The 141,874-nt window shown below is 42.0% G+C and overlaps 11 protein-coding genes across 18 annotated transcripts in view; 4 read left to right on the plus strand and 7 right to left on the minus strand.

The window, feature by feature from the left end:
• Nucleotides 1-4,202: 4,202 nt before the first annotated feature.
• Nucleotides 4,203-7,993, minus strand: LOC119736987. Its single transcript, XM_038211031.1, has 4 exons — nucleotides 7,793-7,993; nucleotides 6,504-6,594; nucleotides 5,976-6,062; nucleotides 4,203-4,846 (listed from the first exon to the last, which is right to left on the minus strand). The coding sequence occupies exons 1-4, from the start codon at nucleotides 7,886-7,888 to the stop codon at nucleotides 4,611-4,613; spliced, it is 510 nt and encodes a 169-aa protein (XP_038066959.1). The 5' UTR covers nucleotides 7,889-7,993; the 3' UTR covers nucleotides 4,203-4,610.
• Nucleotides 7,994-12,261: 4,268 nt separating this feature from the next.
• Nucleotides 12,262-36,020, minus strand: LOC119738198 (sodium-dependent noradrenaline transporter-like). Of its 2 annotated transcripts, none has more exons than XM_038212957.1 (13): nucleotides 35,832-36,020; nucleotides 32,115-32,681; nucleotides 28,108-28,239; nucleotides 27,321-27,567; nucleotides 26,184-26,322; nucleotides 24,352-24,590; nucleotides 23,627-23,751; nucleotides 19,251-19,363; nucleotides 17,611-17,842; nucleotides 16,091-16,191; nucleotides 14,970-15,140; nucleotides 14,158-14,229; nucleotides 12,262-13,826 (listed from the first exon to the last, which is right to left on the minus strand). In XM_038212957.1, exons 2-13 carry the CDS (start codon nucleotides 32,644-32,646, stop codon nucleotides 13,803-13,805), a joined length of 2,127 nt encoding a protein of 708 aa, XP_038068885.1. In that variant the 5' UTR covers nucleotides 32,647-32,681; nucleotides 35,832-36,020; the 3' UTR covers nucleotides 12,262-13,802. The 2 variants fall into 2 exon arrangements, with proteins under 2 accessions (XP_038068885.1, XP_038068886.1); XM_038212958.1 differs by having other exon boundaries at nucleotides 35,796-36,020.
• Nucleotides 36,021-37,458: 1,438 nt separating this feature from the next.
• Nucleotides 37,459-49,138, plus strand: LOC119737580 (DNA replication factor Cdt1-like). 3 transcript variants are annotated; one of them, XR_005272392.1, is made up of 12 exons: nucleotides 37,459-38,307; nucleotides 39,033-39,398; nucleotides 39,932-40,119; nucleotides 40,341-40,541; nucleotides 41,418-41,575; nucleotides 42,642-42,787; nucleotides 43,416-43,604; nucleotides 44,667-44,828; nucleotides 45,068-45,180; nucleotides 45,537-45,625; nucleotides 47,097-47,531; nucleotides 47,668-49,138. XR_005272392.1 is itself a non-coding variant. In XM_038212034.1 (11 exons), the coding sequence occupies exons 1-11, from the start codon at nucleotides 37,585-37,587 to the stop codon at nucleotides 47,264-47,266; spliced, it is 2,505 nt and encodes an 834-aa protein (XP_038067962.1). In that variant the 5' UTR covers nucleotides 37,459-37,584; the 3' UTR covers nucleotides 47,267-49,138. The 3 variants fall into 3 exon arrangements, 1 of the variants encoding a protein (XP_038067962.1); XR_005272393.1 differs by having other exon boundaries at nucleotides 47,097-47,524; nucleotides 47,661-49,138; XM_038212034.1 differs by having other exon boundaries at nucleotides 47,097-49,138.
• LOC119736566 lies at nucleotides 47,303-53,433 on the minus strand. The gene is made up of 4 exons (XM_038210580.1): nucleotides 51,358-53,433; nucleotides 47,586-47,639; nucleotides 47,450-47,503; nucleotides 47,303-47,368 (listed from the first exon to the last, which is right to left on the minus strand). Exons 1-4 carry the CDS (start codon nucleotides 53,431-53,433, stop codon nucleotides 47,303-47,305), a joined length of 2,250 nt encoding a protein of 749 aa, XP_038066508.1.
• A 537-nt stretch (nucleotides 53,434-53,970) lies between these two features.
• Nucleotides 53,971-60,555, minus strand: LOC119738301 (flavin-containing monooxygenase 5-like). 2 transcript variants are annotated; one of them, XM_038213146.1, is made up of 3 exons: nucleotides 60,449-60,555; nucleotides 56,060-56,728; nucleotides 53,971-55,790 (listed from the first exon to the last, which is right to left on the minus strand). In XM_038213146.1, exons 2-3 carry the CDS (start codon nucleotides 56,681-56,683, stop codon nucleotides 54,828-54,830), a joined length of 1,587 nt encoding a protein of 528 aa, XP_038069074.1. In that variant the 5' UTR covers nucleotides 56,684-56,728; nucleotides 60,449-60,555; the 3' UTR covers nucleotides 53,971-54,827. The 2 variants fall into 2 exon arrangements, with proteins under 2 accessions (XP_038069074.1, XP_038069073.1); XM_038213145.1 differs by lacking the exon at nucleotides 60,449-60,555 and adding an exon at nucleotides 56,979-57,528.
• Nucleotides 60,556-62,108: 1,553 nt separating this feature from the next.
• Nucleotides 62,109-71,145, plus strand: LOC119737013 (flavin-containing monooxygenase 5-like). Of its 4 annotated transcripts, none has more exons than XM_038211073.1 (4): nucleotides 62,109-62,237; nucleotides 65,860-65,997; nucleotides 67,392-68,044; nucleotides 68,278-71,145. In XM_038211073.1, exons 3-4 carry the CDS (start codon nucleotides 67,421-67,423, stop codon nucleotides 69,241-69,243), a joined length of 1,590 nt encoding a protein of 529 aa, XP_038067001.1. In that variant the 5' UTR covers nucleotides 62,109-62,237; nucleotides 65,860-65,997; nucleotides 67,392-67,420; the 3' UTR covers nucleotides 69,244-71,145. The 4 variants fall into 4 exon arrangements, with proteins under 4 accessions (XP_038067001.1, XP_038067003.1, XP_038067002.1 ...); XM_038211075.1 differs by lacking the exon at nucleotides 62,109-62,237 and adding an exon at nucleotides 63,056-63,102; XM_038211074.1 differs by lacking the exon at nucleotides 62,109-62,237 and adding an exon at nucleotides 63,301-63,449.
• On the minus strand, nucleotides 71,130-80,575 carry LOC119737016 (39S ribosomal protein L3, mitochondrial-like). Its single transcript, XM_038211079.1, has 8 exons — nucleotides 80,450-80,575; nucleotides 78,888-79,149; nucleotides 77,815-77,919; nucleotides 76,773-76,872; nucleotides 75,802-75,862; nucleotides 75,351-75,462; nucleotides 74,537-74,614; nucleotides 71,130-73,406 (listed from the first exon to the last, which is right to left on the minus strand). The coding sequence occupies exons 1-8, from the start codon at nucleotides 80,530-80,532 to the stop codon at nucleotides 73,167-73,169; spliced, it is 1,041 nt and encodes a 346-aa protein (XP_038067007.1). The 5' UTR covers nucleotides 80,533-80,575; the 3' UTR covers nucleotides 71,130-73,166.
• A 128-nt stretch (nucleotides 80,576-80,703) lies between these two features.
• On the plus strand, nucleotides 80,704-88,278 carry LOC119737015 (unconventional prefoldin RPB5 interactor-like). Its single transcript, XM_038211077.1, has 8 exons — nucleotides 80,704-80,835; nucleotides 82,163-82,241; nucleotides 83,189-83,324; nucleotides 84,190-84,345; nucleotides 84,815-85,175; nucleotides 85,657-85,846; nucleotides 86,814-87,092; nucleotides 87,604-88,278. The coding sequence occupies exons 1-8, from the start codon at nucleotides 80,756-80,758 to the stop codon at nucleotides 87,748-87,750; spliced, it is 1,428 nt and encodes a 475-aa protein (XP_038067005.1). The 5' UTR covers nucleotides 80,704-80,755; the 3' UTR covers nucleotides 87,751-88,278.
• A 4,430-nt stretch (nucleotides 88,279-92,708) lies between these two features.
• On the minus strand, nucleotides 92,709-100,899 carry LOC119738504 (inositol monophosphatase 1-like). Its single transcript, XM_038213407.1, has 7 exons — nucleotides 100,710-100,899; nucleotides 99,838-99,971; nucleotides 98,835-98,939; nucleotides 97,981-98,135; nucleotides 96,947-97,055; nucleotides 94,653-94,804; nucleotides 92,709-93,084 (listed from the first exon to the last, which is right to left on the minus strand). Exons 1-7 carry the CDS (start codon nucleotides 100,788-100,790, stop codon nucleotides 92,978-92,980), a joined length of 843 nt encoding a protein of 280 aa, XP_038069335.1. The 5' UTR covers nucleotides 100,791-100,899; the 3' UTR covers nucleotides 92,709-92,977.
• An 11,994-nt stretch (nucleotides 100,900-112,893) lies between these two features.
• Nucleotides 112,894-114,218, plus strand: LOC119736567 (G-protein coupled receptor 54-like). The gene is made up of 3 exons (XM_038210582.1): nucleotides 112,894-113,232; nucleotides 113,558-113,699; nucleotides 113,839-114,218. Exons 1-3 carry the CDS (start codon nucleotides 112,894-112,896, stop codon nucleotides 114,216-114,218), a joined length of 861 nt encoding a protein of 286 aa, XP_038066510.1.
• Nucleotides 114,219-133,237: 19,019 nt separating this feature from the next.
• LOC119736568 (proton-coupled folate transporter-like) overlaps nucleotides 133,238-141,874 on the minus strand; it is a 14,005-nt gene continuing 5,368 nt past the window's right edge. The window contains exons 4-5 of the mRNA XM_038210583.1: nucleotides 139,515-139,674; nucleotides 133,238-133,437 (exon numbers count right to left, since the gene is read on the minus strand). Coding sequence (XP_038066511.1) covers nucleotides 133,386-133,437; nucleotides 139,515-139,674 — 212 coding nt within the window. The 3' untranslated portion in view covers nucleotides 133,238-133,385. The remainder of the gene's footprint in view (nucleotides 133,438-139,514; nucleotides 139,675-141,874) is intronic.

Consider the following 141,874-nt stretch of genomic DNA (forward strand, 5'->3'; position numbering starts at 1 on the left):
AATGCGTGATTTGTTATATAGAGAGGTACATTCTTAACAATTATCTATTTTTGAAAACAATATATATGGTTTTTTTTCTCCAGATGTTTTGTGGATACTTTATAAATTAGCGGAATTTTCCCAATAATAAAGAATTAGGACTTGAAATATTTTTTATGTAAAGTGTAAAACAAAAAATAAAAAAAGTATGTTCCTTTTTGTGTGTGATACCTATAGTAAGAGAAATTGCATGTAATTGTACATGGGTTGTTTATTTATGGCATATTTTAGCCTATGAGATTTGACTTAAAGTTATAGTCCATCATTTGTAATATGTGCATTTTGTTCGTTTGATGCAACAAAAGTGCTCAAAATCTAAAGAAGAGTACTGAACAACTAACCTGATAAAGTTTCAGCTCAACTTCAGCTGTATATTCTGAGAAAAACAGCATTCTAGTATCTCAATTTCAAATCAAAAGTTGCTGAATCATGTTTTGAATTGCGCCTGAATTCAGCGTCCGAGACACGTTCTCGCTGAGGCGAATGCAGCTACGCGATGTCGCGCACTGATCTGACGAGTTATAGCAACCGGGGGTGCGTGTGCGTCGTGCCAATGCTTGCGCGCGCTTCGCCGAATAACAAAACGAACTACATGTACTAATTTACATTTGAAAGGCCTTTTTTCGTTGATTACTTCAAAATGACAGCTTGCCAGAAAGAATAATTTCACAGGGAGTTTAGTCCCCTTACTATATTTCAACCAAGTATGTTTTTCAACAATAATTACGCCAGCTACTTTTCGGATAGCTGCAAATGATGGACTATAGCTTTAAAACATTAGGCCCATCAATTAGTGAGTGATGAACTCTATAGCGACAACTACGGCGCAGGTTTCCAAATAACCACGATTCTGTGTGCGCAATTATGCTTTTTGCTGCATGAATTGCAACTTCGAAAGCACCGGAATATATTCTGCAACAATTAGCATCTGCGTGGAATTGGTTCCTAAGCTTGCTGAATAATTGAAAAATACCGTCTGGTTTGCTAATCTATACGGTTATTTTAATATCCGTAAAATGAATTATTAACATATTTTCCGGCCCGATATTTTTTCTAGATGACTTTTAGACACACCACGTATAGGCCCCTACTCGATGTCATTTTCGCATGTCATACATGCGCTGGATCAAGTAAATCTTTTGCAATACGATTTTATTTTTAAAAAATATACGTTTAATATCAATGTATAAAATAATGGTGTCGATAGCCATTATTTAAGTGGGGAGCACATAGGTTGATTATTATTCCATTCTTAAAAGAAATCATGTGCATGTAGATAGGGACACTGTTTGACACTAATGAATATTCTGTCTTTCTGAATTCTCGAAACATGTTGACCCCAGATAAGTTTACGCACAGTCCTCTGGCAAGATTGAATCACACGAATAAGCCTCTGCCATGGACACTATATACAGGATGAGTCAACAAAAAGGAAACCCAAATGGCAGGACCTTTTTCTAAATAAAGTTCTGCATGTAGCACTTTCAAAATCTAGGATATAAAAAGCCCAATTAATAAGCTTTCTTTAGTACGAGAATCATTCAAATCACTTACGTACTTTTCAAGTTACGGAATTTTAAAGACAACCACCGTTTTAAAGTTCTGTCCACGAATCACACAAAAGGTGTGCGTTCTGTCAGCAAAACGAAAACAATTCACACACATCCCTATGTGATTTGTTTTCGTTTTGCTGAAAGAACACTTATATTAGCTTTTTGTGATCCGTGGACAGAACTTTAAAACGGTCCTTGTGTTTAAAAGTCCGTAACTTGAAAAGAACATGAGTGATTTTAATGATTGTTGTTCGGAAAGAAAGCTAAATGTTGAAAGTGATACATGCAGAACTTCATCAAAAAATAGTCCTGACATTTTGGGTTTCCTTTTTTTTTTGTACTCACCCTGTACACGATAATAAACAATGTACATTATTCCGTCTTCATGTATATGCACATATTACCAAGGCTCTGCTGTCCTTTGATGCTTGCTTCTGCGCATGCGCGCATACATTTGAATTTATTGGCAAACTGGGCTATTCTTCTGCCACATCAACCATATTTTATGACCCTGCCTTTAAAATTCATGGAGTTAATTTGCATTTTATGGAGATATCTCCCTCCGATCCCTAGTTTTAGTACAAGTCAGGCGGGTCATCAAGGCGCCGTTACAAGAGAAATGTTTTTTGCCGCTATATTGACAAAACCCTGCCAGTTAATATACGCTGGCCATTTTCTTTTCGTCTTCGTCCTCAACCCCTTTCCACAGGATCAGCCTAGAGTCTTCGTCAGGGGCGGCGGAACGCTTTTCGAACTGGGGGCACCAAAAAGGGGCAATTGCTCAGAAAAAGGGGCACCTTCCGTCGGTGTGAAAGTGGAGGAAAAGAATATGGTCCCGTTCATTTCGCTATAAATATATATGATGAGGAACAAATTATGAGTACGTTGCCCATCTTGATAATTTTGTTTCTTTCACCTAGTTATGCAGAGAAACAATTTTTATATCGCAAGAGGGGCACTGTTGCTTTTGATGGCCAGTTCAGTGACTATTTTATTCGCGTGAAGAGCACTATTATTTTTTAGGGGCCAGTTTTCCATTTTGAGAGGGGGCACAATTTTAATGTTGCGAGCGGGGCACTAATTGTGCTTTCGATGGGCAGTTTTCCATTTCGAGAAGTTATAAGTGTGAATTCAAAAAAAAATGAAAATTGTGTTATTCTAAAATCGTGTGTTTAACATGTGTGTGATTATTTAAGGATAAAAACACCGACTTTGTAATTCACTTTAAAGAAATGCGATGTTTTTATTATGTAAAAATGCGTGATTTGTTATATAGAGAGGTACATTTTTAACAATTATCTATTTTTGAAAACAAGATTTTTTTTTCTTCAGATGTTTTGTGGATACTTTATAAATTAGCGGAATTTTCCTAACAATAAAGAATTAGAACTTGAAACACTTTCCATTTCGAGAAGTTATCGCGAGAGGAGCACTATTGCTTTTGAAGACCAAGTTTTCCATCTCCAGAAGGTGCACAATCGTGCTAATGCGAGAGGGGCACATGTGTTTTGGAGGGGCAGTTTTTGCATTACAAGAGAGGAGATTATGATTCTATTTGTAGCACTGTGCTTTCATACGTGTGCGTTTGAGGGGCAGTTTTGTTTTCATCTCGAGGGGGCGCGTTTATAACCGCGAGAGAGGCACTTTTGTTGGCCTGGGAGGAGGGAGTTCTGAGTCAATGGAATAGAATTTCGTAAGCTCTGGGACCAGCCATAGGTTTGCCTTGTTCCTGTCTCAAATCCTCCTGCAGTTTTGTTTTTAACAGTCAAATTCCAGCGCGGCTGAGGCAGAACGCGGAGTTTTCGCAACTTCTTTAATAAAATGCCACTTTCTGTTTTCGGTGTACAAAGGCGGATCGGGGGGGGGGGGGCAAAGGGGGCCATGCCCCCCCCCCCCCCCCCCCAAACGAAACCAATATTTATTTTTTTTATGTGACATCGCAATAAAGGCAGGCAATGAGTACACCACCATCTTTTCCTCAAAAAAAAAAAACATTGGTTAAAGTGGTCAGAAATTGCCTCAGATCGCATCACAGAGCATCTAGAATCCAAAAAAAATTCGGGACCCTTAAGCGGACCCTTAATTTTTTTGACCCACTTTTGTGGGGGACCAAATTTTTTTTGGCCCCCAAAAAAATTGTGTTCTGGATCCGCCCTTGTCGGTGTACGACCTCGAGATTGAAAAAAGATTGCTGAAGATATTAAGATCAGTACGACAGTAGGCCATATGATATTTTGGCATAAATAAAGTGATTAGCTCTGGACCGATTTCTTCAGACTGAAAGAGAAACTCGAGGTCTCATCCCTAAAGCGGTTCATTATAAACAACTAAAATAAATATTAGGTTCGGAAACATACAATTTTGCTGTTGCACACTGTTTTATTGCCAATTTTGTCAAAATCGAAGAACAAATGCAGTGAAAAAACCACTCAGCTTAAATGCGGTATCACGAAAACAAATTCACAGCACTTGGTGAGAAACTGATTCAAACATCTTGGTTTTTTTTAAATGATCATAATATTAACACATACCTCGACCAGCTATTTCACCAGACTAGGCACTAATACGGATTTATTGTTTCTTTGTAATCTTCTGGATTTTATCATCTTCTTTTTTTTTCTCAATTCCATTATTTTTCGCTTTCTTTATAATCTACTTTGCATGGTGGAAAGAAACATTCCTTTGCATGTTTCGAAAATGGACTCACTTGCCCGCTTGAGGGCGTCCAGCTTGCGGCTTGAATTACATGTTTTTGTGTGATACCACATCCAGCCGGGCTTGTTACTATAACTACATTTAAAACCCGGTTTGGTTTAACAATTTGAATAAATACACCGAGGTTAAAACCTTAATTTTTCAACAACTTTAATTTACGTTATAAATGTGCCTAAAAACCGCCAACTTCTCCAATAAGGTTTAAAAGAGAATGAAACGCGAGAAAATACAAAATAAATGGAAAAGGGCCTATGCCATGCGCAGTGTTCTGAAACCTCCGATTTCCCATGCTCCTGTGTATTTTTAGGCCGGCAACGCAGATGCAGCGTTCGGGGTGCAGTACAGGATCTGTTGGCCGTGGATTTTGTCGTCCGAGTGGTGGTAGTCGAAGGTGACCAAGGCGGCCGGGTCGCCACACCCCTCGGGTACCTCCAGATCCTTGAAGTTGTTGTCCATGCAGATGTCCACCTTGAAGTCTTCCTGGCCCTTCGGGGTCCAGTTGTGCTCGAAGCACATGCGGAACACCTTCTCGGTGTTGTCTGTGAAGTTTTGGTAAGAGAAGGGGGAAAACGATTACAGGGTGTTGCAAAAAGAAGGAAACCCACTTTTGTCAGCAATTTTCACCTACTTGTTGAGCATATTTTCAAAAATTCAATTTAATGGTATTAAACTATTGATCTTTAGGCATCAGTTACGAAAACATGATTGCAAGTGCATATTTTGTTGTCTGAGATATGGTACTTAAAAAATTTCATGCGCCAAACCAATTTGTCCACGGACGACTTTATTCCATCCGCTTGACTGAGCTTCGGAGCTTGATTTAAAGACAAAAAACACTTCACTAGACTTACATGTGGACAACTGAGATATTGGTGACTTGTATTCAAATTAGCATTATAACATAATTCTTGCGATTTTTTCAAGTTTTTTTTTTCACCACGTATGGTTGAAGAGCTATACTTCACTACATTATTTTAAAAAAAACAGTTCAAATAAGTTAAGTAAGTAGGTAAAAATTCCTGTCAAAAGTGGGTTTCCTTCTTTTTACACCACCCTGTAGAAAAGGATAAAAAACTAAAGTTTCGTTGACGGCATTCGCACGCCACGAAGTGAGGTTTTGTGGAGAGTCGCCGCACCACAACGTAACACCACAACGCAACACCACAATGTAACACCACAACGTAACACCACAACGTAACACCACAACGTAACATAACGTGTGCTCTTATCCGGTACACCCTGTTACTATCGTGCAGCCAACGATTATAAATACAAGTTATGGCGCTGAAGTCGCCTTTATGCAGAAAGGCTCTATGACTTGTGTTCTTCATGGCTATACCAGAAAAAGATTTACGATGGCCAAAAAGGTAAGGACTTTGACAATTTTCCACTTTTGCTTTGAAGATTGTGTTGCCTTGCGTTACAGAATGGGCCGCGCGTTAAACCTGCCTGGTTTCTCTCTGATCTGAATTGAAGGCGCAAAAAGCTACAACATTTCACTGAACATAGGTCAAGTTACAAAACATGCGATTTCCAGCCATAGGATTCAAGACAATTATTGCAGGACACTTTTCAAATGAGAGTGTAAAACACTTTCGGTCAAACCGTTTCAAAGACAATGCTTTAACGGCTAAGCAGGTTTAGTGAATAACATAGAAAGTCACTTACTTCTCATGACGTACAGCTTCCGATCTAGCTTGCCCATGAACATGTTGATCTGGTACTTAACGGGGTTGGTTGTAAATTCAAAGGTATCTGCAGAGAAGGCGAAAAGGAACAAACTCGGATTCTTTCTTGAGTGAAGTCTAACTGACTCAGCAAGGACGCAAACGCACTGCGAATCTGTTTTTGCATCAAACACGCAGGGTTTTGTAGTCTTTACTTCCATCCGCATTTTGTCAGTTAAAATGTCTGCAGTCTAGTGATCTTGATGAAAAACATCAGTGAGTTATAATGATACGAAAAGATGCTGCTCCAAATTTCGGACAGACCCACCAATATATTTCCGTGTACATTTTATTTTTCATCTGCAAAATGGCGAAATACAGCAGAAAAGCCATTCAGCTGACAACGCTCATCTTGATCCTATTGAATGAGCGTAGGGATGATAGGCCCTATGATACTACAAGGGTTTCCCGCCAGAATTATTCGCGCAATATATTTCCCGCCTAATCTTTTCCCGCCTATTATACGTACGCATGTACACCTCCCCGCCGGATTTCTCCTGGAAGCAGTGCACGCATCGCTCGACTTTGTCATCGCATTCCATCGTCTCGGGGTAGAAACCCTACGGACGAAATAAAAAAAAATCGTATAACAAGTGAAACATGTAAGTGTGATGATACATGACCAAATTTCTTTTTAGCAAGATGAAGCAGATTGAATAAAGGATGATTTAAGGGGAATATACAACCCCTACATCAACAAACAAAACTTCTAAATTATCCGAAATACCTTACTGGACTATAACTGAGTGACAGTCTAAAGCATCCTGTAAAATCAAGGCACCTGGTGAGGTTTTTTTTTTATCGATTTCCAACGCTGGCCGGCCGACCAGCGTTGGAGAAAACCTGCTTTCTTTTCAAATTCTGCTCCCAAGTTATCATATTTAGTTAGTCCGCATTTTGTTTGCAATCGATTAGACACCTGTGAACGGGTACAAGCCAGCTAGACTGATTCCCTAACCTTACAATTCCCCGACGTCTATAAATTGCTCTGTTTCATCTTAAGTGGGGCAAGGGAACCAGACTTCAAGGACATGATTGTTGTCTTGGTTTTTCCAGCATCTTTATACGAACCCAAAACTTCAAACAAGTCAGTGTAACACTATTGGCTATAAACTACTAACTCCCAAATCCATCCATTTCTGAAAATTACATCAAAAGCAAACGTTGTATATTCCCTTTAAGTAAGTAATCACTTCCGTGACATCTTTATTGTTCTTATCATCTCCAAGTGATGGGGAAGGGGTTTATAAGATCTTAAGTCGAGCTTACTATGGATATATGACCACGTTACCAGTTGACAAAATAGTGATCTTAAAAGCTTACCGTATCGACAGTGATTGCAATTAACCTAAACGTTATTCCTACGCGGAAGTACAGTATTGTCATTGTAACGAAAAAGCAGAATTGTATGTTGAAACATCAGAACATCGCAGATCTCCGTACACTAGAGAATTGGGAATTTCCTGCGACATATGTTGGAATACTTGCACGAACGATAAAAAAAGAAAAACCGGGAAACGGAACAATTAACTCGTCAGCAACAGATGAACCCCCAGCAGGTAAACGCTCGGCTCAGATGTGTAAAATGTTTTATTAGAATGTGGAGACCAACATTTCTGAGCATAAGCTATAATACACGACATTTTAACACGACAGGCCTAACAATCCTAAACTTCATTCATATACGTTAAATGATTGTACCTCGGCCCACATAAAATCGTTTCACAGGAATAAATTGTAAGAATGACATTTCCTCACCATGTTTGACATCGACGGATCATTGCTCTTTAACCATGTCCCAGAAACGTGGCCGGCGAACGCCAAGCACAAAACTGCAACGAAAGCACCCCACATAATTGACGGCTAAAATTCTCGCTGCGCTGACGGAGGTATAGACCCAGAAACAAAATAATTCAAACAGCTGCCAATTTTGAGCTTGATACTGTATGGGAGCGCTTGAATCTGCCCCTTGCATTTTATACCATGATAAAGCCATGCATAATTATGCCTGTCTATTATGCAAATTACCTTATGGATTAAACAAAAGCCACACCGAGCATGCATTATAGGCACTTTTTTTAAACCACGCCCCATGACGTCATATCAACAGGTGTTTACATAATTATATTAAAGCATAAAAGAATGCAAAATAATCATTTATTCATGGTAATAAATGGATGGTTTTATTGGGCTTTTTAATAGTTTATGTAAATGAAGGATTCTTCTAGACTGCAATATTCATAATGCTTTTGGCCGAAAGAGCTTGATGTGCCATTGCAGGAGGCCGGGGTTTGAGTCTTGCCTGCAGTTGACATGATATGAGGTACATAGTTTGATCGTAGACCATTGGTCGACTTGTGGTAGATTCGTGACAATTGTTGCACCTGCGCGCTAATGGTGCGGAATTCTGTAGTCAAAACAATGGCCAAACATATGAACGTTTTCGAAACGACTGGCTTTGGCTTCGTCTTTGGCTTAAGGAGATTTTAGGCCCCCAACGTCTGGAACTCCAGCTACATTTTAGTGCCTTTTATGCTTCAGGAACTTTCAATCGGTTGATATTAAACCACAAGTTGGAATATTTTCTTTAGTTTGCCTCTCAGTGATTCAGAAGTAGAGGCAAAGCCGAAGTAGAAGCCGAAGCAAAGGTTTCGAAAACTCCTGGTTCCCTGCTTTATACGAAACACACGACTAACACGATGGGACCAGCGATGGGACAAGCCTCGATAGCCTGATCCCAAATGGTCGATTTCCAGCTATAGTCGTCTAGCGCGGGTTCGAGTAAAGCTTAATAGTCTAACCACGGTTAACAACAGTTATCGCTCGAACTTGCTCTGTAATAATACGTTTTGGTATAAGAGAAATCAGGCACACTAAAAAAGAAACATTTGGAAACCTTTGAAAGGGAAGGTATCCCGAGATATGTTTTAAGGAGAGAACAAAAATCGCGGGTAACATGGGCACAATTTGCATTATTCCCAATGGATTGGAACCCTAGTCCAACAGATGGAGATAAAACACCACAAGAAATTCGTGCAATATTTTCCTCATTCTTTCCTTTTTCAGGAAAGAACACAATTTTGTGATTGAGTCTAATTAACAATATGATCTCTTTATTTATTTATTACATTTATTTACCCAGGGTAGCCCAAACAGTTGAAAACTGGTTTCCATTGGGGCCCTGCATACAATAAATAATGACTACAAACATGTATATACAATACATTACAATACAATTCAATACAATGGGATAAAACATTATTTGATTAATGCATAGTTATTATATGATGAAATGCATAGTTGTTAAGCAAATATTGTAAATACAATATATTTTAAAACTATAATAACTACATATACAGTGTGAGGAGCAAGCGATTTGAGAGAGCAGCGATGCCATTGCTTGCAGCTGGCCTTATCCAAAGATGAATTTTACCAATTGTATATTCTAATTTTTTTTTAATTATCATTTTTTTTTTATTAGTTAACGGTTGAATGAATTATGGCTTTGCATTTATAAATTTTATGGCTCGTTCTTTTCCTTAGCAGCATGTCTTAATAAGGGAATATATATATGTAGTTTGCCGTTCTATGTTGAAGACCAGGGCTGGTGTCTGGACGCTCATAATGACCCGAGCCGAAGGTGACGATCCGTTTAAGACCGGCCACGTGACGGGCTCTCGACCAATAGGAATGGGTAACTGTCTTAGGTATTTATGATTGACTACTAATAATTCATCCCTTCTGTTCGTTTCTTAATGGCTTTACAAAGGGTACTTGCAGGCCATCCTCGTGCTAAACTAAACTCCTTCAGTGTAATTATAGCCAAAGTTTGGTAATAAGTAGAGCCATTCATTCCCCGTATACTAGATCAATAAAAATTATGTCGATCTAAATACCAATATTTTTTTTACACCTTAGATATCTTTAATTTTGTCTTTCTGTTTAAAACAAATCCACAAAATGTAAAACACGTCTCGGTACCAAACACCCATGAGCGGTCTGTCCCGTACACTTTATTATTTTGTGTGTATGCTAGTGCAGGCCCGTTGAAAATGTGCTTGTTCGGAAGGGGCAAATTGCTTGGCCGCTGGTATTGGTTGCTTGCAGGTTTCTGAGAACTGCTCGTGCAAGAAAAGCACACGATTCAATGGTGTTGTTTTTCACAGATTGAACGCACACTCACTTTTGTATGTATGTTGTATTCGATGCCCCATTTCAAGTATTGTGATTTATATAATCTTTTGAAGTTATATTTTAGTTTTGTTGACAAAATAATTACACAAAAAGCCAGTGTCTGTTCCAATGTCTATTGCAATGTCATCCTAAATTAAGGCACGACAGTGGTCCTCCTACACACGAGGCCTAATATTGTTGCGGGGGAGATCCGCCCCTCCCCGCCCCAAAACGATGCCATGCCCACCTCTGAAAAAAAATGTGAATTTTTACCGCACAATTATGGAAGAGACACAAGTTCGCTGGGTAAAATTCAGTAAGCACACGTCATCAAGGATGCCTGTACTATACGGCTATAAATTAAAAAAACAAAATTATGTAAAATCTACGTAAATTATTTCTGGTACAAGGTAAATTAGCAGCTAAAATTCACCTGGGAGCCAGTCTGACTGTTGTACACCAGGGTGGCGTATTTTTAATTGCCTCGTTACAATATTCAGACAGTTTCATCATGAATAATACAGAGCAGTAATAACGCTGTATAACTCTGCATATTCCCTCTACAACTTCCATGTGTCGCATGCATGTCCTTCAGTTTTGTACATGTGGCAAAGGTTTCGCAAGGAAAGCAAGTTTTAAAACAAAAATCGATTATTTTACTCAAGATTTTGATCCCCTCAGCGTAAAAAAAAAATATTTCAGACCCAAAGCCAAACCAGAGATAAAACCGAAGTTTCACTTCTTGTTAAATTTACTGTTACATTCATCTTTGGTAGAAACGTCCAGCACAAGTTGTCTATTGGGTACCAAACAGCATGCTTGATAAGTCTTTGGATCTTCATAATACACTGGTGCCTTGTGAATTCCTTCTTCCATTCTGGTATTTATTAGATAATGTCCATGTGTTATCAATGACTCGAATTGACTCGAGCATACATTTGACTCGACTCGAGAACTCGCTGTGACTCGACTCGAGTGACTCGACTCGTCTCGACTCGACCTTTTTGACCTAATGACTCGACTCGACTCGAGTCACTTCCTTAACTTCCTGAACTGGTAAAACCTTGGGGCCCTGCATACAATAAATAATTACTACAAACATGTATATACAATACATTACAAATACAATACAATTCAATACAATGGGATAAAACATTATTTGATTAATGCATAGTTATTATATGATGAAATGCATAGTTGTTAAGCAAATATTGTAAATACAATATATTTTAAAACTATAATAACTACATGTACAGTGTGAGGAGCAAGCGATTTGAGAGAGCAAGCGATGCCATTGCATGCAGCTGGCCTTATCCAAAGATACATTTTACAAATGGTATATATATATATTTATTATTTTTTTTTTTATTAGTTAACGGTTGAATGAATTATGGCTTTGCATTTATAAATTTTATGGCTCGTTCTTTTCCTTAGCTGCATGTCTTAATAAGGGAATATATATATATGTAGTTTGCCGTTCTATGTTAAAGACCAGGGTTGGTGTCTGGACGCTCATAATGACCCGAGCCGAAGGTGGCGATCCGTTTAAGACCGGCCACGTGACGGGCTCTCGACCAATAGAAATGGGTAACTGTCTTAGGTATTTATGAATGACTACTAAGAATTAATCCCTTCTGTTCGTTTCTTAATGGCTTTACAAAGGGTACTTGCAGGCCATCCTCGTGCTAAACTAAACACCTTCAGTGTAATTATAGCCAAAGTTCGGTAATTAGTAGAGTCATGAAATCCCCGTATACTAGATCAATATGTCGATCTAAATACCATTTTTTTTTTTACACCTTAGATATCTTTAATTTTATCTTTCTGTTTTAAAACAAATCCACAAATGTAAAATCGTCTCGGTACACCCATAAGCGGTCTGTCCCGTACACTTTATTATTTTGTGTGTATGCTAGTGCAGGCCCGTTGAAAATGTGCTTGTTCGGAAGGGGCAAATTGCTTGGCCGCTGGTATTGGTTGCTTGCAGCGTTTTTGAGAACTGCTCATGCAAGAAAGGAAAAAGTTTCAATGGTGTTGTTTTCACAGAAAATAAAATTATTTTTTGGATTTTCCAACGGTTTCAAACCTTTACTTAGCGGTTTACAAAAGATATACATGCAGTTGTGTTTTTTAAACGATAACACAAGTACTGCACATGACTATAGTATACCTATATCTATCTATGCTGGGGTGCGTTTAGCAATATTAATAAAAAAAATTCCATTATACTTGGGCTAATGCTGAATTTGTAGAAATACCAACAACAGAACCATCAACAAAAAATAGCACACACATATATATACATGTTTTTAATATTTACACAATTTGCAAAGATACTGTCTGAAGAAAGCTGTCATTATACGAAACCAATCTTACGACTAATTTTCTAAAAACAAAACAAATGATTTCAGACAGATCTTTTTACGCTTGAGAGGCACACAAGCAACCTATCATAAAAGATGTTTTCAGAAGGTTGAAGACGCCCAAAAAAACAGAAAACAAGAGTTTTTTTATGAAAAATAAGAAGAAGAAGATGTATACAAATCGAAATGTTGTGGTTTATTCGCAAATCTACAATGTGTTAGGGAAAAGAGATCGAAATATTAAAGAGCTCGGTAGAGAGCAAGGCCTTTGGTGATACATGTATTGCCTTGTAGCTTAATAATGTTTTTTTACGCAATTTGTTTACACAATTTTATTCTTAAATAGTTATTTATAACTATTAATAACAAACAAACGATAAAGTGTACATTTATTTACACTGCATTTCCAAGAGTATAAGTACATTAAAATTCTTTTTAAAAATTCCTTAAGAGTAACAAAATCTACCTTTTTTACGACAGCATCATTACGATTAGCGTTAAGACATAATCTCATGATTCTCGTACTGACAGTTTTTACATGTAACGCCCTTGTTCATGTTGTTAGAGATAAGGACAATTTAGCATACTGCTTCACGCATGCGCTTTGGCGTAGACTTGGGGCATGTCTTTGCGTTGACACCGGTACAGTTTGAATTAATTTGAACACGCATCGAACAAAGTCAAGAAGAAGATAATTCTCGGCTTCAGATACTGGATAGCTGCAGTAAAATAATACAGGTATATAGCCTCCAACAAAAACGCCAAATTCTGGAAAGACCTCCGTTTCCGAATCTCTATCGGCTCAGACAAAATTACTTATTGTGGTGCGTCCTCCTGTGTTAACAGAATCTGCTTTTTAGAGTTAGCGCAACTTTCGCACTAGCGTCTGGTGGTTATGCTCAATGGTCTCGGAACCTAAGAAAATACACTTTGGGCTGGTCTCGGACTATTAACTGACTGACTGACTGACTCCCCGACTAACGTGTTAACCGGGCAGTGCTATCATATAGGATTACCTCATAAAGCTGATAAACGAGCTCCGGCAAAGATGCATGAAAAGACTTCCCGAGAAATATGAATCAAAATTGCATAGAATTCTGTGTACTCTCGGGCCTGCTTTACCACGCATGAGTATAATCTTGTTTATTTTTTGAAGCTGGTGTTTTCTTCCTGGTCTCTCTGGAGTTTGTGCTTGGTACTAAATAGAGTCGTTCAGCAAAGGTCTGTGACTTTCAGAGTGACAACCAGTGTTTCCTCTGTAAAGAGACGAGCGAAAACATCAGAAATTACGCACAGTACTGGGGCGAGATGCATGGTTTAATCCAACCAAACCGTAAAAACAAGAAAAGAAAACAGAAGAAAGGGGAAACAGAAATAAGGAACAGGCCTGATGCCTTACTGCTGATAAATTTATCGGAAAGTTAACAGTACAAATGGTTGTGGATATTGTACAGTTTGCTACACTCTGCCATACTTTAACAGTTGCGAACGCAGGGTGGCGCTTTTTATTTTAGTATTTGTCGGACCGATGGGAAATGTATCGATTGGCAATAATTAAACCGAAGCGGACGTAAATTAAAACATTACCTGAAACCTCTTGACCTTTCCCTTCCGCACATCGTCATGTTCAGCTTTCGGTGTGATGAGAAACGCCAATTTCTGCATTAACAAAAAAACAACAAAGTACACGATTTCAGAATTAGGCTATGTTGATGCTATCACATTGTCTTTTCTATACATGGTAGATAACTCCACTTTTGCAAAGGCAGTGATCATAAAAAATATCTGCTGGAAAAATCAATCCGATAAATTTAACCATGCTCACGAAATTATTAAAGAAAACAATTTTCAAAAGGAAAGCAAATATTTCAAACATTGTCGGCACTCTATTTTGGCGGTATAATCGAAACATATTGGTTACATTCTGGGGATAGGGGCCCAAACATTATAACCAAGTTCGGCTTAGCATCAGGAGATTTTTAGGCGTCAGTCCCAATGGACATTGGCTTATTGTAGACATTAACGTGAACGATGCAAATATTTTCTAGTGGGGAAGCACCCACCCTAAGCGATGCGAAGAAATCAACAGCCGTATTTTAGGCCCTTTTCCGACAGTTTCTTATCTTAAATATATGCATTCAATTAACAATACAATATGGATTTCGACCCTCTTTTCCTCGATTTATTTTCTTTTTCCTTTTTCTTTTTTTCAGGGGGTGCAAGTGCCCCCAAAGCAGTCCACGTTTATAGGGGTATAGTGCTTGGGTACTGTGAAGTTGGAAGTTTATTAATTTTAACTTTCGAAATGCTCCTATATGGAGCCAAACAAAAAGCCGAACAAGAGTTTGGGGAAACACTTGTGTGAGCTGTCGAGTACAATTAATTAATTCTTCGCCTACCATTTTGAAGCTGTCGCCCTCGGACCGGAAGGCATTCACCACGGCGAATATGGGCACGATAATCATGGACGAGATGGCGAGGAGCCAGCCTAGTGCCTGACCCCACGGCGGGTACACGTAATCATCGTAGGTCAAAGGCTCGCTCAGTGCCAGACTAATGATGAATATAAACTGGACAGGGAGATGAAGGAGAACAACAATTATTTTGGTGACACTTCGACAACGGCAGCGAAACCGGGGGGGGGGGGGGGGGGGGAGGGGGAACGGCCCCCACTGTTTTCCACGGGGAATCCCCCATTGTTATGCAAAATATACCCTATTGTGCAAAGGAAGTTCTCTAGTCTCTCGTCTCTGGAAATGATCGCTTTCGATCACCCTGTGGGCAAACACAAGCGCGCTAGGCAGCGCGGCAGCGGAAGGAAAAACACACAAAAGCCCCAAACCACCGTCCCAACCCCGCCCCCTACACAACCCCCTTAACCCCACCCTTTCGAATATGCAACGGCCGGCCGGCACCGGCAGTCCTTCTGCGCCCTCCCGTCCCACTTTCAAAATTGTTCCGCCGCCGCTGCACTTTGATGACCAAAAAAATATATATAATTGAAAAACACACAATTATCAATAGGATTTTGAACGAAAATTATGTGAGGATTCTGGAGCTGCTCAGCTTAAAATTGTGCACTTTGTGGTAAAAACATGATGAAACTTGGCATGCAGGGCTCAAATGGGCTAAAATTATTTCGAGAGGTGGACCCATCTTGAATCTTGCACATTTTTGAGCGGAGCTTGCTGTAAAAAAAAGGGCACACAATAATTTTCTTTTAGAATAACTGTAAATTACATTCGTTTCCCTTTTGTTTCATGCTCTGATGAAATAAACTTGGACATGAGATAAGATATTCAGCCATTTAAACACGTGTTATCAACGCCCCCCATTGTAGGCGTGGCCTAAATATGTAATAGAGGCGGTAGAATAAGAGCAGTTTGATTCAATAATTGTGCCAAGAAGTTATGCACTTTGCTGGTAAAAACATGCAATTTGGCATGCGCAGTTAAATTTGCCTCACACCTATATAAATTTACCTGAATTGCTCATAGGGAAAAGAGTTTTAAGAACTTACAACTAAGAATATAGGTGCGAAGATTTTCCAGCAGAGGCGCCACCAAATTCCCGGCTTGAAACCTAGCATCTCTTGTATGTTGTCAATGAAATTGTCTATCCCTGTTTAAAAAAAAAGAAGACAAACGTGATTAAAATCTTGGCAAAGGATTGCAAATTTAAATTTTGTTGAGAGATTTTCTTTAGTCGGCCTTAGATGAAAATTGCCTAATACACTTTTAGGCAATGCACTATAATTCAATTGGAAGTCTGGAATTTTTATAATTGGGTGTCGCTCTTTACTGATGAAAATCATTGCAGTTAATATTGGAGTTTAAGGATTTCCCTGATGCAAAAAATCCATCAAAAGGCATCGAAAAGTCTTGTTGTTACAGCCAAAAGGAGCATGTTTCACAAAGAAAGGAAGAAATCTTTGGGGCATGCATTTCAGTTTCACAAAGTAGTTAACTGCATAGGCGTAGCCATCGGGGGGGGGGGGGGGTAAGGGGATATTTACCCCACCCAATATTTTCTAGATCGCCTTGTTCCATTTAAATGCTCTTTTTTCACCAGCGCTTACCCCCTCCCCCACCCCAATTTCATTGAATTGTGATGTTAATTGTTGTCTGTTAATAAGTGAATTGTCTTTACATTGTAAATGATGTTTAATGTTAATGTTATAAGTAACCATAATAATGGTGATATAGGAAATGGGAAAGGGGTAGCAATAAATACCTAAGACAGTTTACCCATTCCCATTGGTCTAGAGCCCGTCACGTGGCCAGTTTTGAACGGTTGATAAAGACCGGCTGGCTGGTCTTAAACCTTTTTCCAGTGTCACAGGAGATTTGGACTCCTATGAAATCCGGTGCCTTTTACCGTTGTATTGGTTGAACGTTCACAATCCTCATGTATATGCATGCGCAATACTACCAGTGAGTCAGTATTTCATATTCCTAATTTCACAATACACCGGCACAGCTGCGTTCTGCGCCAATCGCGTAATCTCCAAGGAGTTGTTTTACGACGACTCACCAGAGACACAACCATAATATAGCTATACTATTAGTGGCGTCTCGAAAAACATAATGTAAAGTTGTTGAACAAAATCGTTGGAAATTTATAATTGTTGACCTATTTTGACTTTTAGACCGAACAGTTTTGACTGAAAAGGTATTTATGAATGGGAAATAATATGTGCTACGCCTGTGTTAAGCATGTTCAAGACCTGTTGGAGTCTGCATACTGACAGTTACCCTCGCCTTTAAGACTCCAACCGGTCTTAAACATAGTGTTTAAAACCGGCCAAGCACACATTTATTCCCTTAGTAATAACAACCTTTGGCTACTCCTACCCCCCCCCCCCAAAAAAAAAATGATAGCAGATTTTTTTCCTTTAACTTAAGACAGTTTTGTCATCGCGACTTTTCCAAATTGAGTTTAAATCGTCTGTCACCGTAAACTCCTTTATAGGTGTTACTTTTCGTGGCAATTTTACCATCTCTGAGGACAGACTTTTGTTTTGAACGGGTATTAACTAACCGTAAAACCACGATATGATAATTGCCTCTAACATGACCACGAAGAGCAGAGACGCGCCGGCCACGAATCTTTCCTGGAGTACGAACATGTAGATGCCACCGTATGTGACGTTGAGCAGGGCGCAGAAGAAAACGCTCGCTACCACGGCGAGGGTCAGCAGCTCTCGCCGCTTCCTGAAATACCTCGGGAATCGGTCCGTCAGGCCGGAGATGACGGCTTCTAGGCCGCCGAACTGTGGTAAAAAGAGAGAAGCAGAGAAGAAGGTTTTGTCATCCCAAATTCGACCATTATTATCCGATATCGGTTTCATGAGATTTGTAGGCCCCTGCACTCTAAAAAAGACCAGGGTCCGATTTAACCTTGAATCCGGATCATACAGTTGACTTTGTACTTCTCAGAGTCAAAATGACCCGGACTCCGTGTCAACTATGACCCTGGACCATTACGAGTGTAACTTCCAGAACTCCTGCTCAATAAAGACCTAATCCCATGCAGTTTCCCTCTTTTTGTGATTACTGCCGGCTGGCTTTCCACTATTACTGGGACGCTTGGATACTATAATACAGATGCTATAAAAGGGGAGTGCATAATCCTTTTATAGTGACCTGTTCAGCTCTATATACAAAGCGCACGTGTGATTGGTGTTCAGGCATGGAAGCGTGCCAGGATTGGCTATACCAGAGTCGTCACTGTAATTTCAAAATCGGATTGGTGTATTATGTCAAGCTCTGCTTCGGATATACATTACGTCGTTATACACTGCAAAAACTGTAGTGTTAATTCAACACCGTTCGTATCTATATAGGACAACACCAGTAATATTTAACACCAGATGGTCCTATATAGATACCAATGGTGTACATTTAACACTCCAGTTTTTGCAGTGTATGAGTGACCAAAGTATAGACGAATCCGCATCACTATGCACAAACGACGCCCCTTCCATGGCGAAAGTATTGTGCAAGCTATTGTGCAAAGTTACCTCCCAATGACGGATTATCTAGACAACAGCTAGCACAATGCTTTCGCCATTTAAGGGGGCCTTCCTGATAGAATTGACAGCGTGCCAGGATTGATATATACAGTGTATCCATTTGGTTTGGACAACTCAAGCTTGAGGCGAAACCGGGATTTCAATCAAAATCATTTGGTTGTCTAATCCCTTAAAAGCAGCTCTGACGTGCATAGTTCCTGATGACATCCGAAGTTCGAGGTCATCCACTTTCGTTTAAGCCACTTTTATAACTTAGTACCTATCGCTCAACTACTGTATACTTTGGTGACCCTCAGCAACTCTTAATATTGTACTTATCTATTTTAGGCCAAGACTGATTTCCACCGTTGCAACCTTCAAACGGCACACCCAAATACTGGGTATCAATCGATTTAGCTGTCGACTTCAAAATTCATTTTACATTCTTCTTGTCAACAAGTTTGACTATAAACCCTTTAGACTGATTTTTAGTGCAAGCGGACAAATGGTCTTATTTGATTTTAGTTAGATTTATGACTTTTTATTGAAAATCTGACCAAATATTGTTTGTACAGAGTGTCAGAACCATAGGAGTAGGAGTATACCCTTAATCTGATCCCTTCGTTACACGATGCCATATTGCAATATGGAGGGCAATCTTGCTTACCGAACTATCAAGGCCTAACGTAATCAGCATGATGTAGAATATGATGGACCAGAAGACGGAGCCACCCATTGTGGCTATGGCTTCTGGGTAGACCACGAAGACAAGTCCCGGACCTGAAAATTAAAAGAAAACAACACGAATTTGAAAATGAATGATACAAGTGGTACGTAATAGGATGCAGCCTCATACAAGCAACCTGTCGGCTTGCTCCTTTATTTTTCCTGAAAAAAAGGAGGAAGCGGGGCTTTTTATTTTTTGTCATGTTTTATTTTAAATGAAATAATTTTTAAAAATGAATAACATAATATAATACATTTGCGGGGTGAATATACAAGAGAGGTCACCTACTGAAAAAAGGCGCTCTCTCTTGCCCACAATATTTCAAAAAAGGCGTATATGGACCTTATAGGTAGCAGTCATCAAGGCAATACATTTGCCTTGCTGTGACATACCAGAAATAAACCTTTTAAGCACTCATTGTTACTGAATTAAAATAACAAAGGATGCCCTCTAAGATTGCCGCTATACGCATAAAGTCTACCCATGAGGTCTAAGAAATACGAAGGCTGCTCCAGTTTAAGGAATAAGTCAATCTGGCATGAAATGTCATCATGGCCTACGTCAAAGTGAAAATGCACAAAACGCTGCTCCGTCCCATAAATTCAAAACTTTTATATTTCGATTCATTGACATTCAACGGTTGTATTCAAAAATGCTATCAAAAGCTTGGAAAACACAACGACTATCCTCTATCAATAGAATTTCTGTAGAAATATAACTATGCAGTTTTTCTAGTATATATTTTCCTGGTCAGTCTTGCAATTGACTTTGTATTTCGTTAATCTTTCAGAAATTTGAGATAATTAACACACTGTTATAATGCAACTCAAAATAATTATAATATACACGACTACATGTAATTGTCGCACAGATTGTTCATATTATTCAGGGAATTATTGTAATTAAGGGAATTATTGTTGTTAATGTATTTTTACTCTGTTGGACGGTTTTAAATCAAATTTGGTATACTACTTTTAATTGGATAGCTGTATTTTTGGGAGACAGGTGTTTTTACCAATTAATCTGAATAAATAAAGTATTATTCCATCATGTATGCTCATTGTCTCTGTCCCTTTGCCAGATTCACGCTATTGTGTCGCATTCAGTGCACATCACTGGAGTTCGTTTCATTCCCTTTAACGCGTTTCTATCATTCCGTTCCCCCTGTGAGCGTCCTTCGTTTGTCTTCTAAGGCCAAAAAAAAAGTCTCCTCTTTCTGGTATGGAGCTGGCCCAAAAAGTGGGCGGCGACGCGGCTTTTTTTTTCTTTTTTTTACCTGATTTTTTTTATTCAAATGTCGGCTGATGACTGCAAATGGTGCCCGACTAAACTTAGTGCAAATATATGGGAGTCCAGAGAGGCCACATAAAGCTTATTCTCGATCCTAACCCATCTAAAAACACGTTAAAATTGTGCAGCAGCATGATTCCAGTCAAACCAGTGAGTTTGGCGGTTTTGAGACATCATCTTTCATTGAAAAAAAAACTTTTTCATTTTGCCGACGCGCATGGCTACGGCGACGCGCGCGCATACCAGAAACCGGAGACTTTTTGTTTTGGCCTTAGGATGCAGCCTCATACAAGCAACCTGTCGGCTGGCTCCTTTTTTTTTTCCTGAAAAAAAAAGGAGGAAGCGGGGCTTTTTATTTTTTGTCATGTTTTATTTTCAATGAAATAATTTTTAAAAATGAATAACATAATATAATACATTTGCGGGGTGAATATACAAGAGAGGTCACCCACTGAAAAAAGGCGCTCTCTCTTGCCCACATTATTTCAAACAAGGCGTATATGGACCTTATAGGTAGCAGTCATCAAGGCAATACATTTGTCTTGCTGTGACATACGAGAAATAAACCTTTTAAGCACTCATTGTTACTGAATTAAAATAACGAAGGATGCCCTATAAGATGGCCGCTATACGCATAAAGTCTACCCATGAGGTCTAAGAAATACGAAGGCTGCTCCAGTTTAAGGAATAAGTCAATCTGGCATGAAATGTCATCATGGCCTACGTCAAAGTGAAAATGCACAAAACGCTGCTCCGTCCCATAAATTCAAAACTTTTATTTTTCGATTCAGTGACATTCAACGGTTGTATTCAAAAATGCTATCAAAAGCTTGGAAAACACAACGACTATCCTCTATCAATAGAATTTCTGTAGAAATATAACTATGCAGATTTTCTAGTATATATTTTCTTGGTCAGTCTTGCAATTGACTTTGTATTTCGTTAATCTTTCAGAAATTTGAGATAATTAACACACTGTTATAATGCAACTCAAAATAATTATAATATACACGACTACATGTAATTGTCCCACAGATTGTTCGTATTATTCAGGGAATTATTGTAATTAAGGGAATTATTGTTGTTAATGTATTTTTACTCTGTTGGACGGTTTTTAATCAAATTTGGTATACTACTTTTAATTGGATAGTTGTATTTTTGGGAGACAGGTGTTTTTACCAATTTAATCTGAATAAATAAAGTATTATTCCATCATGTATGCTCATTGTCTCTGTCCCTTTGCCAGATTCACGCTATTGTGTCGCATTCAGTGCACATCACTGGAGTTCGTTTCATTCCCTTTAACGCGTTTCTATCATTCCGTTCCCCCTGTGAGCGTCCTTCGTTTGTCTTCTATGGCCAAAAAAAGTCTCCGTTTCTGGTATGGAGCTTGCCCAAAAAGTGGTGCGGCGACGCGGCTTTTTTTCTTTTTTTTTACCTGATTTTTTTGCTTCAAAATGGCTGATGACTGCCAATGGTGCCCGACTAAACTTAGTGCAAATATATGGGAGTCCAGAGAGGCCACATAAAGCTTATTCTCGACCATAACCATGGGCGTTGCGAGGGGGGGGGGGGGGCAAGGGGGGGGGGGCACTTGCCCCCCCCCCCCCTGGAAAAGCCAAAAAAAAAAAAGAGGCGCGAAGACAAAGTGGTGTAAATTTAATGAGTTGGGGGGGGGGCAAATGTCCCTGCCCCCCTCTAAAACTGATAATTCGAGAATGTGAAAAAAAAATTTTGCCCCCCTCTAGAAAAAATCCTGGCGACGCCCATGACCATAACCCAATCTAAAAACACGTTAAAATTGTGCAGCAGCATGATTCCAGTCAAACCAGTGAGTTGGCGGTTTTGAGACATCATCTTTCATTGAAAAAAAAACTTTTCATTTTGCCGACGCGCATGGCTACGGCGACGCGCGCGCATGTACCAGAAACCGGAGACTTTTCTTTTTTGGCCTAAAGGCGTTGTATGTTGTCCGAGCTAGCGGTGGCAAGTAAAATGAAAAAAAAAAATCGTTGAGGGGAATCAAACCCACGACTTTCCCTCTTCCCCGTGCAGATGCCTTGAAAGGGCGGGGCATACTTTGCCTTCCGTTTATTGATATTATTACCACATTTTCTTTAATTCGTGCCGAGCTCTTCTTATGAGTTTGTAGACAAAGGTGTTACAGACATTTTTTGACACCAATTTCACATAAAAAAAATTCGGACGTAGCGTTCCCGTAAATGTTAATTTTTTTTCGACGCTGTATGGGTATCGAAAACACTCATTATACGAAATGCTTTTTTTTCCTCAATTGAGCTGAAACTTTGCATTTTATGTACTATTTAGATTAATTGTACTTCTAGTATCACAAGGGAGCGAACTTATCCACCCTGATTGTCGTAAGGTAGCCCATAACCAGCTCTCTTAGAGTAATAACCCAGCAGGATCGACTGGCTGAATCTTGATAGCCGGTACCACAAATAATGCCTTATAATGGGTAAAGTCTATAAGAAAGACAATGTAAGAAGCACCAAATCCATCTTCCAGTGCTTCCATAATTACACAAACGTTCTGATAAAGAACTACAAACGTCCGAAACTGAATGTGACCTAGGGAATGCACGTGTGCATGGTTCTCTTAAAGATGCATTTCCCGTTCTGTGTCTCGAGAGTTTCACTGCCAAAAAATAGATTTGTTTGTTTCAATTGCTATTTTCCAAGCAATATAAAAGTTGGTCACTATATTGAAGGAGACATCGACCGACAAACCCACCGACGAATTAGTTATTGAATTATTTCTTCACAAAATTCCAATTATTTTCGGCCCGACAATATTATTCAGTTCTCTTCCGTGCATGGCGGGTCCATTGTTCGCAGCACGCGTACGAAAGCTCTTTTTTTCAAAGGGTTGTAGACGCGTATATGGAGACAAACTAGTTTTATCGCTAAAATAAAACATAGGCCTACAGATTGAAAAATTACTAGGATAAAAAAAATCTTGATCTTATTGAATGTGTGTTAATCTTCCTAATGTTATTGCTTTACCTTCCGTGGCTACATCTTCGATGTCTTTACCCGTCGTTTCCGACATGTATCCCAGCACAGCAAACACAGCGAAGCCAGCGAAGAAACTCGTCACGCTGTTGACTGCGCTGGTGAATAGGACGTCTCTGATTGGCGGAGAGGACAGACAGAAAGAAAAAAGAGAGTTTCTGTATGAATATTTTAATAAATTGTATTTTTCCAGTTAATTTTCGGTGACCGAGTGCTATAATGTACGAAAATGTATTAGGAAGTCTTGTAATGACAAGATTTGTGATATCTGATTGTTTTACTTTTCTTTATTGATACAAAGTGAAGTTTTTAGACTTTAGAGGGATAGGATACTTTGCTTTTGTGCATTTTTTGTTTGAATCAACATAATCGCTCAAAATCTGAAGTAGAGTGCATAACTACTAATCTATGGATGTTTTAGCTTAGAGAAAACAGACAAAAAACATATGCACACGTTTTGGGGTCTCATAATTGGATTCCGTTGCTAATGTACGTAAAAAAGTGTGCCGGCAGACACACTTTTTAAAGCACCTTTATTGATATAGTTTCTCTCCAAACGATACGATTTCGGACGAAATATTTTCACATGGGGTTGCCATCCGTATATCTTCACTTCGAGCAAGGATTTTCTCGTCATCTTATCGGTAGGTCCGGTACATACCAATGTTCCTATTTCTGCCTTTAAATTAAAAACGAAATTACTTAAAAAACCTTACTTGTAAATGTTATTGTGGAATTTGTTATAGCTAGCGTAAGCCAAGTGAACGCCGAAGCCAGCCCCGATGGAGTAGAATATCTGGACCGCGGCGTCGATCCAGACTTGGGCGGCGAGGAGGCGAGTAAAGTCCGGCGTGAGGTAGTACAGGATTCCCTTGCCGGAGCCCGGCAGCGTACAGCCGTGGATGAGCAGAATGATCAGGACGATGTAGGGTAAAGTTGCCGTCACCCACACCGCCTAGAAAGATGAGCATTTATGGACGTTCACTTTATACACATCTCCAATTTGACTGTATATATAATTCACGATAATGAGATCGATATAACGAGACAGGGATTGTTTGGTATAGTTTTTTTTCTTGTGTAATAATCAGGGGCGTAAATCCGGGGGGGGGGTGTTAATACATCCCCATCACTTTTTGACCGGGGGTTGGCTATTGGATCATCCTCCCCCCCCCCCCACTTTTTCGTGATGAGAAACCCCCGAAAACCCGATTTTGAGGTGTTTCTTCGAACTTCCCAACTACCTAAATGTGTCGCAAGCGCAATTTGGTGAAGAGCCGCCCCCAACGCCCCCGCTTTTCGAAATTCCCCGGCAATTTTGGTTTGTAGTCATCCCCCCCCCCCCCCCCCCCCCCCCCCCCCCCCCCCACTCACACACACACACACACACACCCCAGACAAACTCGCCGGCACAGATTTACGCCACTGGTGTTGATAATGCACCTGAGAAGGAGTTTATAATGGGTTACAGTTGTGATCTTTCATAGACATAAACTTTATACACACCTTCAACAATTCAACCTTCAACAACTGACTGTGTGACTTTGTTGAATTATATTTTTGAAATATAATCGCGATGTTTTATGTATAAAACGCAGACAGAAGTAGCTCGACACAGTGTTTGATTATACTTGGGAAGTATGGAAGACCAAATTATTATGTAGGTTTAAGTTACCATAAGAATTATACTTAGGAAGATAACTTTCATAAATACACTCATTTTAATGACCGTCAGACCTTGATCTGTAACCACGGAACATGTATTTTAAGTAGGCCTATACCAATTAAACGCAGACGGAAAGATTTTGGAACAGTATTTGTGTTGTAAAATGATTATAATATAGGCTACTAGAGAAAAAAATATACGATAAAAGTTGCCGTCACAAATAAAGCCTATAAAGATGTTAATGGACTTTACACACACCTTGATTTGTAATCGTTGTATTTTATGTAACCGACAATTTACCGCAGACAGAAATATCTTGGCACAATATTTGTTTGTATAATGATTAAAGGCTTTACTGGGGGGAAAAAACACACAATTATTGTAGGATACAAAGTTTCGTTCACTAATCAAGTCAGAATGATGTGCATAAACTTCAACTTGAATGCGATACATTGAAATGGCACTTCGCGATAATCGGTGACCGATATCACGTCGACAAAATTGGACTTTGAATTTGTGTGCATAATAATGTACTTGAGAGCTTTATTGTACAATGGGTAAAGTTGTCGTCACCAATAAAGCCTAAAAGGATGAGCATTTATATATTAATAGATATCAACTTTATACACACCCTCAACTTGATTGTATGCCGTTCAAATGTAGTCGCGGGACTTTATGTAACCGATAAATCTCAGACATGAAGATGTTGGCACAGTATTTTGTTTGTATTATAATCTACTTGAGAAACACTGTGTTGATTTGTTGAAGGATAAAAGATCTTAATCTTTAAGCTCTCCACTTCTCTGTCCGGGAAGCAATATGGAAGTGGCATAACCCCCTATGATAACTTGCAAAGAACTGAAACAAAGAAGAAAAGCTTACCTTTCCTGAGGATTTGACTCCTTTCCACAAGGAGAAAAACAAGATGACCATGACGGCGAGCAAGCACAGAACTAGTTCCCACTTGAGGCCCACTAAATCGTGCAAGCCGTCACTCAGATGCATCTCAAGAACTTTGCGTCTGAAGAATCGAGCAAATAAAACAAAACACCTTCTTCAGTCTCTTTAATCATTTAAATTAAGATTAGAATTGTCCATTGGTGTTAAAACTGCTTGAAGATTGAACAGAGACGAAAGCAATAGAAATCTTGAATAACCTTTGTGCCAGTTGTTTGTCGAAAACAATCAACGGGCGAAACTTGGGTCAAATTTGCCGGGGGGGGGGGGGACTTTGGTGCCTTATTTTGGAGCTAGGGAGGTATACTAAATGGGTTTCAAAATGATAACAAGCTTATTTTTGTCTTCCCCTAAACTCTTAACAGAGACGGGGCGGGCGCAAGGGGGATGGGAGGGGGCACACGACCCGTTGAGCGGGGCACTGTATCCTTCGTGCTCAGCCCCCTCTCCTCATGCCACTACTTAACAGTGTTGTTTCAAGCGCTTTAGGTAAATGATTAGAACCCAGTTAGCGTCAGCATTTTTAACGAAAAGGGGAAAATAACGGCGAATTTTGATGCAAGTCAAATAGCTATTATATTTTGGTGCAACGGACTCAATAGTCAGAAGTCACGAAAAAGGTTGTTTCACCGCCAAGTGGGCTGAGAAAAACAAATTAGGATCATGCATGGAAAGGAAAGGTGTTGTTTATATGCTGCGTTCGGTTTGTATGAATATGGAAACGGGAAAAGTGTTCGGGTTTTCGAAACCAAAGGCCTTTGTTACAATGAACACGGGCGGATCAGGAAATCAGACGGGCGGCGGGCGCAGAAGCAATTCACTGATCGCCGGAACGCGCAAGATATTTCGAACAGGGAACGGCGGAGGTATGGAGGGGCGTGTTAAGGTGAGGCTATGGGGCCAAGGAGTGTAGGATTGTGGGAACTAATATGGCTAAAGCAGGAGGGGCTACAGCCACCTCAATTCCTCCCCTCACCACCCCCCCCCCCACCCCCGCAACCCTTCCTCCCGGATCGGCCAGTGTTGTGAACCCAAACCGATTAAAGAGTGATGAGTCCTTACTCGTAATATTCCTTGGCGGGGGAGTTGCCCGTGCTGGAGTTAACGAAGAACGCCTCATCACCGATCCTAACCCAAGACTCGTTAAACGATCCATCGTAACAGAGGGGCGTGTTCCATTCGTTGCTGCAGTCGGACCAGGGTAATACGGACGTGAAAGAAGCGACGAGGTAGTAGATCGACCAGGCTATGATGACGTTGTAGTAGAATGCGACATACCAGGCTATGAGAACCACGGCCCAACCTAGACCTGAAATGCCAAAGTGTTAACGTTCAATTAATACAAGAGGAAACATGGGCGTCGCCAGGATTTTTTCTAGAGGGGGAAAAGCACCCCCCCCCCCCTGTCCCCCCGAAATCCCTGTACTTTTTTCGAGGGTGGGCAGAGACATCTGCCCCCCCCCCTCCCCAACCCATTAAATTAACAGCAAAATGACTTCGCGCCTTTTTTCTTTTTTCCTTCCCCCCCCCCCCCTTTTGTGCTTTTCCAGAGGGGGGCGCCCCCCCCCCCCTCGCGACGCCCATGAGAGGGAAAGCTAAGTTATACCTTTATAACAAACGTGTAACGTTTATGTTCATTGTGTGAAAGCGCGCTCCTTGTCCGGAAAAGCATGGGAAATTTTAAAAAGTTTAAAGAAGTGCACTCTTCAATAACATTAACCAAAAAGGGATATCAAGTTGTTTTCATACTCTTTTAAGAGGAGTAGAATGTTGCACAAAACAATGTTCTCAGTAAAATTTATGCCGTGGGCCCTTTAAGCTCGAGTACAATACCTATTGGGCGCAATACCTTGGAAGAGTGGACATATACTCCAGACGCTGATTGCCCCTTGACGAAAGTACTGACCCAAAGCCAGCTCCATGTAGAGCATGGGAAGACCGCCAAAGATTAAGAAGATCGCGTACGGAATCAAGAAAGCACCTTTAAAAAAAGGACAGTTATTATATTAGCTTAGAACTAATAAATGATTCACATGAAGTACGAGCAGACATGAAGCAAGTTCGGTACTCTGCTCCTATAACTCAAATTTAATCACGGTCTCTAATGGATCGCCGTCGGACAACAAAAGTATCGCTGCCGATGACAAAATAATTATACGGATATTCTCGACTTTTTGACACGCAAACTACACGTGAAAATTTGCCAACTCTGTATTGGGAAGAATTTGTCCAAGAGAGTAGGCAGTTGGTATGTTGATCAACATTGGGCGGAATACCAACCCATTTGCCCAACTTATTTTTAGTGTTCCGAAATATTGTTGACATTAGTTATCCTGTTTTAATTGCAAAATTGTTAGTTATAAAATAAACTCAAACTTTCAAACGCACCGAAAAAATAAGAAAGACTGCACAGTTGGGTATGTTTATAATGCCTAATAACGTCAATTGATAGTTAAGTGACCAACTTTTGAGAGGAATCTGCCCAAGACTGTAGGCAGTGGGTATATGTTGACGAACACACAGCAAAATACTAGTTATTTGCCCAACTTTTATTTCGGTGCACAATAAAGCGGGCCTAGCTTCCGTTTGAATTGGGGATTATCGTGTAAAACAACCGGCTCACGTTCGGACACTCGAAATGTTTCTGACAAGACCTTTGTTTGCAAGACCTTGGGATCGAAAGAATCGAACAATATGGGAAACAGATTACGGGGATGAAGAGGAAAAAAAAGTACAAAATGTTCGCACGGCCGCTCTGTTGCGTGTGAGAGCACTCGAGCATACCAGCTGTGACGTCAATCGCATACATTATAACGGTTCGCCCAAAATAACCCTTTCAAGACATTCGCTCCGAAAATAGTGGGAACAGTGATGCATTTTATACATCCTAGTTGAAGTAGAAACGGGAACACAAGTGATTACCGTGTGGGGGAGTAATTGTCGATGGGCGAAATCGTGATCCGTTTACCCTAAAAGGGCCGGGCTATTTTGATCATCTCTCAGCTGGGGGGGGGAGGGATTCCACCCCCCCCCCCCCCCAAAAAAGATCTCAGCCATTGAGTGACGAACAAATTTCAAACTCGGTACATGCATAAAACAACTATTCATAAACATACCCAAGAGATTTCATGACCATAGGTTAAAGGGTTTTGGAATTATGGCTAATTATTTATTCATGTGCATAAATGGTAATTTTGCTCCGTGAACACTCCCGCATATGGGGAAATTCAGTTTTCACGGCGCGTAGCGCCGGAAAATTTTATGTTTTTGGTATCAAACGATGCGCAAGGCTCGAGGCTAAAAAGTCAGAACAGCTCGGGTCGCGAAAAACATTTTTTTTTAAAGCTATCGCGGAAAAAGTGGAGGGGGTGGCCGGGTTCCCCCGGCCCCTTTAGGATTAAGGCGTGATTTTGAAGCACGCACAAATAAAACTTTGTGTCAGACTTTTAAAGCCATTGCATCCCCCACGCAAGGGCGGATCCAGAACACAATTTTTTGGGGGGGGAATTTTTTGGTCCCCCCAAAAAGTGGGTCAAAAAAATTACGGCGTGGGATTCGGGGCCCGCTTAAGGGCCCCGAAAAAAAATTGGATTCTAGATGCTCTGTGGTGCGATCTGAGGCAATTTCTGACCACTTTAACCAATGTTTTTTTGAGGAAAAGATGGTGGTGTACTCATTGCCTGCCTTTATTGCGATGTCACATAAAAAAAAAATTGATTTCGTTTTTTGGGGGGGGGGGGGGCCATGGCCCCCTTCGCCCCCCCCCCCCCCCCCCCCCTGTATCCGCCCTTGCCCCCACGGAGCAAATTTCGTGTAAGCAATCCTCATGGTGTATGCATAGGCCTACCTATAGCAAAGTGTCCCGCCCACCCCAACTTCCCACTAATGATAATAATAAACATGCCCATTCCTTGACCTAGGACTAAGGAGGGAGGGGTGTTCATCAACCTTCGAGTTGGAACTTTTCATCTCAATTAAATTACACAACACATATCATATAATTTATCGTGGTTAAAGACGTAATTATAATAGGATCATTTGCTTTTCATGCATTCTGATCGTTTTCAATAATAACACCACTCAAAATCCAAAAAAGAATGTTCCAAACCTAACCTGTTGAAATTTCAGCTCAGTGGATATTGCACTTTACGAGGAAACAGTGAAAATCCGTGCACAAGCTTTTGATCACGAAACACGAATTCGTCTATATAGCAATCTTTCTTTCCAAAACTCAGTCAATTGACAGATCGTTGGAAATCACATTTCTTGATTTCTTCTACATGAGACCAAGGTAGAGGGAATAATGTCACGGGGTGTTTATGCAATAGCAAGATCTTTATTTCAAGCAAGCTTTTTGATATGATTCGGAATGTTACTTTTGAGATGAATGCAAATGATTCTGTGCCTTTAAAGCGAGTTGTATTGTTTATCCTATACCGAAAGATATTATTGGGTACACAAAGGCCGTATACATCGTACTCCTTTTGGTCATCATGAAGCGACGCGACATGCACTGAGTTGAAAGTGCATGGAACTCATCCGCGAACGATTGGGATGGGGTTGGGGTGGGGGTGAGGGTCCGTCCGGAGCACCCCCTCCCCTTGCAGAGGGACAGACCAATGGTCAGAGACCCCGAATATAGTTCATATTCTCGAGGTAACGAGGACTCTATACTGAAACTCAAAACTCCCACGATTGGCGTGGTGTTTACGTTTTGCGTAACACTCTTATACGATTTTTTTCTCAAACAAACCTTGAAAAAAAAATTATGTCCCATTGTGACGTAGATTTATTACAAGACCTTGGGAAAGCCTTCACCTCGTGCGCGATTATGATGACCGAAGAAATATTAAAGTGCAAGGGCATTCAACTTTCGTTAGTTTTTTTTCTCAGTCAAAATTGCATGTTATTACAATACATAATTTAAGAAGAAACTTTAAAGGGAAATGGTATAACTATTTCGAGTGGGGCGTGACTTATTGAACAGGGTTCGTCACTTATGATCAGAGTGTCGGAAGTTTGAATCCAGCTGCTGGTCATTATGTGGTGTCCTTGGGCAAGCTATTTCACCCACTTGCCTCTCTCCACCCAGGAGTATATATGGGTATCGGCATCAGCTGGGGGGGGGGGGAGGGGGGACCTGAGACGGACTGGCATGCCATCCGGGGGGGGTAGAACATTTTCTCAGTGGTTTTATTCCAATGAAACAGGAGATTATAACTATTTTGAATAAGGTAAAGAACGAACAATTTCAAAACGTTTTAGCAGCACTCCGAACAGTTAGACTAAATTCAACATTTTTAAAGCCTAGCATCAGCCGTTCCCGTGACATCGCAAGACCTTTGACTGTCTACGAACAATTGAATGCTTTTATTAATGTTAAATGGCGTTGCATTATTCTAAATGTGTGGTGCATATTTGTCCAGGATGATGAAATTATAATGATGGTAATGGCAAATTCACTAAAGTCACACACAATAAGCGCCGATGGGTGAACTGAACAAAAACTCGACTGTAGTACCGGTCTGTCACAGCTGTGGTTAATTTCTTTTACAAGCTTCACAGTATACACCTATGGTATTCCGGTAAAATTGTTAATACAAAATGTATGTTATCTATAGTGTGTTTATAGGCCTTATACAAATTGATAAACAAACAAAAAACAACAAAATCACACACGGCAGCACAACGTGTACGGACTCCAGGCCTAATTCGTTGCGGCACGCGACGATACTGCATTTTTCTATAATGGACGTTTTAGACCTTTAGACTTATTTACTCAGGTGAGACAAAATCATGGAAATATTTACTTTTACCGGTTGCTAAAATTATGGCGGTGTCGTAATCTCGACCTACCTCCACCGTTACGGTAAGCCAGATAAGGGAAGCGCCACACGTTGGCCAAGTCCACAGCGAAGCCGATGATGGAGAGTAAGAAGTCGATCTTCCCGCCCCAGTTCTCGCGGCCGTCCGCCCGTCCGCCGTCGTCCACCACGGCCAACTCGTGGTCCGGCAGCTCCAGGACAATGTCATGCTGGCGAGCCTTTACCTTCATCTCCATCGCGGTGGTGGTCGGGCCGTCTGATGCGGGCGAGCTGCCCGGGTGATGCTCGGTGCTCAAGCTCGCGGCCTCCGGTGCTCTCCTTGACTCCAACTGATCATTGATGATGCACGCATCGTCCTCCGCTCCTAAGTTCACAAGTCCCTTGCCATCAGCAGCAGCCCCGCGTAAACTTCCGTGGGAGTTGTTGTACGCATGCCTCGCTGGTACTGGTCTATCACTGGCTCCCGGTTCAACCAACCGGCCGTCTGCTGTATCTTTATCGGTAGTCACATCACTGCGGTCCAAAGTTTGACCCTTCGGTCTCGAGGAGTTGTTGGCGCTCATTTTTAGTCAGACATCATGGCATGTCAATGGTCCGACTGCATTGAGTAAACAGACAATATAAAGACGTAATGCTGGACTAACCATGTTGATCACAAGGGCAAACACTTTTGTTGCATATTAGTATCCTCTTGATCATGTTTCATCTCCGTAACTATACTGTGAAACACGTCACGCACGAAAATAATTATGTTAGTAAAAGAATGTTAATTTGATTGCCTATTTCCAACTACAAGAATACTGCCCTTTTAAAATTCACATAACTTAAATACTTTAACTTCCCAATTATCGACTAATTAAAAGACAATCAGGTTGCTATGGCAACTTAGACAAGGACATCACATCACTTCCCCAACTAATTCCGTAAAAACATCACGAAAATACTTTGGCGCGTCTGTTCCTTTTCGTTATATTTTGATTGAGTTCCTGGTTTATTTCTTCTGGTCCGTGCTCTCATTTGTATGGTTTGCAAGTAGTCGCACGATCTTTGACATTGAGCGAAATGACTTTTTCTTCCGGGTCTGTCCCCTGAACTTGGCGCACCCAAGAGGAGGGGCCCTCGGGGGAATGGTGGGGTGTCTGCCCCATCGCCCACCGACCCCCAAAACGCGGTTGTACATATAAATTACCACGAACAGCGCCCCAAGCGTCTGATGTAAGTCCCCCCCCCCCCCCCCGCCCAAAGCATTTCGAATTTGCCTTTTTACTTGTTCTTCATAACAGGAATTGGTTTATGGTTTATGGTTTATTTTTTTCTAATCATATCACAAAACAATAATTAACGAGAATCTATATAAAGAATGACAGAAATGATACGAGGGATCCCGTAATTACAATCTATTAATTATAATGATACGAGAAAGGAAGGAAGAGGGAAAGGAGCAAAAAGTGGCCAAGGAATTATAAAACAATGATACCTTTTCAACAATCCGAGAAATGACATGAAATTGAGTATTTATTTTGATATCAGTATATCTATCAGTTTATTATCAGTATAACTTGTCAACAACAACTTTTTGATATAGTTGTTGAAGTGTTACATTGATTTACTAAAGATAGGCAGTGGTTTGGGGTGGTTCCACATGGTTTCTGACAGTCGATAAGTAGAGATGTTCTAGCTTTATGGAGGTGAAGGTTTGAGGCTGACCATGAGAATGAATATCCGAGGTTTTTTTCATGTATAGTTTGGGTAGATTGTTTTTTTTCTTCAAATTTATACAATTTATAATAATTGAGCGGAGGTGTTAGCAAACAATGATTATAGCGCAGTATTTATTTTGGAGGGGGGATGGAGGGGGTACTTATCGATGTATATCCGCGACTGTTGTGATTGTTGGGGGCGTTCCTCCCCACGCCCACACTGAGTGACCCACTTCCCTCAACTTCTTGTTCGAGTTTTACCGATTTTTTTTTCAAGGAGTTGACCTTTTCTTAGGGACACTGGCCTGTGCGAAATTCATCCCTGCGCTGTTTGGACAATGGTTGATTGCAGGCGCGTTTTGTGAAGTTTAAAATATCAACTTGCACTTTATGGTTGTTTGTATTTCTCGGACTCGGCGAGTATTGTGAACATGGGCGTCGCGAGGCAAGGGGAGGGGCGCTTGCCCTTTTCGGGGGGGGGGGGGTGGGGGTGGAGAGGGGGAAAAAGTGAAAAGAGGTGCGAAGCCATATTGCTGTTAATTTGATGGGGGTAGGGCAAACGGTCCCCTGCCCACGCTCGGAATAAGATAAATTGAGAAGAATAAGTTGAAAAAGTTAAGACATTTTTGGGGAAAATGTGCTTTGCACCCCCCCCCCCCGAAAAAAATCCTGCCGACGCCCATGATTGTAAACTTTTATAACGTGAAAGGCTCTCAATGTAATGAGTATGGATGCATATGTCCTATAGTAATATGTATGGTGAGAAAAGGATTAGAATTGCTCACGGAACTTTAAATTTTTACTTGTAGGAAAATAATATACTGAATAGTAAATGAAAATGATACACACAGGGACTTCAAAAATAAAAACTCCGAACATAGCAGGAAAGAAAATGTTAGGATTAGAAGGGCTTTTTTCAGAATTTATATGGACCTTACCCTATTCCCAACCTCTGTATAATCACCATTTATAATGGGTAACGCTAACAAATCGCATGTTTTATTATCAGAAGGAAAACAACAATCATGAATGGGGCCTTATTGTTTAAAAGGCTGCCCCAAATTTGCCAGGCCGGGATGGTATTATTCAGAGATGGTATACCGATTGAGAGAGCACCGTTTGAACCCCCAACCCCCATGGACAAGATGGGGTTACGGTACCTATATTCCTCAACACACAACTTTTCCTCCAAATGCGAACAAGCATCATATGAAACCCTATGGCCTATATGGCGGCAGAAATTTAAACCCCGTGGCACAACAAACAATTAATCCCTTCGCCCGACCAACTTTCACCTTTCCTTTATACACAAACTGCCAAAAATGTCAATGCCAAGTTCTTTTGTCCGATTTGCGAACGAGAAACAGCATGCAATGTGTACTTCAGTCCACTTTGATCGCGGGCTCTAACGTTGCAGGTTTTGTTTGGTTGAATGTTGGGGCACCGTGATGTTTTCAATGGTCTTTCAAATTCTATATACACGGGGTTTTTTTTCACTATTCGGTGTATAACCGGCTGCGGGGAAGGGGGTTTGCATTTCGGCATATGGGCACACCTCCTTTTGAAAAGTGTAATAATGTATTTGCCAACCCCATAACTTTTGGACCACCACTTGACAAAGATTAGTCATTTTAGTCAAATTTGCAGACTTTCATAACAGCATCCTCCGCACACTATAGCATTAAAGTAAAAATAACACAATACCGATGTTTCTCTGAAAGCCTGCGCCTGGGTAGAAAGCATCACTTGCAATTACAGACGCAGATAATCTCGGTAGTATAGCATGGAGGTATATAACCAATGACAAATATAATGAATATAGAGAGCTATAAAATTATGCATTGTGCATGACTGAATTTCATGTAGATTGCACTAAACCCATGATTGCCATGCGCCATGCAGGCATGCATAATCCTAAATCAACCGTGACAAGTTCATTTTTTCATTCATGGCAGTACCACAGTGCATGCCGGGTTCATGTTATTATAACTGATTTTGATGACTTATCGTACCGATGCAAATCCAGCATTTCATGAAGACATTCCTACCTGAAAAACGCTCCAGCTGGCCGGCAGTCCGCCTCTTATTAATTTGTAAGCTTTACTTGTGTCACATGGAAGACAATTTTCTGAGCCCATGCAAACCTCGAGGACAGCGAAAGACTTTGAAGTGGAGCTTGGAAAAGTTGCCCTGTCAGATTTAAGAAAGTTGGGTACTTCAACGGTCTGTATGCACACTGAATGGCGCCAGTCGAGTGACTATGCAAATAACAATGCAGTCCCTTTGTGCTTGCATTTCTGCTTTACACTTCCAGTTTTGTTGACTTACCGAGCCTACCATTTTCAAAGGGGAACCACTTCTGTTCAAGGCTTAATTCTGAAGAAAAAGTTAAACTATACGCATCGGCAAAAAAAGGATGTATACATGTATAGTACATGTAATACAATTATAGTAGGCTACAGGCTGCAAGGGTAAGTTAGTTTGGGCCTTTTAATTTTTGTAACCACACAAATGTTTTTAACATTAACATCAAGTTTGAAAAGTTTTGATTTTGGCGCCAAATCCCATTTATTTTGCTACAAAATTAAAACTATTTTTTAAACATCACTGAAAACTGTATGAAAAGTTTTTAATTTGTTTGGCAGATTAAAAAAGGCTTTTCTTTAAATTAAATTCAGAGCCCTTCCTTTTATTATTTTTTTTCCGAGCTTCACAATTACAATGTGCCAATTTCCTTCTGTTTAGTCGTGAAAATGATGTCTTTTGAGTCTTCTGTTTTGTTGCCGTTCTAATTCCTTAATTAAAAATATCTGGTTTGGGTGCTTTCCTCAGAACTGGTTTGAACTCGAGCTTGGTTTTGAAGGAACCCCCTAAAATAGATTGCGTTTGGATAGTTTGTAAGAAAATAGTGAATTGAGCCCCTCCCGTCGACTGAATGAACCCCTTCCACCCCCTGCGAAAACATGACTTCTCCGTTTTATGCAATATCTGATAACAAGGTTTGTACATAGTTACCGAAATAATCATGATCACTTGGCGACCGCTTTATCCATGTGTGCTTTGTTTTAAGTGTCATATAAAGTTGTGGTTTATTGCGGCACAGATAATCTATTTTTATGGTGTTCTTAATGGTGTTACAAATTTCTTTTCATATAGACGGCACCTGCAGCTGCTGATCGATGGCTAAGTGGCATAGCGCCCTCTCGTGAAAGACCACAGAGATCAGTTTACGACCCTCAAGACCCCCCCCCCCCCTGTACTTACTTCCGAAATATTTGGATCAATATTCAGTAGAAATCTTTGTTGAAGTATAGATCCAGGAAAACAATTGTTTACAAAAATATTTTAACTTAAACATTTGTTGATCCTTTTTATGTTTTTAATAATTATTATATAAGTGACTAAGAAATAAAGAAATGATTTTTAAATGCCAGTTTCGCCCATTCATTCAAGAAGTGAAGCGTGCGTTGGTGGTGTACATTACTATCGTCTTCAAGCTTACTAAACTATATGAGCAACGATGAAATCAGATATATTTTATGTTTAGTAATTCATCAAATGAATATAGTCATACGTCTTAATGAGATGAATAAATTGCTTGCATAATATTATTTATTGATATATTTTAACAGTGTCACCCATTCCGTAAGTTGACGAATCCAAACCCATGTGACTGCCTTCGCGGCAATGTTGTTTTCAGCCGTGTGTCAGCTGTTCACGTTCACTGCGTGCGGAGTCTAAACATTTTCGTTAAAAATTGTCTTGCATTTTATTTTCGTTAGTCGAAGCTGTTAATTTGATATGGCACAAGTAAAGGTGACGAGTTACTACACTCGTCGGAAACGAATTGACGATGCCCAGCCGACGAAAAGACGGAAACTGCAGCCGAGTGCATCGGGTCAGGAGACGGATTTGGGACCCGAGCAATCGGGCTTGAAGCTGAAAGCAGGCCTAGACGCCTTTACAAAGCAGTTACTTCCGCAAGTTGATCGAGCGGTGTTGCTCGAAGATACCATTTCCCAGTGTTCGAAAACCAGTGCCTCGACAACCCGACCCAAATCTGCCAAGAAATCTCGAGCAAGTGCCACGAGAACCGCTAAGAAAGCAACAAAAGGACCTTTGGATAAACACTTGGAGAAAGTAACTCAGTCTGAAAGTCCCAAACTAAAGTTAGGCCTGTCACTGGAGTTGAAAACAGACTTTGGTGATTCGGTTAAAATCCCAGAGTTTGTGACACACCGCTCGCCACCGTCAACACCGACAAAGCGTCCAAAGCAGACTGATGAAGCGCCGAGTCGAAAAAAGAGAAGTAGAATCGGAAGTGAAGATGTGGTTGTGGAAACTGACGGTTCCTCCTGTCAGATGACCAAGGAGGCTGAATCCTCTAGAGCATCCAGACGAAAAGTCCAGGCAGCTGGACGACAAGCATCGAAAAGGACAAATGGGGGAAGGTCGGCTAAGAAGAGTCTAGAGGCGTCATTGGGGGAGTTTGCTAATAGCAATGAATTGGACACGAGAGATCGCGTAAGATGAATTTTGTTCCAGTGACAAACACCTTTGAGATTTGCACCATTATGAAATTGGGATGAGCATTTTGAGGTGTAGAAATATTGTATCATTTGAACACTCTGCAAACATATTCTGGTTGGTAGAACAAAAATGTGTTTCTATTGTGAAAGTGTAAAAAAAATAGTCTTTCTTATTCCAGGCAAATACGAACATGTTTGTTGTAATACATGTTTAGGCTAGTATAATGCAAATATGTAATATTTCTGTAGATGTCAAATGTAGCACACATACTTGTCATAATTTGTTTGTAAATCTCCTTGTCAAAAACAGTTTCAAGGAAGTATACATTTTGGGAAAGATTTCCATATACGAAGTTCACTCAACACCCTGTGTACAAACCCTATGAGATTGGACTGAAAAATTCTAAGTGTTTTCTAAAAAAATGCTTGCATTTTCTCACTGCTCAAATTGACTTTGATGACATAAAATTGCTTTCTGGGGGCTTGTTAGTCAATACAGAGGAAAATTAGTGAACTTCGTGTATGGAAATCTTTCCAAATTTTGTTTTAATTTAATACTTCTTTTCCTGCTGGTTATTTTTTAGCCTAAGGCCTTCTAAATTTTCCTTAGAAACTTAAATTCTCCTGTTTATATGCATTATTTGCTGTTTTTCACTGTGTTGCTACAGCAAGCTGAGGTTTACATAATACACACTGATTTGGCTTTTTTCCTTTTCTCAGATTTTACCCAAAGTTGAAACGCCGCATCATTGTGTCAATGATGATTCACATGGAATCACTACCGATCGGCAAGAATCATCTCAACCGAGTACTCCTGTAAATCCTGAAAAATCAACAGCAGCATCAAGCTCAAGATCCTCAAGTGTAAGCCAGAAGATGCCAGACTCGAGCCAGTCATCCCGTGATAGTGGGAAGTTGCAGGCGTTCATGGAGAGGACAAGTCGATCTGTGGCCTCGGTGAACTCCAAGGGGTCAAAGGTCAAGGCTGGGTTTAGTGACCGAGTACAGGAAGCGGTCAGCAATGCTCAGAGCAGCCCATCAGAGAAAGTAGTAGACAGTGGTAGTGCAAGTGAAGAAAAGAAAAAGGTAGCAGATGTTGGAAAGAATTCAATACACGGCCTCCACTCAGACCTCCTGCACAAAGTCTATGGGCAGTGAGCATTACCTGGGGAGTAATCTGCGATGGACTAGCACCCCATCCAGCAAAAAAAAGAGAACATATTCTCAGTCATTTCATGCTACTGATACCAGAGATAAAGTAAACGCTGGCCTAATGAGCCACATTGGCTCACGGCAGACTTTACCGACTATACGTGTTTGTATTTTCATCTTTTATGCCTCTTTTCCAACCTTCTTCCACTATGGCCAAAAAAGTTTCCGGAAAGATTTCCATATACGAAGTTCACTAATTTTCCTCTGTATTGACAGAGTAACAAGCCCCCAGATAGCAATTTCATGTCATCAAAGTCAATTTGAGCAGTGAGAAAATACCAGCAGTTTCTTAGAAAACACTTAGAATTTTTCAGTCCAATCTCATAGGGTTTGTACACAGGTTGTTGAGTGAACTTCGTATATGGAAATCTTTCCTAATGCCATCTTGTGCACGATTTCTCTTCTAGACGAAGTTGACGCCGGCAGAGATGAAGGAACGTCTGTCCAAATCCTGCAAGCTGAGCGACCTGCAAGCCCGATTGGCCAGAGTCAGGCAGTGTGCAGACCAGGCCAAGAGCAGTCAAAAACCTGCAACGGCAGTCAACAGCGACATCGCTACTAGCACCAGAGAGCCCACAGCAAGTAAAATTAAGTCGTAAGTGTCTTTGAATTTCACTGATAATTATTCATCTGATATTGTTTTAATTATAAAGTTGAACAAAGTGTTCGATGAGAGCCAGTTCTGCTTGAGGTGAACCGGTTTTGATTTCAACACGGGTAGGTGAGACAATAGTGTAAAAACCACCTTATTTTGGGGTGAAATTCCTGAGCTTCTACACAAGAACAGCCAAAAATTATGTATTTCTCTTCATACAGGGAAGAGCCAGCAATGCCCGCCTACCAGAAGTACCATGCCCTGGTTAACTCCGCCCCTACCACCCTCAACCTGCCCTTCAAGTACAAACTTCTTGAGGAGATGTTTCGTAGTACAGACACTGTGGTCAGCATGCTGCACAACAGGTCCGAGACCTGCTCCTTCCCGAAGCTGAAACAAGCGGTGCAAGAAATGTGCCGCAGGTCAGTGGCAGATATACATATGATCTTCTTTACCCCTTGTCCCTCTTGGTTTTTTTTAAGACACCCTACAAAAACATACAAAAGCATACAAGTGTATTCCCGCATGCTCAGTAAATTTGGCTCATAGCTCAAGCAGATAAATGGGCAATAAACAAAGCAGATATATAAGGAAAAGTATATGGGGGCATGGTGAATCTTCAATCCAGAAGATGAAAGAATAGTCTGTACTTAGTTGTAGCCCCCCCCCCCCCCCCCCCCCCCCCCCCCCCCCCCCGAAAAAGGGGGGGAAAGTAACATGTTGTGCAGTCCATATTTTCCAGACTTTTTGCCCTTTAGTTCATGTTGTGGGTGAAATTAAAACTATTAGTTGGCAGCATTTTTATTAATAAATATGTCATTTCCTCTGCTACTCCACCCTCCAAAACACCTCAGCACGTCTTTGCCTTGGGAACATTTACAATATTGGCACAGAGGTCAGCAGCCACACACTCAAGGCATGCCAAGCTGAACCTCCGACAAGCAAATGAACAAGAGTGTCCTCTTGGATTGGATTTTTTGCTGATTTTTTGAGTTTGCTCTGTGAATAAACCTGAAAATGTATTTTTCAAATCTTAAACATCCAGCATCTAGTAATGGTCAAGGAGATTACAGACTAGTGAGTTTTGGATCATTTTTTTTTAAATCATTAATTAGATATCATGGTTTAAATGGCTCTGTCACGGACATTACACTTCCTTTCATCATCATCTTTCTCTACTGTGGAGAAACCTCATCTGGAGTATACTTGCCGGAATTAGAAAATCTGAACTGAAAAGTATGGGATAAAGATTATAGAATGCGGTGTAGCATCAAGTTTGATTTGTTTGTCTTAAACAGAACATTTGAGCAGCAGCATCTAGGCCAAATCAAGACAGTCTACCCGACAGCGTACTTCCTCAGGCAGCAGAAGGTCGGGAGGTCAGGGGTCAAGGAGAAGACAAACTATGAGTTGGTTCTGGAGGCCAATACTGGATCAGGGGTCGGAACGTCTGCTGGTATGAGATAATGACAAATTATTTACTTACATAGGATCCGTCACCACGAAATTTAGCATAAAGTTGAATATTGACATTTTGCAGTACAGTGCGGCAATGCCAGATTGAAGATGTGGTCCATTTTTTTATTGATTTTAATCAGGTGAACATCAATCGGTTTTTGTTCAACTTTACCAAATAGTTGTTTGTTTTGTCAGACATCTTTAAAACCTATTTTAATCCCGTGTTAATAGTTGACTGTTCATTTACTGCAATACAACAGTGAGATTTTTAAATGGCATTTTCTCAATACATTTGTAATTGCATTTACATGTACCACTTCAATTTAGTCGGTGGTTTACATTTCCGTTATTGAACTCAGTATGTTAGACACCATTAGAAAGGTCTTTTTCTGCAGAATCCAGAAAAAAAATTGCTCAATTCTTTAAAAGTCTGACTTTATGCTCATTTTGTGGTGAGAGGTCACATTATTTTGATTTTGATGAATTCAGGATGGCACAGTGCCGCCACTGTTACTTAAAGGTATGTAGGAACGTAAGACCTACCCATTTAATGAGAAAAACGTTACTCTAAGTAAACCTAGGGATAGTTGTTTCCTGTCTGAAATGGTATCATGAAGGAAGAAAATAACCATTGAAGGAGGTTTTAAAAATTGTGAAGATTACACATCACTGGGACCATGATGTCATACACTAACCGTCTGAATGAGAATCATGTCCCGAGTGCTGATTTTCATGTAGGAATTGTACACGAGAGGGTGTGATTCAAAATATGAAACACCATCTTTTGAGTATTAACCAAGTGTGTACGCTCGGCTACACAGTATGTAATTTTTTTTTCTATGACATGGCCCACACTCAGGCATGGCCTGTGACATATCATGCCTATGGGTTTTTATGCAAGACGAATTCAGCGAGCTGCACTTTGACGGTTGAAAACAGTTTTTTCCTCTCTTTTTTTGCACCAATGATCACAAAACATTGAACAAGGATGATATCTGTTCTAAATTACCTTTTAATCAAATTGTGACAAGTGCAGATTATGTCTATGACCTTTAACCTCTCAGGTCAAGAAAGCAGTGAGCCCACCAAGACCAAATCCCAGACCAACGCTGTGTCTAAGCTCATCAGCAAGTTCACTCCATCCATGCTGATCGCAAGACGCAGTATCTTTCATAACAACTTGGTGGATATCATCAAGGAACATCACAATGTAAGCAGGAAGTTCTAATTTTTTTAATTTTAAGTCCATGGGAGGCCGTATCACAAGTCTGACACCTCACAGGTCCGATGCCTCATAAGTCCGAAATTTCGGACTTGTGAGGCGTCGGACTTATGAGGCATAAATTCCGCCTCATAGGTCCGACGCCTCATAAGTCCGACTATGGACAAATGCTGTTTCGGACTTATGAGGCGTCGGAGCTATGAGGGGTCGGACTTATGCGGCGTCGGAACTATGAGGCGGAATAAATAAATTGTATGCCTCATAATTAGTCTGACGCCTCATAAGTCCAAAATTTCGGACTTATGAGGCGTCGGACCTATGAGGTGTCAGACTTATTAGCAGACCCCGTCCATGGATGCCGTGCACACTAAAACGAAACTAATGACCGGAAAAACGTACAATTTCAAATAGCCTGCACTGCAAATTTGTCGACCATCTCCCACAATACACTGGGAAAATGAACTCTCCGTGGCAAACTCTTGGTGGCACACTGCATTGTGAATCGCCCAAATTGAATAGAATTTTGTGCACTACTGTGCATCTAGCACTGGCATAAATGTGTGCTCATTAACCGGCAATTGACTGCTTCACTTGTGACGTTCTGAATCACATGCAGGAATTCCTGTCCAAGTTAGAGCGCCCTCTCTCGGTACCGAGTGACAAGCTGACCCGCTGGCATCCCAAGTTCCCCTTGGACCAGATCCCAGACGTTGAGCCCGCCGCCTTGCCCCAGCCCCCGACGGTGACCACCTACAACACGGCCAAGGATGTGCTGGACAAGGCTCGTGTCATGATGAACCCCAGAGTAAGTAATTTTTTTTGGGGGGGGGGGAGGGGAATAGTCCATGTACAGACTACAACTAATCTATGATATGTGAGCAGATTCACTGATTAATTAGGCAAGACAACCGCCTCTTGACCTCTAGATTTTGACCAATCAGCGGGCGCTTTCTAAATTGAGTCTTCGGTCATTCACCCATTGCGCGTCATAGACAATGGATAAAAAAAAACCTGTGTCACAAGCTCTGTATCATGTTACGCAATAATGCACCAGGCATTACAAAACAGTGCATTCAAACTGACCAATCAAACCATTTAGTCCTGATTTGGGAATGAAATGATTTAGTAAAGTCAACTCTGATTAATGAAAGGTTTGCGGAAACACCATGTGCGAATAATTTCTCAACTAAGAGAATGGTTCTGAAAAGAACCAGAGGTATAAACTCGACGTTCCGGTCAGTATGCTCTGACCGTCTGACTCTCCTGAAGACGTTTAGTTGAGAAATTATTCGCACATGGTGTTTCCGCAAACCTTTCATTATTTAGTATCTCCACCATGCAAAGCCTCAAATCTTACTCGACTCTGATTGGCTGCATGGCGCGCAGCTTGCATATATCTGCATGTCTAGACATATCAGACGTTATACAGGAGACTCTTGGCTCCGTCAACAGGTGATACTCGGACTAGGGGGAAAGTGGTCTCACTAGGATTTTTACTTGGGGTGGGAGAAATTGAAAATGGTGGCTGCAGACAAACTTGAGGTTGGAGGAGCTTTTCTTTAACCCTAACCGCCCCACTCCATCTAAATCCATCCCCGCATTTTGAAAGATTTTGGGGGACTTGGTCCTGCAGGCCTGGTTTGACTAAATATTGATGGAGTATGATGGACTTGGGCCTGCAGGCCTAGAGCAAAGCATGTGTTGGAAGCAGTGTGATTGATGGATTTTGGCGGACTTGGTCCAGTACTTACTGAAAGACAGTAGGGAGTTAGGGTTAAGGAGAAAGGAAATACAATGATTATTATTTCCATGTTGCAAATTTCCATGTTGCAAATAGTTTTCAATTTGAATTTTCTGCTGATCCTAGGTTGCCAAGGCGCTTGAGGTGGTTGCTAAGAACTCGGCGCTCTTGAAAGCAGAGAAGGGCAAACCGACTGCTGAGCAGGAGACTAGCATTGTCAAGCAGGAGCCCAAAGTTGTCAAGAATGTCAAATCAGTCAGTGGTGTCAACCAGTCCCTTCTGGACAGGGTATGTGTCATGCAATTCTTTTTCCCACGGCGGTGTTTCACACCCTTTCAGTGGAGAAAGCATTGTGCTAGCTGTTGTTCATCATAATCCGTCATGGGGCAATTGCTTTGAACAATAGCCGGCACAATGCTTTCATTTAGTGAAGTTGGTCTCCGTGAGTGTAAGCTCTTCTTTATTTTGTTTTCTATTGCCATGCAGTTGCATCACATTTGCTAATTTGTTTAAATTTTTTTTTATAGATTCGGGCCAAGGAAGCACAAAACGTGACCGCCATGATGACTCGTAGCCCAGCCGATCAAGAGAGAATCACCATGCTGGAACGTCTTCCGGAGCTCTGCCGCATTCTCAGAGTGTATCCCTTTTTTGTCATAAAAGCTCACAAGGTTGTGAGGGACTCGAATTTCACAGAAAATGTCAAAGGCTGGTTGCCCTACAGTTTCATAATATTGTAAGACAGGCACTCGATATTCGTATTAAAGACAAAATTTGACCATGTGTTTTTCTCCATTCCACAATACCTGAAATTTGTCACGCGAACCAGTTTGTACATGCGATGGGTCCCTCCTACTGGGGATCTCGAAAGTGGTCACAATGTGCCATCTACTGTTTGTCCATTATTGATCTGTGTTTCTCTAGACAATATAGGCTAGATCTATTTGCTTCCAACTGGAACAGTCCAGTGCCATCCTTAACTATTTTTCTGCTCAGATTTTTCATCGCTGAGAAGAAAGCAGCCATACCCATTGAGGCTGTCATTCAGAAATTGGCCGACAGTTATCCCTCCATACTCTCCAAAGGTAACAACCGTTGTACTTACATGTCTTGCTTTTACTTCCGTTAGAACAGGCATGCAACTTTTCCTCGGATCTGCTGATTTTCTCGTTGTTTACTTCTCATGAGTGTCATTACAACTTGAAAAATACTGTACAAAGTCTTGTGTGTTTTGGAATGTCCTCATTTTTTCTAAATTCCCAGTTGCATGCCTGTTAGAAGTCATCTCAGTGTCCAGTAAAGGTTTATCCACAATAGGCCCCTTGTTTCAGTAGTCTGAGGAGCAGACATTCACCTGTGTAGAGCCACGGTTATATCCTAGCATGTTAATTTTATGCAACCCTGCGCGCCAGCCAATCGGAGTCGACTTTAGGAACTGTAACGTCATTTCAATCAGAAATATGGACTAAGCTGTTGATTGGTTAATTTGGATGCCAGGTTTTTGTAATACAGCGCAACGCCGCTTTAACGAACATCGTGGGATCTACAGAAAATATTCGTAATAGTGATCATTCGGTATAGCGATTTTAAGCTGCCAGTGCTCCGATACTCACTTTTCAATAAATGGCGCCCTTCATAACTTCACCCTGCATGCCTATTGAATTCAGTAATTACACAGTTTTGAGCTTACTACCTACATCGATGGGTGGTTTTCCTCTTCTATGCCTTAGAAATAATAGCCACTTGTTGCTTTTCTGTTGACAGTTTTCAACAACAATGTTCGGTTGGTTTTGTACACAAAAATCGGCAGCCAAGGACGGTGTTCGGTATAGCCGAATGTTTGGTATAGCGGTGTTCAGTATAGTGACATTCCACTGTACAACAACGGGTTAAGGAATACCCAATAGAAGAATCTGGATGTCAAGATGCAGTCTAACTTTGTTAATAAATCGCCGAATCTGCATGAATATGCGGTTGTGTGCAAGCGGCTATTCCATAGACTATTGTATCGAGTGTTTGTTGCAGAATTCTGACAGCTTCACCTGAATCTTCCCGTTATGAAAATATCATTTGGCAAACCATGCTGATCACTTTATCACAGGAAGATTTCGAGTAATTTATTCAAAATCCTTTAAGTAATACTTGATACAATGGGCCAAATGCAGTTAAACCTTTCTCCAACTTATTCAGGATATTTTTTTGGCATGGCTGCATAGCTTTAATTGCCACAGTTTCTGTTTCTCTTCACTATTTCATAGGAATTATTTCTTATTTGTGGAAAGACCCATTTTCTGGCAAGGCACTGGACAGAATTGATTAAGTCAACCTTAAACTATTGAGAAATCAATAGTAAAAAACTTAGTAAAAAAAGGAGATTGACTGAATATTCTCAATTTAAATTGTGGGACCAGAACCGAAAGGGCAGTCCTGTCTTTCTGGTGTTTTATTTCTAGACAGTGATCACATTGGCAAAGCAAGATTTCAAATTTGGTTGCTCCAATATTGTTTCTCTTAATGATATCAAGGTTTGAACCTCTTGTTTCTCATCTTTTACAGCTCAAGTTGAGAAGCACGTTAGTCTGATGGTGGAGGTTCTGCCGCAGTGGCTGAGCAGGGTCGTAGTGCGGAAGGACCATTACCTGAAGATGAACCGCACCAAAGATATGAGTCTGATCAATGACAGGATCAACCAGCTGCTCAAGGAAAGCAAACAGGTCAAAGGTTAGAGTTCAAGAGGTCAATATCAAATGTCAAAAATGGTTCTAGATTGTTACCTGAAGGTGCACAGAACCAAAGATATGAGCCAGATCCATGACAGGGTCAACCAGCTGCTCATGGAAAGCAAACAGGTCAAAGGTTAGAGTTCAAGAGGTCAATATCAAATGTCAAAAATGGTTCTAGATTGTTACCTGAAGGTGCACAGAACCAAAGATATGAGCCAGATCAATGACAGGGTCAACCAGCTGCTCATGGAAAGCAAACAGGTCAAAGGTTTAGAGTTCAAGAGGTCAATTTCAAATGTCCAAAATGGTTCTAGATTGTTACCTGAAGGTGCACAGAACCAAAGATATGAGCCAGATCAATGCCAGGGTCAACCAGCTGCTCAAGGAAAGCAAACAGGTCAAAGGTTAGAGTTCATGGGTTAGACTTCAAGAGGTCAATATAGGTTATATTTTGGCAGAGACCATTCATTACCTGTATATGAACCTCCCAAAAAATTGAGCAATATCATACTCAAATAAATCCTCAGAAAAAGTGGCCAGGTTAAAAGTAAGAGTTCAAAGGTTATTTTGATTAAGTACCAACAAAATGCAGTTTTAGCCAAATTAGAGTGAATGGGTTCCCCAAGGACTGAAGGAAAGTGTTACGACCAAATATGAGGAAAGTTTTGTTTTTCTTTTGGATATAGCCTGTCCTTTGTGGTACGATAAATGAGATTGTGAGATTATCATAGCAATATCAGAAATGTGCTTCCATAAATTTAGAAATTGTACAGCTGTCACTCATTTTTCATAGCTCTAATTCTTATTCAGTTCTTCAAAACAACTGAAATTGCATTTCTTTTTATGACCTTGTTTTTTGCATTATTTTCTTATTATGTTTTACAAACTTGGGTCAAGTGATTATGAGTGTTGGGAGATGTCAGTGTTCCTTGTGCCATTTTAGATTGAACGGTTTTAGATATCAGTTCCAAACGATTTTATCATTGCATTTTTCTGGCTGTTTATTACTTTAGTCTGAATTATACACTGTTTTATACAGACCGTAATTTGTTGCCAAAATGCTCATTATTAACATGTGTGCTTGAAATCAACTCATCTAGAATTTTCTTTTATATTGAGCTGAGATTTTGTCACAGGCCTTATTTCGTAACTTTCCTGTGTTGGTTGTTTGTGACTAATGATTAACACAATAGTAATAACTACATGTACACATGTTAACATTGGACCCCTACTCATTTAATACAACTTTGTATGTGAAGATGCATGTGGCATAACATTGTTTTCATTTTGCTCTTCGATTTGTATGCATGTTTGATAAGTTTAAAGGAGTCTTTTTATTCACATTTCTTTCCAGATATATCTTGATGTTGTGAGTGTACTTGTAGTAATTTTATGGTCATCGTTTTTTGATTGTGTCTAAAAAAAAACCCTGAATATCATGATGATAATAGTGATTTTAATCTTTCAAATTTGTAAAAATGTAAAGAAATAATCATCCAAATTATGTAAAGCAACCGTTTTTAATGGCCAAGTTCTTTTCAACCAGTTTAACAAGTTCCGTGTTAAAATGTTGACTTACAGCATTAGACAGTGAAAATATGGTGGAATTTTTAGACTTTTTGTCTGAGTTGACTTCAGTTAACCTTAGCGACAGCATCCTTGTTGAATGAATACATGCTTGTAAAAGTTGGCAATCAAAAGACAAAAACGTCTTCTCTGTCGGATTTAAAGAAATAATTCTCCGCACCTTTGGAAAAGATTGTTTCCCAACTTCACACACACACACCCACACACTGTTTCCGCTGATTGCGATGTTTTTAAAAGTGTTTAAAAAATGTTTTCTTGTTGAATAAAACGGTTAGTATTCGAAGAGAATTTGTTTGAGGGTAAGAAGTCACATTTGTTTAGTTCTCACTTGAAAACACGACAGTCAGTGTCCAATGTACTCCACAAGAGGTCGCTGTCATAATGAAGTACAGCTTTTTCATAGTATTTCAATCTGATAATTATTTCGGTGAGGTTTCCAAGTCGTCTAGTTACTAGGTTCATTTTTTTGTAAATAAGAGGGGGGGGGCGCCCAATTTCTGTTTACCCCATTAACCATGGTCACTTATAAGACTAACAAATTTCCAGTGGGGGACGACTGGTGACAATTTTTTATGGGGGGAGCGTTCATCCCCGGCCATGCCGCCCCCCCCCCCCCCCCTCACCTTTTCTTCACCGCTGTCTCGACCATGATTGTATCCTAGCCACAATATAGCATTCACAATTTATACCTTATGGAGGATATTATTTTCTCATTATTTATTATAATTTCAGTTCGAAAGGACACAATACAAAAAAAGTCGAAAGTTATTATAAGCTCACAATGATTATTACAAAGTATAAAAAAATCTGAAAACGTATATCTAAACACAGGATTTACACGCAAGGAATTATTTTTGAAATAATGAAAACAATAACATAAAACGATAGTAATTAATTAAACAAGATTAGGAGTTATTTGGGAACAGTATATGGGACGGTCAATATTTTCTATTAGCCCTCCCTCATACTATAGCCTAGTGGGTACAAAATCAAGTATTGTATACTTTATTGCTATCCAGCTCAAACGCAGATACATGTATGCATAAGGTTAGTATAAAAAAAAATACATGTACAAATTGACGATTATGTCCATAGATGCTAAACTTGAGTATGGTAGCTATTTATAAATTCATGTGAATTAAAAACAAAATCAAAGATTTTTCCTGCAAGGAACCAAACATCAGGCCCGCTAACTTTCTTGATTTGAATATTTCAGGTCAATCCAGCAAGTAAGTCGTTTGCAGCAGTTTTATTCGTTTTTCTGATTTTCTTCACTCGGCTGCATTGAAGTGAAACGCGTAGTTGTACATGCATGACATCACTTCTCAGAGACTGAGCTCGGGGAATGGAAATTTGTAATAATAAGGTTCCAAATCTGCCTTATAACACGACGATAACAAAGTGTACGAAGATTGTTAAACAACTGCATAGGCTATTCGATATCATTGCTCCTTTTGATGCATGATCAATCTTGTTAATGAGCATTTTAAGGTACTCGTTTCCAGTCACAAAATGCATATGCCAACAGAGCAAAACGGTGCAGTATCTAGGTGCATGCAAGGCCGAAAAAAAAAATAAGTCGGTCTCTGGTCAGCGCGCGCGTCGATTTTAATCATGCGCGTCGATCTTTTTTTTTTCCAAAATGTTCCGCGGTAGCTCCAAAAGCGCCCTCTATTTCCGCACCTCCTCAATTTTTTTTACCAAAGAGCATTAAGGAATGGGAAATTGCACCAAGGCAAATGATCGAAAACACCAAGGCAAATTATGGAGGACACCAATGTACATGAGGACACCAAAAAAAACAAAATAGTACCCCACCTTGTCTGTACAATCTAAGCTTGAAGAAAAAAAAAAAAGCCGCGTGGCCGCGTCAATTCCGGAACTTTGGTCTGACCAGAGACCGAATATTTTTTTTTGGGGGGGGGCCTAATCGTCAGTTCATTTTTTGTTGTAAAGTAGGCCTACATGTACATGTAAAAAAAAATGTTAACAAAGTTTCAAGATATAAGATTTGAGGCTTTGCATGGTGGGGTATCGGTATCGTTTCGGGTTTTTGCGGTAACACCATGTGGTAATAACTACTGCTTAGAAGATATTAGTTCTGAGAAGAACTTGTCCTGCTTATTATCAACTTGCTAAGTAGTTTTTTGTTCTGTTTAGAACAGTCCTGCTGTAAGTTCTAAAAGAACTTGTCTTTGGTCTCAACGTTTCGACTAGCCTGCTCTAGTCATCGTCAGGAGACTGAAGAAAGTTGGAGATGCTACTCCTTAAGTAGGGTTTGTTAGGATTAGGAGTGCTTGCTGGGCATGCCCTGCTCGCTCGGGTGTGTCAGTTGGTTGTGAGCCATGGGCATTGTGTTGAGGGATGCCCGCTGAGCGTCCTGCTCGCTCGACTGTGTCAGTTGGCTGTGAGCCTTGGGCATTGTGTTGAGGGATGCCCGCTGAGCGTCCTGCTCGCTCAGGTGTGTCAGTTGGCTGTGAGCCACGGGTGTTGCAACTTGGAATAACTGAATGCCATATGTGGCTTATGAAGTAGCCGATATCTTGTGGGACAGTGTCATGTTTGTGGATCTCAATAGCTTCTCTGATACGACGGGTGTACCAGTGTTTCTCTGGGGCTATGATTTCCGCTTGTTCCCAATCAACAACATGATCCAGATCAGCAGAGTGTTTGACAATTGCCGATTTGTCAAGTTCCCCTCTGCGGCCGTGAGCTATGTGTTCTTTAAGCCTGGTAGTGAGGTCTCTGCCAGTCTCGCCAATGTACACTTTGCCACATGAGCAAGGAATTCGGTAAACTCCTGCTTGACTTCTCGGGTTGTGCTTGTCTTTGTGGGTGTACAATTTCGTTTCGAGTTTATTGCGAGTTCGGTAGTAGACCTTAATATTGGCTTCACGGAGGATTCGCTGGATCTTGTGTGATGCATGGCCAATATATGGAAGGACTGCAACCGGCATATCGGGTGTGTTCAGGGTCTGAGACATGCTCGAATCCGGTGCGAGGCTGTGATTCTTAGGTCTGTACCCATTGTCTCTTAGCACTTTATTGAGGTGCTTCAGTTCGGATTGTAGGTGTTCATCATCACTGATGATATGTGCCCTTCGAAGTAGGGTGCGGTTCACCGAGGTTTTCACTGATGGTGGGTGGAATGAACGAGCATTGAGGTATCGGTCTGTATGTGTAGGTTTCCTGTACACAGAGTGTCCAAGTGAACCATCGGCCCGTTTGGAAATGAGTACATCAAGGAAAGGCAATGAATCGGATGTCTCAGTTTCCATGGTGAATTGTATACTCGGGTGTTGTTGGTTGAGATGGCGGAGGAAACCATCAAGCTTGTCCGGGCCATGTGGCCATATGATGAATGTATCATCTACGTATCGAAGCCATAACTTAGGTTGGAATTGAGCTGTTGCCAAAGTTTTTTGCTCGAAATCTTCCATGAAGATGTTAGCCAGGACTGGGGAAATTGGAGACCCCATAGGAGTGCCTGAAGCCTGTTGATAGTAATTGTCTCTCCATTGGAAGTACGTAGACTTTACGCAAGTCAGGAGAAGATCATAGATTTGATCTGGCGTTAAGCTGGTTCTTTCCGTGAGTGTGCCATCTTGTTCGAGTATCGACTTGGTTACGAGGCATGCTTCTTCGGTCGGTACATTAGTGAATAAAGATTTGACATCAAAACTCACTAGCATGTCTGCGGATTGCAATTTAATTCCCTTTATGGTGTTGATGAACCCTGCTGAATTGGGTACATGGTGAGGCGTTTTTCCCACGAGTGGGTGTAGGAGCTTTGTTAAGTGTTGTGCGAGGTTGTAGGTTGGGGAACCTCTTGACGACACAATAGGTCGGAGCGGTTTGTCCGGTTTGTGAATCTTCGGTTGGCCAAAGAATCTTGGGCATTTCGAGCTGGATGGACGAAGATGCCTGTATAATGGAGTCGGTAAGGCTGAGCTACGATTTAAGGAGAGTAGTTTGGCGGCAACTTTCCTTTCGACTGCTGGAATGGGATTTTTCTTGAGGCAAGTATAGGTATCTGTGTTGAGGATATCCTGAACCTTATGGTCATACTCCGTGCGGTCCATTATGACAGTTGCATTACCCTTGTCTGCCTTTAGGATGTGTATCGAAGAATCATTGCGGAGGCTGTTGATAGCCTGGTGTTCAAGTCTTGTTATATTGGATTTGGGTGGCTTTGAGTGCTTCAAGACTTGGTGTATTTGGATACGGATGTTGTCTGCCTTTTCTTTATCCATCTTACGAATAGAAGGTTCAATCGATTGTATGAACTCTTCCACCGGGATCTTGCTAGGGGTAGTGGCAAAATTCATACCCAAGGCTAGGACATTCGATTCCGTTTTAGATAGCTGGCGTTGGCTGAGGTTTATGACTGAGTTCGCTTTATTCATGTCATCATTGTTCCCTTTGTTTGTGGACGTGTTACGTGAGGCTCTGTCCATTCTCTTCTTGCCACAAGAAATGAGGCGTTGGAATTTTCGGATCTGTTTCCTTTGGGTGGCATGAAAAGTGTGGGATACAGATTTATCCGTGAGGGCGGATATCTTGTCATAATCTGTGGGCTGCATAGTCGTGCGGAGACTATCCTTGCTACTCTTTATTTCTTGATCGGTTCGGTATAGGCAACATCGGGTGGAGGCAATTCGTGATCGGAGTAGGGCTTTATTGGCAGTATGTATGATTCGAGCAGAATTGTTTTCTTTGATAGGGTCTCGTAGGCGGAGACTCTTTGGGACTACGTTCGCATCTCTACATCTCTTCAGAAATGTCCAAGCACTCCTAATCCTAACAAACCCTACTTAAGGAGTAGCATCTCCAACTTTCTTCAGTCTCCTGACGATGACTAGAGCAGGCTAGTCGAAACGTTGAGACCAAAGACAAGTTCTTTTAGAACTTACAGCAGGACTGTTCTAAACAGAACAAAAACTACTTAGCAAGTTGATAATAAGCAGGACAAGTTCTTCTCAGAACTAATATCTTCTAAGCAGTAGTTATTACCACATGGTTTTACCGCAAAACCCGAAACGATAAAGTTTCAAGACTTTGGTTTCACAAATCTTAGCAGCGAGACTAACTTTGGCAGCAACGAACGCTCAAGTGTAACTTCATCAATGGAGCGGATCTATATGCGAAATATTACCAAAATATCCACTTGTCTTAGGCCTATAGTTTGGAAACAAAAGTGCGAGAGTGCCGAAATGAAAGGGATTTCTAGAAGCTTATTTGAAGTTTTAGGAACGGTTGCGGAAAAAAAGGTTCAGCTTTTTCATCAGTGGGTAGCTGATGAGGAGGACAAACTCACTGAAGAGCAAGGGAAAACTGACGATGTACACGTAATGGGAAACATGTTCCGATAAACCCTCAGTTTCCGAAACATTGCTTTGTAAAACATGAACAGCGGTTTACAACAAATTTAAAAGAGCTGCAACTAGATAGGCAATATTCTCGTATATTGTGATGATCTAGGGCATGCATACTGCATTTAGCATTTAGGGTTATATCGACGTGCGTCACTCCTTACAACAGACAAAAATACAGACACTCTCTACTGAGCTTGCGTCAGTCTCTTCATCAATTCAACTGAACCCATCAGGGAGAAAATAAGCCATTTGTAGTTTTATTCATCGACAAGGTTCACGACGAAATTCCAGAGTGTTAATTCTCAGTATGATCATGTGGGCAAGCATCAGAACTTGCATGTGCGTCCATGACTGTCAAAAACAAACATGGCATGAAATTGAGCGGAATACTTTGATACTTGGGGTAGGAAAGGTCTATCTAATATAGCAGTGTTGTTTCTGTAAAGCGGCATGTTTGGTAAAATATGGTCCTCGAGGAAGCAGTTTGGAAAAGATGCAGCCGGTTTTGTAGCAGCTGATATGCAATAGTGGAAAGTTTTGCCTGGTATCCTGAGGTATAAAGTTTACGAAGATTCTGACTATTGAAATAATGTTATAGAGGTTTACAAGACCATGTATACAACAATGTATAGCAAAAGGAATGCCAAACCAAGGCGCAGTAGCAGTGGCGTCCCAGTCTTCTCTTGGACAGCAGGGAGGCGTGTCTTCAGAGGTGCGTGAACTCGATCCCAGAAGGTGATAATGGCTTCCCTGGCTCCCACCCATTTCCCCGGTCCCACCAAGCGATACTGGTAAGGCGAGCAGGGCCCAAAATAGCACAGGACAGCCAGAAACGGGTCAGAGAGGAACATCTTCAAGAAATCTGGCTTGACTCCAAACTCGATGGCGACGCTATCCATGTACTTGATCCAGTCCACCTGGAGGGTGTGACGTTGGGATTTCACGTACCGCTTCCTCATGTCATCTTTCGCCTTCTTGATAGATGCTTCCATCTCCGGACGAGACGGAAGGCGTGCTTGGCCAGTGAAGACACGAGCCGCCCAACGGCTCTGGATCTCGGAGCATGGGTTGATGGCCCCGACAGGCTGAACCAAACCAATGGTACAGATGCTTGGATGCTTCAGGTCTGGGGCAAAGACGTACTTGTAAAGCGACACTTCATTCTTGATGACATGGAAGGAAGGGCAGTCCACGAACGGAAAACTGAACGAGTATCCAGTGGCGAGAATGACGCAGTCGATGTTATCCTCAAAAGTCCCGTCCACGAACTTAACCCCTGTTTCAGTGAAGCGGGCGATGTTTGGCTTGACGACGACCGCACCACTCAAAATGCGATTCGGGAGGTCGTCGCTGAGAAAGGGATGATGATGGAAAGGATCGCACTTGGGCTGCAATCCGTATTTGGCGTGATCAAACTTAGCCTGAAGCTGCCTCTTTGCCAAAAAGGTTTGCAGTTTGAAGGGGACAAGGTCACCGAACCGCCTCAATATCACAGTATCGACGGGATTGCCATAATCAGCGACACGATTGAGGACCCAAGCCCCACTCCTTGTACTCAGGAAGACCTGCAGGTGGAAACTATTGAAATTATATTACATGTACTTGCACTGCAATGGTCAAAACGCAGTTTGAAAAAAATTCCCTAAACTTCACCGAATCTATTTTTATCTATTGCCTTTGCAACCAGCGTATCCAGATTTTTTTACGACTCGGGAACAATGCTTTGTGTTTCCCTTTGTCCCTGTAATATAACACTCTCCCATTCCTATTGTGTCTGATGAATGGATCTGCGATCCTGTTGCTTACAATAGGAATTAATAAGAAATATGCCTACCTTTGATGAGATGCGACTCAGTTCCACTGCTGCATCCCCTCCAGAGTTACCGATCCCAATAACGACAACTCGCTTGTCGATCAAATCGTAGGGAGTTTTGTAATCATGGGTGTGGAGTACCTTTCCCTGAAACTCCTTCAAGCCAGGGAAGTCGGGGATGTTGGGGGTTGTGTGATGCCCGGTGCAGATCATAACAGCATCAAAGTGATCAGTGGTACTCTCACCGCTGTCTCGATTCTTGGTGGTGATTTTCCATCGGCCAGTCGTGTCGTAGTCAGCAGCCTGCGTGACCTTCTCAACCTCGGTGCGAAACTGGATGTGGCGTCTCAGATCGAAGTGGTCCACGTAGCTCAGGAAGTACTTCTCAATGTAGGAGTTGTGCATGTAGTTGGGGTTCTCCTTGGGGATGGGGTAGTCGCTGTAGCACATCACCTCTTTGCTGGTGTTGATGATGGTGGACTTGAAGACGCAGCCTTGGCCGTCAACGTCTTCACGGTAAGCCCAGAGCCCACCAATCCGGTCCGATCTCTCAAAACACGTGACTTGGAGACCCTCATCCAAGCAGCACTTGATTGCTGTGATGCCACTGGCACCCGCTCCGATGATAGCTACCTTCTTACTCATTCTGGCTTCTTGCTTTTTCGAAAACCCTTTTGGCCAATCTGTGAACTTTATTTAAAAAATCAATAAATAAATACATAAATAAATCGATTGTTACTTGCAGCGGGATCCGATCCCAAATCCTTAACACTATAGTATACTCTGCTGAAGATGGGTATGGTGACTGTTAATATGCTCTGCCTACATATGGGAAGAACTACGCAGGAGGGGATGATAATCATAAAACGGTACAGTCCTTAGAGTGGAGGAAATACACCAAGACCAGGACTGAATTCAGTTTCGTAATTAATATTCTTACCTTTGCCAGCCTGACTAATAATATTATGGGACCAAATGGCTGAAGATTTCTCTACAATAACGTAGCCTCATTGTGCAGGCCTAGGTCAGTTAAGTGGGTGTGCATTGTAGATTTAAAGTAGGTCAGTGCAATTTCAATACACTTGCACAAATAGTGGTGTCGGTAGCCGAACAAAGTCTAAAGATAACAGATGGAGATACGACTGCTAATGCCCCTCTCACACCAATCCAAGAACAGTGCGAGGTCACTTCGGAAATGCAATTGTTTTCAGCAGTATCCGTGGTCTCCGTTTTTGGTCGTTTTTTTTTTTATACCAGCACGTCTTTATTTCGTGGTACCCGTTTTTACTTCGTGAGTAATCCGTGGCCACCTAGGAAACACCACGGGACCAACCCATGTTCATGTCCGTTTCCTGAAATTCACGGACTGCACACCGGCGACATCTCGTGGCCATCCCGATTGCATCCCGTGATGACTTTGGCGCCAGCTCGAGACTACTACGTGGTGTCAGTGGTGACTACGGCGCCAGCTCGAGACTACTACGTGTAGTCCGTGAGCACTTTTTGTGGCCAACTCGAGTTCCGCGTGATAAAAACGGCCGTAAAACAGGCCAACAATCAATCCGGGGCCATCCCGTAAAATCCGATGTAACTTCAGCCCAACCTTGAGAACTTTACGAGAGTACTATACGAATCAGCCGTATTGAACACGTTTTTAATTCTGCAATAAATTTCCGAAGTGCACACGTTTCAGTTTTTCAACATATCCAAAAACTTTTTGGGTGATCCGTGGACAGTGGCGTAGCCAGGAATTTTTCAGTGGGGGGGCGCTGGGGTGGGGGGGGGGGCTGGAACATTTCATGGGGGGGCGTCATGTAGGGGCGTCAATCGATTCTCAAAAGTGGGGGGGGGGGAACAAACCTTGATCAGAACTGATGCGAGCGCGAAGCCCTTTACGGCGTGGGGGTTCGGGGCCCGCTTAAGGGCCCCGAAAAAAATTTGATTTTAGATGATCTGTGGTGTGATTTGAAGCAATTTCTTACCACTTTCCTCTATGCTTTAACTAATATTTTCTTAGCAAAAGATAATTATTTGAACATCGTTTTCGAGGTTGGAGTCATTGAATCAGCTATCGGTATTCTGAGCTATAGGCGTGGGGTTCGGGGCCCGCTTAAGGGCCCCGAAAAAAATTAGATTCTCGATGCTCTGTGGTGTGATCTGAGGCATTTTCTTACCACTTTAACCAATAATTATCTTAGCACAAAAGATAATAATTTAAACATAATTTTCGAGGTTTTCTCAGCTAAAGGCATAAGAAATTTTTTTGAACATTGTTTTTGAGGTTGGATGGAGTCATTGAATCAGCTACCAGATTTCTGAGCTATAGGTGTGGGGTTCGGGGCCCGCTTTAGGGCCCCGAAAATTTTGGATTCTAAATGCTCTGTGGTGCTATCTGAGGCAATTTCTGACCACTTTAACCAATATTTTCTAAGCAAAAGATACATTGTAGTACATAATAGGGCCCTGTAAATGAGACACGAGTTCAAAAATCTTGGGGGGGGGGACATTTGATATTGTGTCCCCCACCCTTCAAAAAGGGGGGGGGGACCCAGTCCCCCTGTCCCCCCAGGATTGACGCCCATGGCGTCATGTAGATCAATGATATTTTTTTAGAAACTCAAAATCTCAGTGGGGGGGGGGGGGGGCGACTGGGGGGGCGACAAGGTTTCATGGGGGGGCGGTCACCCCCCACGCCCCCCGGTGGCTACGCCACTGTCCGTGGAGCATCCGCGAGAATCAGACCACGGAAGGAATTGACACTTCCTTAATTCGTGGTTAGTTCGTGCATGGAGCAAGGAAAACGTTTTCCTTGCTCCATGGTTCGTGGCAACCAGTGGCGTAGCCACGGGGGGGGGGGGGGGGGCACAGCCCCCCCATGAAACCTTGTCGCCCCCCCCCCCCAGTCGCCCCCCCCCCCACTGAGATTTTGAGTTTCTAAAAAATTATCATTGATCTACATGACGCCCCCCCCCCCATGAAATGTTCCAGCCCCCCCCCCCCCCCCCCCCCATACCACTGAATAATTCCTGGCTACGCCACTGGTGGCAACCCGTGAGATCCAATTCCATTTCGTGGTTACTTCGATTTTTTAACTCAAGTTTTGCGCCCACGGACACCTCGCTCGAAACCCTCCGACGTAGAAAGCCCATTTACTAACACGCTTAAAGTAAGGGGTCCCTCCGGGGACGCATATTTTTAGCGCCTTGGTTTGAGGCGACACAACAGTCGAGGCGGAACCCTCGACTTACTGTACGGCTGTTCGCGGAAGTGTGTGTGGGGCGTAAGTACATGCACACAAAGCACACGCAAGGGTCGTGGGGCTAACGGTATAGTAAAACTTGTGATTGAGTCGCGGCGCGCGCGGTGTGCGGTAGCGGGAACAAGCTGGCGGGAACAAGCTGGCAGCAACAAGCTGATAGCCTAGGTCAAGGCTACGTATCAAGTTAAATGTACACAATCTCGACATGTCTGTAGACTATAAATAAGGCCGTCCTTGACAGGAAACAGATGTTGTATACATAGTCTGTGGTCAAGCCGTGCACTGTCTACCCGCAAGTGACCTTGTTTTGTGCACGTGTATATGGGCGGTTTGTCGCCAGCCCAGGTTGTCAGGCTCAGATATGCCTGACCCGGGGTCACACACTAAAGGTGACTGCATCTGTAGTGTGTGTCTCTGGCTAGGATTAGATGGAAGATCCGAACCAGAATCGGTTTGAATGTTTTTTATTAAGGTAATTAACAAAATTGGGTCCCCAAAAGGGCCAGTATCTGCGTCGGAGGGGAAACAGTATGGGAACTTTGGTGAAGTTGAAGCTTATAGGTAGCGTCGGTTTTCCTCCAGCGTTTAGAACATCAACACTTGCTCGTCCTCCGGATTTCGATTATGTGTTCCAAAGGCACATAGGCACCAGTGTTCCGTAGGCCCTATGCTTACTCCCGTCCTGCGGCACCAGCTGCACCATTTCGTAGCTAGCGCTGCATGATACGCACTAGACTGGAGCGAGACTCGCATTTCACGTTGCTGCCAAGCTGATGTAAGCTAGCATGAGGCCAAACTGGTAACGTTACATGTATAGCTCTAAAAGCCCGTTGGCAACGTGTGCTTCTGACCGACACATCACTTTACACGTAAACTTATATATGCGTAGACCTACATGAACATGCAGCAATACGTCAGTCCGCGTCATGCCAAAACTTCACTCGGATTGTTTCAGTTTAGTTCGGATTAGCTCATTCAAAAACGAATGTATTTCTTATAATGCTGTTGGTGTGGGTGCGAGTGTTTTATGGCACAACTGTGGTATTTTCGTAGGCCCTCAAACTTTTCGTAGGCTCTCAAATTCGTCGTATGCCCTCATATTTTTCGTAGGCCCTATATAGGCTATACGGGAGGATGGTGTGGCAACTTACCCATTCATTAGCTCCTACAGCTGCAGCTAGTTGCTGAACCGGTACTGCTCTGCTTCCTTTAGCCTCAGTGGTGGTTTTACAACCAAAATGGGGTCAGTACATGTAGTTTCGTTTAGTGACTGGCTACCCAGCTAGGTCCATTGGCGTATGGTCTCCGTGCGCCAGCAAAGAGGGCGCGATTTTACCTCTTTTGAGAGCTCCGTGGACGGGACACACAGCTTGCGCGTACTGTACTGTACTGGTTCGCGCGTGAAATACGCACGACTTCCTGAATGTGCAAAAGCTATATAGCCACCGCGTCCAGGCCTTGCGTGAGCGTCAGGCGTCGTCGCCGCGCGAATACGTTCGAATTCAACTTGCGATGGTCTCCGAGACTAATCCCCGCCTCCAATAACTTTGGATACATTCGAAATACGCAGTGGATGGATTAGGATCCAGTCTAGGTCACCCCCAACTCTCTGTTTCTGGCCGTTGATGGGGTACTTGTGCACGGAGCCCATAGATAGCTAGGATTTTTTTTAGTGGGGGGAGGGGCATCAGAATAGTATGGGGCACATATCGCAAACGTCCTATTGCAGTTTTTCCCAGTTGGGCCCCATAATGCCTCGCTATATATCCATTGACATAAGAAATTGTAAACAGTAAGCCTTTGGCTAACTGAAAAAAACTACAACTTACAAAAACCCTTTTCGGTTGGGGAAGGAAAAAGGGGCATCATTGGTGGGGGCAGCTGGGGGGGGGGGCAGTCACGGAAAATTTATGGGGGGACACGTTCCCCCTCCCGATCCAGGCCCCTGCATGCTCAGTCTTTGCTCTCTCAGGAGGACACTGTTGAAATGTTTTAAACTTTTGCGAATGTGAAAAAACTTGATGCGCCAGTCACAAATTTGCGTTCGGGGTCTGTGCCAAACCTGATTGGCGCAGCCAGGAAAAGGGTGGCTGCCGGGTACGGGTCGCCCCCGACGGGCGGAAGGGATCTTCGTGTTCGATTCAGTATTTTTTGTCAGCAACCGCCCACGTACCGTACCTTCGACCGGTAATTAAGGCCGGGGCTTATGCTCAGTCCGCCGGCTGTGGGGTCGGTAGTTATAGTAGTTATAATTCCCCCCCCCCCCCCAAAAAAAAAAAAAAAAAACAGTTTTGGGTTTAATAAAACGTCATCATCAGAAGAAAAAAAATTCCTGACTTATCAGAAGATTTTACCGAGACAAGTGAAAGGAATGAAGTTTTTTTCGGGACAGTGGGAAGAGCTCGAGCCGCGACTCGACTAGGTATTGGTGTGGCCTGTCCAAACATCTTGTTCACCACGGCAAATTGACAATTTGACATCGTCTTCTTGAAATTTGTTGTTATAATGCATGGTATCATCTAGCCCAGGTTGGACGAAGTCTTCATTGCAATACGACTAACGTAGGGAGTCCACCAGGGCTAGGTATCATCGCCTTTTTGCAGATAAGCTATTTTTAATTTTTTAAATTTTTTTGCGCAGCATGTTTGCTTGTCAACATCAGGGCCAGGAACGGACGGACAGCGAGACAGCGATAGTTTACAACGCATGCTTGGTCACTACCCTAGAGGTTGGCGTTCGCGTTGTAAATGATGCATACATGATGCAGTCACGGATCCTCTCAAGTCATGCCATGAAGACGTTGTCCAACCTTACTTGATCACGAGCACTTGGTGGCGCTGCTGCGCCTAGTTTTATACCGCTTGCGCTTGCACGACGGCCGACAAAATTCTTTGGCGACAAACGTAAACAGACTTTTGCAACGTCGTCTCTGCCTCTTTGGTAATTATTTTTTTATTTGACCATGATTATGAAGGCATGATCTATGGAGCAACATGTGGAAAGACTTCCATATCTGGCCATCACTAATTTTTCCCTTCAGAGTTCAGTGACCTATCACATATCACTCTAGCCCGACTGCGTCTGGCCGTACAGTACTATCGCAAGCTCTGTAGTACGGCCAGACGCTGAATGCTTCCACAGAGACTGAATTTTTTTGGCCGCTGATGTAGCGATTTTGCTACATCTTTTGATCGAGATTATCTTTTCATCCAGGACAAAAATTTCCACAGTTAAGGTTCTTAGTCGTAGAGCAACTCGTACCTTTTCGAAAAAACGTTCTTTGGTCTCAATATTTTCATCCATCTGGCCAAATAACGACTTTCAGTGATCATCTTCCACAAATATCGTCCCGAAAATGCTCCCCCATGCGATTTCAAAATGGCGGCCGCGCTGTAACTCATGAATATGCATGAAAAGTCTGTGACGTATGACCTCGTGTTTTTGGACGTGCGTGCGGCGGCGCCGTACGTACATGTACGTACATGTACATTACTTGTAGACAACAGCCCAGTACGTGCATGCACACTTACGTCCGCGCGGCGGTGTGCATGCACGTACTGGGCTGTTGTCTACAAGTAATGTACATGTACATATGTACGTACGGCGCCGCCGCACGCACGTCCAAAAACACGAGGTCATACGTCACAGACTTTTCATGCATATTCATGAGTTACAGCGCGGCCGCCATTTTGAAATCGCATGGGGGAGCATTTTCGGGACGATATTTGTGGAAGATGATCACTGAAAGTCGTCTTTTGGCCAGATGGATGAAAATATTGAGACCAAAGAACGTTTTTTCGGAAAGGTATGAGTTGCTCTACGACTAAGAACCTTAAATGTGGAAATTTTTGTCCTGGATGAAAAGATAATCTCGATCAAAAGATGTAGCAAAATCGCTACATCAGCGGCCAAAAACATTCAGTCTTTTGGGAAGCATTCAGCGTCGTACTACAGAGCTTGCGATAGTACTGTACGGCCAGACGCAGTCGGGCTATCCACCTCGTTACCGGCTACAGAGTCACGGTTGATTGCCCTCATGCCTCAATAAATCTTCTCAGCATGCTCGGTGCTCATGGTGCTACTTGTAATTGTACATGTATGTACTATGCGTCATGATCCACTGCACTCCCACTCCGTATCCGCGTAGGCATGGTAGGTAGCTAGCCGGCAACAGGGTAGTTGGTTTGGACTTGCAATTTTTTCAGCAACTCCGAGTCCCAATCCCATGCCATTCCTTTTGTGTTGCTTCGTTCTCAAGCATATTAAGGGGACTTCCACTCCGTATCCGCGTAGCCGGCAACAGGCATGACAGGGTAGTTGGTTTGGAATTTTTTTCAGCAACTCCCATTCCTTTTGTGTTGCTTCGTTCTCAAATAGTGGACCCCCACTCAGTAACCGCGTAGCTGGCAATGGACTTGAATTGTTTCTTTTTTTTCCAGTAATTCCAACCGCGTATCCAGAGATTTTAGGGGTGTATTTCCTTAATATGTCCTAAAAACATGAAAAAAGGCAAATTGAGCAGGACAAATATTGAAGTAGGCCCCCTATTTTAATAACTAGGCCTATTATGAGAAAACACTTATTTTCAGACCAGTCTCATATAGGGTTTGTGCACAGGGTGTCGAATGATGGCCAGATATGGGAATCTTTCCCAACATGTTGATATAGCTTTCAAACTCATCAATCCATCCTTAATTTCCATGTACTACATATGTAAGCCCTATGAGTATGACGCATTGTAACATTTGGAGATTGCTTTGCCGTTTGCGTATATATTGCTAGCTGACCCATGCAGCTGGCCACATGACGAGAAGATCCGATTACATCATAATTCGGGACGGACAGATTTGGTTACACCTCTATGTTCCGACACCCCTATGTTCCGACTGCACATATTCCTATTCCTAACCCTAACCCTAACCCTAACCGGGAGTAACACAATCTAGGTTGTCGGAACATAGGGGTGTCGGAACATAGAGCAGTCACCACAGATTTCACCCAGTATATAGCATGCCAAGGCAGTAGGCAGGGCGTATCTTTTCTTGGGGCGCAAGGGCAGGGGTTGGAACTTGGAAGGGAGGCGGGGTTGCTGTCAAGGTGGGAGGGGGTGTTACTGTAGCAGGCATTAGCCCCATAAATGTGGCCAATTCACTGGACTACTTCCATAATTGAAGGGCACACTTGGAACAGGGTAGGTCCCCTAGCCCTACTTGAATATGTAGAACTGCGTCAAGTTTTTATTTTCACATACTTTGTTTGTAGTTTGTTTACGCTTTAAAAGCACACTCACCCTCTTTAAAAGCTATAAAAAGGTAGTCCCCCTTTTTCAGATGCCCTTTTTGGAGGCCGCGTCCTTTTTCTTTTCTTTTATTGAAAAAAAAAGAAAAAAAGATAAATTTTAAACAGTGACATCATTTTGGCCTCTTTGTCTGTTGCCTGTAGCCCATAAAAAGCTGGTATGTCATTTCCTGAGTCCAAGTGGCGGCAATTTTTTTTAAAAAGCTGGCGACCAACTTGAAAAATAGCCCGGCTCGTCATTTTTGACAATGGGTCAGGTGGCCATTTTGGTGAAAGAAAAAAAGGGCCTCGTCGTCCTTCCTTTTTTGGAAAACTGGCATCTGCAGAGATTGCGATCAATGCGACGCACCATGAATGCGCAAAACCGCAATAACTCATATATGGCATGAACTGTTACAATATGCCAGAGACTAATACTTAGGTTTTTTTGACAAAAGATAATTAAGTCTGTTCAAAATTATAATTAAAATGGCTATTTTCAAAGCAAACATGATAAAGGAGATGAACTTGAGATTGAGTTGGCGTCAACACTGCTGAAATCACATTTCGGTGAAATTTTACATACATGTACATGAGGCCAAAAAAAAAGGTCTCTGGTTTCTGGTATGGAGCTTGTCCAAAAAGTGGTGCGGCGACGCGGCTTTTTTTTTTTTTTTTACCCGACTTTTTTGCTTCAAATGTCGGCTGATGACTGCAAATGGTGCCCGACTAAACTTAGTGCAAATATATGGGAGTCCAGAGAGGCCACATATCAAGCTTATTCTCGATCATAACCCCATCTAAAAACACGTTGAAATTGCGCAGCAGAATTCCAGTCAAACCAGTGAGTTTGGCGGTTTTGAGACATCATCTTTCATTGAAAAAAAAACTTTTTCATTTTGCCGACGCGCACAGCTACGGCGACGCGCGCGTATACCAGAAACCGGAGACTTTTTTTTTTTGGCCTTAGCAAAGTTGGTGTCAAGTTTAACTTAAAGGTGCACTACAGAGTATATTAATTATGCAATTTGTGGAGAAAATACTTGCATGTGGGGTTTTTCTTTACGACGTGGCTACCATTATGGCAGCCGTTATGGCAGCCTTGACTATGCCTTCATCCGAGCTGGGAGTTGGAACTCTCAGCTCCGATAAAGGCCTAGTAGCCAGGCCGAAAATTCAGCTAGAATATTCCTGGTGAGCACTGCTTTAACTCATTTCTATCTTCAGTGCTATGCAGTTCTGTTTCATTTTCTTCAGTCACATGTATGATGTGTTTTGTCCACAGACAATCCTATCGTCCGTTATCTTTGGACTTTGATCGACCTACCAGTTTGCTTGTGCAATGTCATTTGATATCGCAGACCTGCATTTACACTTGGATAACAGTGTCCATGTACATGTACCTGGAAGAGGAGCTGTAAAGGTAAGACTAAGCTTATAATTACAAATAAAGTAATAGTATTCAATTGCTTCATTACATTTTTCACCTTAATGCCACATCACATGATGTAAACTTTTTGAGTTTACGTATACATCATGTAAATTTGACCCATATTAAATGGAAGATACAACATTTGCAAACAACACAAAACAAAATTGATCAAATTTTCACAAAATACTTTACTGGATTGTTAGGGAATGCAGTCTAAAGCATCCTGTAAAATTGTGGCTCCTGGTGTGGTGACATTTTCAAGAATTTTTTTTATTTTTCCAGCGCTGGGCGGCCGACCAGCGTTGGAGAAAACTGGCGTTTTTTCAAAAAAAAGTGCTCCTACTTTTTCATAATTAGTTATTCCGCATTTTCTTTGCAATTGATTACAAACCCGTGAAGGCACGAGCATGCTAGACAGAGTCTCTGACCTTATTACAATTTCCCAAAGTCTATAAATTGCTCCGTTTCTTCTTAAATGGAATCAGGGAACCAGACTACAATAATATGATTGGTTTTCTTGGTTTCTCCAGCATCTACGAGCCCAAAACGTGAAACAGGGCATTTTAACAATATTTGCTATAACAAAACTAATCCTCCAAATCCATTTATTTCCGAAAATTGCAGCTAAAGCAAATGTTGTACATATGTATTCCCTTTAAAGGGCATACCTTGTACAAGAGGCTTAGGGCCTACATGTACCAAGTCAAGCTGGACGCTTGTGTTGTCATTTAGGACATTTCAGTGACTCAGTGCTCAGTCGGTAGATGGTAGAGGACAACAGGCTGGCCCTCGGGTCCAGCAGAAATATCCAGAACATCAAGAGTGTCCACAATTAAATACGGAACGATACGACTTGGATTACAATGATGTTGAAAGGGTACTCGCTGGCGGGGACGTCTCTATAGTCAGAAGTACCATTGGTCCAAGTCCCATTGGTCCAAGTCCCATTGGTCCGACGTCCCATTGGTCCGACGTCCCATTGGTCTGACAGCCCATTGCTCTATTCGTTCCATTGGTATAAACGTCCCATTGGTCTGACGCGGGACTTCGGATCAATGGGACGTCGGACCAATGGTACTTCGGACCAATGGTACTTCGGACTATCCAGACGTAACCCTCTCTGGCAGTCTGTTAATTTAATGAAAGGCTGGGCTTAAAATAATTCATAAATACCTGAGACAGTTTACCCGTTCCTATTGGTCAAGAGCCCATCACATGGGTGGTTTAATCCGCTGATGTCCAAACAGCATGCATTAATGTACAGATAGTGTCTCTCGGAGCGAAGACAATGAAGTAAGAGTGCGGACATTGATTGCCATTACAGTGTTCTGGAACTTGCATGCAATTGTGCTTCAGTCGACTTCCTATTTCTATTTCTATTTCAGAGATTACTTGGACATTTCAAGAAGCCAGAATGAGTAAGACGGTAGCTATCATCGGAGCAGGTGCCAGTGGCATCACAGCAATCAAGTGCTGCTTGGATGAGGGTCTCCAAGTCACGTGTTTTGAGAGATCGAGCCGGATTGGTGGGCTCTGGGCTTACCGTGAAGACGTTGACGGCCAAGGCTGCGTCTTCAAGTCCACCATCATCAACACCAGCAAAGAAATGATGTGCTACAGCGACTACCCCATCCCCAAGGAGTACCCAAACTACATGCACAACTCCTACATTGAGAAGTACTTCCTGAGCTACGTGGACCACTTCGATCTGAGACGCCACATCCAGTTTCGCACCGAGGTTGAGAAGGTCACGCAGGCTGCCGACTATGACGCGACTGGCCGATGGAAAGTCACCACCAAGAATCGAGACAGCGGTGAGAGTACCACTGATCACTTTGATGCTGTCATGATCTGCACCGGGCATCACACAACCCCCAACATCCCCGACTTCCCTGGCTTGAAGGAGTTTCAGGGAAAGGTACTCCACACTCACGAGTACAAAACTCCCTATGATTTGATCGACAAGCGAGTTGTCGTCATCGGGATCGGTAACTCTGGAGGGGATGCAGCAGTGGAACTGGGCCGTATCTCATCAAAGGTATTTCCTAAATTAGCGCCCTTCGTTATTAAGCAACTACAAGCACTCTTAGTTTGAAGTTTGGCAACTTCAGGAAGGTCTATTTGGGGTTGGGCATGTAAACGTAATATACTCGTAGCAGGTTGACTCATGAAAAGAGCATTCAGGGACTGTTCGTTAGTATTTGAATACATTTCTATAACCTCCGTTCGACAAGTAATATTCGATCTGATGTTTTTTTTTCCTGCTTTCAGGTCTTTCTGAGTACAAGGAGTGGAACTTGGATCCTCAATCGTGTGGGTGATTACGGCAATCCCATCGATATTGTGGTTGCAAATCGATTCGTAGACATTTTCCCCACAAGTTTTAAAAACACCATGGTAAAGAGGAAGCTGCAGGCTAAATTTGATCACGCCAAGTACGGACTGCAGCCAGCACATGACCCTTTCCGTGCCCACCCCTTTGTCAACGATGACCTCCCAAATCGTATTCTAAGCGGTGCAGTGATCGTCAAGCCCAACGTCGCCCGCTTCACTGAAACTGGGGTCGAGTTCGAGGACGGGACTTTTGAGGATAACATCGACTGCGTCATCCTCGGCACTGGGTACACATTCAGCTATCCATTCATGGACTGCCCTTCCTTCCAAGTCATCAAGAATGAGGTGTCGCTGTACAAGTACGTCTTTCCAGCTGACCTGAAGCACCCAACCATCTGCACCATTGGTTTGGTTCAACCTCTGGGAGCCATTCACCCAATCTCCGAGCTCCAGAGCCGATGGGCCGCCCAGGTCTTCACTGGCCAAGCAAGCCTTCCGTCTCGTCCAGAGATGGAAGCATCTATCAAGAAGGCGAAAGACGACATGAGTAAGCGGTACGTGAAATCCCAACGTCACACCATCCAGGTGGACTGGATCAAGTACATGGATTGCGTCGCCATTGAGTTCGGTGTCAAGCCTGATATCTTGAAGCTGTTCCTGTCTGACCCGGCACTGGCTCTCCGTTGCTACTTTGGGCCTTGCTTGCCTTACCAGTACCGCTTGATGGGACCAGGGAAGTGGACGGGAGCCAGGGAAGCCATTAACACCATGTGGGAGAGGGTCAACGCACCTCTGAAGACACGCCTCCCTGCTGTCGAAGAGAAAAAGTCAGGGGCATCTTTGCTACTGCGTCTTGGTTTGGCTTTCCTTCTGATTTACATTGTTGTATCTATTATCTTATAACATTTGAACAGAAGGGAAAATATTTCCAAATTGACAGGTCATTACAAACACTCCTATAGATTGTCGATAATCTGTTTAATCAGGACTGTATGAAACTGGCATTTGTGAACTTTGTTTTATGCACTGTCATTTAAAAAAACAGATGTTCCATTGAGACTACTTAATACATTGCATCAAACCTTTGGCAGATACACATACACGAATTAGGGTGGTTTGAAGTGTTGCCGATTTGTAGTAATGTCCTCACAAGTCACAAACTGTTGAAATCAACTTTTTACATGAGGCCATTGATCAACATTGGTTTTTAGGTTTTAATCACTCAAGGTTGAAAAAAAATTGGTCGGGAAGGGAATTTATATTTTATATTATATAAATTCCTGCGGCAAAGCTGTTGTACAGTTCATTCACGGAAAGCGTCCTTGGGACATTAATCCCAAACCATGGCTTGAAAACCTTTACTCCACATGTAACATGTGTAATCTGGGGGATTACAAAAGGCATGATGCAGGGTCCAAAGAAACAACACAACAATTGGCCTACCCTTGCCAGCTATATGTAAAACATTGAACTTTAAGAACTTAACGACCACGAGTACTGTACAACACGCGCTCACAGTATGGTGCCGAGAGCGTTGTCGTATCAATACCACATCGCCTGGCTATGGCATGCATAACACCTCAGTATGTCATGCACAATGTTTGCGTGCAAATCAGTGCGACCGTGCCTGTGGATTTGGTGAGAAACTTGTCTGGAAACTACTCTTTCTTTAGGAAAAAAACACACTCAGAAAATATAAAATATAAAAAAACCGAGGGAGTGAAAATCGAGGCGGAAGTGATGAAAACCTAAAAATCAATGTTGAATGGCCTAATAAGCATTACTTTATTGTTGTTCATCCCTACTTATTTGTATAACTGGATTTGTGTTTTAATTACTTTTGGCCAGAATCATGACTACAACAATGTTTTGTGTATATCATCAAAATTATTGGATTGGGTACTAGATTGGAGTATGGGTACTAGATTGGAGTATGGGTACTAGATTGGAGTATGGGTACTTGGAAGGAGGGGGCTTGGGATGCAAATAATGTGTTTGAATCCGTTAAGGTGACAGTTGGTTTAAGGTACCAGTAGTACTGGTGAGTCCACATGGCTGCAACAAATTATTTTTGCTGAAACGAATAATTGTGACGTCCAGTTTATTAACCGTTGCAAACCATGTTGTTGTTGTTTTTTCAAATGACTTGAATAAAGGCAATTAGGATTCCTGATGAACTGAAAGGTAGCTATTAAAAAAAAGTACTAACTGCAAATTTTTAAACAGGAATGATTTTTTTATGTGCTCTCTAAAATGTTATGCTTGTAATTTATACATGTATATTGCAAAGTGACTTTTAAAATTTGTTTTGAAATTATGTTTTATATACATGTACATGTATGTGCATGTCACATAGATTTTGTGCCTGAAAAGATTAAAGAAAATTGATATGAATGTTATGCTCCGTTGATTCGTGCTTCAAAAGTAACGAATTACTTGAATAATCAATGCAGCTTATACTCATGCACTTTTCTGTTTTACAAAAATGTATTATGTGGAAAATCATGTGTTTTGTTTCTGTTGTCGCAGAGATGTCGTGCCTGAAAGGATTAATGAAAATGGGTTTATATACACATTTTATGTTCTGTTGATTGTTGACTCATGCACCAGAAGTTTTGGACATAACAGTTTTATGAATAATTCGAAAAATAAAGATTTTTCTAGTGAGGGTTTATCAATTGTAGTGATGTGGGGGGAGGGGGGGGGTGTTGATAGACTTGTAAAGCTACTGTGATTATGTGATAACGACATCTCGAAAAGAATCATATTACACTGTCTGTAAACCTTTGTTACTGACCAAATGATCATGTTCACTTGTTGCCTCTGAAATACTTTGTCCGTTTTAATCTAAAAACAATAATAATATTCTATTCATGTGGACAATGAAAAAGTATGGAACTCATTTATCATATAACCATTAATCAGACCACTGAGTTAGAAAAAAAAACATTTTGTGAAATACAATGTAATTATGATCTTGTATTTTTCATATTAACCAATTCGCGCCAGATGACGTGTACCCACGCAAAGCTTTTGGGGTATTTGGAACGGATGACAGATAATAGTTAAAAGAGGGAGCGACCCACTCATAGCGAGCAAGGCCAGAAATATAAGTGCGCTGCCCGAGGGTGATGGCTTCAACCCGCCTGGCTTGAGGTCGAGTGAAAAATAATCTTGCGCCTCGTTCCATTCTTGTCAAAATAGTCCCGGCGTCGACTGGTTAACAGGTTAAAAATCAATCCTAGGAAGCAACCAGATGTTGCATGGTGCTAGGTCTGCATGGTGAGTAGGGTGGGTGTTGCATCAAGGCCAAGCCATCTTCATTCAGGAAGGTCTGGGTGAGGCGGGCTTTGTGAAGTCCTGTATTGTCATCACACAGATGGATTTGAAGACCGTCTCAAATACATACTTCAGAGTACTACCAGTGCTTTGAGAGATGAGTAATGAGGATATAGCAATGCGCTACCACTCAACCGAATTTCTGTTGGTGAGGGGGACATGTGTGTACAATTAATCTTATTCTGAATGGACACAGACCCTTATCGTCATTGTTTACGAGTCCCTCCTAACTCAATTGAACCAAGCGAGGGGGTACTTGGGCATATAGAAATTGGTTGGGCGCACTTCATTTCATTTGCATACCCGAGCATACATGTACGCCCGCAATGTGTCAGTTTTGCGTAAACCCTCCTGCTTTCTGAACAGTCACAGACAGTCTTAAAAATCAATCCTGTTCCCCTGCTGTGTCTTTATACACGGGCTCTAGTCACCAACAGTCGGATCACATTTCTTGTAAACAATGCGACTAGAATAAAAAAAACCATCAACAGACAAAAGCAGGTAACTGGAAGGTACATGTACAGCTGGATTATCAATCTCCAAAAGTCAAGGCAAAGCTGTATCAAGTTGCATAAACAGTCACAGCCAGTCAATCCTGTTTTGTTGTAAACAGGGAGCTCTTAACTGTTGAAACAGTCACTTGATTGATTTTGGCTACTGGAATGGCTTTGTTGAATTGGCCAGCCGGATAGGGAGGGTTACAGTCAGATAGTGGTAGATGCTTGAAGGGTTTCCAGTGGATGCTAGCAATTTTAGGGTTAAAGAATGTACACACAACTCCGAAACTACTTCCAAAATTGTCATCTCCACAAACATTACAAACCACTGGTATGGGCTCCGTATGCCAACCAATGAGGGCGCTTTTTTAACTCTTTTGAGAACTCCCTGGACGGGACACACAGGGTGAGCGTTCTGTACTGTACCGGTTTGCACGTGAAGTATGCATAACTTTTTGAACGTGCCAAAGCTATAGCGACCACGTCTTTGCATGAGCGTCGGGCGTCGCTGGCGCGAGAATACATTGGAATTCAACTTGCGATGGTCTCGGAGACTAAAACCCGCCTCCAATAACTTTGGATACATTCGAAATACGCAGTGGATGGATCGGGAACCAGTCTAGGTCTCCCCCAACTCTCCTTTTCTGGCCGTTGATGGAGTACTTGTGCAAGGAGCCCATAGCGTTGATTACCAGCACTGTGTGTTCTATGCTTTCATGAAGCCTTTGAGTTCTCAATTGAAGCAAAAACGAGGTGACTTTAATAAGGTCAACTATTATGGTATTATTTTTGATGTACAAATTTTCCGTTTTAAAAATGTTCACAGTATGAACTGGCCTTTTACTCAACACTGAGCATGCAGTTCAAATAACTCCACTTGTGTGCAAGGAAAATCCTTCTCCATGAAATGTCATCATCCTGATGCAAAAATCCATAATTTTCCAAACTTTCATAGTTCTGGTTTTCCAAACAAGTCACAATCCGTAACCCTCAACTTTCTGCCTCATCCTCTGGGTACTCGATACTCGCATCGCTGAAGTTGAACATGTCGTCGTCGTACAGTTCTTCCTCGAGTTCCTCGTCCTCGTAGAACGTGGGAAACGGCGGTGGGGCCTTGACTTTCTTGTTCTTGGGCAGTACGCTGTCTATGACCTTGATGTAACCGTACTTGCGTCCGGCGACGGAGCCGGCGACGTAAAGGATGTTGTGCTTTGTGTCGACTCGCCAGACCTGCGAGAGTGGTAGTAGCCTTGGTCAATGCTCTCGTCGTTATTCGTCCCGTACGCGGTCAATCGTCGGCATATATCCTCACGCGCTATGCACATGCATTTAAAAATACAGCGCGAACAGCGACCTCACGCGGCCACTATTTTTATGCAAATCAGTTGGAGACGATGTCGAGCCTTGGTTCAATCGTCCATGTGAGGTTTTTGGGGTGGTGCTCATTATGTTAATAGCCTTAGCTGACCTTAAATTTCGTTTTCTTATTGGTCGATCGTTGCGTGGAAACTTGCATAGTGAAACGTGGCACCGTACATAATCCATACACGAACACATTGTGTGTCTCTGCACACGGCACCAATGCACAAAAACTGTGGTTCCTGTCACGTCCGCAAAAGGCGGAATAGCTGCAAATAATTTGATGACGTCCGGATTTACCAAGGTGTGATTGGACACTCCACATATTAGCCCCGCCTACATTATCTGTATTCGCATACGAGGTCGTGCGCTGGATATCTAGCGCAAAGTAAAGAAAAACATAAGCTTTGGCCGACGATTGAACCAAGGCTCGACATCGTCTCCAACTGATTTGCATAAAAATAGTGGCCGCGTGAGGTCGCTGTTTGCGCTGTATTTTTACATGCATGTGCATAGCGCGTGGGGATATATGCCGACGATTGACCGCGTACGGGACGAATAACGACGAGAGCATTGACCAAGGCTAGAGTGGTAGGAGAGAAATTCAATAATAAACAGATCCTTTTCAGAATGATGGTTATAGTACGACAAATGGGTGATGGGATTGTGCCTTTGATGATTCGCCTTGGGTGCTATATGCGCCCCTCCAGTGTTGAAAATGTCATATCCCACGTCACCCCCGTCAGTAATTGTTAATTGTTATATCGTGTGGAATGTGCTGGCATGCTAGCTTTGCGCAATGAGAACTGCAAGGTCAAACGCTCGGTCTCATGTCCGGCAGGTCATCAAAACCTTCAGTTATCAAAGGTTACATCGCAGTGATTTAATTTATTTCTCACACAGTCAGTTACAACCACAACGGATAAGCAGAGCTGATTTAACAGCTTTTTGCAGGTTGGAGACCAAATTTATTGGCATTTCTGGGTAGGTAACACACTGACCTTAAGTCCGACCGTCCAGCTCATTTTGTTGCCCATGTGACCCGGCATCTTCTTGCCAGGCCAAATTCTTCCCGGACTCTGAAATAAAAAATTAATGTAAAATGAAACTAAGTCATACTCAGAGACATGTACTTGAACTAATGTTGGTGCAAAACAAAAACTCAGGTCACAAGACTGTCGAAGAGATATAATTCTGTCTGCGAAACAGAAAAATGCAACATCAGTGTGTGATAAGAATAATAAATGAACCACAACGGGAAATGGACTAGGTACATTTAAACAATTGTAAAGTTGAACAAAGATATTGACTGATTCGCAGGTTCAAACCAGTCAATTTCTTCGTTCAACTTTAAAATTAATAATAATAAAAAAAATATTTTTTCTTTAAAAGTACATGTCTGTGCATATCTTTTTGATCAAGACAAAAAAGGCTTCATGAAAATTCTCACACTTGTAGAGAAAAAGGACATCTTAAAAAAACTTAAGTTCTGCTAACGTTTCAGAATCATGGAAAAACAGCCTACATGTACGTTAGACTGATAACCAGGGTCACACAGATGGAAGATATGAATGCATTACAATGAAAATACTCTCTTCTCTCACCCTCCACCCCCCCCCTAAAAAATTAAATAAATAGACAAAACAAATAATATGTTAAAAAACCACTCATTTCTTTTCTTTGTTTTACACAAACTTACTTGATTGCAAACTTTGGACAGAGGGTGGGCTTTCAGTCAACGTAATGGCCAGATCCAAGTCCAATGGACAATAACAAAGGCTCTTAGACTGAGAAAAAAACTGTTCCTTTACTCACCCCTCCTCCCCCTGATGCCCCCATCTTTCGGTGTGTCTTAGTGGCTCCGTGGCTGGCCGGTTGGCCCTTCATCCCCCAGCGTTTCATCACACCCTGGAAACCTTTGTCAATTCTGTTCAAGACCAGTAAAACAAGACAAGCAAAAAAGTTAAAATAACTAAAACATTGCTAGAAATTACTTGAAATGTACAATTTCTGCAAAAAAGAAAAAAGGCCAGGTTTTTGTTCCAAATCTTTCATAGTAGAATCCTTCATAAAGATAGAAACTTGAAAACTCAGACTCTGTATCAAAAGTCAGGCATTGTAACTTAAAAAGAAGACTCAAGTTACTCACATCATGGTTTCAAAACCACATGTGCCTGGCCCTTAGAAACTCTGGTCACGGTAAGAACAAGTCAAAACAATTCAATAGCTTTCTAACAGTCAGCAATGAGACGCAAATGTTACTTACGTTCTGCCACAGCAGTCAACGTACATGCCCGGCCTGAAATGAGCAGCGTACAGTGGTGATCCTGAATAAACAGCAAAGCAAATTGGAATTGAGACTGATAGGTGAGCACTTATGGACTCCGTGCATGAACAACAGACACGTGGTAGATGGTGCTTTGGGCTGACTTTCAAGTTAATCAGCTGTCCTTCGTTTTTTTCTGTTCCATACCACACAAAATGACTTTTCGCACTATCACATTGTCTACCCATGTTGAAATCAACAAGCATTGGCAAGGGTCCACCATTAGCAAAACTTGGTCTCATTGAACACGGGCTGTATCCATTTGTAACACAGGTCGGCCATAGATTTTGGTTTCTCCAACCAGATAGAGTTTCCTGACCCTTTGTCGACCCTGGTACTGACCAGAATTGGATTTCACACATGTAGATCACTGGACCCATATAGAAGCTATTCTGGATTCTTGCTAGAGTGAAAGGGTTGCCAAAACCACCAGGTTCCACCTGGGTCAAGTACAGAGATTTGTTTGAAAGGGCCCAAACACTATTAACCCTTCTTTTGTTTGATCAGTCACAGACAGTCAAAAATTCATCCTCCTTCCTGTTTCCATGCCTTTTAGGTAGGCTAGTCACCAACAGTCCAATAGGCACTGTGACTAGTCAAATTCCATCAACAGACAAAAGCAGGTGACTGGTAGTCACCAGCTGGCTTTTCAATCTTCTACAGCCAAAGCTATTATCAGGTTTCATCACAATCACAACCAGTCAGTCCTGCTTTATGTGAGAAGGGAGCACTCAACTGTTTAAAACAGTCAATCGATTGAATTTGACTGTTGGGTTGGCTTTGTTGTATTTGCCAGACAGAGATAGAGGAGAATTCATGCATTATGTCTCAACTTGACTTTGGTTTCTGAGAACTTGACTTTGGTTTCTGAGACAAAGCAGAGGTTTTGGGGAACCCCCATGTATACTGACCTGGTTGGATCTTAGCGTTGGCTGTCACTTTGAAGTTGGTCAGTTTGTCCTTCACTGGTAACCCAACCTCTTTGAACTGCTCAGAGTACAACAAGGGCTTCTGTTGATGAAAAAAATAGCAGATGAAACAAAGTAACAACAAGTAAACACTCATTGAGAACATCCAAAAGGCACTGTCATAGCTGATGCATATTCAAATAATAATGTCAATAGTTCTAGACTGGGGTGTGAGTGACCACTGATAAAAATAGCTGAAAACAGCTGAAAAAGGTGTGAAAAGGCTGAACTTTTGAAATCTCCTATACTTTTGTACACAGCAAGTGAGGGGAAAAAGCAGAAATCCAAAACAAAAAAAGCTGAAATCAGCTTTAAAGCTAAATTTCACACCCCTGTCTAGAAGAGTGCCTTTCTCTAATCTCAAGGGAAACACTTGCGAACAGATTAAATATTCATGACGTGTGACAACATCACGTTGGTATTTCTCAAACAGTGCCTTCCGATATTCACAGAGTAATAGTAGCAGGGTTGTGTTAAGGCATTAAAGTTTGTTTTTATTCAGTTACTGTCTGGAAATTGAGCATAAGGGAATAATTTTCCTTGGATCAAAATATCAGGTCCCTCTCACTGCAGATCATTCCGTTTTGTAAACATTTCGAAACTGCCTCTGAAAATACCAAATCAGCAAAGTCCAGATAAGTAAAGGTGCGAAACTTGAAAGAAACAGCCAATGGCCATCTTGGGAAATAAGCCTTGGGCTCATTTTACATAATAAAAAGAAGGATGCCTTTCACTCTTCAAATAGCTGGATGTTTGTTCATATTTTATATCATATAAAGTGGAAACTGGCGACCAGAATAAGAAGCTTTTACCGTAGCGGTGTCACGCTGACACGCATGCTGCGTGCGTTCTTAAAGACGAAGCACGCGCATTTTGGTATTCCTTTTGGTCGAAGGAGCCTAGAATGCATGTGTACTAACTGAGTGTGACTCGCATGAGCAATGGTGCCACCGCAGAAAATGGCCACCGCCAGATTTGTATGTACCTTTAATGGATCTGCATTTCTGGCACCAACTATAAGACGTCCATATTTTGGGTTGAGTGTGTTGTCTTCAGGGGCAACGTATCGGACAACGTTGTTCTCCAGAACCTGTAGAAGTGAAAAGTATTACAGAGAAAAAAGATTGGTAATTTTTTTTTTTAATTTAACTGGGTTACACATAACTTTGGGGGAGATTTACATTGATTGAGGGATTAAATACAAGGTTCTAATGGTAATACTATGGTTTTCTGAAGTACAACGGCCCTGAATCCTTCAAAATCCTCTTTGCCAGAAATGAAGGAATTTGGAGGATTGGGGTTACATGGCAAAAGTGCGTTGCTGATTTCGTAGGATGCACTATTTCAAGATCTTGGGCCGGACCTTGTGTTGTTTTTGCTTAGCCATGCATAAATATAGGCCTGGATTATGCTTGAAATCCTCCGTACTGCTCCAGGATGTCACTGGCCAAGCCTCAACATATCGACAGTCACTGCCGCAGGATTTTACAGGATTCAGGCAGTGGTCACCCCTCCATGGACCATATTCAAAAAATAATGGAGGAATTTGCAGGATTGAACTTGTATTATATTTACCATGAGGTCAATTGGAGGATTTTGCAGGATTGAGGCTGCATCCTAGCAAAAAGGCCTAGGGAGTTAGGGTTAAGAAAGAAGGGTTCCTCTAACATTTGTGGTACCTCTACAAAAATCGGTGGAGGAGCTGTTGATACCTGAGGTTTTAATGTGATGCTGTCTAATAGTTCTCAACATGACAGAAATTAGAAATCAAATAGAAATCAGTACTTTGTAACACTAGCTGACTAGTGATATTGTGGATAATATTGACATCAATACACTGATCCTTGGATATTGATCATGTTTTAATATTCGAATAGACTATGTATCAACATTTGCTCTGCAAGTTTGTGTCATATTGACACTGTTTTTACTCTACTGAGCGCCAAAAAAAAGTGTGCCTTCAAAGAGTTCTTGATGATTTCCATAATGTAGGAGGTTTCAGTAAGGTTCCTTGAAAAAACGCCTAGGAAAACATTTTTCAAACCATAAAAGCTTCACCTGAAGTGCAGTAGCCGCCAGGCGCTTGCCCGATTTGGTCCACATTGGCACCATGCCAAGCTTGACTGCCAGCAGGCCGCACCTCTTGGACTGGCCTGGTACCCACTCCTCGCGAGGCCAGGGACCATCCTTCAGCGGGCTTGGCCCCAGGGTGTTCTTGACCCTGCTCCACTTGTTGACAAAATCTTGGAGGTCCTTGGGTACATCGTGGTCATAATCATAGTCGTAATATGTCCGTCTCGGGACTGCACAGGTACATATTCTAAGGATGAAAGCACAAGAGTGTTAGTGAAATGAGAAAGACTTGTATGTTCACAGAAGTGTGCCAGGCTAACAGCTCCATGCCTCCATAACACTTTGGTAGTCAAAAAAATTTCAAATAAAAAGAAACAAGTACAACTCGTTGCATCAGTGCAACAAGGTCGTAACTCCATCCTGCAACAAAGTTGTATCTTCACGAATACGCTCCGTGCAACAAGGTCGTATCTCGACGTCCATTGACTTTTTGTGAACATCCGGGTTATTTTAAGTGAGATACGACCTTTTGACATTCTGAAACTCGCTTTTCACGTAACGCCCATTTTAGGAGATACGACCTTGTTGCACCGACACGACAAATTGTTATGGGATTCCATACAGCTGAATGTATATTTTAAAAAACTCATATTGTATTTGCTACAAAAAATGTTTACTTCCCACAGAAATTGTGCACATTTGACTATCATTCATAAACAGTGCTCAGATTTTAAAATTATTTTTTGTTGGGGAGGGGGGTCATCCTCCCAAGACCAGCTCAGTGACTCACAAAATGCTAAATTTGGATATTCAATGAATGATCCAAAATTACGATGTTGGGATATTTGGTATATATTCAGCACATAGTACACTAGCCCTAATGCAAACAGGCAAACGACCAATCACGTTTAGGCCGAATAACAAAAAAAACATGTTTCTCGTCCGGGTTTTCGAAAAAAAAGGAGGAAGCGGGGCTTTTTATTTTTTATTTGTTTCAAGATGGCCGCCATTTAAAAATTTCCTGCAATTGTTGGTGTTTCCACTGTTCAAAGACACTTTTAAAATGAACGATAAGTTAGACAAGAGAACTGAACATATTTACAGTGTCATTTAGACTTGTATTGGTCTACAATTTATCTTCCGATGAATTTGTGGACTTTTTCAGTGTTTTTTTACTGCATTTTTCAAAAATAAAAAATAATAAAAAAATCCAGGCGGCCTCCAAAAAGGAAGCGGGCGGGGACGAGAAACATGTTGGTTTTTTTACTTCACCTTAGTGTGATCGGCCGTTTCAGTAACGTTTAACACATGGTCAACAACATACTTCTGATTCTGGGGCAAAGTTAAATGGCAAGCGCGATGGGGCGAAGTGACATTGGGCAACAAGAAATGGGGCGAAGTGACCGACACCCATCACTCAGTCAGTTGTAACTGAATATTTCATTATGATTTATATGATCAGGATGATGGCAATACATTTATTTGGAATTAAGTAATGAACAAAATCAGTAACAGTAACTGAAGTGTAATTGAGAAAGAGTACAAACCTTGTTAGTCTTTCCGTTATGTTTAAAATCGAGTTCTTCGACCCGAGTTGTATTACTCGCGTGATGATCATGGGGGCCGCCATCTTTGGGATTCCGCAAACATTATGTATAGTTTTATTCTATTGGACAGGTGTATCACCAGTGCAACGTTTTATCCAATCAAAGAAGGCGTAGTGTTTAGCAATCGCACACGACGGATATTTAGCACCCGACGACCATTTCATCCAAGAAAATATTGAGGGAATTGGAGTACACGGGCGACTTGTCTTAAGTTTCTGTGTAATTGTTCAGTTTGTTTATCCACTGATGGACCCAGCTCATGTTTCTCGGCTGAAGGAAGAGCAAGAGCGTTCACTGGAGGAGACGTTGGTTAGAATTAAGAAATGGTGCGTGTTAATGAACGGTGGGAATGACAATATTGGTGCGGTCCAAGTGGATGGCCTACTTTGGGTGGGGCTTGGGGGACGGGGAGGGGGGGGGGGCTTTATCTCTATGTGGATGGAAATGAGGGACCTCGTTTTTAAAACAACACATCTTTCTCTGTAGTTTGTCTACTTTTTACTTTTAATTACTGTGGTTTTATTTTAATTGATTTTTTTTTAATGCCCTTTTTTATTTTTTATTGTGTTTGAGGCATAGCCCGAAATCCTATGGCCATCACAAGCATAGCCAGAGGTATTTGGGCTAGATCTGGGCCATATTTTTATTGTTTTAAATTTGTATCTAGGCCATATGTAGTCCGAGTAACTTGGACCCAACTTATCGCCTTTTTTAACATTCGGACATGATCTAGCGACTACCACCAGACCATGTCCGAATGTTAAAAAAGGCGATAAGTTGGGTCTAAGTAACTTGGACTAGGCAATATGAATATATATCGTCAGAGTCAGATCCCCTAAAGCTACGGGTCGGTCCTTTTTCTATGTACTCGCCTTCAATTTGTGTGTTACAACGCGCGTGCGTTGCAAGCGTTGCCTGTACTGTGCAGCCTTATGGAGGGTCGAGAATGTATGTTTTCACAGGGGTAGGGGGAGGACAGGTGGGGGGTTAGGGGCTGTACCCTGTACGACTCATCTGATATTTTACGTGTTATATAATTACGGTACATTTATCCAGATCAAGAATATTTATTTCATAATTTACGTGCTCTCGTCATCCCCAATTGTTTTATACAGGCTTATTCTAAAAAAGTAATAGCCCCTTGGTGATTTTTAATTATGTGACCAAAAAAAAAAAACCTACAAGGTTGCCTATTACTTTTCGTTTTGTTATATTTAAACTTTTACTTGGACGTTGTCAAAAGTAACAAAGTTGTCCGTGAAGCAACATGTATAACTGATTTTTCTACTCACTACTAATGACATTTTATATTGACAACTAAAAAAACTCAATGCAATTCTACAGTAAGGTAAAAAAAAAAAAATAGTTCGGCTTCCGGTTACCCTATTATCTACCCTATTTTGACAGCCCCTACCCTAATTTGTCACGTCTGTTTTGGGGAAAAATTAGGAAAAAAACCTGAAAATCATCTATATAATACTATGTACACACAAAAAATTTCCCCCCCCCTAAAAAAAATCCCCCCCCAAAAAAAAATTCCCTACCTACCTACCCTATTTTCAAATGCCATGTAATCGGAAGCAGAACTATTTAGGCCTAATACATTACATTTACTATCATTATTTTGTGATTTTTCATCTAATTCCATTACAGGGAGAAGTTTGATGACGACTACACAGCACTGCAGGACAGGCTTAGGACATTGCCCGACAAAGTCTCCCAAAATATCATGGTAATTCTTCAACAGCCACAGGGCAGCCCCTTGCTCATTTCACAATTAAACAAAGGCACAATTTTCAATGCCATTTTTGCCCTATAGGGACAATAAGAACAGTAGGACACTCATTGTTCAATACGAATGCAGGTGCAGTGAACAAATGACAAGTGCAGCTGTACAGAGAGCAATGCCTGTGCTTTTGTCCCCTTTGCAAGATACATGTGGAAGGCAAAGCACATTTTCCCCAAAAAATCCTTGTGCTTTCTCCAGCATATTCTCAATTTATCTTTTTTTTTGGGTAAGCAGGAGACATTTACCCACCCCACCCCCATTGACACCCCTGCAGACGCCCATTTTGTTAAATATGTATTAAATTAATAGCAAATATGACTGCACAGTTTTTTTGTTTTTTTCCCTTCCTTTTTTTTTTTGCTTTTTTTTTTAGGATGTTTTTTTTGGCTTTCCAGGAGGGCCAAGCGCCCTCCTATGCCCCATCCTGGTGACGCCCATGGTAGAAGGGTGAATTTGCTTGTGAATATGTTTACTGTAACCTCAAGTTCTCCTTCCCTTGCTAGCAACCCTACCCCAAAATCATTACAAGCAGACATGCATGTTCACTAAAAAGACTTATTAACAGAGCTGAGCTGACAGATAATGACTGTGCCCACGAACTATTGTCGGCCTATATCCATTGTTCCGTAAAGGGGAAAATTACAGTAGCATGGCTTGCTCGAGACAAAAAGGCCTGACTATTTACAAGGATGGAACTTCACAATTTCGAAGTACATGTATGTGTACTTTGTTTGAACCTATATGCATTTTGAATATGGGGCTCTATTTCTGCTATTAATTTCTATTCAAACAAAGACCATTCCTCTTGGGGTTTTTTTTTCCCACCAGCAACATTTTGGGTTAAAGATCTTTTGGCTTGATCCAAATCTTCATCCATTTGTTTTTTGCAGGTACCTTTTGGGCCAGTTGCCTTTATGCCAGGTCAGATTGTCCACACAAATGAAATCATGGTCCTGCTTGGCGACAACTGGTTTGCCGAGCGATCAGCCAAGCAGGCTTGTGAAATAATCGACAGGAGGAAAGAACGTACGTTAAGACGCATCCCCAATACAGCAATGCTTAAAAAATCTTGTTCTGTCAACTATGTTTTATTGAGACAAGATAAGTTTTCTGTAGCACCATGTGAATAAATCTCTTTTGTGAGTGTGTGTGGTTCTGAAAAGAACCGGAGCCACACACACTCACAAAAGAGATTTATTCACATGGTGCTACCGTAAACTTATCTTGTCTTACATATAGTATCTTTCCACCATGCAAACCTTCTTATGTTTTATTGCTAGATGATTTTAGACAAAGAATTTTGGCATTTTCAAGTAAGAAATTGTTCAATCAGGCATATTGTGACTTTGAGTCACGTTTGCAAACGAAACTCCTTGAAGAGATAAGTCATTTGCGAATTAAATTTGAATAAAATCCGGAACGCTGACTTAATCCAATACTTTGCACGTTTTAACATTGCATTCTCCCGACCAAAGAGACTGTTACTATATCACATGATTCGGGGCAAGCCTTATGCTAGCAACCCCCAACTCCGGCATGGTCTGGTGTTTTTGTGCCATTCCCACCCATTGTGAACAATGTATTGGTGATGAGTGTCTCTTACGTAACTATGCAAGAGCTTGCCCCGAATCATGTGATTAGCAACAGTGTCTTTGGTCTGGAGAATTCAAAGTTAAAAGGTGCCAAGCATTCTGAGCAAGTCAGTGTACCAGATGTTTTTCAAATTTAAATCCCAAAGGGTATAGGTCACTCGTAAATGGCTTATTGATTCGCTCTTCAGAAACACTGCATAGTTACATTCATGGTGATGGCTTAAAAAATACAGCAGTGATACAGCCTTGTCAACAGCCTGCAACCCATACTTGCTGATGTTCATCTCTTGATTACCTAGATTTGAACAGCATGCTGTCAGACCTTGCCAAGCAGCGCCATCTGCTGGAGTCCAGGCTAGGCTTCACCTCCGAACTCAAGGATATGAGCGAGGGAAAGGGTGACCTGGTGGACATCCGGGAGGAATATGACCCTGAGAAGGAGGCCAAGTGGAGAGGTATCTGGAAATATAAGGCCACGTCCAAAATATTTGGCTACGGCTAGCAGGAACGCAGGCTTCTATGGGAAATGCGTCAGCCGCTTCCATTGATGTGCATGTGTAATTCCTAGCCATAGCCAGGTATTTCTGATGTGGCTATAGATTTGTCTTTTAGGCTGTTTTTTTTTTTTGCAAACCACAGCTTCTCAGCTTTGGCTTCATTGGTTTCAATCTCCTGTTTTAAGGCTGTTGACTTCGGAGACTCTGACCCAATTTTCTGCATCGCAAGCATCAAATTCAATAATATGTAGCCAAAGTGAGGAGTCTTTCAATGTATATCAAGGCTCGGAGGTTTAGGGACTAGAGTCAAAAGGCAAAGCTGAGGTTTGCAAAGCCAACCTTATGATGGTAGCAATTGCCTCGATTGTAAACTTTTGAGTGTTCGTTAGCTTTAATTGTTGATTTTTGTAAATTTTTCTGTTTACAGAAGAACGTAAGAGGAAAAAGAGATCAGCCGCAGCTGCAAGCAGGGAAAGTAAACCCCAAGAGGACAGTGACCCCTCCGCCCACGAGGCATCACTGGAGACTCCGCCCATTCAGAGGGAAGATCAAGTAGAACAATCTAGCATCATTGATGGTCCATTGCAAGGCGAAGATCCGAAGGATTCAAGCCCGAAGCCGAGAGTGCAGGGAAGCAAAGGGACTGTGGGCGAAAGAAATTGGGAGGCAGGGTTGACGGAAGAGGAGATTTGGATGGGCGGGGTCAGGGGGGTGATGTCAGAAGAGGAATTGTGGGCGCGGCTGGATGAGCTGGAACGGCAAGAGGAGGTGTTGGACGAGTTAGCGCTGTGAGTAGAAACCAAGTCAAACTCAACTGGCCATTATTTAGAGGGCAGTTCCCATCTATTTCCAAAGAGAACAGTGGATCTCCACTAGGCCTACTTGCTATCATTATTAATCGTTTCTGGTAATGAAACCAAGGATTCCTCAAAAGCGCCCTAGGCACTGTAGCTCGCAAGCCTGAAGAAACCTGTGGAGAGAAGACAATGCGAAGAAGTTACAGTTTTAGAGGTGGGAGGAAAAGCTCAGAAGAATATTCTGGGAAAAACCAAAGGAATCAGGCAGGGACTGAAAAGCCAATCCACATATTGGCCCAGGCGGGATTCAAACCCGGGTCACAGCGGTGGAAGGCGAGGAAAGTACCACTACGCCAACCTGACTCCCCAAATCCACAAACTTCAAAAGCAGTAATCTTCATCATGCAAAATTCAAATCGCATTGGATTTTCTAATTCTGAGTTGTTATTTTTGAGGGTTTTCTGCATTTCAGGATGTCTGATGGTGAAGTAGAACCAACGGATGAAGACAACAACGAACGTCATGCCAGTAATAATGAAGGAAGGCACGTCAGATGGAGCGACGAACAGAACTCTGATAACGGGAATGATGACAGTGACCCCCAAGTCAAAGCAGCAACGATCACGTTCAAGCACACTGAACAAGCCAGTAATGATGACAAGGTATGCTGGAACACACATGGTGACCTTTTGTAAGGAGGCCCTTTTGACCCATTGGTCCCAGTACTGCCCCGAACCACCCTGCCTGTTGCTTCTTTTACTGCCCAAAACTGGCCCAGGACTCTTATGGTTTTATGGCTTCATGAAAGAGTAAATACAATGAAATACAGAGCAATACAGGTGCTATAAATGGGGTAACGCAGAACTCGGTATCCCCCCCCCCCCCCCCCCTCCCCACAGCCACTTCTCTCTGTAAATCCAGCGCAATATATTCTTGTATCCTCCTCAAAGCTATCCAATATCGTTGCGTCAGTGCAACAAGGTCGTAACTCCATTCTGCAACAAAGTCGTATCTCGCATGAATACGCTCTGTGCAACGAGGTCACATCTCGATGCCCATTGACTTTGTGTGTACATCCAGGTTATTTTAAGTGAGATACGACCTATTGTCATTCTGAAACTCGCGTTTCACGTACGGCCCATTTTAGGACATACGATATTATATAAATATCACACTGTTGTTGCCGTGGATCGACAAATCAGAAAAGAGGATTCAAGTTCACTTGGGGTCAAGTTCATTTGGAGTCAGGTTGGTGCAGTGGTTACTGCCCTCGCCTTCCACTGCTGTGGTCAGGGTTCGATTCCTGTCCTGGTCCACATGTGGATTGGGTTTTCAGTTCGTACCTGATTCCGTGGGTTTTCCCCAGAATTTCGAATATTCTTCTGCAGTTTTCCTCCCACCTCCAAAACTTAATTTCTTCTAATTGTCTTCTCTCTACAGGGTTCTTTCAGGCTTTCGAGCTACAGTGCCTAGGGCACTTTTGAGGAATCATTGGTTACATTATTAGAAAAATTCTTTTTTTTAAATTAAATAAAGATAAATTTATATAGAACAACCAGTATTAACATCTGTTGGACTCTTGAAAACATTCAGATCTAGTTTTGAGATGTTTCTTTAATTGTTTTGCAGATCTCCCTGAAATCATCTACCTCAGGTATTAACCCCACTGAAATTCCAACAGCTGCAGTGAGCCCAGCTGACATCTACAACCAGTATGTGTCACTACCAGCTCAGAGCCCAGAGGGAGCAACTCCAATTACCGAAATCGCCCCTGATAACCACAGTCAGCCTCTGAAATCTATTCTCAAGCACAATCCTAAATCCCATCTAGTAAGCGGAGTGAAGGGCGGAGAAGGGATGCAAAGAAAGGCGGCCAAAAATCCAGTCATTCTGCCTTCACCACTCTCGGTGAGTTCCTATCCTGTTCATTTAATACAAAAAGTTAAATGAAACGTTGACCAAAACCCATTAAATATTGAACATTGAATAGGCCTGAGCTGTTCATAAGATGCTTTTGTGTCAGGGTGATGTAAATTCAATCTGCAAATGAACAAAATGTTAAGGTTTAGAGGTTGGACAATAAAGACAAATCCTTCAACGATATTCCAGAGAAAACCTACGGATTCAGGTAGGGACTTAAACCCAAGGTCAAAGTTTAGGGAAGTACCACTGCACCATGCTGGTTTTAAGAAGAAATCAAATCTTATCAATTTCTGTCACATGAATTGGTGGTGAGTGGTCAGTTGCCTGCACTAGTAAGCCAGCGGTCATGGGTTTGAGTCCCACCCAAGTTAGCCTGTGAAAATCTTTTCTCACAAGGCCCTCGGTGTACAGTGTTTTAGGAAATTATGTCTGTGAAAGGAAACCACAATACATGTTTTGAATTGAGCCAACTCTTATCAATTTTGTTTAAATGCAGGCATTTTCAGGTCAGGTGACTGAACGAGCCGACGCATCGGCCAATCAAAACGCAGCTGTAGTGGTTCCACCAGAGAGTCCGGAAACAAAATCTGCCCAGCCGAAGAGGGTGTCTCGGTTTAAGGCAGCTAGACAGCAGCAGAGGTGACAGGCCAAGGATGGAAGGTAGAGAAGCATGCGACAGTGTCATCTGTAATTGCAGTAATGAGGATTCCTATGTTACGAGAAGGCACTGTGTGAGTGGCTAACTCGGCACAGCCATGTGACAAGGGTCATGTGATACCAATCCCAGAGAGTCACAAGTCGACAGGGCCACACTGGAAATCAATGGAAACTGTTCACGTTTCAACCCACAAAATATTGCTGCGTCCAATACAACTACACAGAAACTTCCGTGCACAAGTTCCCCATCAACGGCCAGAAAAGGAGAGTTGGGGATGACCGAGATTGGTTCCCGATCCATCCACTGCGTATTTCGAATGTATCTAAAGTTAGTGGAGGCGGGGAGTAGTCTCGGAGACTATCGCAAGTTGAATTTGAACGTCTTCGCACGCCGACGCCGCCTGACGCTCACGCGAAGATGCAGTGGCTAATAGCTTTTGCACATTCAGGAAATCTTTGCGCGCTAACAAGTATGGTGCAGTACACTTCTGTGTGTCCCGTCAACGTAGCTCTCTCAAACGCGCCCTCTTTAGTTGGCGCACGGAGCCCATAGACAAAGCCATAGGTCTGGAAGCCCATATCAGACATGGCCCAATACAGTGTGTATAAAAACAAATATGATACATTTAGAGGAAAAAATATTTAAAAGACTAGCTCCTATTTTGTTTAATAATATTTGATATACGCTTAAAGAATGAGTATTTCTCAACACAATGCTGTTTTGCCTATCTCATTTGGACACCTACATCCAGAGATATAGACAGTTAATTGAAAGGGACATGTCAATGTGGTCCAAGTTGCAGCAAAGTGGATGAAAGATCAACATGCTGCAATCTCTCTGTTGGCCAACTTACCTATTGTTCTTTGCCAATCAAAAGTTAGTTGGAAACTAATCCATTTTTTTATATTGATGCGATCAACTCCATGTGTGTCATTATTTTTATTTGAAGAAGTAAAAACAGTGAAGAAAATAAAAAGATTAAAAGATTAAGACTGATTCAGTAACATTTGCTTGTGTGCAATCACCTAATGTTATGGTTGAGTTACGTAGCTGAGAGTGAAATCAGTTCCTAGTGCAGAAAGTGGACCAGGGGGACTAACCTGTGTGCCCATCTCTCTTTCGAAGCGATTGGGCCAGACTCGAGTCCATGGGGGGGGGGGGGGGGGGATCGCCAAATCTCCTCCACAGTGAGTCTGTTACCTTCCCAGCATTAAATAATGCCGGTACCAATTTAATACAACACGCATGGCCACGGCGGGGCTCGAACTTACAATCTCACGATCATGAATCCTGTGCCCTACCGCTAGGCCACACCTGCCACAGTGGACCAAGCGGAAATTGACATGCTTCAGTGAATTTAACCCCCTCCCCACTAGTTGACAATACATACGTCAAACATACAAACAAAAATTACAGTCTAACGCTGCTCTCAGGCCTTTTTTTTTTTAAAGATAATTTAATATATTCTTTTAAAACAAGAACTTTTACAACATTAATAAATTGCCACTGAGTAAATACACAATTACAGGGCAGCAAATTGATAGGTTAAGTACTGTACCAAACAATCTTTACAGCTAAAACTTTATAGGTGCATTTTTTTTTAAGCAACAGAAGTGCTCGTAATCTAAAGACAGGTGCTTAACAACGAACCTTATCATCAATTTCATCTTTTGTGGGGTGCTGTGGTCCAATGGTTACAGTGTTTGACTCATGTGCCATGGTGCGTCTGTTCGAATCCTGACCATGGGAACATGGTGCTTGTGCTCTTGAGCAAGGCACATTACCATTATTGCTTCGTCCTTCGGATGGGACGTAAAGCCGTAGGTCCCGTGTGTTGTGTAATGCACGTTAAAGAACCCAGTGACACTTATCGCTTAGAGAAGGGGTTTGCCCCGGTGTTTCTGGCAGTGGCTGCAATATGCGCGCCGCAGCATCTTATAAGGTGCTACATAATGGGTCTCATATTTCTCGTAAACTTCATTTACCTGTCTATAATAATAGACATAATTTCCAGCGCCTTGGAGTACCTAATTGTTGGTAAATACGTGTGCTATATAAGACTCCGGTATAATTATTTATTATTATCAAGTTCGAGCTCTGTGAATGCTGTATGTGTCGAGAAAACACGACATTCTGGATCTCGATTTCACTTCAAAATTTGCCGAGTCACATTTTGAATTGCGCCCACTCATGGCACAAGCCTGAAATCAGCATTCAGGGCATATTCTCTGAACCGATAAATAACAGCAACTGTGTACGTGTGCGCCGTGTCAGCGCTAGCACTCATTCACGGATTCGCGAAACTACAAACACAAATTTCCAAAAATGTGTCAATTGACATATATTTGGAAATGACCACCTTTCATTGTTTTCTTCAAAACTACAGCATCCCAGAAGGAATAATTACCCGGGAGTTTAATTACCCGGGAGGGTTACTTTTCACTTGACCTCAAGCCAGGCGGGTTAAAGCCCTGACCCTCAGGCAGCACACTCAGATTTCCGGCCTCACTCGCTCCAAGCGGGTCACTGACAGATATTTTCCAACCTCGCTTGCTACGTGTTATCCATCATCCTTTCAGAAAACCGCAAAACATTTGCGTGGGTACACGTCGTCCGGCTCAAACTGGTTAATCACTTAGACATTCGCAAATCAGAATCCATCTATAAAATGGCTTCTCCACTAGTGGAGAAGCCATTCCAGTAAAACCTAATCAAAGAATTTTTTTTTCTTCTCAAACTACGAGTTGCAATTTTCACAGTTGTAAGAAAAGCCATGCCTATCCCGTTCGTTAGTGACTTTGTCTTTCACGCGCGCACCACTGATTACAAGCGCCCATTGGATAAACGCTCAAGTTGCGTTAGCTTCTGGTTCCAATGGTTCCAATGCTACATAATGGCCAGTGGGCGTGGTTTAGACTGGACTGACGTCACACTAACGATCCAGACAAAGGTGGCTTCTTTGATGCTTAAGGCCATATTTTCTGTTTTCAGTTTAAAACCTTCCACAACGTTTTCTTGTAGTAGAAAATAAAATAACCTCAAGGATACAACAATTGAGTAAAGGCAACAACTGTTACTGGAATATGCATCTAACACAAAACAGCGTACATGCGGTGAACAGGTGAAAAAGCCTCAGGATTGATGAGCTGAAGAAAAAAAGATACCGAAAACTGAACAAGATAGACTCTGTGCATATGAACAGTAAAAGGCCCTCTGTGACCACTTTGGAGAGCCACGGTGGGAAGGACACCTACCACGTGCGCATAGTACGGGCAACTAATTTATTGTGAACGTGCACAAACCCACAGCGTCTTTTCGCCTGAGCGTCAGGTGTCGTTGTCAGCGAGGCGTTCAAATGTACCTTGCAGTGGTCTTCCCCAGCTCTCCCATTGTAATCGTTGAGGGGGTACTTGCGCACCGAGTTCGTAAGAGGGTGAGATCTACATTTGACTGTTCTATATACTGAATACATAAACTTATACAAGAAAATTACACGAATGCTGAAATTTCTCTTAAAATTTCAAAAATTGTCTCTCCCAATAAAAAATGACAAACTTTCCTTAGCCACTGCCATTACAGGCCAAATCAATCAATGAATAAAACAAACTATTATCAGTTCTTTTCCACAATTTTTTTCTGTTAGTCAAGGGAATCTGATTTGCTTACTCTCTTGGGAAAGGGTGTTTTTCCCCTTAATCCATGAAAATCCAAATCAGCAAGAATACTGAATTTGTAGTATTTCTTAAATGGATTCAAGACTGTGCTGCTGATGAGCCCCTATTATTTTACTTAGTAAAGCTTAGGCCCCCCAAAAAAATAAGTCGGTCTCTGGTCAGCGCGCGCGTCGATTTAAATCATGCGCCTCAATCTTTTTTTTTCCCAAAATGTTGCCGCAAAGAGCACCAAGGAATGGGAAATTGCACCAAGGCAAATGATCGAGAGCACCAAGGCAAATTATGGAGGACACCAATGTACATGAGAAAACCAAATAGCAAAATAGTACCCCACCTTGTCTGTACAATCCAAGCTTGAAGAAAAAAAAAAAAAAAAAAAAAAAAAGGAGAATCCCCGCGTCAATTCCGGAACTTTGGTCTGACCAGAGACCGAATATTTTTTTTTTGGCCTTAATATACCAGTTTTGTGTAAAAGCATAAAAGAAGTCCAATGTTGTAGTCGAGTCTATCACAAGTCCAGTCACAAGTAAATCACAAGTCCATTCACAAGTCCAGTCACAAGAAACTAGTGGATGAACAATAAAGGAATGCCTTTGTCAAAGCCGATTTGAATAGCTTGCGAGTTGAATTGGGACTGGAGGACTTGTGATGGACTTGCAGGGACTTACGATGTACTCGGCTACAACACTGACGGTGAAGGGGTGTGCATTTGCATGTAGTACGGGAACCAGGTATCCTATTGAAGTAAAACATGGGTACCCGGCAGTGTTGTAGTACTCATACTCGGTACTCGTACTCGAGTACTACTCGAGTACTTTTTTTTGAGTACTTGTATTTGTACTCGTACTCAAATGTCAAAGTACTCGTACTCGAAAGGACGGTACTCGTACTCGGGCAGCAAAGTACTCGTACTCGACATGTCAAAATTGTACTCGATCATCAAAGTACTCGTACTCGAACAGCAGTACTGGGTCTGCGCCAATTACGCACAATGAACCATTTGCCATATGACCATATTCAGAAATAAAAGTACTTGTACTCCTACTCGGAAGTACAGTACTCGTACTCGTACTCAGAAGTACTCGTACTCCGAGACCTGTTCTTGTACTCGGAGGTACTCGTACTCGTACTCGGTAACCTAAGTACTCGGCAGTACTCGGTACTCGGAAAAAAGTACTCGACTACAACACTGGTACCCGGTTACCCGTAAAAGAAACCCAACCCAAATTTCAATTAATATACATAAACATGAAATCTGTTTTGTTTTTCCATTTAGCCTGGTTTTCATTTTGAAATTTCCCCACCAATGACATTTGAAACCTTTCTTTTTCATTGTCTGAGAAGTTCCTAAGTAATTTGAAAAGTTGGTCACAAGTACCCGATCCATAGTTTGGAACCGGTTCCTGACATCAGCGGTCGGGTACTCGGTTCTCATGCACACCCCTGTGACTGTGTCCACTGCACAGTGCTTGATTTTGGAGGATACAGCAAATTCACTCACATAAGTAGCCAGTAAGCTTGGATTAATCAAGATCACGCTAGTCCCTTTGATAATCGATATGAGTGAGACACGCTGATACCGAGAGCGCTAGTTGTGGACTGCTTGCTGCAATCAGGCATCGTGACATCAAATCTAGAGGACCCCCTGTAATGATAAAAAAAACAAAGTGGTTGTCAGGCACCAGTTGCAGATTACAGGTGCTACCTGTGTCAGCAGTAGCATAATGAATTTGAAAAAGAGCTGCTTGTTTGTGTTCTTGGGCAAGGCACTTCACTACAATAAGCCATTTGCAAGTGACCTATAACCTTTGGGATTTAAATTTGAAAAACATCTGGCACAGTACACTGACTTGCTCAGAATGCTTGGCACATTTTAACTTTGAATTCTCCAGATCAAAGACGCTGTTGCTAATCGCATGATTTGGGGCAAGCTCTTGCATAGTTACGTAAGAGACGCTCGGCACCAATGCATTGTTCACAATGGGTGAGAATGGCACGAAGACACCAGACCATGCCGGAGTTGGGGGTTGCTAGCATAAGGCTTGCCCTGAATCAATTGATATAGTAACGGTCTCTTTGGTCAGGAGAATGCAAGTTGAAACGTGCAAAGCATTGGATTAAGTCAGCATTCCAGATTTTATTCAAATTTAACTCTCTTATTGCCTCTCTCCACCCAGCAACATAAATGGGTACATATTAAATGACAACTGAGTTCCAGTGCTGCCATCAGCCCATGCTAAGTTGCAGTCTCCTCAGGCCCAAACCAAAAAGTCTCCGGTTTCTGGTCTGCGCGCGCGTCGCCGTAGCCATGCGCATCGGCAAACTTAAAACGGTTTTTATTTTCAATGTAAGATGATGTCTCAAAACTGCCAAACTCACTGGTTTGACTGGAATCCTGCTGCTGCACAATTTCAACGTGTTTGAAGATGGGGTTACGATCAAGTATAAGCTTTATGTGGCCTCTCTGGGCTCCCATATATTTTGCACTAAATTTTGTAATTGTGCGTCTGGTAGCCGGACTGAGGGAGCGATGGTTGTGTATCTGGAACCTGTAAATGCTTTTTAATTAGCGCAATATGTAAGGGAGCAGACTAATGAGCAGCCAGGCAAGCTCATGCACGATGTCGATGTCGCTGTATGGTCTGACGAAGTTACCGTTTTCTCTGATTTTTGTCATGACTATCCAAATTTCCCAAAGAATTTTCATGTCGGTCGAGATTGTAAGTGCGTGCAGAATTCTCAAGCCTTATGGCCTTACTGATGTAACCTGAAGCTCCACTCTGTAGGACATTTTGTAGTTTTAAGGGATAAGCATCATCTGCAACATCGGCCGACATTTGAAGAGAAAAAAAGTTGGGGGGAAAAAAACCCACGTCACCGCACCACTTTTGGGGCAAGCTCCACACCAGAAACTGGAGACTTTTTTTTTTGGCCTAATGCACGCAAAGACACCATTGGTTTGTGCATATGGTGCTTGTGTCCTTGTGCAAGCCACTTTACTATAATTGTCTCTCTCACCCAGAAAAATAAACATGTCTAAATGTACCTGTGAGAGCTGAGTACAGTTTGTGCTGACTCTAAACTTCTGCATAAAACTGATCTCATCAGTGGCCTGATGAACATGGTAAAGTGCTTTGAGACATTTGTATGAATTACTATCAGAACACCACAGTATTATTGATATTAATACTTGAAACTTTGATCAAGTTTCACCTTTGGGGTCGATGGTAACCCCTCCAGCCTCTCGGAGTATGATATCACCAGCAGCCATGTCCCAGCAATGGATGCCATGCTCCACGTAGACATCCCCACCGCCCCTTGCTACCTGACATATGTTCAGGGCTGCTGAGCCTAGCGATCGAACACTGCAAACATAGAAAATAGACAACACATAAATTGTATTCAGCGCACGTTATCTACCAACAATTAGGTACCGTAATTTTCGGAATATAAGCCGCGGCTTATACGTTGAATTTGCCCATGAAAATGTTTACTGCGGCTTATACACAGGGCGGCTTATACGCCGAGCCGTGAAGAATAAAAATGATATTCAAATGTATATTTAATGTACTGGTATAAGGAAAGATCTGTTGCTGAAATGAATCATCAATTAAGAAAGTCATAAACAAACCTAAAGCACGTCCAACGAAAAGGTACCGAGCGGTAAAAAGTACGGCTAGCGAAAGCTGTCTCTTGGACATCGACATCGACAACCGGCCGTACGTGATTCTAGTGCTGCATGCATGCTGCAAGCCTTTCCCATGGACCACACCATTTGTTGTAATAAAGGGGTGTAATTTCTTGGGAACAATAATTACCAATATTTCTGCTGTTTAAAAACAGAAAAAAAGATAACTAATGCTTTTTATGGAGTTTCAAATATTTCTCTATTCAATAATCAGTTGTTCAATGTCACAATATAATTTTTTTCTTGAATTTTTCTGGATTCGTCCATAAAATTTTCAGCATCGTGTTGACTATTTTCGAAGAAAGTTACGATCGCAACTTGAATTTTGACGTTAGTAATCACAACAATTTGATACGTTTTGTTGTAAAAACGGACCTGTTTATTCTTAGGACAAAACAAATCAGCATCTGTTGCCACAAAGCAGCATTTGTAGCCTCCAGTCAGACGACACACGGTGGGTTACATATATCTCAAGTGCTGGGGGAAAATGTTATCATTTGCCGGCGCTAGCTGCAGGGCCATGCGCTAACGTTTAAGGCCGGGGACCGGACGGGGCAGCCGGCAGTAATTCCCGGTGTTTATTTCTCATCATCAATTTCCATATTTGTTTGTATTTTTGTAAGAGTATCAACTGTGAATGATTTGATATAACTTTTGTGGCCCTTTTTATAGCTTTCGTAGTGTAAATGGAACTGGTTCAGAGCATTTTGACTAGAATTTGGAGGCCCTACAAAATTGAAACCACTGCGGTACGTCGGTGCGGCTTATACGCCGACTTCAAATCTTAATTTACAGATTTTTGCGTACTGCGGCTTATACGCCGCGCGGCTTATATTCCGAAAATTACGGTACTCAAGGCGCTGGAAATTATGTCTATAATTAGAGAAATGTAAATGAAGTCCATGAGAAATATGAGACCCATTATGTAGCACCTTTATAATGGTTTACAAGGTGCTGCGGCGCATTAAGCAGACACTGCCAGAAACACCGGGGCAAACCCGATCTCTTAGCGAAAAGTGTTACTGGGTTCTTTAATGTGCATTACACAACACACGGGACCTACGGCTTCACGTCCCATCCGAAGGATGAAGCAATAATAGTAAAGCGCCGAAGACTATGAAGAAACAACGTGTGTGGAAAACAAACATGGCATCAATACGTCCACCGCGCCGTGCCTGACCCGCGCTTAATTCAGTAAGCACGCAAGAGAGGCAGTACACCAGACAGATGACGTAGCGGGTCTCAGTTCACGTCCAAATTATTGGCTGCGGCTAGGTTGTGGCCGATCGCACAAGCCTGCTGTGCGCGCATACGGCCGCAGCCGCAGCCTATTTGGACATGGCCTGTTCGATGACGTTTGAGTCTGGTTTACGTCCCTTTCGTCGTACATAAGAGCGAGGCGGATTTTATACCATTATACAATACAATAAAACATTTTTCTCGGACAAGTGTGCGACGGCGCCGGGGCATTGTTTTATTTAATTTTTTTTTTTTTTTTTGTGTATTATTTCTTCTCTCGCAACTCGGAAAATCGGGACGTTCCGATTTTCGGGCACTTTTTATCTCCGAATTCGGAACAGTTCCGCCTAAATCGGAACAGTTGGCAGGTATGTAATATGGAGGTATCCTGAATCCATCAAAATCCTGCAGTACCGCTAGGCTTCATGTCCTGAATCCACCAAAATCCTCCAAAACAGGGTGTGGATTTTGATGGATTCAGGTACGTTAGGGTTACGTTCTGTTACTTCAAGTACTGTGATACGGATCGTGGTTATGCATATCATTTCATTCCTCCTTCTTTTTTTTTTTAGATATTTACCCGTGTACACCTTGCTGGAGGATCGAGCTGATGTTCTGCAGCTTGGTTTGTAGGTGGGCACTCACACGACTGCTGCCGATCTCAACCAGAGCTAGGCACTGGCTTATATCTGCCAACAGAAACACGACCAGAAAAGGCTTAAAAGGAGCGTGTAATACATTTTTTTGACTTAAATACATTTAAAACAGCTTTCTTAATTGCCATGTAACTATGACTTTCCACCTCCTTTGTAGCCTTGGTCAATGCTCTCGTCGTTATTCGTTCCGTACGCGGTCAATCGTCGGCATATATCCTCACGCGCTATGCACATGCATGTAAAAATACAGCGCGAACAGCGACCTCACGCGGCCACTATTTTTATGCAAATCAGTTGGAGACGATGTCGAGCCTTGGTGCAATCGTCCATGTGAGGTTTTGGGGGTGGTGCTCATTATGTTAATAGCCTTAGCTGACCTTAAATGTCGTTTTCTTATTGGTCGATCGTTGCGTGGAAACTTGCATAGTGAAACGTAGCACCGTACATAGTCCATACACGTACACATTGTGTGTCTCTGCACACGGCACCAATGCACAAAAACTGTGGTTCCTGTCACATCCGCAAAAGGCGGAAAAGCTGCAAATAATTTGATGACGTCCGGATTTACCAAGGTGTGATTGGACACTCCACATATTAGCCCCGCCTACATTATCTGTATTCGCATACGAGGTCGTGCGCTGGAAATCTAGCGCAAAGTAAAGAAAAACATAAGCTTTGGCCGACGATTGAACCAAGGCTCAACATCGTATTGTTGTATTTTTACATGCATACATGCATAGCGCGTGAGGACTATATGCCGACGATTGACCGCGTACGGGACGAATAACGACGAGAGCATTGACCAAGGCTACCTCCTTTGTAGCAGTAAAAGGGAGAAATTTCAACATTAGAGTTTTTATGCTAATAAAAATTTCCATATTCATGAGCCAAAGTGTGATGTCATGCAAGGCAGAACAGTAGTGTCTCTATAGCTTTGTGTACAAATACAACTTTTGACCTTGTTGTTTGGAACAGCTGATAGGCTTGCCATTGCAGTATGCCCCCTGGCCCTTGATCGCTGTAAACAACTCATCCAGGATAGGGTTGTAAACAACACCGACCACGTTCTCCTTACTGACGGAAAGCCCAATGGAAACTGCTACAAATTGGAAGCTGAAAAACAAAAACGGTAAACTGTGATAGTGGCGGATCAGTCAGTGTATTCACCACAAATCTCAGCTCGGAAAGAATGTTGCAACCTGACGCCACTTTTTTCTGCATATATCTTCTCACTGAAGGTCAGTCATTGCAAAAATGACGATAAGACATGAATCTGGGACTGAGAAACATTTCCAATTTTGTTAGGAAATACTTAGAAAATGTTACTGACTGTCCATTGACTTTGTACACAACCGCTGAGGTGGCGTCAGGTTGTAACATTCTCTCCCTCAGCTCTTTAGGCCCCAAAAAAAAGTCTCCGGTTTCTGGTATGGAGCTTGCCCCAAAAGTGGTGCGGCGACGCGGCTTTTTTTTTTTTTTTTTACTTTTTTTTTCCTTCAAATGTCGGTTGATGACTGCAAATGGTGCCCCACTAAATTGAGTGCAAAATGTATTGGAGCCCAGAGAGGCCACATAAAGCTTATACTCGATCGTAACCCCATCTAAAAACATGTTAAAATTGTGCAGCAGCAGGATTCCAGTCAAACCAGTGAGTTTGGCAGTTTTTGAGACATCATCTTACATTGAAAAAAAAAAACTTTTTAAATTTGCCGACGGGCATGGCTACGGCGATGCGCGCATACCAGAAACCTAAGATTTTTTTGGGCCTTACCTACATGTGCTGTTGTATACAGGCACAGTACAGACACGTACCTATGTACAAAGTTTGTTGTGCCATCTACGGGATCAATAATCCACGTTGGGTTGTCTGTCAGTTCACAGTGAACACCGGCGGCAGTTGTCTCCTCACCTATAAAACTGAAAGAAAAACAGGAAATCATCTATTTAAGGTATTTTGGGTTGCAAAAGGGAAAGATACGTACCAGGTATGGGCTCCGTGCTGGAGCAAGAGTTTGGGGACTTTCATTTCGGATTAGGCTCGACCTAGCCCCACTAGTGTGGCCGTCGGTATGCTGCGCTGAACCTAAGGCCACACACCGTGGTCCGCGCACTACTGAGGACGTTTTCATAAAATTTGCAGGCAATTTCTTACATATGGTTGTATTCTACGATGTCCCATCTATCACTTCTGGGATGCTTAGGTGTAATGATGTTCAATTTTCCGAGATATTCTTGAATCTTTCTGGAGCCCATATGCACTCGTGAAACGTCCGGTGACGGCAGCCATTTTTAATGTGACAAGAGATGACCTCAAGCTGTGACGTCGCGTTTATGCAAATTGCTTGTCGAGCGAGGGCGCGAGTTGCAAATGCGACGGCTGTTTCCTGTGCCGTAGATCCTGAATAGAGATCAGTGCACGTGGCCCCCAGACGATAAATGCATGGTACAGGAAACAGCCGTCGCATTTACAACTCGCGCCCTCGCTCGACAAGCAATTTGCATAAACGCGACGTCACAGCTTGAGGTCATCTCTTGTCACATTAAAAATGGCTGCCATCACCGGACGTTTCACGAGTGCATATGGGCTCCAGAAAGATTCAAGAATATCTCGGAAAATTGAACATCATTACACCTAAGCATCCCAGAAGTGATAGATGGGACATCGTAGAATACAACTATATGTAAGAAATTCCCTGCAAATTTTATGAAAACGTCCTCAGTAGTGCGCGGACCACGGTGTGTGGCCTTAGGTTCAGCGCAGCATACCGACGGCCACACTAGTGGGTCTAGGCTCGACCGTGCTCATCTTAATTACCAGTGGTCTGGGAATTTGCTTCGAAGGAAGGAGATGATGAGTTGTTCCACTTTCTGGTCGGTTTCTGTCACCAGGTCGGCTGGGGAACTCTTCATTTCAACGGTCTTCTTGCTCTGGAAGGTGGCTCGGATTTCCTGAAACAACGTGGAGAACAAACCGAGAAAGGAATTATATTATGACTTGTTATTAACATGAAAAGAAAAATTGCTTAATCATTCTAACAGTTTTAATGAAATATATTAAGTAAAACCAAGCAATTTATAAGATTCTAACATAGTTGAACTGTCTAATGATTTTCGAAAACAAAACTGGGAAAAAATGTTGCAACCTGATGTCACTTCCACGATTATGAACAAAGTCTATGGAGAGTCTAGGAAATTACACAGAAAGTATTTCCTAACAAAATTGGAAATGTTTCTCAGTCCCAGATTCATGTCTTATCGTCATTTTGGCAATGAATCACCTTCATTGGCATGATTGGAATGATATATGAAGAAAAAAAGGGGCGTCAGGTTGCAACATTTTTTCCCAAACTTGCTGTACGTGCTCTGACTGTTTCACACAATAAATTACACGGCATTATTATGTTAAATTAAACGTACATATGTATTAGAGGTTAAAAGGTAAATAATCATATGACGAGAGAAGAAAATGAGCTATGATTCTTTACCTGTCGAACTACGATAATTTGAATTCAATTAAAGCTGTTATTAGCTGTTACCACTAATATGAAAAAAAAAATGACAACCCAATAAAATTTAGGGCTGGGTAATTCCAGCTCAGTAAAATTCAAGCTAACAAAGTAACAACTCACAGTCACACAACTCACTTATACATGTTATATAATGTATGAACTACGAAGGCTATCCTACCTCCCCAGCCTTTTTAGCAATCTCAACTGCAGCGCAAAGATACTCTTGATACAATTCCTTGTCCCCCTGTAATTCCTCCATAATGAAAAGGCAGATATTTTGACAGCTTGGTAGGTACGAAGAATCGTGAAAATGTAAGTATCAAAACAAACAAGACTTGAAAGAGCCGCAACAATCGACGCATGGGGGCGCTGTTGTCGGTGATGTCGAGCGCAATTTGAGTCCCCGCGCAAGTTTAAACTTGCGCAGGCAAGTTTAAACTTGCGCGAGGGACTCCCGAAGCACGCAAATTACACTGCGCCATTTTAATTTGCGTGCGCACGTTACAACTTGCGCAAAGGTGATCGCAATTTGAGAACCTTGCAGGCGGGAATTTCATTGATGAAGAAAAACTTGTTCAAAACACGATTACATGGAGAAATTAATTAATAAATAATGGAATAAATTAATGAACAAAGAAATAAATAAAAATGAGAATTCAATTAGCGTCAATGAAAAGAAACATTGAGATTTAGCAGTGCTTATCAGAGAAGTTTTTACGGGGCGGGGGCGGGAGGGGACTGGGCAAGCAATCAATAAGCACACTAGCGGCGATTGCTTGGAAAGTGTACTGAAGTTGTTCAATTAAAAACATACTTATTTAATTAATTTAGCAATTAATTAATTGGACGGTACAATAATTCATATTGTTTTTAAAAAATACTTTGCATAACATTTCGAGCGCTGCATGTGTACACTTCAAAAATGCATAATTTGAAGAAAAAAATTATGAACGCATTACTAATTTAATTAATTAATTAAATTTTTTTATTACTTTAACAATTATTTTATTTGCAGGCTCAATAATTCATAATAAATGTTTATATGCTTTAACTTAAAAACGCTATGCATATAAGATGGTAATTATTTAGAAACTTTAAATATATTTATTAATGATTAGTTAATTAATTTAATGTATTAATTTAATTAATAAATTTGACTAAATGAATAAATGTGTTGTTAATTAAACAAAAATCCCAATGAGCCATAAACAATGATGCAAAGTGCATAAATTGTTTGCATTACCACCCCTAGTTAATGCCTTTAATATATCTGAACCTCTACACAGTCAACCTCATAAGCATAATACTGTTAATAAAATGTTTCAAAAAAAGGCATTTAGGCATTGTCTCACGAAGCACAGTGGTGCTATTAATCGGAGACACATCTGCTTTAAAATTAATGTGACATATCTGAATGAGTTTACCCGGAAAAAAAATAGAGCAAGAGCCAGGGGTCATTTATTTTTTGGAAAAAAAGAAAATAGAATGTAAACATGGCCCGCATTCTTCTCAGTGTTGTGCATCGTTGAGTTGCGCACAATCTGTTGGTTGTGCATCGACATTCAACGGCCGCTGGGTCAGTAGTACGTACGTTCTGCGTACACAGTCCATTTCCGATCCGATGGCTGTTGCATGTCCTAATCACTGCTAATGTGACGTCAATGCCTCCTGGTATCCAGGTTCACCGCCAGCTAACCATAAGACTATCCAATTCGAATTCCCCAAGGTGTACCCTTTCCAAAAATACCCACTAAACACTTCGTCATTTCCAAAAACTAAATGACCCCTGGCTCTTGGACTAAAATAGTTTAGCGGCATTGCATCTCATCATCTAGGCGCTTGCGTCAAGTTGATCTGACATCGCGCACTCTGTAAGTGCATGTTCTCCACTGTTCTCTGTCTGATGCCACGTGCCAGGTGCATCGATCCTTGATGTTGACCCCCGTGGTTGTCAGGTCCTTGTTTACTCTCTTCAGCCACGTGGTTCGTTGTCCCCCTCTTGGTAGCTTGTTCTTGCGGATTGCCTCTAGAAGTGCTTGCTTGGCAGGAGCTTCCTCGGGTAGTCTCAGGAGATGGCCTGTCCACCTAAGACGTCTTCGGGTAATGGCAGTACTCCAAGGGATCTCGTTGGTTCTCCTGTACAGTTCTTTATTGGTGATCTTCTTGGGCCATTTTATATTAAAGGGAAAATACAACATTTGCAAACATAAAAAAATAAAACTACCAAATCATTTTGAAATAACTTGCTGGGCTGTTAGTGAATGACAGTGTAAAGCACCCTGTAAAATCATGGCACCTGGTATACTGTCATTTTCAAGAAAAGTGGTATTTTTGTATCAATTTCCAACGCTGATCGGCCGATCAGCGTTGGAAACAACTGGCTTTTTTTCAAATACTGGCCCCAATTGACCATCGCACTTGTTTGCAATCGATTACAAACCTATGAACGGGTACGAGCCAGCTAGACTGGTTCCCTGACCTTACAATTCCCCAATGTATGTAAACTGCTCTGTTTCTTCTTATATGGAGTCAGGGAACCAGACTACAGGAAAATGATCGTTTTTCTTGGTTTTTATTGCATTTTCGAACCCAAAACCTCAAAAAAGTCAGTGTAACTATATTTGCTATATATTTCCAACCCCCCAATTCCATCCATTTCTGAAAATCACAGCAAAAGCAAATGATGTATATTCCCTTTAAGGATTGAACGCAAGAGTCTTCTGTGAAATGCATCAATGTTCTCTTCTAGTGACTTAGTCAATGTCCATAGTTCGCTGTTGATGCTATGAAGGCGCGGAATGTTTTGAGTTTCGTGTTGTTTGAGATTGCATCACTGTTAAAGACATTCCTGAATTTGTTGAAAGAAACCATTGAAAGTATTTTCCTCCTGGTAATATCTTGCTCAGTGTCGAGAAAAGATCCCAAGTATTTGCATTTCTTCCAACTGGTGTTGCTAATTCCGTTTCTACTGATGAGGTGTTTCTCTGTCTTAGACGTTTTACTGTGAGGTTTCGCTCTTTTAGTACCTCAGGTGCTTTCCTCTCTATCACAGTTGCTATCGGGTGGATATTGTTACTTGCCCAAGTGATGTCATCAGCTAGCATACTGTAATCCCATCTGGCGTAGCTGTGGTTCTCGAGTTCCACAGGAAGGGATTGGGACTGTGTCTGCGTGCAGTTGAATTGTGATCCTGAAGAGTGAATGGTGTCTCGGGTGTTTCCGGGTCAAGTTGTCTCAGTGCTTTTGCCAGGTATAGAGTGAAGAGAATGGGACTGAGGCAGTCTCCTTGAGGCACGCCGATGTTGGTTTTGAAGGGCTTACCCAAGATAGTTCCCACTGACTTGCAATCGAACGTCTCTAAGCAAGATTGCCAGTAAGTGGAGTTCGTCTTGCTCTAGTATCTCTTTAAGATCGTCAAAGAGAACCACTCTCCTCACCGAGTCAAAAGCCTTTGACATGTCGAGCAGCAGTTGGTGAAGTTCATAGCTATCGGCTGTGATGGCCTTCTCTGCTAAGATTTTTAAAGTTAAGACCTGCTCAGTGGTGCCTCTGCCGTGTCGATAGAAGCTGGTATGTGGTCGTCTAATTTGTCGGCGATTCTCTTCGTCAAACAAATGGCCATTATTTTCCGGATAATTGTCAGAAGAACGATTGGCCTTATGTTCACTGGGGGTCCCTTTGGTTTGCCTGGCTTAGGAAGAGGAACGAGAATACCTTCTTTGATGTCGTCAGGGTAGATGCCAGTGCTAGCGGTTTCATTCAGAGTCCTGGCAATTTCTTGAGCAATCTCGGGTCCATACTTTAGCAACTCGGCACTGAGATTATCTTTTCCCAGCACTTTTGCAATTTTTTAGTGATTGGATCGCCTTTTTGACTTCTATCTTGGTGAAGGGCTTGCGGCTTTGCATGCATGGGGATAATCTATAAAGTGCGCAAGTTTAAACTTGCGTGCGCAATTTGTAGCAAGGAAATTAATGCACGCGCAAGTTTAAACTTGCGTGCGCGCAGGTTTAAACTTGCGTGGAGGACTCAAATTGCGCTCGACAGTGATATCGATAAAAGCGGTTTATGGTTGCAGACCAGTAAATAAACTTCCATAGACATGGTAAATGCTCCCACTTCAGAAATTCGGGAAAAATACTCACAACTCTCCAAGGTGTTCGAGACACACATCAAATTAAAGCTTATTTCATCATCTTTCATTCTCTTTTCAATTTTGGGGGATGACTTTTAGGAGAAATTTCTAGCCGAAGCTGATCACCCCTGAAAATAGTCCTGAAGGCCATCGCCATTTTGAAAAACGATGCGTGCAGCCCATTGCAAAATAGAGCGCTATAAGGGCCCCAATTTCATCCAAATTGAACGGATCCGGAACTACAAGCTCACCGTCTTGTGCACACACACATCCAGCTCGTTTTTACTATACCCACGAGGACCTGATCATTTCCTTCTAATAAGTTCCCCGGTTTCATTTGTACTTTTCTCGACGGCTCCCATAAGGTTTGTAGTGACGAAATTCTCCCGAGGACCTGGGCCCAGCTGGTCCTCGGCCCCATTGAAATCGCACACACCCCATTGTCCCAAGTCCTCAGTCTGAATGGATAACCAACCCACACCCACATATGCTATTCACACCGTCAATCGTGGACGCTTATTGTCCATCTTTTGTTTGTAATAGGCTAACTTTTTAGGAAGACTTCCATATGTTTTGTACACGACCCCAATCGCGGACGTATGCTGGGATCGAATCGCGGACGATATTGTTCTCTTTTGTTCTCCGGCATTTTTTGTCCACGGTTTGAATGCCTGAACACGCCCACACATACATTTTCACGGAGGCCGTGGGGGAGGGGGAATTGGAAATTTATTAGTTTCGAAATCGGAGTACAAACGCTTTCAATGCATTGTTTTTATGTAAGGTTAAAGGACGTAAGCGTGCAAATTTAAATTGAAATGTTACCAGTACTTCCATTGCATTATGGGGATTAGATCGGGAACTTAACTTTCCTTGCAATCTTGACAACCTTTGTAGTTTGAACGAGAACATTTACGAAAACTTTGACCCGACAGTAATGACCGAATGCTACAGTTTACCAGTTCCTGTGTATATAGGCAGTAGTGGATAAAGAGGGGCTTCCGCAGCAAACCTAATGCATTAGCGTCTTTTAACTAAACTTACAGACGCTTCTGTCGCTACCTCCTGAGAGTTCTCCAGAGTGTCAATATAAAGTCTCAACTTCTTTTTCCCATGAGGAAAGTGACTTCACTCCCTTCGAAGACTTTCTACTGAATTTTACGGAAACAAAGATTCATACATGCATCGTGGCATTCTAGTACACGCTTTTCAATCTTTCCCTCCAGAAAATCAGTGAGGTGGAAGTAGCTCGAGTCAACCAAATGCATGCGATGAGCTGGAAGCTGATCAACGAGATTACTGGTAGAAAGTCTTCCAAGCCCTCTCAGATCAAGGGAGAAACCGATGAGCAACGGGTTGAGGCATGGTTCTACCACTTTAGAAACCTTCTTGGTGATGAACAGGAGATGATGGATGAGCAGGCGGAGGTAGAGCAAGTGTTCGAGGACCTGGACATCGAAGGTGGTCCCTTCAACGAAGAGGAGTACGTGAAAGCAAAGGGGGCGCTCATCAAGGCTTGAAAATTCTGTGGGGAGGACGGTGTCGTCCCAGAGGTCCTGGAGTATGTCGCCATCGACGTCCTCGTACTCAACTTTGTCAACAAGGCATATGACAGGACTGCTTCAGGGTGACACCTTGGCCCCTTTTCTCTTCGTCATTGTACTCGACTTCGCCCTGAGGAAGGCCATCAACGGTAGAAAAGAGGAGCTGGGTTTCACCATAGCGCCCCGCAAGAGCCGGCGAGTGTCTCCTGTGATGATCACTGACATGGACTTTGCGGATGACATTGCACTGGTCTCAAATAGGCCCTACAGTGGAGCACGCTCGAGCCCTTTTGTTATCAGTTGAGGAGGAGTGTTTGAAGGTTGGCCTACAGCTGAACACAAGGAAGACCAAGGTGCTCGCCTATAACATCAGTGGCACAGCTGTCTGTACGAGATATGGTACAACTCTCAAAGTCTCTGGATGGGTGTTACATGGCCCTGAACATCCCGTGGCGGGATCACATGAGAAATGTAAACGTCTACGCTAGCTTGCCGAAGGTGACAAAAAAGATCCGGGAACGCAGTCTCAAGCTTGCAGGGCATTGCGTCCGACACCTCGAGCGGGCCGCTAGCCCGATCATTCTCTGGGAGCCCACATGGGGCACTGCCTCACGTGGGAGAAGAAATCTCTCCTTCGTGGACATGCTGAAACCAGAAACCGGCTTGACCACCGCTGAGGAGCTGCGCTCCTGCATGCTGGACCGGGACACTGTGGACCGACATCATTGGGAGCTAGGGCTCAGCTGCCAAAGGGCCCCGACTCGATTGACACAAACGTATATCTGTTGAATTACATAGCTCAGCGGAAAGCACTGAAATAATGGATAGTTTTAAAAGGGCCAGGCTTTTTTGACCAGCTCTCAGCCTGGGGGTGGGGCGGATTTCCCCCCCCCCCCCTAAGATCTCGGCCAAAAAAAGAAAAATTATGAATCTTGGTACATGCATAGAGCAACTCAACATGAGCATAGCCAAGAAATTTCATCACTATACGTCAAAGGGTTTTTGAATTGTGGCTAATTAATTATTCATATGCACAAATGTTAATTCTGCTCTGTGTACACTACGTATTATGGGGAAATTCAGTTTTCACGCCGCGTAGCGCCGGAAAAAATTTCGCTGCGCGGCGACTCGTGGTCAGATTTTTATTTTTTTGGTATCAAAAGATGCGCAAGGCTCGAGGCTAAGAAGTCATAACAGCTCAGGTCGCGAAAAAAATTTTTTTGAAGGCTATCGCGGAAAAAGTGGAGGGGGGTGGCGGATTCTGCCCCGGCCCCTTTAGGGTTAAGCCAGAGTACCGTAACATACCCCCCCCCCGAAACAAAATTTATAATAACAATCAACATGTACTACTGGCATAGGCTTCATTGTTCACCAACTGCCTGTCTGTATTTTATTGCCATATAACCACCTGCAATAACAGCGTAATCAATATTATGCCAACCCATATGCTAAGGGATGTACATTATAATGCAATTATAATGTAACTTAATGGCAAAACACAAAACTAAGAAAAACAGAGACTAATTAGATACTCATTTGGAGTTGCTATCACATGTTTTTGTACTTACAAAATAACAGCGTAATCAATATTATACCAACCCATAAGCTAAGGGATGTACATGCAATTATAATGTAACTTAATGGCAAAACACAAAACTAAGTAAAACAGAGACTAAGCTACTCGTTTGGAGATGCTATCACATGCTTTTGTACTTATAGGTCGATCCTACAAAGCATTTGGCACCCTTAATGGTTTGCCACCTCGGGTGGTACCAATATCTGGTCTGGCCCATGGACTCTAAATGTATGAGGCCTTGTCCGAAACGAGCTCCCAGAGTTGCAACTACGTCTGCTGTCAGCATTTCCCCACGTATTTGCAGTGCCGGGACGAAGACCTACCGTACAATAGCCCTAGACGAGAGATTCGGATACGACCTTATTAGCTTAACCGTGGACAAGTAACGAGCCATAATTGGATAACCTTCTCCTTTAAGCTTAGGCTCCAACTTACAGGACTTTTACAGGTACGTATGTCAAACTTTCTTCTTTTCCCCTCAAAATTCAGACACGGAATCTGTACGTATACATTTATATCTTTTGGGAAGAGAATAACGATAACAACAATGTGGTGCTTATAATAATTATAGCGCTTTATACCAAAGGTGTCAAAGCGCTTCACAGTGCAGAAGGGGTTCGGCTTGGGTGTGAATACCTCCAATGTCATGCCAAATTATATGCAGTTCTAGGCCTATTATTTCGCTCCTGGTATAATGGTGTCTGCTTGTCCTTTCAACCGCTGACTGTCTGTATCAAGGTGAAAAAGGTTGTAGGTTGTATCATTCTCCACAGCATGGTAGACTAAGAAGCATATAGGCAAGCCCAAAACGATAATTTCTAGTGTAAAAAAACATGCCCAAAATCTTGTATCAACCCTATCACTAAACTGAAAGCACTATATGATACTCGTGTTGCAGTGAACTCACATGGACCAGTTTGTATGAGAATAGCCTTTTTTTCAAACGTCAGTATAGTACACAAAAAAGGAATCACTGCATAAAAAGTGGCGATGTACTTCATCTTTAAAAACAAGACAAAGTTACTGTACCTAGTAATCACCCCGACACCAGCTTCTATATAAGTAGTTTAGGGGGCCTATTGAGCACACTTTGACCTTTTCTAAAGAAATATGAAAGGTCACATAACTATGTAAATATGTATATACAGATATAAATATTAATTAATTAATCTTTTCTATGGGAAAGATTGCATAAGGTATGGAAAAAAATATAACAATTTCAATACTGTATATCTATGTATCTACATGTATATTGCAACTGGTGGCGCAATGTGAATGAACAGCTGCGTCGGATAATCCCCTGACAATAGACGGGAGAGGGGCGCGTGCTAAGTCAGCGCACTAGTATTGTTACGAAGTTAATCCGATCGATACAAAAAGTAATTGGATTTCCGAATGCTCGAAGTTGAGATAGGAGGAACATTCACTTGCGTAAAGCACGGATCCTACACACAAGGATTAACGACTCGGCCCAACTCCTGGTTAGACGCGTGATAACGGCCTGGTGGCAAATACCATGAATACTTTTCAACAAAGACCACTGCGCGCGGTGGCTTTCATATTTGCAAGGCTCTTCGCCCGATCTGGCCTCGAAGTCTGTCAAGCCAGCGAATTATATTTTTGAATATTCATGAGTCTACGTTTTTGGTCTTTATTATTGAATTCTGATAAGTGATAACTATATAACCATGGTAAATTTGACGTTTATTTCCCGGGTAAATACTTCATCTATGACGACAAAAACTGCACAATATCATCTGTTATATCCTGAAGAATTTATTTTTAAAATAATTTGGAACAATAATATCTTAAATAACAAGTAGTTTTAGTTACAGTTTTATGAATATTTCCGTTTTAGATGTCGTGCAAAAACCCAACACAATGGAAAATTCGCGATTACGCGCCAACGGGTATTAATGCCCGTTATCACGCGGTACTAGAGCTCAGAACAGTCGTTTATCCTGGTGTCTAGGATCCGTTCGTAAAGAAAGCAGCGACAGATGGCAAAATGAATTTTGCGTTAATCAGAATGTAACGAGTACGGTTGTCTATTTCAAGAATTATTTTAAAGTCATTTTTATTGAATTTATGGACATTGTGCACTGAATGGAGCGATACACTCAGGATATGTTTTACTCGTCTTATCTGCAATTGCCGCACGGCAATTGTAAATTATCGATGAATTGTAAATTATCGATGAAACGGTGCCCCTTTAACGTTACTGTACAGGAATCCACCGAACCCTAGTTGAACCAGTAGCACCGTGCCGGACTTGTTTACAAAATCAAGGATGACTGGGTTTGTTAAAGCATTTACGACCATTTACGGGGGTTATTTAGAGGGCGTGTCCAAACACTAATTTTATTGCTGATAGTAGGCTTTTCCGATTGTTTAACTGTAAAACAACACTAACAAAGAAAAATACAACTGCAGAAAGTATATACATGATAACATTATTGCTTTATTGACGTCATTTCTCACTGAAACACTCGTGTTTTATTTTTGACTGTCCCAATGTATTTCTTCGCAATTATATCGTCATTGTAATGTTAACTAGTCTTTAATCATCACTGTCTTTCTCGCTGACGTCTTCTTCATCTCGTTGGAATAGTCCGTCAAATTTCATCTGGTGTTTAGGCATAATTCTGCTGAGAGCCTTTTGTACGTCGACACCTTTAATGGTTTTTCTTCGAGATTGTCCACAATATCTTGATGAGTGTCACTATCTTTCAGTTTTGGTAGCTTGACAGAAACCCCTTGTACTTGTTAAAAAGATTCGCTTGACTGCCCAGAGGGTCTTCCTATCGGCCTTTTCCTTGGCCTGATCTTCACCCATACCCTTGTTGATGTACTTTTCATGTTTTTCGCTCCTCATTTCATGAGCTGCTTCTCTGGGATCTTCCAACCAGTCTCGAAAAGTAGCATTCTGCTCATTATACTCAATTCTGTGCTCATTCTACTAATTTACTCATTTTGCTGCTCATCCTGCTCATTTTACTCAATTCTGTGCTCATTCTGCTCATTTTACTCAAACGTCTGCTCATTCCAGCTCATTCTGCTCATTCTGCTCATTTTATGCTCATTCTACTCATTTTACTCATTTTGCTGCTCATTCTACTCATTTTACTCATTTTGCTGCTTATCCTGCTCATTTTACTCAATTCTGTGCTCATTCTGCTCATTGTACTCAAATGTCTGCTCATTCCTGCTCATTCCTGCTCATTCTGCTCATTTTCTGCTCATTCTGCTCATTATACTCATATTGTTGCTCATTCTACTCATTTTTGGTACTCATTCTGCTCATTTCTTGCTCATCTATTGCTCATTTGCTCATTCAATGCTCCTTCCTTGCTCTTTTCATGCTCATTTGCTCATTTTGCTGCTACTCATTTTTGCTATTTCACTTATTCTCTGCAACCTTTAATGTTAACGCTGAAGTATTTGCAATAAAAACACTTTTGAGATTGGTCATCTTTTTTATATTACTCTTTTTTTATCTCAAAATATTTTACATAACTATACAGGATGTTTTTATATCAACAATAGGAAAACAACTGGAAACATTTTAATCTAAATCAAGTCAGCAAACAGACATTAGGTAAATTACTGTAAACAAACATTAAAAATACTGTTGAATCAAACATTTTGTTGGAATTATACTATCCATCGACATGACAACAATGATACAACACTGACCTACCGTTTTCAGGTTCTTCGACCCTCTTTTTGACGTGCATATCAACATACTTGGTAAAAAGACGATTTCTGGCATGAATAGTCGAATATTGTGAGACAATGTGTACGATGTTGCAACACGTTGTGCAATCACCACAGCTGTTTTTTGATCTCGCACTCGCAGCTATAACGAATATTATAACTATTATAATTATTTTTAAACTATTAAACACTATGAAGAGAAAGCATGCATGCGTGTTATTGTCAGTATTTTTCTGTTCGTTTTTTCTCTCACATTACATCTCGTATATAAAGTCATCTACCAACGTTGAACGCTTTTCAGCGACTTCCACTGTTGTCTATTTAGGTGAATGCCTTTCACTGTGGGATACAATCCCTCCCAAGTAACCAAACATGCTCTGATGTCTACGATAACATCTTCCTCAAAAAGAAAGACACTGATAACTACATTTTCGGTTAAAGGGAGAATGTGATCACAACCAAACTCCGACGACACATTGGGTTTATAGACATTTACAGTTTGCAACACAGAATTTGTCGTTGGAACGACGGACGTGGAATTGCAAACGTTCTGAACGTTCGAAGGTTGGAATACGTACCATATCAAACATTTAACGTTATTGATATAATCATCAAGAAAAACGTCACGATGCCCACAACGTGCACGCGGTTACTTATCCCTCTTTTCATTTCTGAATTTCAACCTCCAATTATAGATATCACTATTTTGCACACACAAAAGCGTGCGTATTTTTTTTTTGATCCCCCAAAAACAGGCCGACATGCAGCCTAATCTCGTGTGCGATCAATCGGATTAACCACTAATCCATAGTCCACTGACCACATGGAAAGTTATATACGACAATACCGTCTATTTTCAGGGGATTATCCGACCAGCTGTACGTTCACAGGGACTTGCACAATCGAGTGACACCCATTTTATATCTCGGGCTAAGGTCAAAATGTGCCATAACATTGTTTATTTTTCCATACCTTATGCAATCTTTCCCATAGAAAAGGTCAAACTGTGCTCAAACATTTTAACCTAACCTATTCCATATCCATCCCATCCATACAATAGGTCAAACTGTGCCGAAAATTCCCACCTTCCTTAATTAATATTTATATCTGTATATACATATTTGCATATTTACGTGACCTCTCATATTTCTTTAGAAAAGGTCAAAGTGTGCTCAATAGGCCCTAAACTACTTAATAGACAAAACTGTTGTTGCAATCACGACTATCGTATTTAACACAGAGCCATATGGACGTCTGAAATGCATGGTTTAATCCTGAAACATCTTCAGTAACAGCCTCATGGCAATAATGCTTTGTTGAAATATAAGTATTCCTAATGCGGTCAGGGGCTCCAAACTTTATGTTCAAATGCATGCAGAAGATACAGACCATGGCATCGGTCGTGCTATCCACCCTACCCCCGATCTCGAACGAGACAGACCCAACTCAGCCGCTTCCCGTCGACCCGCTATTCGGTCAGCCTGTGCAGAAGGCCATCGGCGTCTTCACATTTGTGGTAATCGCAGTGGGTCTCGTGGGCAACTCGGCCGTTATCTACATCGTGGTGCGCTACCGTGACATGCACACGACGACCAACTTCTCCTTCGCCAACCTGGCGCTGACTGACATCCTCCTGTTGATCTTTAAAGCCTTGTCCAACACCCTGGACACCTTTGGCTACGCCGTGTCGGTGGGCCTCAACTGCTGGCCCACGTTCTACCTTCGACACGTACGTACTGGGGCGGTGCTACACAATTTACATGCAACTTGTTTCAACCAATCTCCTATAAGAAAAGACAAGCAAAATTGAATTACTTAGAGTGTTTGGAGGATTTTTCATGAAGCATTTAAAAACGTAATTTGATCTTCCTATTCTTTAGCTCGCAAACCATTTTTGTTGTGATTACGGGAGACGTATAAACTAATACGAAGTTACAACTTACCGTTTGAGTCCTTAATACATCAGCAGTGGGGGGGGGGGTACAACTCTTTTCAATTTTATTATGGATAAAACTAAAAGCTTTCATTGCCCTGACACATTCATCCGATGACAGGTTATTGTTGAGGTGACGGTACTTACGTTGGCGATGATGTCATACGACCGATGGAGATTGGTTGCGTACCCGCTGGAGGCCGTCAAACACACCGAAAGACGCAAACGGGTTTTTCTGTTCGGTATAGTCATTCTGTGGGCTGGTAAGTGACATCAGGCGACGGTAAAAAAAAAAAAAAAAAAAGAAGATTTATGGATGTCTTTCTAGTGATTTAGTATTCACGGTTACTATTTTGAAGGTCTTGATCTGTAGTTCGTTTCCTGCTTTTGTTTTGCTCTCAGTGTCATTTGCGATGTATGTTCCGGTCATCGTCTACTCGGTCAAAGTATCCCTTCATGCTGTCTTTTGCACCATTTGGTTTCCTTGGGAATACGGCCAGAAGGTTTTCCAGACCTACACCGCCATCACAATGTACATCGTTCCGCTGATTTTCATCTCCGTGTGCTACCTGAAGATCTGGCTGAAGCTTCGACAGAAGACAACAGGTTCCGCTACAGCGTCGGGTACCAGCACGGCCAGAAGCTCCCAACGCATGCACCGAACTCTCCGTTTAATCATGGTTGTGATCGCGGTCTTTGCGCTGTCGTGGCTGCCGTATCGCTTGCTCATGATGTGGTTGGCGTGGGACCCCGACTTCCTTGCCTTCAGTCCCTTTACCTAATCGGCTCGGACATAGCCAATTTGATCGTGTACCTGAACAGTGTGGTCAACCCTTTCATTTACCCATTTGCCGGTACCGGTTTCAGAAAACACCTTCCGGCTTACGCGGAATGCTTGCGCGCGATCAGACGGTTTCATCACGAACCACGCCAAAAAGAAGTGGCGATATCGCACAGATCAACGCGTTTTCCGCGATGGCCCCTTCTCCGTGTCAGCACACGAGCATGGAGAGTCTGAGCGTCGGCTGCCAGACCTCACCTTAGCTGCCGCATGCATCGAAATGAGCCAATTTGAATGGATTTGGCTCCCTTAAATAAGGCATACAGAATTAGTGCTTTTCATGCATTTTATTTGTTAATAATAACACCACTCACAATGCAAAGAAGAATGTTAAAAACATAACCTATTGAAGTTTCAGCTCAGGGGACATTTCACTTTTCGATCAAACTTTTGATCACGAAACACGATTTCGTCCATTTGAGCACAAGTAGGCCTATGTACAGAACTCTTTATTTCCAAAAATCAATCAATTGGCTAGACGTTTGAATTCACCCACAACAATTCCTCGTTTCTATATGAAATATAACCAGAAGGAATAATTTCACAAGGTGTTTACCAGTACCATCTTTAATCTCAGTTTTCGGGGTAGTAGTTCGGTATATAGGTTACTTTTGAGACAGGCATAAATTGAGATAAATTATCATGTGTGCCTTTATACAGCTTCGCTGAACGTCTTTTCGGACATGTCGTTATACATCGCACATAGCTATCGGCAAAAAGTACTCTTAAACCATGAACTCTTTCAAAATCAATTCTATTATGGGACGATAGATCTAGCCAACTTTTGATTCGTTTACTAACGAGAATACGCAAAGTTTTGCACAAATGTTTTAATAATTTTACAGTGTGTTGTATATTAAATAGAGTTAACAAAATATATTTCAATTTGTGACATGACTTCAATTTGTGAAGGTTAAAAGTAATTTCTATTTCTGCACCAGAACTAATAAGGGTCTGCAGCAATTTTTTTTCATCACCCAAATAAATATTTGTAAAAATATTACATGTTCTTAATGTCCAAAAGGAAAAGGATCGAAGTGGTTTATGTTTTTGCAGTTGGTAAAAATGATCGTTTTGTGTAAGTCTTCTAGATTTGAAATATGAAATCATTACCATCTGCTTAGTTTAATTTTGATTTATTTATTTCAAAATCGTGAAGAGAAAAATAGATGTATTTAAAGTATATTTGAAAAAAAATAGGGACAAGTATTCGTATATTCTGTTAATGTTTTGCAACATACATTAAATGCGAAAGAACCAGTATAGTTTGTATAAAATTACGTATTTATTTATTCCTATTTAATTGTTTAGTTGTTTGTTTGTTTTTTTCGATCGAAAACTGTACTAAGATCCAAGTACCCTTATATTTAGACGTGTTTTGCAAAGTTCGAGAAATTGTTTCGCATCTCGCTAGTGCTACATGTTGTAGTGGCTGACATTTATTTATTGGTAGAGTTACTATGTATAGACGAGGCTTCACCTCGCCCGCTTGGGGGTGGGGGATCGCGGTTGAGGGGCCTGTCGCCCGCCAGATTTGTGTGCGTTGTTTGCCTCGCTTTGATTTTCAAGATGGCGTACCCTCGGAAAGGTCTATTGTCCCTCTTTTGTAGGCACTCTAACTTTTTAGGATGACCTCCCACATGTTTTGTTCACGATCGTCAGTTGTGGACCTTAGGGAATTGTTGACCCTATATTGTCATCTATCAACATCCCATGTTGAATGCTAAAACAAACCCACATACACACACCCTGTCTTCTTTATAGTATAGCGAGGATGAAATAAATGTAAATTCAAGTTGCGTTTCATCGATATTTTAAATGAACTGATAGTGAATTGACTGGATACTATTTCCGCTAAACAGTATTTTGTACCATCTACTTTATCAGAGCGTCTCTTTGTTAGTTGTTTCAAATAACAGTTGGTAGAGCACCGGAACGGTAATCCGAAGGTCGCAGGTTGAAACTCCGCTCCAGTCAATTTCTTTGTTCAACCATAAAATAATTATATTACACTTAGTCAGTTTCCCTGTGCGGTTTCTTTTAAAGATTTGTAATTAATAGCCGTATCCTCTCAGAATGATCCCCGTTTACTATTTCCCGGGTTTCCAACATTGCTAATGTAAGCATCGTGACTTTGGGCGCGATCTCTGGCTGAATGGCAAACTGGTTTATGGCTTCTGACTATAGCGCCCCTCTAACAAAGACATTGACTAAATGGGGATCTGCCAACATATCATTTCAACACTATTCTACACAATAAACAATCGTATCAGCCTGATGTTGGTATTTCTGCATGCAGCAGCCACCGGGCATGATGATCCAGCAGTGTTTTAATTACAATCATTCAATAAATTTGAACCTAACGACTTGATATAAGGCCAAAAAAAAAAAAATAAGTCGGTCTCTGGTCAGCGCGCGCGTCGATTTTAAGCATGCGCGTCGATCTTTTTTTTTTTCCAAAATGTTCCGCGGTAGCTCCAACAGCGCCCTCTATTTCCGCACCTCCTCAATTTTTTTTTACCAAAGAGCACCAAGGAATGGGAAATTGCACCAAGGCAAATGATCAAAAGCACCAAGGCAAATTATGGAGGACACCAATGTACATGAGGACACCAAAAAAGCAAAATAGTACCCCACCTTGTCTGTACAATCCAAGCTTGAAGAAAAAAAAAAAAAGCAAAAAAAAAAAAAAAGCCGCGTGGCCGCGTCAATTTCGGAACTTTGGTCTGACCAGAGACCGAATATTTTTTTTTTTTGGCCTAAGCAAGCTTTACAGAACTATTGTTTAGGCGTGGGAGCCTTTCCGTTAGACCTATTTTCGTCAGAGCGAAGGGGGTTGGGTGGAGAACTGACGACGACACGTGACTTTTGACGTCACCACCCTTTGCAATCATAGGTTAATATATATTATAAATTCCGTACTTGGTAAGTTCACCAACTACATTTATTATTATTTTCGTCAGAGCGAAGGGGGTTGGGATGGAGGACTGACGACGACACGTGACTTTCGACGTCACCACCCTTTGCAATCATAGGTTTATATATATTATAAATTTCTTACTTCGATCGTCAGTCTTGGGGTTGGAGGTTCGAGCCCCAGCATGTCACTTACGACATATTTTTTTTTCGTCAGAGCGAAGGGGGTGGGGTGGAGAACTGACGACGACACGTGACTTTTGACGTCACCGCCCTTTGCAATCATAGGTTTATATATATTTTAAATTCCGTACGATCGGCAGTCTTGGAGTTGGAGGGTCCAGCTCCAGCATGTCACCAATGACATTTTTGTTTTCGTCAGAGCGAAGGGGGTAGGCTGGAGAACTGACGACGACACGTGACTTTTGACGTCACCGCCAAGTGCAATCATAAATTATATATATTATAATATCCATTTTTGTTAAGTGCGAGCCGGTAGCTCAGTCGGTAGAGTGACGTTCTTCGATCGTATGTCTTGGGGTTGGAGGTTCGAGCCCCAGCATGTCACCAACGACAATTTTTTTTTGTCAGAGCGAAGGGGGTGGGGTGGAGGACTGACGACGACACGTGACTTTTGACGTCACCACCCTTTGCAATCATAGGTTTATATATATTATAAATTTCGTACTTAGTAAGTGCGAGCCGGTAGCACAGTCGGTAGAGTGACGTTCTTCGATCGTCAGTCTTGGGGATATAGGTTCGAGCCCCAGCATGTCACCAATGACTTTTTTTTTTCGTCAGAGCGAAGGAGGTGGGGTGGAAAACTGACGACGACACGTGACTTTTGACGTCACCACCCTTTGGAATAATAGGTTAATATATATTATAAATTCCATTTTTGTTGAGTGCGAGCCCGTAGCTCAGTCAGTAGAGTGACGTTCTTCGATCGTCAGTTTGGGGTGGAGGTTCGAGCCCCACCGGGTCACCAACGTCTTTCTTTTTTTTGTCAGAGCGAAGGGTGTGGGATAGAGGACTGACGACGACACGTGACTTGTGACGTCACCACCCTTTGGAATCATAGGTTTATATATATTATAATTTCCATTTTTGTTGAGTGCGAGCACGTAGCTCAGACAGTAGAGTGACGTTCTTCGATCGTCAGGTTGGGGTTGGAGGTTCGAGCCCCACCGGGTCACCAACGTCTTCCTTTTTTTTTGTCAGAGCGAAATGTGTGGGATAGTGGACTGACGATGACAGGTGACTTGTGACGTCACCACCCTTTGCAATCATAGGTTTATATATATTATAATTTCTATTTTTGTTGAGTGCGAGCCCGTAGCTCAGACAGTAGAGTGACGTTCTTCGATCGTCAGTTTGGGGTTGGAGGTTCGAGCCCCACCGGGTCACCAACGTCTTTCTTTTTTTTGTCAGAGCGAAGGGTGTGGGATAGAGGACTGACGACGACACGTGACTTGTGACGTCACCACCCTTTGGAATCATAGGTTTATATATATTATAATTTCCATTTTTGTTGAGTGCGAGCACGTAGCTCAGACAGTAGAGTGACGTTCTTCGATCGTCAGTTTGGGGTTGGAGGTTCGAGCCCCACCGGGTCACCAACGTCTTCCTTTTTTTTTTGTCAGAGCGAAATGTGTGGGATAGTGGACTGACGACGACACGTGACTTGTGACGTCACCACCCTTTGCAATCATAGGTTTATATATATTATAAATTCCGTACTTGGTAAGTGCGAGCCGGTAGCCCAGTCGGTAGAGTGACGTTCTTAGATCGTCAGTTTTGGGGTTGGAGTTTCGAGGACCAGCATGTCACCAACGACATTTTTTTTGGTCAGAGCGAAGGGGGTGGGGTGGAGGACTGACGACGACACGTGACTTTGACGTCACCACCATATGCAATCATAGGTTTATATATATTATAAATTCCGTAATTGGAAAGTGCGAGCCGGTAGCCCAGTCAGAAGATTGACGTTCTTAGATCGTCAGTCTTGTGGTTGGAGGTTCGAGCCCCACCGGGTCACCAACGTCCTTTTTTTTTGTCAGAGGGGGTGGGATAGAGGACTGACGACGACACGTGACTTGTGACGTCACCACCCTTTGCAATCATAGGTTTATATATATTATAAATTCCGTAATTGGAAAGTGCGAGCCGGTAGCCCAGTCAGAAGATTGACGTTCTTAGATCGTCAGTCTTGTGGTTGGAGGTTCGAGCCCCACCGGGTCACCAACGTCCTTTTTTTTTGTCAGAGCCAAGGGTGTGGGATAGAGGACTGACGACGACACGTGACTTGTGACGTCACCACCCTTTGCAATCATAGGTTTATATTTATTATAATTTCCTTTTTTGTTGTGTGCGAGCCGGTAGCTCAGTCAGTAGAATGACGATCTTCGATCGTCAGTCTTGGAGTTGGAGGTTCGAGCCCCAGCGTGTCACCAATGACATATTTTTTTTTTCGCCAGAGCGAAAGGGGTGGGTCGGAGAACTGACGACGACACGTGACTTTTGACGTCACCGCCCAGTGCAATCATAAATTATATATATTAAAATAGCCATTCTTGTTAAGTGCGAGCCGGTAGCTCAGTCGGTAGAGTGACGTTCTTCTATCGTATGTCTTGGGGTTGGAGGTTCGAGCCCCAGCATGTCACCAACGACAATTTTTTTTTTGTCAGAGCGAAGGGGATGGGGTGGAGGACTGACGACGACACGTGACTTTTGACGTCACCACCCTTTGCAATCATAGGTTTATAAATATTATAAATTTCGTACTTGGTAAGTGCGAGCCAGTAGCCCAGTCGGTAGAGTGACATTCTTAGATCGTCAGTCTTGGGGTTGGACGTTCGAGACCCAGCATGTCACCAACGACATTTATTATTATTTTTGTCAGAGCGAAGGGGGGTGGGATGGAGGACTGACGACGACACGTGACTTTTGACGTCACCACCCTTTGCAATCATAGGTTTATATATATTATAAATTTCGTACTTAGTAAGTGCGAGCCGGTAGCCCAGTCGGTAGAGTGACGTTCTTAGATCGTCAGTTTTGGGGTTGGAGTTTCGAGGACCAGCATGTCACCAACGACATTTTTTTTGGTCAGAGCGAAGGGGGTGGGTGGAGGACTGACGACGACACGTGACTTTGACGTCACCACCATATGCAATCATAGGTTTATATATATTATAAATTCCGTAATTGGAAAGTGCGAGCCGGTAGCCCAGTCAGAAGATTGACGTTCTTAGATCGTCAGTCTTGTGGTTGGAGGTTCGAGCCCCACCGGGTCACCAACGTCCTTTTTTTTTGTCAGAGGGGGTGGGATAGAGGACTGACGACGACACGTGACTTGTGACGTCACCACCCTTTGCAATCATAGGTTTATATATATTATAAATTCCGTAATTGGAAAGTGCGAGCCGGTAGCCCAGTCAGAAGATTGACGTTCTTAGATCGTCAGTCTTGTGGTTGGAGGTTCGAGCCCCACCGGGTCACCAACGTCCTTTTTTTTTGTCAGAGCCAAGGGTATGGGATAGAGGACTGACGACGACACGTGACTTGTGACGTCACCACCCTTTGCAATCATAGGTTTAAATATATTATAATTTCCATTTTTGTTGAGTGCGAGCCCGTAGCTCAGTCAGTATAGTGACGTTCTTCGATCGTCAGTTTTGGGGTTCGAGGTTCGAGCCCCAGCATGTCACCAACGACATTTATTTTTTGTTCGACAGAGCGAAGGGTTGGGATGGAGGACTGACGACGACACGTGACTTTTGACGTCACCACCCTTTGCAATCATAGGTTTATATATATAATAAATTCCGTACTTTGTAGGTGCGAGCCGGTAGCCCAGTCGGTAGAGTGACGTTCTTTGATCGTCAGCCTTGGGGTTATAGGTTCGAGCCCCAGCATGTCACCAATGACATTTATTTTTTTGTCAGAGCGAAGGGTGTGGGATAGAGGACTGACGACGACACGTGACTTGTGACGTCACCACCCTTTGCAATCATAGGTTTATATTTATTATAATTTCCATTTTTGTTGTGTGCGAGCCGGTAGCTCAGTCAGTAGAATGACGTTCTTCGATCGTCAGTCTTGGAGTTGGAGGTTCGAGCCCCAGCATGTCACCAATGATATATATTTTTTGTCGTCAGAGCGAGGAGGGTTGGCTGGAAAACTGACGACGACAAGTGACGTTTGATGTGACCACCCTTTGCAATCATAGGTTTATATATATTATAATTTCCAACTTTTGTTGAGTGCGAGCCGGTAGCTCAGTCAGTAGAGTGACGTTCTTCTATCGTCAGTCTTCCGGTTGGAGGTTTGAGCCCCAGAATGTCACTTACGACATTGATTTTTTTTTTCGTCAGAGCGAAGGGGGTGGGGTGGAGAACTGACGACGACACGTGACTTTTGACGTCACCGCCCTTTGCAATCATAGGTTTATATATATTCTAATATCCATTTTTGTTGAGTGCGAACTGGTAGCCCAGTCGGTAGAGAGACGTTCTGAGATCGTCAGTCTTGGTGTTCTAGGTTCGAGCCCCAGCGTGTCACCAATGACATATTTTTTTTTTCGCCAGAGCGAAGGGGTGGGTCGGAGAACTGACGACGACACGTGACTTTTGACGTCACCGCCCAGTGCAATCATAAATTATATATATTAAAATAGCCATTCTTGTTAAGTGCGAGCCGGTAGCTCAGTCGGTAGAGTGACGTTCTTCTATCGTATGTCTTGGGGTTGGAGGTTCGAGCCCCAGCATGTCACCAACGACAATTTTTTTTTTGTCAGAGCGAAGGGGATGGGGTGGAGGACTGACGACGACACGTGACTTTTGACGTCACCACCCTTTGCAATCATAGGTTTATAAATATTATAAATTCCGTACTTGGTAAGTGCGAGCCAGTAGCCCAGTCGGTAGAGTGACATTCTTAGATCGTCAGTCTGGGGTTGGACGTTCGAGCCCCAGCATGTCACCAACGACATTTATTATTATTTTTGTCAGAGCGAAGGGGGGTGGGATGGAGGACTGACGACGACACGTGACTTTTGACGTCACCACCCTTTGCAATCATAGGTTTATATATATTATAAATTTCGTACTTAGTAAGTGCGAGCCGGTAGCACAGTCGGTAGAGTGACGTTCTTCGATCGTCAGTCTTGGGGATATAGGTTCGAGCCCCAGCATGTCACCAATGACTTTTTTTTTCGTCAGAGCGAAGGAGGTGGGGTGGAAAACTGACGACGACACGTGACTTTTGACGTCACCACCCTTTGGAATCATAGGTTTATATATATTATAATTTCCATTTTTGTTGAGTGCGAGCACGTAGCTCAGACAGTAGAGTGACGTTCTTCGATCGTCAGTTTGGGGTTGGAGGTTCGAGCCCCACCGGGTCACCAACGTCTTCCTTTTTTTTTTGTCAGAGCGAAGGGTGTGGGATAGTGGACTGACGACGACACGTGACTTGTGACGTCACCACCCTTTGCAATCATAGGTTTATATATATTATAATTTCCATTTTTGTTGAGTGCGAGCCCGTAGCTCAGACAGTAGAGTGACGTTCTTCGATCGTCAGTTTTGGGGTTAGAGGTTCGAGCCCCACCGGGTCACCAACGTCTTTATTTTTTTCGTCAGAGCAAAGGGGGTGGGGTTGGGGACTGACGACGACAAGTGACTTTTGAAGTCACCACCCTTTGCAATCATAGGTTGATATATATATTATAATTTCCATTTGTGTTGTGTGCGAGACGGTAGCTCAGTCAGTAGAGTGACGTTCTTCGATCGTCATCTTGGATTTGGAGGTTCGAGCCCCAGCATGTCACCAATGATATATATTTTTTTTTTCGTAAGCGAAGAGGGTTGGCTGGAAAACTGATGACGACAAGTGACTTTTGATGTCACCACCCTTTGCAATCATAGGTTTATATATATTATAAATTCCGTACTTGGTAAGTGCGAGCCGGTAGCCCAGTCGGTAGAGTGACGTTCTTAGATCGTCAGTTTTGGGGTTGGAGTTTCGAGGACCAGCATGTCACCAACGACATTTTTTTTGGTCAGAGCGAAGGGGGTGGGGTGGAGGACTGACGACGACACGTGACTTTGACGTCACCACCATATGCAATCATAGGTTTATATATGTTATAAATTCCGTACTTGGTAAGTGCGAGCCGGTAGCCCAGTCGGTAGAGTGACGTTCCTCGATCGTCAGTCTTGGGGTTGGAGGTTCGAGCCCCAGCATGTCACTGAAGACATTTATTTTTTTCCCGTCAGAGCGAAGGGGGTGGGGTGGAGAGCTGACGACGACACGTGACTTTTGACGTCACCACCATTTGCAATCATAGGTTTATATATATTATAAATTCCGTACTTGGTAAGTGCAAGCCGGTAGCCCAGTCGGTAGAGTGACGTTCTTCGATCGTCAGTCTTGGGGTTGGAGGTTCGATCCCCAGCATGTCACTTAACACATTTCTTTTTCGTCAGAGCGAAGGGGATTGGGATGGAGGACTGACGACGACACGTGACTTTGACGTCACCACCCTTTGCATTCATAGCTTTATATATATTATAAATTCCGTACTTGGTAAGTGCGAGCCGGTAGCCCAGTCGGAAGAGTGACGTTCTTAGATCGTCAGTCTTGGGGTTGAAGGTTCGAGCCCCACCGGGTTACCAACGTCTTTTTTTTTGTCAGAGCGAAGGGTGTGGGATAGATGACGACACGTGACTTGTGACGTCACCACCCTTTGCAATCATAGGTTTATATATATTATAATTTCCATTTTTGTTGAGTGCGAGCCCGTAGCTCAGTCAGTAGAGTGACGTTCTTGGGGTTGGAGGTTCGAGCCCCAGCATGTCACGAACGATATTTTTTTTTCGTCAGAGCGAAGGGGGTGGGATAGAGGACTGACGACGACACGTGACTTGTGACGTCACCACCATTTGCAATCATAGGTTTATATATATAATAAATTCCGTAATTGGAAAGTGCGAGCCGGTAGCCCAGTCAGAAGATTGACGTTCTTAGATCGTCAGTCTTGTGGTTGGAGGTTCGAGCCCCACCGGGTCACCAACGTCTTTTTTTTGTCAGAGCCAAGGGTATGGGATAGAGGACTGACGACGACACGTGACTTGTGACGTCACCACCCTTTGCAATCATAGGTTTAAATATATTATAATTTCCATTTTTGTTGAGTGCGAGCCCGTAGCTCAGTCAGTATAGTGACGTTCTTCGATCGTCAGTTTTGGGGTTCGAGGTTCGAGCCCCAGCATGTCACCCACGACATTTATTTTTTGTTCGACAGAGCGAAGGGTTGGGATGGAGGACTGACGACGACACGTGACTTTTGACGTCACCACCCTTTGCAATCATAGGTTTATATATATAATAAATTCCGTACTTTGTAGGTGCGAGCCGGTAGCCCAGTCGGTAGAGTGACGTTCTTTGATCGTCAGCCTTGGGGTTATAGGTTCGAGCCCCAGCATGTCACCAATGACATTTATTTTTTTGTCAGAGCGAAGGGTGTGGGATAGAGGACTGACGACGACACGTGACTTGTGACGTCACCACCCTTTGCAATCATAGGTTTATATTTATTATAATTTCCATTTTTGTTGTGTGCGAGCCGGTAGCTCAGTCAGTAGAATGACGTTCTTCGATCGTCAGTCTTGGAGTTGGAGGTTCGAGCCCCAGCATGTTACCAATGATATATATATTTTTTGTCATCAGAGCGAGGAGGGTTGGCTGGAAAACTGACGACGACAAGTGACGTTTGATGTGACCACCCTTTGCAATCATAGGATTATATATATTATAATTTCCAACTTTTGTTGAGTGCGAGCCGGTAGCTCAGTCAGTAGAGTGACGTTCTTCTATCGTCAGTCTTCCGGTTGGAGGTTCGAGCCCCAGCATGTCACTTACGACATTGATTTTTTTTTTCGTCAGAGCGAAGGGGGTGGGGTGGAGAACTGACGACGACACGTGACTTTTGACGTCACCAACCTTTGCAATAATAGGTTTATATATATTATAAATTCCGTACTTGGTAAGTGCGAGCCGGTAGCCCAGTCGGTAGAGTGACGTTCTTAGATCGTCAGTCTTGGGGTTGGAGGTTCGAGACCCAGCATGTCACCAATGACATTTTTTTTTTCGTCAGAGCAAAGGGGGTGGGTTTGAGGACTGACGACGACAAGTGACTTTTGATGTCACCACCCTTTGCAATCATAGGTTTATATATATTTAATTTCCATATTTGTTGTGTGCGAGCCAGTAGCCCAGTCGGTAGAGTGACGTTCTTGGGGTTGGAGGTTCGAGCCCCAGCATGTCACGAACGATATTTTTTTTTCGTCAGAGCGAAGGGGTGGGGTGGAGGACTGACGAAGACACGTGACTTTTGACGTCACCACCATTTGCAGACATAGGTTTATATATATTATAAATTCCGTAATTGGAAAGTGCGAGCCGGTAGCCCAGTCGGAAGATTGACGTTCTTAGATCGTCAGTCTTGTGGTTGGAGGTTCGAGCCCCACCGGGTCACCAACGTTTTTTTTTTCAGAGCCAAGGGTATGGGATAGAGGACTGACGACGACACGTGACTTTTGACGTCACCACCCTTTGCAATCATAGGTTTATATATATTATAAATTCCGTACTTTGTAGGTGCGAGCCGGTAGCCCAGTCGGTAGAGTGACGTTCTTTGATCGTCAGCCTTGGGGTTATAGGTTCGAGCCCCAGCATGTCACCAATGACATTTATTTTTTCGTCAGAGCGAAGGGGGGGGGGGTGGGATGGAGGACTGACGACGACACGTGACTTTTGACGTCACCACCATTTGCAATTATAGGTTTATATATATTATAATTTCCACTTTTGTTGAGTGCCAGCCTGTAGCTCAGTCAGTAGAGTGACGTTCTTCGATCGTTAGTCTTAGGGTTGGAGTTTCGAGCCCCAGCATGTCACCAACGACATTTTTTTTTCGACATAGCGAAGGGGGGTGGGATGGAGGACTGACGACGACACGTGACTTTTGACGTCACCACCATTTGCAAATATAGGTTTATATATATTATAATTTCCATTTTTGTTGAGTGCGAGCCGGTAGCTCAGTCAGTAGAGTGACGTTCTTCGATTGTCAGCCTTGGGGTTGGAGGTTCGAGCCCCACCGGGTCACCAACGTCTTTCTTTTTTTTTTTGAGAGCGAAGGGTGTGGGATAGAGGACTGACGACGACACGTGACTTGTGACGTCACCACCCTTTGGAATCATAGGTTTATATATATTATAATTTCCATTTTTGTTGAGTGCGAGCCCGTAGCTCAGACAGTAGAGTTACGTTCTTCGATCGTCAGTTTGGGGTTGGAGGTTCGAGCCCCACCGGATCACCAACGTCTTCCTTTTTCTTTGTCAGAGCGAAGGGTGTGGGATAGAGGACTGACGACGACACGTGACTTGTGACGTCACCACCCTTTGCAATCATAGGTTTATATATATTATAATTTCCATTTTTGTTGAGTGCGAGCCCGTAGCTCAGACAGTAGAGTGACGTTCTTCGATCGTCTGTTTGGGGCTAGAGGTTCGAGCCCCACTGGGTCACCAACGTCTTTATTTTTTTCGTCAGAGCAAAGGGGGTGGGGTTGAGGACTGACGACGACAAGTGACTTTTGAAGTCACCACCCTTTGCAATCATAGGTTGATATATATATTATAATTTCCATTTGTGTTGTGTGCCAGCCGGTAGCTCAGTCAGTAGAGTGACGTTCTTAGATCGTCAGTTTTGGAGTTGGAGGTTCGAGCCCCAGCATGTCACCAACGACATTTTTTTTCGTCAGAGCGAAGGGGGTGGGGTGGAGGACTGACGACGACACGTGACTTTGACGTCACCACCATTTGCAATCATAGGTTTATATATATTATAAATTCCGTACTTGGTAAGTGCGAGCCGGTAGCCCAGTCGGTAGAGTGACGTTCTTCGATTGTCAGTCTTGGGGTTGGAGGTTCGATCCCCAGCATGTCACTTAACACATTTTTTTTTCCGTCAGAGCGAAGGGGGTGGGATGGAGGACTGACGTCGACACGTGACTTTGACGTCACCACCCTTTGCATTCATAGCTTTATATATATTATAAATTCCGTACTTGGTAAGTGCGAGCCGGTAGCCCAGTCGGAAGAGTGACGTTCTTAGATCGTCAGTCTTGGGGTTGAAGGTTCGAGCCCCACCGGGTCACCAACGTCTTTTTTTTGTGAGAGCGAAGGGTGTGGGATAGAGGACTGACGACGACACGTGACTTGTGACGTCACCACCCTTTGCATTCATAGCTTTATATATATTATAAATTCCGTACTTGGTAAGTGCGAGCCGGTAGCCCAGTCGGAAGAGTGACGTTCTTAGATCGTCAGTCTTGGGGTTGGAGGTTCGAGCCCCACCGGGTCACCAACGTCTTTTTTTTTTGTCAGAGCCAAGGGTGTGGGATAGAAGACTGACGACGACACGTGACTTGTGACGTCACCACCCTTTGCAATCATAGGTTTATACATATTATAATTTCCATTTTTGTTGCGTGCGAGCCCGTAGCTCAGTCAGTAGAGTGACGTTCTTCGATCGTCAGTTTTGGGGTTCGAGGTTCGAGCCCCAGCATGTCACCAACGACATTTATTTTTTGTTCGACAGAGCGAAGGGTTGGGATGGAGGACTGACGACGACACGTGACTTTTGACGTCACCACCCTTTGCAATCATAGGTTTATATATATTATAAAATCCGTACTTTGTAAGTGCGAGCCGGTAGCCCAGTCGGTAGAGTGACGTTCTTTGATCGTCAGCCTTGGGGTTATAGGTTCGAGCCCCAGCATGTCACCAATGACATTTATTTTTTTGTCAGAGCGAAGGGTGTGGGATAGAGGACTGACGACGACACGTGACTTCTGACGTCACCACCCTTTGCAATCATAGGTTAATATTTATTATAATTTCCATTTTTGTTGTGTGCGAGCCGGTAGCTCAGTCAGTAGAATGACGTTCTTCGATCGTCAGTCTTGGAGTTGGAGGTTCGAGCCCCAGCATGTCACCAATGATATATATATTTTTTTGTCCTCAGAGCGAGGAGGGTTGGCTGGAAAATTGACCACGACAAGTGACGTTTGATGTGACCACCCTTTGCAATCATAGGTTTATATATATTATAATTTCCACTTTTGTTGAGTGCGAGCCGGTAGCTCAGTCAGTAGAGTGACGTTCTTCTATCGTCAGTCTTCCGGTTGGAGGTTCGAGCCCCAGAATGTCACTTACGACATTGATTTTTTTTTCGTCAGAGCGAAGGGGGTGGGGTGGAGAACTGACGACGATAATAAATTCCGTACTTGGTAAGTGCGAGCCGGTAGCCCAGTCGGTAGAGTGACGTTCTTAGATCGTCAGTCTTGGGGTTGGAGGTTCGAGACCCAGCAAGTCACCAATGACATTTTTTTTTTCGTCAGAGCAAGGGGGGTGGGTTTGAGGACTGACGATGACAAGTGACTTTTGATGTCACCACCCTTTGCAATCATAGGTTTATATATATCATAATTTCCATATTTGTTGTGTGCGAGCCGGTAGCTCAGTCAGTAGAGTGACGTTCTTCGATCGTCAGTCTTGGGGTAAGAGGTTCGAGCCTCAGAATGTCACTTACGACATTGATTTTTGTTTTCGTCTGAGAGAAGGGGGGTGGGATGGAGGACTGACGACGACACGTGACTTTTGACGTCACCACCCTTTGCAATAATAGGTTTATATATATTATAAATTCCGTACTTGGTAAGTGCGAGCCGGTAGCCCAGTCAGTAGAGTGACGTTCTTCGATCGTTAGTCTTGGGGTTGGAGTTTCGAGCCGCAGCATGTCACCAACGACATTTTTTTTTTCGTCATAGCGAAGGGGGGTGGGATGGAGGACTGACGACGACACGTGCCTTTTGACGTCACCACCCTTTGCAATTATAGGTTTATATATATTATAATTTCCACTTTTGTTGAGTGCGAGCCGGTAGCTCAGTCAGTAGAGTGACGTTCTTCGATCGTCAGTCTTGGGGTTGGAGGTTTGAGCCCCAGCATGTCACCAACGACATTTTTTTTTTCGTCATAGCGAAGGGGGGTGGGATGGAGGACTGACGACGACACGTGACTTTTGACGTCACCACCCTTTGCAATTATAGGTTTATCTATATTATAATTTCCACTTTTGTTGAGTGCGAGCCGGTAGCTCAGTCAGTAGAGTGACGTTCTTCGATCGTCAGTTTTGGGTTTGGAGTTTCGAGCCCCAGCAAGTCACTTAAGACATTTTTTTGTTCGTCAGAGCGAAGGTGGGTGGGATGGAGGACTGACGACGACACGTGACTTTTGACGTCACCACCCTTTGCAATCATAGGTTTATATATATTATAAATTCCGTACTTGGTTAGTGCGATTCCGTAGCCCAGTCGGTAGAGTGACGTTATTCGATCGTCAGTCTTGGGATTGGAGGTTCGAGTCCCAGCATGTCACCAATGACTTTTTTTTCGTCAGAGCGAAGGGGTTTGGGATGGAGGACTGACGACGACACGTGACTTTTGACGTCACCACCCTTTGCAATCATAGGTTTTTATATATTATAAATTTCGTACCTAGTAAGTGCGAGGCGGTAGCCGAGTCGGTAGAGTGACGTTCCTCGATCGTCAGTCTTGGGGATGGAGGTTCAAGCCCCAGCATATCACCAACGACATTTGTTTGTTTTTTCGTCAGAGCGAAGGGGGTGGGGTGGAGGACTAACGACGACACGTGACTTTTGACGTCACCACCCTTTGGAATCATAGGTTGATATATAAGGTCTATTGTGAGAATTGAAATTATCATCTTGAATGGGGTTGTGAAGCAGGGTGACCGTAAGGTCACCGCCAAATTCTGCTTAATGCTCTTCAAAAAACTGTCAGATATATCAAAAATCTGCCAAATCCCCATGAATTACTCGAAAAACTTTATAAACACTTAAAATCGCATGCAAATGTTGTAATATTGCCTTAATTAAGGTTCAAATTACATTATAAACAATCTATAGTGATATAAAGGTGTTATGAAATTGCGTTAATTTCAGTCAAAACTAGGTTTGGTAACGACGAAATCCGATTCCCAGTGAACCTCAGCACATAGACAAGGCAACCTGTCCCTTTATGCAAGGGTTTGTTTGAAAAGATTGAAGCTTTTGTAAACAAATCTACCTTTTTATTCAACTTTACTATGCTTTTCTGTCAAACAACCTTTTTTACAGAATTCTGCCAGAAATTTGTTTAAAAAATCCATTCTGTCAAATTTTCTGTCAAAGTTTGCCGAAAATCGGCTTAAACGTTCACTATGTTGTGAAGGGTGTTTGTATCTGGAACTCATAATGTGATGTGCATTCAAATCAAAGCCTGAAATTGGAATTCAAAGCAGAACATAACTTGTAATTGTAGGATTCAGACAATATCAACAAAAGATGGATTCGTCTATGTATTAAATCTTGTGTATGGATGTTTTAAAAATTACAATCTGAAAAATGACAAAATCAAATGGCAACAACAAAATCAAATGGCTTGCACGTAATTACGCCCAAGAAACTTGTTGAAACTAAAATTTGTTATTAATTCGCAATGGAAGATTAAATATTGTATTCAATAAAAAAATTTAGTACTTGAAAACATTCTTGTATTTGTTATTTTTATTCGCAGTGGAAGATTACATTTTCTGTAAAATAAAAATGTCTAGTACTTCGAAGCATTCTTTTAAGAATGCAGTGTGTTCGGGCGAAAATCAGAAGTTTCAAAAATACCATGTTGCTGTCTAAATTACCATGTAAATTACCATACCATGTTGCTGTTTAAATTTAATAACACCAAAGTGTTATTGAATTTAAATGCTCAATAATCAAAGAAAAAGTACTTAAAAACATTCTTCAATACTGATATTAAAAAAAATGTTAACATTATTTAATTGATTAACAGTACTGATCTTAACAATTTTGGAAAATGGGAAACATTTAAAGTCATCCAATTATTTTTTATATTTTTTTTTAAATCTAAGCTAACTGAAACTGGGTGAACATCTGACCAAAAAAACAAAGAAAAAAGATTAAAATAAAATAAAGGATAGCATTGTTAGGCTATCAGTTCTGGTCCAGAAGTCGGGCCACCGGTATCAAATGATCGAAAGGAGCAATGCTAATAGCGATTTTTAGCAAGGTATGCACATCTAGAGTTGGGAAAATGTGTGATAGCTTTGCAGTGTGAGCGGTGGCAGTTTTTTGGGTGTTTAATAATCACTTTTAATTACTTTTTTTCCAAAATGGTCGCCAATATGCTTGTTACCGGATTAATTATATGTGGTAACAAGCATGTTTTGGCCGCGGTTTAAAAAAACATTTTTTTAAGTGATAGCACCCAAAAAGCTGCCACCGCTGCAATGCTATCACATATTTTCCAACTACAGGGCGCATAGCTTGCCAAAAATCACAGTGACTATTATTCCCCTCATTTGATACCGACCAAACCCCCCAGGCTGATGGCCTATATGTACAGTGTGTATCAAAAAAAAATGCAAACAAAATATAACGGATTGCCAGACGTAGATAATATAGGTATGGTTTGAAAGATATGCCTTTCCACTTTAAAATGAGACATCAAACGTCCAAATTTGACAGAGTTATGAGTAATTTTCCAAGAGAGCTCAAATTGACCATGGGACCAAGTTTTCAATTTTAGGCATTGGGACAACGGTATCTGTGTGGATATATGCGCTTGCCTGGCCTACAAAAATTGTGTTTAGCGAGTAAACACAATTCTAAACACATTCTTGCTATCACCTCATGCTAAAAATGTTTAGCATGTAAACATGTTTACAAACCGATAGCAAGACACAGTGTTTACAATTGTGTTAACTCGCTAAACACATTTTTTGTAGACCAGGCAAAGATCCACACAGAGGCAATTTGGCTACCTTCATCCCAATGCCTAAAATTGAAAACTAGGTCCCATGGTCGATTTGACCTCTGTCTTGGAAAATTACTCATAACTCTGTCAACAATTATCAGACATGGACGTTGGATGTCTCATTTTATTAAAATGGGAAGGCGTATCTTTCAAACCACACATTCTGTGTCTGGCATTCTGTTAAATTTTGTTTGCATTTGTTTTGATACACACTGTATAGTGTAGTCCCATAAATGTGTCTCAAACAATTCTCTTTTTATAGCCACACTTTGATTGATGGATAAGATATATGGTGACTGTATCTAACTTGCCCCAGGAGGTCAATATTGTACCAAACAGCAAAACAAATGCCGTAGGATGTCCCTGGTTACCATGGTAAGCAGTTCAGAAACACCAGTAATCATCAATTTTGCTCTTTTGTATAAAAACATTGACATTTGCACATTTGAGGGTCAGAACCATATTTTCTCTCCCTAAACCTGTCAAGTATCCACTTTAGACTAAAATTCATGGTCACGTGACCAACTGCAATGCACGCTAAGAATCCAGTATGGCCGCCATTCGCCAAGACATTAAAAAAAATACATTAAAATTATAAAAAAAACGTAACTGTAGGATTTTTACAGGATAACTACGAATAAGCAAAAGAAGGTCGTTGACATTTACTCAACCGTAAAACGTGCTTTTCATTTTATGAATCAATACATTCCACATAATTCACCTTCCCCATTTAACGCATAATCCACCGGAGATGGCTCAGTTCACCACTGAATCAGGCAGATTCGAAAAAAGATTGTTTTATAAGCCTTTGTAAATTCAAATCAATGGTACTCGGTCATCCGTGACTACAGAGATGCCAATATAAAAGGTATTCATGGAAGCTGATGATTATGAGGAAACAACTTTGACAGCGTTAAAGTTATATTCGGATTAACCTTTCTGGATAAACGCACATATGTAGCACGATATGGGACAGAAGGAACCATCCCCCCCCCCCCCCCCCTTGTGTGTGTTGGTCATTGTGTTACCGGAATCTCAAGAATTCTAGGGGGATGTCACACAAATAGTCTAGGGTGTGTATAGGGAGGTTGGGGGGGGGGGTACCCCTCTGTACCACATCGTGCTGGGTATATACATGTAACTATAATCTCACATGGGTATAGATGATCTATAACTACCAGAATCAACTCCGTGATTTCTGAGATCAAAGAGGAAATGTGTTGTTTACGGAGATTTATCATCAAAGCCATCTTTTGGTTCCAGGATGTGCATACATCTGATTAAACGAAAGGAAACAAAACATGTTATTCGATGATTACTCTGTTGAACAAATGCTATTAAAACCGTTCTGTGATAGGTACATGACTTTGTGTACCTTCTTCGACTTTTTTTTTCTTTTTACATGAGGTTGTACTTTGGGCCACCCAATAAACTGTATAACAAAACAGATATAATAATTCTGTCCGAAAATTACTGCATTTATTAATGTTAATCGCAAAATATTAATATTATCAATTTAAAGTTCATAAAGTACAAATGATACCATGTTTGTATGAATAAAATCATGGCATTTGCTTTTACTACCAATTCTTAAGCATTTATACTCGCATATGTACGAATGAAAATCAAGGAAACGCTTTTACTGAAAACCATTTGCTTAAATCTGAAAATAAATACTTTTTACCCTTTAGCTTTTGCTATACTATAGCGTTTACTTCGTTTCATATGAATAAAAAGGAGTAAATGCGTCCGAATTCAAATATAAACCTGTCATATTTCAAGGCTGGGTTGGGGCTTCCTTTAAAATATAAAAGCAAATAATTCTGCGCAAACATTTCTGATTTTATTTATGTTAATCGCGAAAAATTAATGTTAAATTTTTTTTTAAGCCTTTATACTCGCATCTATATGAAAAAAAATAAGCAAACGCTTTTACTGAAAACCATTTGCTCTTGAGTAAAATGGCCTGCACAATGTAAAGGTTTACAGGTTTATAAGTTTGCAGAAATAAAATATCGTAACCAAAACGGCAAGCAGCCATAGATATAGAATAAAAAGACTAGATCGGCAGCGTGTGCATACGCGCCATAGGGTGTGCACAAAATGTTCCCGTTCCGTCATGGAAGCTCTACGCGCAATAGTGCGTGGGGCAAAGCGTTCGCACCTACATTCCCGTATAGTTTGTGCACAAACGTGTATTTTTATGTCCATAAAAGTAATATTTTTGACCAGTAGTTATTATGTCTCCAACAAAACTTAATATGTATTATCAAGCTGGATAGTCACCTCAAAATTTGCTCCTTTTTTTCCTCGTATTTATTTTTCATTTCAAAATGGTGGTGCGCGTTGCTAAAAATCTCCAAATAAATGTCACGCTTGTGAAAGAGTCACACCGAAGAAAAGCACTGTGGTCACTCGGCAAGCATTTATTCGCTTGATACCGTCCAACAAGCATGGTTTAACAATCCCATGTACAATTTACATATAAGTTATGATCATTACCAGGTCCAGGTATACATACCAGCATGGTTGAATAATCATATTAACAACTTACATGCTAACAGTTATAATCATTACAAGGCTACGGCTATATCCCTACAGTTAGCAGCGCAATCGCTACTTTCAAGTCCCAATGGACTGCGGATATCCATACAGAAGCGCAATCGCTTCTCACAGTTCCCAAAGGACTACGGATATCCCAACAATTAGAAGCGCCAGTCGCTTCTCACAAGTCCCCATGGACTAATATGATATCCCTACCATTAGAAGCGCAAACGCTTCTCACAAGTCCCAAGGGACTATATACGGATATCCCTACAATTGGAAGCGCAATCGCTTCTCACAACAATTCGAAGCGCCCTCGCTTTTCACAAGCTGATATAAACGCTGTGGATAATTTCCTTATCCGCAGCACAAGAGCCCATGGCGGGAAAGTGGCTCATATCAATCATTACAATTCGTCCGTCTGTGCTGACCCTTGGCCTACCACAAATGGCCAATCTCACCTCTCCCTCCCTGGGCTTAAACCATCCAAACAACCATACAAGATACAACCATTATAAAAAAAATTGGGGGGTGGGCCTGGTTACTCGATTGTCTCCGACTTTACTCCCGTTCCACTGGAGACACTACTAGACCCACAAGACATGTGACCAACTAACTACTGCTTATCCCCTAAACCCTTGAATAAATGCAATATATCTTGACATAAAAAGTATACACATTCCACAATACTTTGGATTTCGCACTACGTGTCCGGATATGTTACAACATACTATGGAGAAGCCTGTAACCCACACAATAGTGTTATCCAAATGCCAAATTGCCAACTTGTCTCTGGAATGAACGATAAAGTCTTATCCGTTGAGCGGCCATATTAAGTACATGTAATCCATTTTTCCAATGTCAGTTGTGAAAACCAAAATCGCACATAACCTAAGAACCAATCGTGATAGTAGCCGGCTACGAAAACTCGAAACTCGTTGAGAAAACTGAGAACGTAGTTAGGCCCCAAGCTTGCTATCTCATGCCAACCTGATGATTGGATTCTTCCCTTTACAAACAGCCTTACGCAGTTACGAGGTTACTTCTTTTCTTATTATTATTATCATTTTCCCCCACGTGTACTCCCACTGGAGACCCACTTTACAACTACGAGCAGCTACCAATTGTTTGTAACCACCACTACCATTAAATCTTGAACGGCAACAACTTGTTTGTAACCAACCTGGTTCCCCACTACCTTAAGATTGACTACACACTGTTTATCCAAACCAGTTTTAGTACCCCACGTTACGTCGTAATCGACTACCAATCTGTTGTAACCAATTAATGTGGTATGCCAACAAATCATGATCGACTTCATGATAACCTCGTTTACCAATAATCATGCTCGATAAGTATTCAACCGTTATTCCTGCTCAGTTACCAGTTGTATAACAAACATGGGTAAGGGTTACAAATAACAGGTCAGAATTGACTACAAATTGTTTAAAACCAACCTGGTTTACCCATCTTCAACGTCACTATCGAACACAATTAAGTGTCACAACCCCTGGTTTCAATACCGATACGTCAGATCGCCTACAACATTTATAATCACCTGATAGGTTCAATAGTCTGACCGACCACCACAATCTTGCTTACCAATAAATTTTGATCGATTACCACTTCTTCACAATCAACCTGGTTTACGGTTCCTGTAACGTGACTCCAACCGTAGACAACACTTAAAGAATAAGTCATATGAACGCCTGTCATGTAAATTTGTAGCCCACCTCTGTAACTTTTACTTCCACTTCAATGTACTGCAGACACCACTGCACCACTACCTCTGACTAATTGAATTGACTTTTACCGCCACTTTGCTCCAACTGGAGACAACCCATACCCATAAGTCATGATCGGTTACATATTGACAGCCACCCACATAGTTGCCAACATGGGGCATAATCCTTAATCGTGTGATGCCTATATTCCTTGACAATCTGGCCACTATATGACTGCCCTTAATGAGCGTGTGATATGGTTAATCATCATAAGCAAAGCCCTTAAACCGTGACCCCCTATCCGTCGTGCGCTACTTTCCCAGTAAACGAACTGTAAATTCATACGACCTAGATTAGTCACCGCAATTATTGGGCTTCATACCTTCATACCTTCATATTGGGCTTCATAGAAGTTGTGAACGCAATTCCTGCCTGTATGATAATGGTAAAGCACACGTATACACCGATCCAAAGTCCTTAAAGCGGGCTCCATTGCTTGAATTACCCTCCGACCGTTATGTCCTGTGACACCAGGTCATCGAGAACTGAGGTTCTTATAGCTTACACAAAGCATATAGCTCCATGCACAAAGTCTCCTTAATACATGTACATGATAGCATACATATAGCACCGTCCTTTGCATTCCATAAATGTTAGTGTTCAACCCGCTGAGTAACGGAAACACTATTGTGGTGGTTTGTTATTTGCCTCCTTCGCTGTGCCCCAAATTTGCCGGTGCTGTGTACCGGACATTTTGGGGCAAAAACCCTTGCGTAATAGTTTGCCGGTGTCACGGTCTCACTTCTCCGGCGTGCTAGCTTCTCCAAAACGGAAATTTCGCTTCAACACGCATGCACAAAATTGCGCAGTAGTGTACATTTTCGTCACTGTATTAGTGTGCTGAGTTTTTCGGGGCTGTACTTGTGTACGTAAGATATTTGTATGCATAGAATTTTCGTGGCGCGCACTATTAACTCCCAATATTTAAGACTTGAATTTGAAATGCACATTTATTTTAAGCCGTGGTTGCAAAAATAAGGACAAAACGGACCACGAACGAGCAAGGAACACGGACCAAGGAGTTCGTTCTTAATTATTCCTCCATGAACACACACATGCATGACGCTGGGAACACAAATCAGAATGCTTGCAAGACCATGGAATGACTTGACCCACAGGAAGTGTTACATAACACATTCTTGGGTGTCCCTCACTGTGTTATTAATGGGCTTGGTAGACTTCAGAAAACAGCCCGAGGAAAAGTAAGCACAGCGGACACATGAGCATGAATCGTGCTCATGTAACGTGCACTGTAACGTGCTCAGTTATCCGCCAAATCGACCCGGAGAAGCTAGCACGCCGGAGAAGTGAGACCGTGACACCGGCTTGCAACTACAATGGATATAAGATCTGCCCATGGACTGCGCAAGTCCGTTAACCAATCCGAGTTCGAATTGAGGAGAGTTTGTTGTGCGGCGTGCAACCAGGACATCGTGATGCAAAATGTCTTGCCCTCGCCCGCGACAGTCGAGGGCAAGCTAGGTGGCACCCCGGCCACGACAACTGTGGACAAAACATGCCCCTACAGTCTCACGGCAATGTTTAATTGCCTCGACTCCCCACAGCCGTCTTGATCTGCAAGTTCGTGACGTGATCTCATGATATTTTTGGGGGTTCACATTATGACTACTCAAAAACAGAAACAGTGTCAGTAAATTTCAATTTGTAATTTGACGCAGCCTCTGAGTCCCTGGAGTTTATGTAACATATGCTTATCATCTAAAAGTACATGTTTTTATTATGGCTTTCTTGTTTTTTTACACTGCAAAACCATTTTTCCGATGCTGGGCATCGAAAAAATGGTACGAACTGTTGAAACTTCTCCGTTTAGGTATGAGAGCAAAACTGGTGAGGTACCATTGCAATCAGTATCCGTTATCTGTCTTTAATCTAAAGAGGTAACAAATCTAAACTGATGCGAGAAAATTAAAAATGATACATGAAAGTCGACATATAAACATTAAACTCAGGAGATCATTGCCCTCTTTTTATCGTGTTCATGTACGTGTATAATTTTTGGTTATAATTATGTGCGTAAATTACATATTTACCTTTGCTCTTTTCTTAGTTAGCGTTATCGTAAACATGCTTCAATTCAGTAACATCTGCTTTCTTTTTATGCAAGAAAAATGATCAATATATTTATGTTTGGACTGCTGCTTTGTGGCGTGGGAAACAGCTGTCATGTGTTTTCAAATTGGATAAAAACACTTTATTGAATTCTGACCAACAAAGTAATTACATGAACCTGTCTCGAATTCCTTCACTTACATTTCACAAATGCTTGCTTAATAGCGAATTCGAACGACCAAACTGACGCAACGTGGACTGAGCGACCATTGTAGGCGGTCGACTGAGCAAACTTACTGCAGGGCGATATACCATTGTCCAGTAGGGGTGAATATCGGCGCTATTTTTTGCAGCTTTTTCGAGAACCACTCGCCCAAACAACTTCAAACTTGGCACAAACTTTGACGTGAGTGTGCGTTCAACCTGTGAAAACAACACCATTGAATCGCGTGCGTTGTTTGCACGAGCAGTTCTCAAAACTCTGCAAGCATGCAACCAATACCAGCGGCAAGGGAATTTGCGCTTCCCGAACATGCACATTTTAGACGGGCACTGCACTAGTCATTTTAAATGGTCCCTTATCATAATCAGGGTGACCGTAAGGTAATGGCAAAATTCTGCTAGATGCACTTCAAAAATCTGCTAAATTTAACAAAATCTATTATAAATACTTGTACACTCACACATGCAGATGTTATAAAATTTCCTTAAACAAAACAAATTGAAGCTTGTTCTAAACTAATTAGCTGCATTTTTCAAATCTGCCATGTTTTTCTCTCAGATCACCAATTTCACAGAATTCTGCTAGAAATCTGCTGAAAAAATCATCCTGCTAAATTTTCTGTCACCCTCGTGTTTTTTTCCGACAAATTCTGTCAAATTTAGTTTAAATTCGGCCAAAACGGTCACCCTGAACATAACGGTCACCAGTAGCATATCTTGATGTCATACTTACATCGTAGGCACGAGTACCAGTGCGCTTAATGAAGCCATGGCATAGAAAATAACAACGTTGAGACCAGCGGAAACAGTGAAGGAATATGCTGCACTCTGGAGGATAAGCGAGAAAGTTGTGGAGGCACCGTAGACCAGCGAGTACATAGAAAACAGTGCGCCTGTGTTGACAAGATCAGAATAACAAGAAGACCAAGAAAAACCTTAAAGGGAAAATACAACATTTGCGAACATCAAAAAAAATAAAACTGCCAAGTTATTCTGAAATATCTTGCTGGACTATTAGTGAATGACAGACAGCATCCTAATCATGGCACCTGGTATACTGTCATTTGCAAGAAAAGTGGTATTTTGTATCAAGCCAACGCTGGTCGGCCGACCAGCGTTGGAAAAAACCTTCCTTTTTTCAAATACTGGCCCCAATTGACCATATTTAGTTACGATAGTCTGCATTTGTTTGCAATCGATTACACACCCATGAACGGGTACAACTTGGCCAGCTAGACTGGTTCCCTGACCATACAATTCCCCAATGACTATGAATTTGCTCCGTGTCATCTTAAATAGAGTCAGGGAACCAGACTACAGGAAAATGATTATTTAATTGTCTTGGTTTGTATAGCATCTAAGAGCCCAAAACTTCAAAAAAGTCAGTGTAACAATATTTGCTATATATTACCAACCCCCCCCCCCCCCCAAATCCATCCATTTCTGAAAATTACAGCAAAAGCAAATGATGTGTATTCCCTTTACGGCTGGGCCCAACGTGCGTGAAATCTGATTAAATTGACTCAGAATGGCAAATCTCTTGAAAAGAGGCCATGTTTATTGGCTTTTTTGCTTAAAGGCGGAAAAGCCTTTCTTTTTGTCCTAATAAAGAGCCAGCGCTACATCGTTGGGTTCAAACATTTTCGTGAAGGGGTGGTTTGGAAGAGAGAAGTACATTTTCCTCCAGTTTTGTATTGAAAAAAAAAAGTTCAAATATATCAAATGACAAGGATCTATATGTCAGTTATATAAAACAAATATTGAGTGGCTTTAAATTGTGAAATGGGATGAATATTATCGCTCGGTAAAATCTGGACTGTTCCAGTTCACTCGGCTTCGCCTCGGGAAATGGAAAAGTCCAGATTTTACCTTGCGATAATATTCATCCCATTCCACGCTGAGCCACTCAATATTTGTATACTATCGTACTATAAGTGCCACCAAACAAAATGCGATGGGTATAACTCACGGGGACGAGATGGCAGTGCGGCGAGTTACTGACTATAGCAGAGTAAACTAAGAGATATAGTAACACGCCGCGTCGAGAAACCAATTGGGGAAACCTTTGCATAGCCCCTTTTAATGCGCCTCCGTACTTAGGAACATTTTTTACCGGAAAAGGGGGCAGAACAAATTAGGGTCACTAATCCTATATATACCGAACATTTTATATTCGGGCGGGACATGACACAATATAGTCCGAGTATCACCCGTCCAACAGAGCCCTCTATCCGTATCCATCTGGTATATATCTAAGCATGCACATTTTATGCCACCCCGCCCGTCAGCTAAGTCGACTTTTGAAACTGTGACGTCATGTCGATCAAAAGTCTGGACTCAGCTGTTGATTGGTCAGTTTGGTTGACATGTGTTTGTAATACAATAATAACGGGTTACGACGGAAGACGCGATAGAAGACGCCCGCTAATGGTCAGAATCTCGAGGTCAAGACGCGGTGTGGTTTTGATAATTATTATTCGCCGAATCTGCGCGAATTATCATAGACGCTCGTCTGCAAGCGGATATTCCATATAGGCACCCAAAATAATTTGTTGGGCAAACACGTTTACCTAAAACTTAGGAAAAATTACAGACGGAACAGTTGGGTACATGTAATCATCCATTAGTTGGGTAAATGTAAAGAACCAATTGTTGGTAAGCCATGCATTAACCGAAAAATGGTCAATAATTTGTGACAAGTTGGTGGTTAGTATTTTCTCAATTATTGGTTACTAAGAAAAGTCATATGTTGGGTACTATAATTGTATAGATTTGCTCAATTTTATAATTCAGGGCAATTGTGTTGACCAATGGTTGATGTTTGCGGAATGCTTAAATAAGGGATACATTTAAAGCGAGACTTGGTTTTTGTAATATTTTATTACAAACAGCATCATCAAACTTTTGAACACTTTTTAAAATTAAAACTTTGATGCAATACCCTTTAAAGCGGGTAGTTGATCACACTAAATGATTTTTTTTTAATAATGATCTTTTTAAAACACGATTTTCAAAGAGATGATTAAGATTTAAACTGACAATAATACGTTAAGACTTGGTGTTCAATTATTTCGGAATTAAATATAACTCGAA

This window comes from Patiria miniata, unplaced genomic scaffold (genome assembly GCF_015706575.1).
Source record: "Patiria miniata isolate m_02_andy unplaced genomic scaffold, ASM1570657v1 HiC_scaffold_3, whole genome shotgun sequence".
NCBI classification, from domain to species: domain Eukaryota; kingdom Metazoa; phylum Echinodermata; class Asteroidea; order Valvatida; family Asterinidae; genus Patiria; species Patiria miniata.

Excerpts from the sequence above, each read along its gene's own strand:
- LOC119736987 (XM_038211031.1), bottom strand. The coding sequence starts at position 7,888 with ATGTGGGGTGCTTTCGTTGCAGTTTTGTGCTTGGCGTTCGCCGGCCAC. Across the intron at positions 6,595-7,792 it reads ATCCGTCGATGTCAAACATG|GGTTTCTACCCCGAGACGAT; the intron begins GTGAGGAAATGT and ends TTTCGTCCGTAG. Across the intron at positions 6,063-6,503 it reads CGGCGGGGAGGTGTACATGC|ATACCTTTGAATTTACAACC; the intron begins GTACGTATAATA and ends CCTTCTCTGCAG.
- LOC119738198 (XM_038212957.1), bottom strand. The coding sequence starts at position 32,646 with ATGAGCGCCAACAACTCCTCGAGACCGAAGGGTCAAACTTTGGACCGC. Across the intron at positions 26,323-27,320 it reads CCCGCCAAGGAATATTACGA|ACGCAAAGTTCTTGAGATGC; the intron begins GTAAGGACTCAT and ends TCGATTCTTCAG. Across the intron at positions 13,827-14,157 it reads GAAAGGTCAAGAGGTTTCAG|AGGAAACACTGGTTGTCACT; the intron begins GTAATGTTTTAA and ends GTCTCTTTACAG.
- LOC119737580 (XM_038212034.1), top strand. The coding sequence starts at position 37,585 with ATGGCACAAGTAAAGGTGACGAGTTACTACACTCGTCGGAAACGAATT. Across the intron at positions 45,181-45,536 it reads CTCTGCCGCATTCTCAGAGT|ATTTTTCATCGCTGAGAAGA; the intron begins GTATCCCTTTTT and ends TTTTCTGCTCAG. Across the intron at positions 45,626-47,096 it reads TCCCTCCATACTCTCCAAAG|CTCAAGTTGAGAAGCACGTT; the intron begins GTAACAACCGTT and ends CATCTTTTACAG.
- LOC119736566 (XM_038210580.1), bottom strand. The coding sequence starts at position 53,433 with ATGCAGCCCACAGATTATGACAAGATATCCGCCCTCACGGATAAATCT. Across the intron at positions 47,504-47,585 it reads TTGGTTCTGTGCACCTTCAG|CTGGTTGACCCTGTCATTGA; the intron begins GTAACAATCTAG and ends TTCCATGAGCAG. Across the intron at positions 47,369-47,449 it reads TTGGTTCTGTGCACCTTCAG|CTGGTTGACCCTGTCATGGA; the intron begins GTAACAATCTAG and ends TTCCATGAGCAG.
- LOC119738301 (XM_038213146.1), bottom strand. The coding sequence starts at position 56,683 with ATGAGTAAGAAGGTAGCTATCATCGGAGCGGGTGCCAGTGGCATCACA. Across the intron at positions 55,791-56,059 it reads TGAGTCGCATCTCATCAAAG|GTCTTCCTGAGTACAAGGAG; the intron begins GTAGGCATATTT and ends TTCCACCTGCAG.
- LOC119737013 (XM_038211073.1), top strand. The coding sequence starts at position 67,421 with ATGAGTAAGACGGTAGCTATCATCGGAGCAGGTGCCAGTGGCATCACA. Across the intron at positions 68,045-68,277 it reads TGGGCCGTATCTCATCAAAG|GTCTTTCTGAGTACAAGGAG; the intron begins GTATTTCCTAAA and ends TCCTGCTTTCAG.
- LOC119737016 (XM_038211079.1), bottom strand. The coding sequence starts at position 80,532 with ATGGCGGCCCCCATGATCATCACGCGAGTAATACAACTCGGGTCGAAG. Across the intron at positions 75,863-76,772 it reads CAACGCTAAGATCCAACCAG|GATCACCACTGTACGCTGCT; the intron begins GTCAGTATACAT and ends CTGTTTATTCAG. Across the intron at positions 74,615-75,350 it reads GGGCATCAGGGGGAGGAGGG|AGTCCGGGAAGAATTTGGCC; the intron begins GTGAGTAAAGGA and ends TTTTTATTTCAG.
- LOC119737015 (XM_038211077.1), top strand. The coding sequence starts at position 80,756 with ATGGACCCAGCTCATGTTTCTCGGCTGAAGGAAGAGCAAGAGCGTTCA. Across the intron at positions 83,325-84,189 it reads AATCGACAGGAGGAAAGAAC|ATTTGAACAGCATGCTGTCA; the intron begins GTACGTTAAGAC and ends TTGATTACCTAG. Across the intron at positions 85,176-85,656 it reads GTGTTGGACGAGTTAGCGCT|GATGTCTGATGGTGAAGTAG; the intron begins GTGAGTAGAAAC and ends TCTGCATTTCAG.
- LOC119738504 (XM_038213407.1), bottom strand. The coding sequence starts at position 100,790 with ATGGAGGAATTACAGGGGGACAAGGAATTGTATCAAGAGTATCTTTGC. Across the intron at positions 98,940-99,837 it reads AGCAAATTCCCAGACCACTG|TTTTATAGGTGAGGAGACAA; the intron begins GTAATTAAGATG and ends TTTTTCTTTCAG. Across the intron at positions 93,085-94,652 it reads GGTTACCATCGACCCCAAAG|GGGGTCCTCTAGATTTGATG; the intron begins GTGAAACTTGAT and ends TTATCATTACAG.
- LOC119736567 (XM_038210582.1), top strand. The coding sequence starts at position 112,894 with ATGGCATCGGTCGTGCTATCCACCCTACCCCCGATCTCGAACGAGACA. Across the intron at positions 113,233-113,557 it reads CCACGTTCTACCTTCGACAC|GTTATTGTTGAGGTGACGGT; the intron begins GTACGTACTGGG and ends ATCCGATGACAG. Across the intron at positions 113,700-113,838 it reads TATAGTCATTCTGTGGGCTG|TGTCATTTGCGATGTATGTT; the intron begins GTAAGTGACATC and ends TTTTGCTCTCAG.